Raw genomic sequence first — 130,545 nt, 5'->3', positions numbered from 1 at the left:
TTTTTTGCAAACAGTGCTTTTCGTTCTGTACGCCACTCCTGTTCTTTTACTTGATAGGGGATGGGAACCCGTCAAGCTCCTTAAAAGAGCACCTTGCTTTTTTTACATCCTCGCATGTTAGTGGTGAGGATAGAAGAAACATTTGATCTGACTTGAAATAGACACAAAGAATCACTGCTGCCATGTGTTGCTACAACCAACACCTTAAAATGTCTTTTTTCCCCGCCCCATAATCGAGTGGAACCAGTCATTACAGCGTTCCTTACTAGCGCTCATGCTTTAGAACGGACGTTCGTTGACTTGCAGAACTGGCTGAGGTTATGCTTTCTAGGTTTTGTTTCTATTCAATATTGTGCCCCCCCCCCCCCCCCCTGCCGGGGCGTTTGAGTGGATGAAATAAAAAATATACCATTATATCTATGCAGTTGAAAGCTACTAGCGTCTCCGGTGACCATATGCACGTATATTTTTCTTAAGAAATACCGGCACTGTAGCGTTGAATGAAATCCATTAAGGTTATCAATGTGACCCTCCATAGTTGGAGTATTTCCAGAACTGAATCCTGGAAAGTGCCAAGTTTCACCTTTAGCTTTTAGGGGGCAGTACGACGCCCCACAAAAATCGCATGTCTTTTTGGCAGCTGAGAGTCATCTGGCTTCAGCAGGGACATCTTGATGTAGGAAGGACCCCCTCAGTGAGGCATTTTTGTCGATTTTTTGTACATGCCCGCCCTATCTCAAGACCCAAGGCCGGGATGCTGGTCGAAACGTCCACATTAAATGGCTCACTAATGTTTCTCTCTTTTTCAAGTATATATATATATATATATATATATATATATATATATTGCGATGAAAAAACTTGCTCGACTGCTGATCACATAAGAAAAGGGTTGAAATATACTTCTTACAGAAACATTTATTTTAACGCCGGTTTCGGACGGTGGACCGTCCTTCATCAGGGTAAGGTTGTTTGTGAACAAAGACGATCCTCTTGCTCACGACACCGTACACAGATGGAGATAGGAAGACGCTCTCCTTTGAGGAAACAAAACAAAGCACGAAAAGGAAGAAAGAGTCGCGGACAAGGGTGTTCCTGCCGATTAAGGGGGAAAATAAGAGCTTCAAAGCGAGCAGACAAACAAAAAAGAACAAATTCAAGAAAGGGGAAAAGAGTGGGTGGGGGGAAGGGAAGGAGGCAAAAGGTTGTAGCGGAAGTGGAGAGCGGTGAGTTGTCTGCGAGGGAAAACGTTGACAAGAAATATTGTTTGCAGAGGCTTCCTTCGGCGGGAGCGGGACGTTCGAACACGAGCGAAGAAAACACTATCGCGCCTGTTGCACCGCAGTGCCAACCGCCCGACAGAAATGTGGTTACTGACTGTTTGAATGTGAGTTACGGCGGCGGCGCGATCATACCGACGGAGAGTTAACCAGCCAGACGACGGACGGAAACCTGATCCCGTGGCTGGGCCACGCGGAGGCTCTGCGCCAGCCCCCGGCCGCCACTCGCCAGCCGCGCGCCCCCTCGCAAAGACACTCTGCGCTGCCGACGAGGTGCCCTTTTCAAGGAGCGAAGTGGGGGGCAGAGGAACGAAAAAAGAAAGCGAGGGCGTACGAACAGACGAAAAAATAAAAAAAGAGTAAAGGAAAGAAAAAGGGGGGAGATGAAAACTTGCAAAAAATGAAAAAAAAAGTGAAAAAAAGGGGGGTTGACTCGCTAAGTACCTCCCTAATCTCCCTCACCTTTATGAAAAACACAAAATAGCCCAACTCCCCTTACGGCCCCGGGTTACGCCGTGGGCCTTCGTAAGGCAGGCAAGTAAAAAATTGGCTATCTATGTGGGCGACCGACGAACGCGATTCACAGTGATCCACAACCATATTAGTGTATAGCAACACTCCTAATCCTCGTTCGCAAACCAATGTAATGTATTGAGTATCATTCCTTTCGTTCTATTTGAAATGGCATGTAAAAAAGGGGGGGGAGGGGAGGGGGAGGCCTCCTTATGGTTTACTGCAAAAGTCGTTTCAGCAGCAATGTTTGGGCATAAGGAAGAAAAGAAAGGTTGGGGTAGGAGACCGGCGGCATGTAGACGCAAACGCTCAAAATGGTATGACGTCAGGCGATGCAGTCGAAGAGGCTGTGAATCTCACTGGGCCTCTGACATCTGAAGTGCGGAGAGAGCGCCGGAGTTCTGTTCTATACCGGCGTGCACCGTATTAAATTTGAAAATAAAGTAGGACTCCCGTTGTTCCCGCTCAGGGGTATTTTTGAACCCGCTCTGTAGCAGAGTGACTTTAATTCTGTCGAAATCGTGACTTTCTTGACGAAGGTGTTTCGACAGGGGGAGGAGAGGAAGTTATTTGGCATGCGCGCGGTGATTATTGAATCGAATTCGGGAGGGATTCTCCGTCTGGCCAATGTATTGCATTTGACAGTTGCCGCACTCTAGCATGTACAGTACGTTACTGCTGTCACAATTCAAGTTCTCTCGAATGGAGTGTTGGAAATTAACAGTGTGTGTTCTGAGCCAACGTCGTTTTCTGCATGTGCTTACAAACTTGACACCAATTCTTCCCGCAAGGCACGCAACCTACAGGCTCTTGTTTACTGATAGTAGAGTGAACCACATAATTTTCAAAATTTTTTGGGCGTCTGTAGGTGACCTGTGGAACCGTTGGGAAAATCCTTGAGAGTTAATCGCTTTGTTCGATGATGTTAAAATGTTTTCTTAGAATTTTGTTTACATGGGAAGGTTGTTCGCAAAGTTTAAGACTAGATTAGAGCGGTGTTCATTGGGAGCTGCTGACCCGCACACACGCGCACACACGCGCACGCGCCCACGCGCGCACACGCGCACACGCGCACACGCGCACACGCGCACAAGCGCACACGCGCACACGCGCACGCGCACACGCGCGCACGCGCACACGCGCGCACGCGCACACGCGCACACGCGCACGCGCACACGCGCACACGCGCACGCGCACGCGCACACGCGCACACGCACACACACGCACACACGCGCACACACGCACACGCGCACATGCGCACACGCACACGCACGCACACACACACACACACACACACACACACGCACACGCACATATATGGGGTTCAACTTCCCGAAGCGACGCTTAGGCTCTGAGGTTCCTTGCATTGGAAGAGTGCGGATTAATCAAAGCCGTTTGTGACTAATTACCGGGCGCTTTAATTGCAGACCACACGAGTGTTTTTGCGTTACGCCTGCCTCGAAACTTTGTCGCTCTGGCCGGGATCAACATCCATATATCATGCTTTGAAGGTTTTTTATAGGAAACAAATTTAATGTGCGCATTAAATTGTCTTTTGATATCGGAAGCCCATAAAAAGTGTTCGAGAGCAGTGCTCGATGCGTGCCAATGAACTATCGGGGACAAAAGTGGTATACTCCACGCAGCGGAAGCCGAAACAACGGAAAATGCGCCAATTTGGCGAGCTAAAGCACGAAACATTTAAACGAGCGAAGCGACATGCCTGATGATAATAAAGGTCACACATTGGCTGTCTCGATCCCAGATGCCACCTGTAGATGGCGCTGCAACGCAGTTTTCCGTCGCTTCGGCTCCCGCCGCGTGGAATATACCACTTTTCTCCCCGATAGTACATTAAATAACGCTAGTGGTGCATCAACTATTCGGGATGCTCTAATAACGACGAGGTTCGCGCTATGTGAACAGACTGCAAGGGCATGCATTGGAGTGCAAACACCTGCCGGGGTACATTCGGCACCGGATGTTTCTGGGGTGACAGGTCCATAAAAAACATGAACAGCCATGACCCGCAAACAAAGAGCCACAAATGCGTGCTAGTACAGCTGCACTTTTGCGGGCATAGGGGCGCCTGACTCAATTGAGAATGCAAGCGCACATTTGTAAAAGTATTCCAAGGAAATGGCAGTGTTACACGGGGTAATAATGCCCTGAAAATGCTCTCGAAAACAGTTCCGAAACACCTTGCTTATGGAACACAAATCTGGTATTCGACAGCATCACCAACTATTCTCTTTTGAAGCAACCAGCTTGCCTTGACAATTGTAACATTTGCTTTGATTGGTTTATTTTCACAAAACTGGTATTTCAAATGCAAGAAGACCAGTCACAGATAGTTTGCAAATACTCCCATGGTCAGCTAGGCAACAGGCATTTAGTGCGCGCCTAGAGAGACCACGTGTCCGAATACATAGGACCCTTTGATACAATATCGGCTGTTCGTGCAATGAACAGAACCCGCATGGAAGCAGGAATGAACTGTATTAACAGTGCACATTGAAATCCGATTTGACCCATTCATTACACAGTATATATACCCTAACAGAAAGCGAGAGGAGAGGGCTGAGTCCAAGTCAGACAGTTGTCTTGTGACAGCTGGGTCATTCTCTGGATTGTTTTTTCGCTTCACAAGGAACATTTGAAATAGAATACAAGACAACCCCGCGTGCACCGCAACAAGGCTGATATTACGTTTTATCTGAAAAAAGTTGTTTGACTTGTGTTCTATAGCTACTTACTGATTTGATAACAAGCCATACCAAAGAGGTCCCGAAACAAGTTTAATAGTGCAGCACTTTAGTAATTATTTGACTGTGTTACTGATAGATGCTGTGACCAGTTTTGTAATATACGTTACTTTCGTGATGTTGCAGACAAATCAGTACGTTCAAATCTATCGAGAAATACAGATTCATCACATTTCATTTCACGAAATACACGTAGTGCATGCTGTTGGAGAAATATTTCAGCAAATTCGAGTATTTGTTTCTAGAAAAGCCTTTGCCTATATTCATGTACTGATAAGTTCTCGATAAATTATGATGAGCGTTTGAAAAGAAAATTCAGTGCTTGGCGACCATGGATACAGCTGGGAGCTGGCAAATGGCGTCATGCTCGGTACGCTTCACGTAAGCGGGAGACAAGAGTCCGCAAACGTGCAGCGAGTGGAATAGAAGAAGAACACATTCTGAATGTTGGCAGGAAAACCTCTGGACTAGCCGATCTCGCCGGTACCGCAATCCAGATTTAATATCGGAGACAGTAGTGCACAGGGCATGGATTCTGAAGTGGTGAAGTGGTTGGCTTTCAATACCATGCCGTTAGTTTCGGTTCGCGTGATTAGCTGGCGCAGGCTGTATAACGACAACCGCAGCATTTGAAAATCACGCGAGCCGGAGACAACTGGCTCAGAAAGCCAGCCACGCGAGTACCCTGTCCGAGGACGCGCGAAAGCCCCTCAACGATTAAGGGGCTTTAGGACGCGCAGGCGCTTGCTTAAATGCGTCGCTCCTTCACAAGAGTCACCTAGTGGTGCTAGAATGGAGCGTCGATGTTGCGCTTGCCAAGGGGTGCTCGTCTGGATGCGTCTTTTCTGCATAACTTTGGTTTGTTGCAAAAATCGACCCACACAGTGTGTCCTCAACATGACGCGCTTCTCAGTGTATGCCGCCACTCTGATAGGAGTGAATAACCTGTATTTGGATTGTGCCGCCAGTTCGGTTTTGCGGGCTGCCGGAGCTTTGCTTCGCGACCGGCCCTTCTAGCAGGAATGGACCTGGCGATAGGAAAGTCTAGTGCCGCCGGCGATACATTTTTGCGGAAGGTCGCACGTCCTGGGCACTTCTGTTCACGATAGTACATGCCGTCGACATTGATGCTAATCAAAACAGGTGTGAACGTTCAGAACAGCGTGCTGCAGGAGGTGTAGATGAAATTCACTTTTCAGTTTTGTAAACATTTTGTGGCTTTTTTCACTGAGCCCTCGGAGAACTGGCATTCACATATGCACGGCCACCTTTCTTGTGTTCTGTGGCGTTTAAGGGTATAGACATTTGGATCGGTCGAAAGGGTTGTCGAAACGCCTCCTGTCTGTCGCAAACTAGTTTCAGTTTCACTCAGGGAGCCCTTTTTGGAAAGGTTTGTACTGTAGCGTCAAGAAATGGTGTGGTGCCAGTCTAGCTGGGCACGACGACGGGCTTCTGTTAGGCGGCGAAGTGCAGGTTATCTCCCTCGTCAGCAATTTTCCAAGAAGAGCATCGAGGTATGGCCGGATGCCCGAGCTGAAACGTAGTCATCTGGTGTGTCTGAAGGGCAGCGGCGTTGAGCCTAAGGCCACGTTGTAAAGCACGGCGTCCCAAATCTTTTACTCGGCGCAGATTTGCATGGCGAAAATTTCCTCACTGGCCTTGATCAATTGCTCCCTAAGGTCGTTAGTTTGCGTATGGTATGCAGCTGTTCCCAGAACAGTTGTGCGACTGTCCTGCGTTAGCTTGGTCTTAAACGCTGTTCCACTGTCTGTGATATAAATTTGGAGCGCCATGGAGGTGGCAGTGACAAATTCGATTTGGAGCAAAAAATAAAAAAAATGCCCTGAAGGGTGACTTCCTAAAGGCCCAAGAGTCCACGGTCCTAGGCTTCACGGAAAACGCTTTCCACTAGCCTTGTTTTCCCAGCTGGTTGAGCAACTCGCGGAGCAGGCTCCCGTGAGGGGAGGATGGGTTGGCTACGGAGGGTACTTGCATTGGCTGGGGTCATTCCCCACAGGTGGTTTTGTTCGACTAAGAGCGATCTAACTTAAGTGGCACTATCGTTTTATGGAGTTTTCGCATTGGCGCAATCGGTCACATGGTCGGTCACTATAATGATCCACTTTTACTTGATCTAGACGTGAGAAAACAGCCAAGTGGATCAATTCCAATCCAACGTTAAGCTAAAAGTGACTTGGCCTCAACTATACGCTCAGGCTGGGCCAGTCCTGTGCGCATTACAGAAATTAACTAACGGATTACAGATACTGTATCTAAAGTAATCGATAGTGTATCGATACTGTATCAAAGTAATCGAATACTGCTCCGCTATTTTCCTCTATACTGCTATTGCCTTAACTCAATTTTTTTAGACCGCAGTGAGCTACTGTGGCTTGCTTGATGCTTTGTGAGATGTTATTACTTTCAAGATATGCAGTTCTTCGATGTGGTCGTCGCTAATTTTTCTACGTTTCCTCGTAAGGAGAACCACAGCTACGTTTAACACACACTCTATGTAAGCGCTGCAGGAAAGAGCGGTATTATGAAGTATGAACACCTTGGGCACAAGCTTGTTTTTGCTCAGGCATGCCGGCCGCTGTGGCTTGCATTGCCAGTAGCTTACACCCGAACAGAGAGCGGCCAGCTCACGAGGAGCTGCGCTACCCTGCCCGGCGTATTTATGTACTTGTGCTTAGTTTGCTTAACTGCCACAGCTATCACTGCTGACGCTGCAAGGCACCCCCTCAACTGTCGTGATGCTGCCTGCTAACCTCCATCTGCAACTGTGTTTACGTGGGATTGGTTCAGTGCGGTAGACTGTGTAGGCGTGTATCACGCGTTTTAAACTGTTGGCTGCAGACAACGTGCTGCGAACTTTTGAAAGGGCTCGCAATATTCCAAAACAGTTACCTCTAGTGCAATTTTTTATTGCTGAGTTTGGCTGCTATACATGCCGGCCGCCCATGCAAGAATCCTAACTTTTTTTTCACGAATTTCCTCTGACTGTCGTATCCTACCGACGGGTGATAGGATATCTTGAGGAGCTGACAAAAAGCCAATGACTGAAACACCCATGAGGGACTGGGCTCACACGAGGGTGGCTCACTGTGGCGGGATTTGAAGCCCCGGCCTCTATTCCAAAGCTGTGCTCCTAGGAAAGCCGAACACTAGGTTGGGCCATGACTTGTAGCCATCTGAAAAACCCAGTGGATGGTACCGAAGTCCAGAAGCGGTGGTCTTGTTGTGAGAGCATCCTGCCTCGTATTCGGTAGTTGCTCGGTTCGATAGCCAGTACCGCCGGGTACCAAATGTTTTTTAATAAGTACAAGGTTTTCCCCAACGAGGTGCTCGGCTGTACAGGGGGAAGCGCCTGGGAAAAAGATCTTTTAGGCCAAACCACATACAGTGAAAAATTCAATATGTTCTCAATTAGAAATTTTTGCGGGGGTAGTTGGTACATGGGTTTTTTATCATAACAAGGAGAAACATAAAACGGACACGAGAAAGGTGGGCAGGACGACGTGCTAGTGAGAACTCATTCCTTCATTGGAAGACAGGATCGCCACACCACCTATCGGCAGCAGCAAACGTAAAAATTAAATAAGGAGCCATAAACACGATATGAGAAAACGCGCCTAACAAAAGACATCTAAAAACGATAAAAATGAGCGATGAATCGAAGAAAGAAACGGCAAAGATGAAATGGTGTAGAGGGCCAAAATAACATGAAAGAATGGTATCTGACAGGACAAAAACGGAGTGAAAATGGATTAAAAAGGTAAAAACCGGCAAAAAACGTGTAACATCATAAAACCTTCGGAAATCGTTTCTTGCATTGTTCACTTCAGTCATTATCAGGAAAAGCACTCGTACACGTGGTCCTGACTCAGAGGGATCTTCTTAAAAAGTCTTCTTAAGGCTTGCACAAAAAGTCGTATGCATCGCTAACGCAATTGAGGCCCTTTTTCTGATCAAATGAGCTTCCTTCAATCAACTGGCAACACGTTCACCTCCTCTATCTAAGACAACTGTTTCCTCAAGGATAAGTCTGCACGGGCGTTGTTCAGAGCCCTTCCCATGAAGCAGCAGATTGCAACCCGTTCCATTCCCCATCAAGCGTTCATGTTCCCTCAATTTTTCATTTAAACAACGCCCTGTGTGCCCATTATATACCCTACCACATGTGAGGGGGATGTGATAAATAACGCTCTCATTACATTACATGAACCTATGCATGTGTGATACCTTCAGGTTTTATCCTTTGTTCTTCACGCATTTATGCGCGGACACAACGCGACCAGTTTACATGAAGCAGAAAAGCTGTTGGCACCTAGTACTTGGAAGCTACTTGTTTACAGGTTTTGAGCAACCCGGGAGGAGTAGGGAATCGCTTCTGGCTTAACTATTTCATCATCGATACTGGACTGCTTACGTTTCATGCTTTTTATGCTTTGAAGAAGGGACTCAACTACTCACGTCGGGACAGCCCGTGCATTTCGAAGCCTCATCATCTGCAAATATAAGCTCATGTGCAAATAATGACAGCGACTTCACAATGGCTGCACATAGACCTGACGTGGCGATGGCTCGCTTCACTGTCTTCGAGTGCGCTGATTGGTAAGACAAAAATTCTTTTTCGGCACGAGGGCTGTACATGCAAAAAATCTTGTCGTCGGCTTTGGAGAGCTCCAAGTCTAAAAACTGCAATTTATCACAATCCGGCTGCCCTTGTGCAAATACTAATTGCTCTTCGTGCTCACTAAAAAGTCTTAGAATCTCATTCACTGTGCTCAGGTAGGTCTGCGAATCCTGTTTGTTCAGACGAATAAAAAATTTTCGATGTATCTAAAAACTTTCAAGACCCTATCCTTATCCAACTGCTCGTTCACGCTTAGACTAATCACTGACAAGAAAGTGTTCTTCAAAACCGGCGCAACGCAAGATGCAATGAAAATACCCTTTTTCTCTATAAAGAAACCACTCTCGAACTGTACAAGTGTTACCTTCCTCAGTGGAACGTAGGCACCAGAGTGAGTACGCCGTGCCTAATTAGATTTTAAAGGTATTCTCGAATTACAGACATTGATGCTCATTCCAATCTTTGAGTACAAACGGTAAGATATGTCCAACATTTCTGGAGAAAAATTTTGAATATTTGGAAACTTTAATGTACAGTTATCGAAATATTGAAGGTAATTGTCCCTTCTTCAGTTGTGTACACAAATATTTCTTTTAAATTTTTTTCTTCACTGGCATAGAGGAGTTCAGACCACCACAGAAAACCATTGCGGAACAATTTTGACGATCGCAAAATGACAATCGCGATGTACTAGAAATGAAGTTGAACAAGGCTGTTTCTTGGGCTGGTTGTTTGCCCATGACTTTGGTGAAATTTCGTTAATATTCTTGGTAACGCATCTGAGATGGTACTGCCACCCCAGGGCCAACAAACCACTCCTGGCTTACTCTTCGTCCCATACGAAGCTTGTAAGAAGGGCAATTGTGAACATGTGCTTCACCACCAATGCTATGACAACACGTTTCCCCCTCTTGATCACCCTCAGCCTCAGTGAACAAGCCAGTCGCCTTTCTTCGGCTGCGTTTTCTAAGGATGGGCTGATTTCAGTGGCTGACGGCCTATTGAAGAAATGCAAAAAGAGCCAATCCGAGCAGTCCACCGCAGCAAGAAGGATGGTGCTGATACCGTATGTACTACATCTATGGCATTTCGCACAGGCTTAAGAGGGTTGCCAATAGAGCAAATGAGAGGTTTGTTTTGTCTGCCGTAGGTACGCTGTCCAAATTGTTTAAGATGACCAACCGGTTTCCCAGCAGCCCAATGGCATGCAAGAACAAACATCAGAGTAAGTTTGTGGAGAGCTAAACAGGTGTGGTTTAGAGTGTTCCTTTGACTTGTCGTCAGACAGACTTACAGATGTCTGAATGAAAGACTAGCGGAACATAAGCACAATTGGCACAACCAAGAAATGACCACCTGTCAGAACACTGCCATGAATGTCCCAGCAAAACTCGCGAGGCTTTGTTCAGTGAGTGCACGGCTGAAGCGAAGAGCAAGGATCGACACATGCGTGAGATTATAGAATTAAGAATGATTCGCAAGAAGGCAGCCGAGTGCGTCATCACACCATCAGTTAATCTCTCGGATAATGAAATAACGTTCCTGGATGGAGTTCGCTAGCACATGCGTTGATTTCTTCTTTGTTTTTTTATTGACTTCAGTACTTATATGGTTCCGTGCCGTCAATAAAATTCAGTTGCAAGTTACCGCTTTGTCTGGTATCTCGAAGAAAGGCGACTGGCTTGTTCACTGAGGCTGAGGGTGATCAAGAGGGGGAAACGTGTTGTCATAGCATTGGTGGTGAAGCACATGTTCACAATTGCCCTTCTTACAAGCTTCGTATGGGACGAAGAGTAAGCCAGGAGTGGTTTGTTGGCCCTGGGGTGGCAGTACCATCTCAGATGCGTTACCAAGAATATTAACGAAATTTCACCAAAGTCATGGGCAAACAACCAGCCCAAGAAACAGCCTTGTTCAACTTCATTTCTAGTACATCGCGATTGTCATTTTGCGATCGTCAAAATTGTTCCGCACAGGTTTTCTGTGGTGGTCTGAACTCCTCTATGCCAGTGAAGAAAAAAATTTAAAAGAAATATTTGTGTACACAACTGAAGAAGGGACAATTACCTTCAATATTTCGATAACTGTACATTAAAGTTTCCAAATATTCAAAACTTTTCTCCAGAAATGTTGGACATATCTTACCGTTTGTACTCAAAGATTGGAATGAGCATCAATGTCTGTAATTCGAGAATACCTTTAGAATCTAATTAGGCACGGCGTACTCACTCTGGTGCCTACGTTCCACTGAGGAAGGTAACACTTGTACAGTTCGAGAGTGGTTTCTTTATAGAGAAAAAGGGTATTTTCATTGCATCTTGCGTTGCGCCGGTTTTGAAGAACACTTTCTTGTCAGTGATTAGTCTAAGCGTGAACGAGCAGTTGGATAAGGATAGGGTCTTGAAAGTTTTTAGATACATCGAAAATTTTTTATTCGTCTGAACAAACAGGATTCGCAGACCTACCTGAGCACAGTGAATGAGATTCTAAGACTTTTTAGTGAGCACGAAGAGCAATTAGTATTTGCACAAGGGCAGCCGGATTGTGATAAATTGCAGTTTTTAGACTTGGAGCTCTCCAAAGCCGACGACAAGATTTTTTGCATGTACAGCCCTCGTGCCGAAAAAGAATTTTTGTCTTACCAATCAGCGCACTCGAAGACAGTGAAGCGAGCCATCGCCACGTCAGGTCTATGTGCAGCCATTGTGAAGTCGCTGTCATTATTTGCACATGAGCTTATATTTGCAGATGATGAGGCTTCGAAATGCACGGGCTGTCCCGACGTGAGTAGTTGAGTCCCTTCTTCAAAGCATAAAAAGCATGAAACGTAAGCAGTCCAGTATCGATGATGAAATAGTTAAGCCAGAAGCGATTCCCTACTCCTCCCGGGTTGCTCAAAACCTGTAAACAAGTAGCTTCCAAGTACTAGGTGCCAACAGCTTTTCTGCTTCATGTAAACTGGTCGCGTTGTGTCCGCGCATAAATGCGTGAAGAACAAAGGATAAAACCTGAAGGTATCACACATGCATAGGTTCATGTAATGTAATGAGAGCGTTATTTATCACATCCCCCTCACATGTGGTAGGGTATATAATGGGCACACAGGGCGTTGTTTAAATGAAAAATTGAGGGAACATGAACGCTTGATGGGGAATGGAACGGGTTGCAATCTGCTGCTTCATGGGAAGGGCTCTGAACAACGCCCGTGCAGACTTATCCTTGAGGAAACAGTTGTCTTAGATAGAGGAGGTGAACGTGTTGCCAGTTGATTGAAGGAAGCTCATTTGATCAGAAAAAGGGCCTCAATTGCGTTAGCGATGCATATGACTTTTTGTGCAAGCCTTAAGAAGACTTTTTAAGAAGATCCCTCTGAGTCAGGACCACGTGTACGAGTGCTTTTCCTGATAATGACTGAAGTGAACAATGCAAGAAACGATTTCCGAAGGTTTTATGATGTTACACGTTTTTTGCCGGTTTTTACCTTTTTAATCCATTTTCACTCCGTTTTCGTCCTGTCAGATACGATTATTTCATGTTACTTTGGCCCTCTACACCACGTGTCATCTTTGCCGTTTCTTTCTTCGATTCATCGCTCATTTTTATCGTTTTTAGATGTCTTTTGTTAGGCGCGTTTTCTCATATCGTGTTTATGGCTCCTTATTTAATTTTTACGTTTGCTGCTGCCGATAGGTGGTGTGGCGATCCTGTCTTCCAATAAAGGAATGAGTTCTCACTAGCACGTCGTCCTGCCCACCTTTCTCGTGTTCGTTTTATGTTTCTCCTTGTTATGACAAAAAACCCATGTACCAACTACCCCCGCAAAAATTTCTAATTGAGAACATATTGAATTTTTCACTGTATGTGGTTTGGCCTAAGAGATCTTTTTCCCAGGCGCTTCCCCCTGTAGAGCCGAGCACCTCGTTGGGGAAAACCTTGTACTTATTAAAAAACATTTGGTACCCGGCGGTACTGGCAATCGAACCGAGCAACTACCGAATACAAGGCAGGATGCTCTCACAACAAGACCACCGCTTCTGAACTTCGGTACCATCCACTGGGTTTTTCAGGTGGCTACAAGTCATGGCCCAACCTAGTGTTCGGCTTTCCTAGGAGCACAGCTTTGGAATAGAGGCCGGGGCTTCAAATCCCGCCACAGTGAGCCACCCTCGTGCGAGCCCCGTCCCTCATGGATGTTTCAGTCATTGGCTTTTTGTCAGCTCCTCAAGATATCCTATCACCCGTCGGTAGGATACGACAGTCAGAGGAAATTCGTGAAAAAAAGTTAGGATTCTTGCATGGGCGGCCGGCATGTATAGCAGCCAAACACAGCAATAAAAAATTGCACTAGAGGTAACTGTTTTGGAATATTGCGAGCCCTTTCAAAAGTTCGCAGCACGTTGTCTGCAGCCCACAGTTTAAAACGCGTTACACACGCCCACACAGTCTACCGCACTGAACAAATCCCACGTAAACACAGTTGCAGATGGAGGTTAGCAAGCAGCATCACGACAGTTGAGGGGGTGCCTTGCAGCGTCAGCAGTGATAGCTGTGGCAGTTAAGCAAACTAAGCACAAGTACATAAATACGCGGGGCAGGGTAGCGCAGCTCCTCGTGAGCTGGCCGCTCTCTGTTCGGGTGTAAGCTACTGGCAATGCAAGCCACAGCGGCCGGCATGCCTGAGCAAAAACAAGCTTGTGCCCAAGGTGTTCATACTTCATAATACCGCTCTTTCCTGCAGCGCTTACATAGAGTGTGTGTTAAAGGTAGCTGTGGTTCTCCTTACGAGGAAACGTAGAAAAATTAGCGACGACCACATCGAAGAACTGCATATCTTGAAAGTAATAACATCTCACAAAGCATCAAGCAAGCCACAGTAGCTCACTGCGGTCTAAAAAAATTGAGTTAAGGCAATAGCAGTATAGAGGAAAATAGCGGAGCAGTATTCGATTACTTTGATACAGTATCGATACACTATCGATTATTTTAGATACAGTATCTGTAATCGGTTAGTTAATTTCTGTAATGCGCACAGGACTGGCCCAGCCTGAGCGTATAGTTGAGGCCAAGTCACTTTTAGCTTCACGTTGGATTGGAATTGATCCACTTGGCTGTTTTCTCACGTCTAGATCAAGTAAAAGTGGATCATTATAGTGACCGACCATGTGACCGATTGCGCCAATGCGAAAACTCCATAAAACGATAGTGCCACTTAAGTTAGATCGCTCTTAGTCGAACAAAACCACCTGTGGGGAATGACCCCAGCCAATGCAAGTACCCTCCGTAGCCAACCCATCCTCCCCTCACGGGAGTCTGCTCCGCGAGTTCCTCAACCAGCTGGGCAAACAAGGCTAGTGGAAAGCGTTCTCCGTGAAGCCTAGGCCCGTGGACTCTTGGGCCTGTAGGAACTCACCCTTCAGGGAATTTTTTTTTTATTTTTTGCTTCAAATCGAATTTGTCACTGCCACCTCCATGGCGCTCCAAATTTATATCACAGACAGTGGAACAGCGTTTAAGACAAAGCTAACGCAGGGCAGTCGCACAACCGTTCTGGGAACAGCTGCATACCATACGCAAACCAACGACCTTAGGGAGCAATTGATCAAGGCCAGTGAGGAAATTTTCGCCATGCAAATCTGCGCCGAGTAAAAGATTTGGGACGCCGTGCTTTACAACGTGGCCTTAGACTCAACGCCGCTGCCCTTCAGACCAACCAGATGACTACGTTTCAGCTCGGGCATCCGGCCATTCCTCGATGCTCTTCTTGGAAAATTGCTGACGAGGGAGATAACCTGCACTTCGCCGCCTAACAGAAGCCCGTCGTCGTGCCCAGCTAGACCGGCACCACACCATTTCTTGACGCTACAGTACAGACCTTTCCAAAAAGGGCTCCCTGGGTGAAACTGAAACTAGTTTGCGACAGACAGGAGGCGTTTCGACAACCCTTTCGACCGATCCAAATGTCTATACCCTTAAACGCCACAGAACACAAGAAAGGTGGCCGTGCATATGTGAATGCCAGTTCTCCGAGGGCTCAGTGAAAAAAGCCACAAAATGTTTACAAAACTGAAAAGTGAATTTCATCTACACCTCCTGCAGCACGCTGTTCTGAACGTTCACGCCTGTTTTGATTAGCATCAATGTCGACGGCATGTACTATCGTGAACAGAAGTGCCCAGGACGTGCGACCTCCCGCAAAAATGTATCGCCGGCGGCACTAGACTTTCCTATCGCCAGGTCCATTCCTGCTAGAAGGGCCGGTCGCGAAGCAAAGCTCCGGCAGCCCGCAAAACCGAACTGGCGCACAATCCAAATACAGGTTATTCACTCCTATCAGAGTGGCGGCATACACTGAGAAGCGCGTCATGTTGAGGACGCACTGTGTGGGTGGATTTTTGCAACAAACCAAAGTTATGCAGAAAAGACGCATCCAGACGAGCACCCCTTGGCAAGCGCAACATCGACGCTCCATTCTAGGACCACTAGGTGACTCTTGTGAAGGAGCGACGCATTTACGCAAGCGCCTGCGCGTCCTAAAGCCCCTTAATCGTTGAGGGGCTTTCGCGCGTCCTCGGACAGGATACTCGTGTGGCTGGCTTTCTGAATCAGTTGTCTCCGGCTCGCGTGATTTTGAAATGCTGCGGTTGTCGTTATACAGCCTGCGCCAGCTAATCACGCTAACCGAAACTAACGGCATGGTATTGAAAGCCAACCACTTCACCACTTCAGAATCCATGCCCTGTGCACTACTGTCTCCGATATTAAATCTGGATTGTGGGACCGGCGAGATCGGCTAGTCCAGAGGTTTTCCCGCCAACATTCAGAATGTGTTCTTCTTCTATTCCACTCGCTGCACGTTTGCGGACTCATGTCTCCCGCTTATGTGAAGCGTACCGAGCATGACGCCATTTGCCAGCTCCCAGCTGTATCCATGGTCGCCAAGCACTAAATTTTCTTTTCAAACGCTCATCATAATTTATCGAGAACTTATCAGTACATAAATATAGGCAAAGGCTTTTCTAGAAACAAACACTTCTCGAATTTGCTGAAATATTTCTCCAACAGCAAGCACTACGAGTATCTCGTGAAATGAAATGTGATGAATCTGAATTTCTCGATAGATTTGAGCGTACTGATTTGTCTGCAACATCACGAAAGTAACGTATATTACAAAACTGGTCACAGCATCTTTCAGTAATACAGTCAAATAATTACTAAAGTTCTGCACTATTAAACTTGTTTCGGGACCTCTTTGGTATGGCTTGTTATCAAATCAGTAAGTAGCTATAGAACACAAGTCAAACAACTTTTTTCAGATAAAACGTAATATCAGCCTTGTTGTGGTGCACGCGGGGTTGTCTTGTATTCTATTTCAAATGTTCCTTGTGAAGCGAAAAAAGAATCCAGAGAATGACCCAGCTGTCACAAGACAACTGTCTGACTTGGACTCAGCCGTCTCCTCTCGCTTTCTGTTAGGGTATATATTCTGTGTAATGAATGGGTCAAATCGGATTTCAATGTGCACTGTTAATACAGTTCATTCCTGCTTCCATGCGGGTTCTGTTCATTGCACGAACAGCCGATATTGTATCAAAGGGTCCTATGTATTCGGACACGTGGTCTCTCTAGGCGCGCACTAAATGCCTGTTGCCTAGCTGACCATGGGAGTATTTGCAAACTATCTGTGACTGGTCTTCTTGCATTTGAAATACCAGTTTTGTGAAAATAAACCAATCAAAGCAAATGTTACAATTGTCAAGGCAAGCTGGTTGCTTCAAAAGAGAATAGTTGGTGATGCTGTCGAATACCAGATTTGTGTTCCATAAGCAAGGTGTTTCGGAACTGTTTTCGAGAGCATTTTCAGGGCATTATTACCCCGTGTAACACTGCCATTTCCTTGGAATACTTTTACAAATGTGCGCTTGCATTCTCAATTGAGTCAGGCGCCCCTATCCCGCAAAAGTGCAGCTGTACTAGCACGCATTTGTGGCTCTTTGTTTGCGGGTCATGGCTGTTCATGTTTTTTATGGACCTGTCACCCCAGAAACATCCGGTGCCGAATGTACCCCGGCAGGTGTTTGCACTCCAATGCATGCCCTTGCAGTTTGTTCACATAGCACGAACCTCGTCGTTATTAGAGCATCCCGAATAGTTGATGCACCACTAGCGTTATTTAATGTACTATCGGGGAGAAAAGTGGTATATTCCACGCGGCTGGAGCCGAAGCGACGGAAAATTGCGTTGCAGCGCCATCTACAGGTGGCATCTGGGATCGAGACAGCCAATTTGTGACCTTTATTATCATCAGGCATGTCGCTTCGCTCGTTTAAATGTTTCGTGCTTTAGCTCGCCAAATTGGCGCATTTTCCGTTGTTTCGGCTTCCGCTGCGTGGAGTATACCACTTTTGTCCCCGATAGTTCATTGGCACGCATCGAGCACTGCTCTCGAACATCTTTTATGGGTTTCCGATATCAAATGACAATTTAATGCGCACATTAAGTTTGCTTCCTATAAAAAACCTCCAAAGCATGATATATGGACGTTGATCCCGGCCACAGCGACAAAGTTTCGAGGCAGGCGTAACGCAAAAACACTCGTGTGGTCTGCAATTAAAGCGCGCGGTAATTAGTCACAAACGGCTTTGATTAATCCGCACTCTTCCAATGCAAGGAACCTCAGAGCCTTAGCGTCGCTTCGGGAAGTTGAACCCCATATATGTGTGTGTGTGTGTGTGTGTTTGTGTGTGTGTGTGTGTGTGTGTGTGTGCGCGTGTGCGTGTGCGTGTGCGTGTGCGTGTGCGCGTGTGCGCGTGTGCCTGTGTGCGCGTGTGTGCGCGTGTGTGCGCGTGTGTGCGCGTGTGTGCGTGTGTGCGTGTGTGCGTGTGCGCGTGTGCGCGTATGCGCGTGTGCGCGTATGCGCGTGTGCGCGTGTGTGCGCGTGTGTGCGGGTCAGCAGCTCCCAATGAACACCGCTCTAACCTAGTCTTAAACTTTGCGAACAACCTTCCCAATGTAACCAAAATTCTAAGAAAACATTTTAACATCATCGAACAAAGCGATTAACTCTCAAGGATTTTCCCAAAGGTTCCACAGGTCACCTACAGACGCCCAAAAATTTTTCAAAATTATGTGGTTCACTCTACTATCAGTAAACAAGAGCCTGTAGGTTGCGTGCCTTGCGGGAGAATTGGTGTCAAGTTTGTAAGCACATGCAGAAAACGACGTTGGCTCAGAACACACACTGTTAATTTCCAACACTCCATTCGAGAGAACTTGAATTGTGACAGCAGTAACGTACTGTACATGCTATAGTGCGGCAACTGTCAAATGCAATACATTGGCCAGACGGAGAATCCCTCCCGAATTGGATTCAATACTCACCGCGCGCATGCCAAATAACTTCCTCTCCTCCCCCTGTCGAAACACCTTCGTCAAGAAAGTCACGATTTCGACAGAATTAAAGTCACTCTGCTACAGAGCGGGTTAAAAAATACCCCTGAGCGGGAACAATGGGAGTCCTATTTTATTTTCAAATTTAATACGGTGCACGCCGGTATAGAACAGAACTCCGGCGCTCTCTACGCACTTCAGATGTCAGAGGCCCAGTGAGATTCACAGCCTCTTCGACTGCATCGCCTGACGTCATACCATTTTGAGCGTTTGCGTCTACATGCCGCCGGTCTCCTACCCCAACCTTTCTTTTCTTCCTTATGCCCAAACATTGCTGCTGAAACGACTTTTGCAGTAAACAATAAGGGGGCCTCCGCCTCCCCTCCCCCCCTTTTTTACATGCCATTTCAAATAGAACGAAAGGAATGATACTCAATGCATTACATTGGTTTGCAAACGAGGATTAGGAGTGTTGCTATACACTAATATGGTTGTGGATCACTGTGAATCGCGTTCGTCGGTCGCCCACATAGATAGCCAATTTTTTACTTGCCTGCCTTACGAAGGCCCACGGCGTATCCGGGGGCCTTAAGTGGAGTTGGGCTATTTTGTGTTTTTCATAAAGGTGAGGGAGATTAGGGAGGTACTTAGCGAGTCAACCCCCCTTTTTTTCACTTTTTTTTTCACTTTTTTGCAAGTTTCAATCTCCCCCTTTTTCTTTCCTTTACTCTTTTTTTTATTTTTTCGTCTGTTCGTACGCCCTCTCTTTCTTTTTTCGTTCCTCTGCCCCCCACTTCGCTCCTTGAAAAGGGCACCTCGTCGGCAGCGCAGAGTGTCTTTGCCACAGGGCGCGCGGCTGGCGAGTGGCGGCCGGGGGCTGGCGCAGAGCCTCCGCGGGGCCCCGCCACGGGATCAGGTTTCCGTCCGTCGTCTGGCTGGTTAACTCTCCGTCGGTATGATCGCGCCTCCGCCGTAACTCACATTCAAACAGTCAGTAACCATATTTCTGTCGGGCGGTTGGCACTGCGGTGCAACAGGCGCGATAATGTTTTCTTCCCTCGTGTTCGAACGTCCCGCTCTCGCCGAAGGAAGCCTCTGCAAACAATATTTCTTGTCAACGTTTTCCCTCGCAGACAACTCACCGCTCTCCACATCCGCTACAACCTTTTGCCTTCTTCCCTTCCCCCCACCCACTCTTTTCCCCTTTCTTGAATTTGTTCCTTTTTTTTGTCTACTCGCTTTGAAGCTCTTATTTTCCCCCTTAATCGGCAGGAACACCCTTGTCCGCTACTCTTTCTTCCTTTTCGTGCTTTGTTTTGTTTCCTCAAAGGAGAGCGTCTTCCCATCTCCATCTGTGTACGGTGCCGTGAGCAAGAGGATCGTCTCTGTTCACAAACAACCTTACCCTGATTAAGGACGGTCCACCGTCCGAAACCGGCGGTAAAATAAATGTTTCTGTAAGAAGTGTATTTCAACCCTTTTCTTATGTTATCAGCAGTCGAGCAAGTTTTTTCATCGTAATATATATATATATATATATATATGAGAGAAGCCAACAGCGACAGAAACCAAGGGGCACAGGGGATTTTTAATTTATTTATTTTGTGGTGTTGATCAATTTATAATATTACTAAATATGTTATCGCTTAAAGCTAATTGATTAGAAAAGCAGAAGAAAAAACAACCACATGCCGCCGGTGGGATCCGAACCCACGACCTCCGAATTACGCGTCCTGTGCTCTACCACTGAGCTACGGCGACGGCTGTCAAACCTTCTGCTTTATGGAGTATTTATGTTTATGTTTATGCTTATGTTTGCCTAGGAGTGTTCACCAGCGCCACCCACGTTCTTATTAAGCGGCGGACGTAGCACGTCCTGAGTTACCGCTGATGTGACGTAGAACGTCACCGAACGGCGAGGGTGGAAGCTTGTTGAGAACCCTCTTATGCCTCCTAAGGCATCAAGGCTGCCAGAACCGAGGCCCTCGTTAAGCAATTAAGCAGACAAGGAAAGGGGAATGAGGGGCTCGTTATAAATATGAGAGAAGCCAACAGCGACAGAAACCAAGGGGCACAGGGGATTTTTAATTTATTTATTTTGTGGTGTTGATCAATTTATAATATTACTGAATATGTTATCGCTTAAAGCTAATTTATAAGAAAAGCAGAAGAAAAAACAACCACATGCCGCCGGTGGGATCCGAACCCACGACCTCCGAATTACGCGTCCGGTGCTCTACCACACAAGTACGTAATTGTGCGCAGGTAGATTTCTGTTGATCAATTATATGAGAAACTGCACCTAGGATAACACTCATGAAAAAGGCTTTATTAATCTACTGTTAAACGTTTGTGCGAAGATTATTTTGTGGGCTTCAGTATCCACGTATTTTCGCTTTCTATTGTCCTTTGATATGCTTCAGCTTTCTTTTGTTTTTTTTTCTGGTCCTCGTACTTCCTTCTTTACTTGCTCAAATGGTTTACTTTCTTCTCGTAAAATGTCCAACCGCAGTAAAGCTTCGAGCCTGCTGGAACGCAGTCTGGAAGTCTGGAACCAAAATCGCACTCATTTGTATGTTTAGATTTGCCAACTCACTTCATGCCCAGCCTAAGCCCATGCGGTGACCAAACCTGGCCACCCAAGGAACCGAGAGCTGAGGTGGCTGTTGTGGCTGGCAAGAGTGCGTGTGCGTCAGAGTAGCCAGTGAAACGAAGCCCAAGAACGTAAGCAGTCACGACTTGAATAAACCCTCTTCGTGAGTACCTACAGTCCCATAGAGTCACGAAGTGTGGAGAGCTCTGTGAATTTGGCACCTCCACACAAAAATCCTAGAAATCAGAGTGAAAATAAAAAGCTTCGGAATCCTTCGGAACGTTACAGAAAATGTACAGCTTGCGTTGCTAAGCTATCGTTCCTTATCACTGTCCGTTTCATGCTTTTTTTTTCTCCCGCGCCCCCGCCAGTAGATTGCAGACGTCCGCTCAGACATACGTTACTATGATGATTTCACCTGCTTGCACCTCGTCGCAGGCAGATCCGCTTATATCCCAGCTCGAAATTTGTAACTTTCAAACGGCGTTCCACCGGCGCACACACACGTACTCGGTTGCAAGCTCCTACAGTTCTTCCCGTGCGTCTGTAGAAATTCTAGGCAGACGGGAGCTCCTGTGCAATTTTGTTAGGTCAGCGGAATAAGCCTTTCTACCTCCGGAAAAGTATTATTCGGGATGTCTGCGCAAGCATTTGCGCCGGAGATGCGATCAGAGTTGGGAGAAGAGGCTATTGGTTCAGAGGTATGTGCTGGAATTGAACACTGTGTTTTCAAGTCTAGGGTCACAGGAACCACTGTTCCAAATTTCGATTTTGCAACATTCTTCACCACTGCCTGGCAGAAGTATGGGAACCGAACTGCCCTGGTAAGCTAAACATTTTTTTAGACTCCTTTGCTTCGACCTTGCCTTCAGGAGTGTTTCAAAATAATGATGCCACTAAATTAACGAACAAATCAGGGCTGACTCCCTGGAACCGAAATGGCAGTCAGTTGCATGTTACCATTTGCAAACTTATTTCATTCTCGGCCTTAGCCCATGCGGTTGCCAAACCTGGCCACCCAAGGAACCGCCAGCTGAGGCGGCTGCTGTGACTTGCATGGGTACGTGCCTGTCGCAGTAACCAATCAGTGAAACCCCAGGGCACTTAGTAGTCACCACTAGAACGAACCCCCTTCGCAAGTCCGTAAACCACCATACGGTTAAAAAATGAAGTCAGCCCTATGAACTTCGCACCTACTCACCGAAAGCACACAAATAAAAATGGAAAACAAAACTACAGAATCCTTTGAAAATGTAACAAAAATTACACAGCTTTTATTTCTTAGCAATCGGGCCCCGTCACTATTCAATTGTGCTTGTTTTTCCAAGCCTTCGTCAAAACATTAGAGACGTGCGCTGAGACAGCTGTTGCTATGGATACTTTACCTGCTTACGTGTCGTCGACATCATGATGACTGCTTTCCCATCGGGTACATAACTCCCAGCCGTAAAACTGCAGCTTTCAGAGAGCTTTCCACCTGCGCACATCTCGCATGCCTGTCCTATAGTGCTGTTTGCGTGCGTTTCTAGGAACTCTTTTTTGCAGACCTGAACAGTTTGGACAATTTTCTGGCTGAGGTTTTATTACAGGGAAACAAACTCTTTGACCTGCGCCAGGGAATCACGAACGATGTTTGCACAAGCTTTTGCGTCGGAGATGCTCACTGCGTCGGGTGAAGAGCCCTCCGGCTCAGGGGGATCTGTTGTCATTGAAAACTGCGTTGTGAAGTCTCGAGTCCCAGGGAAGACCGTTCCAAATGTCGATTTTGCAACATTCTTCACCGAGGCATGGGAAAAGTACAAGGACCGAACAGCGCTGGTGAGCTGAGCATTCTCTTCAGATCGCTTATTTTCGAGGCCGTTCCTTCACGAGTATTTCAAAAAATGATACAACTGAACGCACGAACAAATCAGCGGTTAGTTTCATCCTGCAAAACGAAAACAATTTACTGTGTTTTCGAGTCACTAATGTATCGCACGCCTCATGAATTCCAACGTTTTCTTTTCATTTATTGCTAGCGTCTGATCTCCCTGTTTTGAATCACTACCGGTTCTTGCTTTAGGAAAGCTCCTATGCCTGCGATCGTTATAATCAAACTATCAATTATGACTCTGTTGTCTAGGATGCGAAATATTGGTACTATCTGAATGTTTTTGCCCCTTTCTGATGTACTATTTTTTTGTTTCTTTCCTTCATTTCGAAAGTTGCATCTTGCACTGAGTAGCTGTGTAAAGAAGGTACTTCCTGCGCTGATTATGTGTAACAAAGCCTTTGTCGAGATGCACGACAGAAGATCGCACAATGCACCATTTATATGCAGGCATGGGCTGCATTCGTGTATAGGCCGCACCACCCCCGACTTGAGAACCGATAATTCGAAACAAAGAAATATCAGCTGAAATCCACTGCTGTACAGGTGTGCACGAGTTCCCAAATAGCTGGCAGATGACAGCTGCCTGCTTCCATCATAATTATCATTTTCCATCATGCACAGCTGTGCACATGGGAGACTGCGAAATTACGACATGCCAAATGACGGTGCTTCACACCAGGGTTCAAGACGCTACACACATTGGAGAAACATGGGAGAGGCGATTGCTGTGCACTGTGCATAGTCAGGCTGATGATGATGCCAATGACAGCTGTGCAGCTGAGTGCTACCTGTGAGGATCTTAAAAGTTTCTTCTGCGCAGTTCTGCTTTACTTTCATTTGTGCTGTATCTTGAGCTATCTTTTCAATGCAAATTCAGACGCATCTGCTCCGAATGGATGGTAACGGGCGACCACAAACTTACGCCGACTGAACAACTAAAGAAGAGCATCCATTCAGCTCGTGTGCACCTAGATTTGAATGCGTGGGACTGCTGCGGCCCAAAAAATTGTTCTTCAAAGATTTAAAGTTAAATGCATTTCAGATGCAGTGGACGGGACATAGCATGACTACATTTATGAAGGTGATGACGGCGATGATGACGATGACGGACCGAGCAGCGGCGAGAGCAATATAGAATTTTAAAGCAATGTCGATGTCGAACTACCCGCTAGTGATTGCGTCGACTTGTGTGGAACAAGAAAGTAAATATTAACCAGAATATCGCTTGAAAATTGTAGTAAAAGTTGCCGCTCTCAGGTAAGGGCCGCACCCAGCCATCATTTTCAAGGGGAATGCAGCAATACGTTACATCGACCACACGTGCAGCTCATGTGGCTGCTTTTTTGGTTTCGTGCAGCGCCGGCTGCTTGCTGCGCACGCACTCTCAACGTTAGTATTGTAGACACCCCCTTTTTCTCTACCAACGCGCTTTTTAAAACATTCTTGTCTTGGAGCTCCAGAAATTAGCATTCTCAGTACCTTTAGGAGAGTGTGGGTAACTGCGGCTAAAATGTTCAGTCGGCTGCCTGAAAAGTGTACTATACTATATAAAGTATGATGCTTCAATGAAAATCTAGAGATTTGCACTTCCTTCACTAAGGCGTCAAGAGGCCTTTCACAGGTGAGGATGAGGGAAATATTTATACCAATAATAAGCTGTTACGACATTTTTGATCGCCGTTACGAAATCCGACCAGACTTGCTTTTCTGCGCAGATGGAAATGGCTCCATTGCTGAAAAAATCAGAAGCACACTTTTCAATTCCCTACCCTATTACCTTCCCCTAGACAACGTCGTGAATTGCACAACATAATTTTCTACATCATTGAATCCCAGGCATTCACGAGAATAAGAGGAACCGCAATTGCATAGAGGTAGAGCGGGTATAAAGTGCCTTTCAAATGTAAAAAACTTAAAAAAAAGTTTGGCGATTACGCTTCTCGGTAGTGCGATTGTTGAGCGCAGCTGCTGCGGTATTTGAACCGTAGATGAGGGCGTACGGAACCCGCAGTGCCGATCGGAAGCGTCTCTGGGCTTCCGCTTGGGCAGTGCACGGCAGTCACTGCTGCTGAGTCTCTCCTCGTGCGTAACGGGCGACGTCGCATGCTCCTATGGCGCTCTATCAAGGCTCGACCGCAGGGCAGCATTTCTTCGGCGCCGCGTCAACGTCTCAGGTAGTGGGCTCACCGGAGGTGAAATTCAGGAGCTTGGATGGAAGGGGCGTAGGGGGACACAGATGTGTAGCGAGGCCAGATCTTAGCGTCGGCGCCGGAAATACCTCGTAGATGGAGACTGGTGGCAGCAATGGCTACTTTCGGATCAATCCACGCGGCTGCTGTACACGCCACAGGCGCGGCTCGTTTCTGCGGAGGCAGCCGTGCCCCTTCTGTCCCCTTTGCCTCCGCAGTAGGTTCCCATTGTGAAATCAGGTCAATCGCATGCTTAATAGGCCTTACCTCTACGCTAAATCTGTGTCTATACTACAACTATTTTTGGGGCTCTGAAAGATAATACTTATTCACGTAGCACAGGTTGGTTGAAAGAATACGCTATTCGGCGTTATTGGACTGTGAGCGGTGGATCTATTCTAACAATGGCCGCTTACTATTTCAAGGAATAAATCGTGAAAACTATCGGCGAACTCCGAGCCATTCATTGACTTAGCTTTCTATGACGACGCAATCAGTGAGGATGGCACTGTTTCTGGCATTTAGTATTTCGTTTAATTTCTTCCGTATTTTATCTCTCCACTAGAGGCTATCCGCATTAAAAATACAGTGATAATAGTCCCATTTAGATTTCTCTTTTTTATTGCGATATTTCGTTTTGTATTCTAACCATCTATTCGAATCACATGTTTAATAAACTGTCAGTACTTCCTATTATTCTGGCCTGATTTTCTGATTAAATATCCACTAATGCATGGCGTTAGAGCTGTATATATAAATTTATCATATGCGATGTTAGCGTCTGAAATGTCAAAAATATCTGTCCAGTCAGTTTGGACAATTCTTTCTGTAAGTTTTCTAGTGTTTCAAGAGATATAAAGTGATGCCTTTTTTTGTTATCTTTTTTATGCTGAGTGGTTTTGCTCTCTAGGAACAAAAATATAGGGAGATGGACGCTTATATCACAGCTTCATGGTCCGGATAGCATATTTTCGTTAGATGTGTTTCTGATGAACAAATCATGTAATGATGACTATGAGGCAGAGATGCGCGTTGGCACCGAAGTAACACTGTAAAAACCACTGTATTCAAGCATTTATTGTAAATACGTTTCTTGGGGGGGCATTTTCGTTAGGTCTATACTGAAATCGCCGCCAATAGTTAATATGCATCAAAAATAAAAGGTCGCTATAAAACGAAAAACAGATAGCTCCCATTTTTAACGCAAAGTATTTCACAGGCTTCGGTAACAACGATGTAGTCATTTAAAAATTTGCCTGTGGTTTGACCAATGGCCATTCCGAGTAGAATTGCGGAAGCAATGGTGCGGCAATCGCAGCGGCGGCGGCATCTCAGGGGAACTTTGACTGTCTAAACTGCGGACAGGAGAAAGCGTTTTCCGCACCACTTCGACTGCCTCTGTGCCACTGGTGACGTCACGCATAATTAAGTACTAATTACTAAGTAATGAAAAATTGCCAATAAATGGTTAATTACTGATTAATGACTAAATACAAATTAACTCCTAATTAATGAAGCTTGAGCTTCGCCTCTTGGAGTGGAACGCGACAGCGTGTTGTAGCGCTGCCAGGGAGTCCAGGGAACGCCACCGCCCGTTCGGTGCGATGAGTTGCCCTTTGAACGCAACGCTTTTTGAGGAAAGGAAATGCCGCAGTAATTCTCTGTCATCTCGGTTGACACCTGAACCGCACCGTACAGGAAGGGTGGAAGTCGGAGAGAAAGAAGAAAGAGAAAGATGGGCCGTAATGAAGAAAGTCAAAATTGTATTTAAGGAAAAGAAATTACGCAGCAACTGTCACATGTCTCGGTGGACACCGGTCATCCGTTTGTAGAGGAAGGAAGGAATTGGGAGTGAAAGGAGAAAGAGGGGCCGTAATGAAGAAAATGCAAATTGTATTTGAGGAAAGGAAATTACGCAGTAACTGTCCCACACTCGCTTCTCGCGCATGCGCAGTTGGGCTCTCCGGGGCTCCGCGAAATCGCTCCCACCTAGCGCAGTGTTGCTTCCGCAACAAAATTTCCCATTCTGATAACAACGACTTTATAGACCCGCCCCCTCCTCTTTTTTCTTCAAGATTCAAATTGAATTGTACTAGGTCTCATAAAAATAACACAAAATGTTGTGTTGCAAGACTTAAGTAATGCCGATATATCATTCATTTTCGACGACTGATCTAGCATTTAAATGCAGTGGTTTCAAATTCGTGTATGTTTTTTCGCTCAACAAGTTAAATATTTTCTTGGGGAAGAATAGTTGCCTCTCACGGTTGATACGAAAGGTAGTGAGCATTACTAAACACATGCTTCACAGAACCAGTGTTATTTATCTTCTAGCAACACAGCATAGTGGGCGAGTTGGTATTGCATCTTTAAGGAACGAAACAGTGCAACTAAAACGAAGGACCAAGAAAAAGAGAGACACGAACATGCGCTGACTTACAACTAACTGTTTTAATCGGAAAACCACATATAAATAATCTCTAATCGCTGCGTCACAGACTCACGTCGTCATCGTAAACTACTAACATAAAAAGAAGGGAAATCATCATTGCCCAAAAGTAAGCAGCTCCAGGCTCCCACGCTTTTCCAACAGATATATCTCGCGCTTAGACAAGGCCATCGAAGTGCTGCTCACACATGAGTCAAATTCTGTGCAGATATGATACGCCTCTACTACTTCCCGTACTAGTTGCTCTTTATGGCGATACAGCACAACAGTGTTGTCAAAATACGGAGTGCATAGGGAGGATTTGCAGCGTGCAACCAGTTTTGACAAACAGGAGCCTCGCAAAGAATTAGCGTGTTCCAAAAGGCGTTCGTTGAGGCACCTGCCTGTTTGGCCCCACGTAGAAATGGCCACACGAGAACGGAATCCTGTAGACGACTCCAACTCTGCACTGCACAAATTGAGTGCTATGACGGACTCCACACCCTTCTGTGGCGTTACCGTTTTATTTCTTGCGTTTCACTGATGCCGGAACCTTGCTCAACTTATTAGGCGGTGAAAATAAGCTGAGCAAGGTTCCGGCGTCAGTGAAACGCCGCAATGAAACAATCAAGCCCAGTGACGACCTCCCGTGACCAGAGCGTTCGCTTCCCGTCTGACTTTAGTTTTCTGGCTTATGAAAGCGTTTTTCTCGGTATATGGCATAATCTCTAGCAAGCAGTTCGTCTATTGAAGATGGGACATTCAGCTATCAGCCCTCCACAGGAAAGCAGCAAGTGCTGGCCCATGCCCACCTTTTTTTTGAACATCATCAGGCAGCGCCATCTCTCGGTCGCTATAGTAGCGAGCATCGCGTAACTTAACGTGAGAGCGCTTAAGTCCCTGTTCTCCAGAAAGTCTGATGTCGGTGCTGTCGGCGTCGGCGCTGTGAGCGAAAACTTACGAGCATGGCTTGGGCAGGTGGTCGCCTGAGAACAACCTAGGAGGCAGGTGCGCCACCTAGGTCACGTGACCTTGCGGGGTCATCACAACCTGCCCAGCGGATAGTGAGCAAACTGCCCTCTTTGGCACGCGGCTGTTAAATTAATGATTGTTCGCGCCGCCAGAAGGAGAACTTGGGCGTACAATGCCCACCGCTTTTAGCGCCTGCCCTCGCAGGGCAGTGGCGCATCGGTTAACCGCTGCACCACTGCGCCAGGAGTGGTATAAGGACTGCCAGAGATCTATAAATGTAAAGTAGCGAAAGATTAATTCTGCATATATGGACATTAACCCATTAGCTATCGTGACATACCCTTAAGGAGGAGCTTAAGTGTGCCCACCAATTTTTCATTTGTAATTGAGAGAAAACTACAGATTCCCGTGAGATGGTGAGCGAAAAGGTTAATGGTCATGGCCTATTCCCCCTGCGTGCTGTAATACCTGAAATAATCCTGCCTGCATTCGCTGTGTGTAGTTATGGCGACTATAGGAAGCCGCTGGTATCTACCAAACATTCACAATTACCACGGAAATTTGCTATGTGCGGCGTCATGCAGCACGTGATGGCAGCCTGAAAACAAGAAGTGTTTTTCCGTGTTTTCCGAGTTTGATGGCACGACTGGTGGTGAACTGAGTTTTCAGCGAATACTGCAACGCTCCAGCAATGATGGTGTGAACAGCATTCTACGCACCGCCCACAAGGGACCTCCTAGAATACTACCATCGAGGAAGGTTCCCAACTTAAAGCAGGAGTGGTTAATAGTTTTACAAGCCGAAAAAGAAGCAAGATATATCTCCATGTTCAGGAAAATAAAAAAAAAAAACACTTGTGCACAGAGACGACTTTCAGTTGAGCTACCTTCCAGGCGAACGTAAGTACTTATCAGATATGAATGAAACACGAACAAGATGACTGAAATGCAAACGCAAAAGCACCAACATACTGACCCCTGGAGGGCAAACACAAGTGAAGCTGATTAACACTTCTCAAGGATACTCTTACGTTCTTCGAAGCGAAATTAACCAGCGCTAGCATTGGATTTCCGCCCGCTAAGATCATCTGATTTTTTGGTTCGTGTTTAAATTGTCTTCGCGCTTCATTTCTTGCTGATTTACGTACTTCCTGTTTTCGAGCAGCATCCGGTGACCATCGACACTCTGGTGCGGCGGCACCGGAAGACGAGTAAAGCGAAAAGCTGTCAATGACTGATAACTCATTCACACAAAACCTGTTGCTAGAGCGTACGCCGTCTGCCAGGCTGTTTGCTTGCTGGGATCGATGCCCTGCGCATCACATCTGCGGGTAGCGTTTAGCAGTGTTCGCCCTCTGTTTTGTGCGCGCCCCGAACACGATGCGCCAACACAGCTACGTTTGTGGACGTTTTCCCGAGAGCGTTCTTCTTACCGCTTTTATAGCGCCAGCCCAAATGCCCTGCACAGCTTGTTTTTCAGTGTTAGCTGTTGAGGAAATGCGTTTCGTAAACAATCACGCGTAGCTATCGTCGAGCACAGGGAGGCCTTTTCCACGATTAAGTGACCTTTTAAGAGGCACAGGTCAAAGTTTCGATGCCTTTTGATCAAGAATATCCCTTTTGATAAAACGAAGAACGAAGGGTGACCTTAACGGTACAGTTGTGCTTTGTGTTTCTGGTACTTTAAAATGCTCTTGGAAAGCGCCTTCATCCCGGAAATATGAAGATTCTCTGCATATGTCGCAACTTGTGCCTTCACTATGTGGGAGCTTCTTATAAATAATGTAATTTTCGCGACAAACAAAATTTGAATTCTGTAGTGTGCATGCAAACTTAATGGAAACTTGGAACTCGAATGCGCTGGTTAAGCAGCTCAGATAGTGTTGTTATTAAAATATTATTAATGAAGGCCACAGAATCAGTCTGCACATCTCTACAAGGTCAATTTTAGCAGGATTAATTTATATAAGAGACATAGCTGTGAAAAGATGACATTCATTTGCATTTTCACTTAGCACAGTATTCAAAAGTTGTGTTTCAAAATGCCAAGTAAGATTGAGCAGTAAAAAGAAAGAAAAATAAGAGTGCCCAGCCTATTTCCAAATGCAGGAAAAGTGCACCAACGGCAAAAACAAACAAAAATTTCTCGCTTTTTGCTTACGTTGCCACGTCATAAAATTGAACGCGTTGCGTTGATGGTACGCATCGATTTCTGTCGAAATCAACCCGCACCATCAACACAACATGTCCATCTACATGCCTAGGCAACGTGTGACAATGACAGGACTGCAACTCACTGTAACAGCAAATATGAGCTTCACAAGCTGGAACAAAAGGTATGTGAAGTTAAAAAGACGACCTTTCCGGCCGCAGTGCACAGCAAAAATGCATGAAACAGCCATGGCGGACTTGTTAACAAACACTGGACAACTTGCTCTCGATAAAAAATAAGGGCACAGAAACAGAATGCAGCTGTGTAAGCGTACTCAGAAGAAATCTAAACGATACCACCATTCAGTACCTTCCGCACAGTCAGCTTGCTGACTTTCAGAACAAAATGGAAGGCTGGAAAAAGGGAAAGAAAGTGCGCGTGAACAGGGCGCCCTGCAAGTAAAGATATTAAATCCGAAGTGAGCAAATGTGGCTGACAGGACCGTTTCGGAGCGAAATGGCGGTGGAGTTTGTGGTCTTATGTGGAGTCATTCTCTATGGGTATAGGGCAAAAGAGGATTTCTTTTTCTTTTCTAATACAGCTTACAAAGACGTAGTCACGCGCCTGGAAAAGCTCATTATTCGGAGATGTTCGTGCTTTCTTTAAGGCACTTTTTACTAACACAATAACCTTTAAATGACTGCCTGAAAGGAAGGAAGGTGGGTTTCTGGACAGCACATAACAAAGTGAACAAAAGAGGCGAGAGCCTCAGGGTGCTTAGCCAACGTTTCGGCAAGAGGACTTGTGTTCGTCTTGGCAGAGAGTTCATCATTGGCGGTGGTTAGATGGAGCCTTCACTTCGAGGAGAAAGCCCGGTGAAGAGAAGGAGGGTGTCATGAGGGAAGGATGTTAGAATGGAAAGCGTGAACTTGAAAATCTTGTCCAGGTAAGATGGCTGCTAAAGAGGAATAAACCGGTCGGCCTGTGAAACTTTGATAGAGAAATACGCCAGCTGAGCGGAATGAAATCCGGGAGGGGTGGAGACATATCGAGCATGGTCTTGATAGGTTGTTTGTCCAGGCATGGAGAACTATACCCGGAGTCATGCGAGGTACGAAATGGGTTCAGCTAGGAAACCTGGCATAAAGCGGTTGAGCACCACGCTAAAAGAAATGTGGTGAAATAATACAAAGAAAATGGGGCAGAGACAACGAAAGTAAAAGAGAAAGGACGGAATGGCATAAACACTTCTATGTCATCTTAGAAGAATCTAAAAAAAAATTGCAGGTCACAATTTAGCTCCGCTTCAAGGGTATGACACGATAGCGTTAAGGAGTGCAGGCACGTCATTTTAATCCATGTTCTCGTCTTTGAAACGATGTGTTAGACATTGGCGTACATGGGTCACCGCGTGATATTCACCTACGACCAATAAATATTTTATAATTGATTTTCTTCTCTCATCCTGTTCTAGAATAAAAAAAAATGAAATAGTGATACTATATTTAGTGGTCATAGGCGAGTGCCACGGGGTGCTCCGTGTATACCTATACATAGGGCATCGTTTGAAAGAAGAAAACTTGGAAGCAAAAATGTTGTGTCTAATATCCTTCAATGTGCTAATGCCCATACAGGCGCAATTGGTCATTTCTGACCTTCATGGAGCCATGGAAGTCCTCACACCCCTCTTGGCGCAGCGGTGCAGCGGTTAAGCGAAGCGCCAGTGCCCTGCCATGGCAGGTTCTGCGGCTCGTGGGGCTTGTGTGACCAAGTTTGCTCTTCTCAAGCAACCTCTCGTAATCAATCATTAATTTAACCGCCCCCTGTCACGGTGATCAGTTTGCTCACAATCTGGTGGCCAGGTTGTGATTACGTCAACAGGTCACGTGACTTAGATGGCCCGCGTAGTTTGCTCCTCTGCCGAGTTTTCGCTCACAAATCAAATGACGCAGACAAAGACGACGCCGATTTTTCTGCAGGCCGAAAGCCTTGCTGCTGTTGCCTTAACATAAAAACTACCTGGGGACCATACACACTCCTCCTCAGTGGTAAGACTCGATAATGTTCATGGGTTAAGGCCCGTATATGCGAAATTGGATATTCTCTTAATTTACAATGATAGATTGTTGGGAGTCCTCGTACCACACCTGGCGCAATGTTGCAGCGGCTAAGCGAGGAGCAAATGCCTTGCTGTCGCCGGTGAGGCTTGTGAGAACCTGTTTGCCCTTGTCGAGCGACCTCTCGCGTCCAGTCGTTAATTTAACTGGCACCTGCCACTGTGGGCAGTTTACACAGAATCCGTTGTGCAGGTTGCAATGAAGTCACAAAGCCACGTGACGTAGGTGGCCCACCTGCCACCCAGGTTGCTCTTCTGGGGATTCTTCGGCGATTTTTCACTCATGGCTAATGACGCTGACGACCACGCCGGCTTCTCTGCGACAAGGTTCCCTTAATGCTTAATGATAAGGTGTCCTTAAGAAGGGAAGGAAAACGAGAAAGAAAGAGCGAAAAAAAGGGGAGGAGCGGAGTGCAAATAGTAAGTGTCCCTGAGAGATGAATGTAGGAGATGCAGAGCGTGCAGTAAATGTATAAAAGGATAAAAGATAACAATGACAAAAAGGGGAGTGGGGCGTAGGACGAAGGAAATGGTTGGGTCTATAGGGTTTAATATCCCAGCGTGAATCAGGCTATGAGACACGCTGTAGTAAAGGGGTCCGGAAATTTCGACCACCTGGGGTTCTTTAACGTGCACTGACATCGCTCAGTACACGGGCCTCTAGCATTTTGCCTCCATCGAAATGCGACCGCCGCGGCCAGGATCGAACGCACGTTTTTCGGGTCAGCAGCAAAGCGCCATAACCAGGGAGCCATCGTGGCGGCTCAGGAAAGAAATGATAAACAGGCGTTGTGAAGGACTGGGAAGACTAGTGCAGCGAGATTGTGTACTGCGGTGTATTGCTGGGAGCAAATACAAGAGTCTTTTAAAGGATTGCGACTGTGCTGGAATATATACCCTAGATATTCAAAGTTTCCGTTAGATAGTATCCCTGCTGGTTGTAAGGTTTTAAATTGTGGATTAGAAACGCCTCTCTGTATTCTCTATCCCTTGCAAATATAAAGTATGATTGCAGAGTGAACAGTTTATTTATTCAAGTTAAGGCCATGTTGAGTAAAATGTTCCGAAGGAGCCTTTGGCACGTTTTTCCTTTGCCATCGCGATAGTGATTAGTTCAGTGCTCATTTATTGGGCTATTTCACCAACGTATTGTTTCTGACAGAAGGAACATTAACGTTTTCAGATGAGCGGATGAATGTAGTAGAGTGAAGGCCGTATTTAACCCCTGCCAATGGTGAACGCTTTGCCCAGTCGATGAGCAGTCGTCTTGTCGGAATGTTGGCTAGGTGCCTTGAGGCTCCCCCCTCGCTGGTTGACTTTGTTTTGCTTCGATTAAAACATTCAAACTAGAAACAATATAATGTTAGTTTCTGCTGTCATTATCAAGCATTACAGAACGCACAAAAAATATCAGTTTTATTAGCGTTTTACGTAATTAGCACGCGGTTAACAAGGAGAAACATGATTCCAAGTTATTTTCTTACATCTTGTCAATATGGTTAGTAAATTGTTATTACGTAATCTTCGTTCGAAGTCGAATTCATGACCCTAACTCTTTTTGATTTCAAAAGGCTGGTCGAGTTGGTTTCAATCTGGCATACTTTAACAGCGCGAAAGACGGCAGACAAAGCAAGATGTCTGGCCGCTTTCCTGGATGGTCCTCTTTTGCGCTCTTACAGTATGGCGTTACTCTTTAAGAGACAATATCTAGTAAGGGTTCCTGAATATATTATGATCTGCATTATGCATTTAGTTTTATAATTTAAAACCAACCTAATAAAACATTTTATTGTTTATGTAGAATTACCAGTTACTAAATGTTTTTGAGGAACATTGGAAAGAACAGTGCCAGTGACAGTATATATTTAAATCCGAATCAAATTTGTACATTCTTCGATAAATTCAAGACCATTTCAACCCCTAATAAAAAAAACTTACCAATCTATCAGTACGAGTTTTTGCTGATGACTGTAGGAAAGCCCGATAAATGCTGAACGAAAATTTCAACCTCAATCTCTTGGTGCTTCTTCTCCTATTATCGTCCTCAAAATTGTCCTTCTTGGCAGGCATAGGGGTTAGAACCATGGTTGGGCTTTTTTTTTTTGCTGAGAAATTCAAGCCAAAATATGTTTTTGCAGTACTTCGAACAGAAGGGTTTGCATATAATTGAGGAAAAAATAGATGAAAAGCGATCTCACGCTGTTCCCCACTCCCTCTCGAACAAATAAAATTTATTAAAACAAAAAGCGGGCAAGAGTCGGGCAAAGTTACACGTGTACATAGCTGGAAATTAATTTCTTTTTGTACCCATCTTAAGAAGCAAATATTTATTACGCTTAGTGCTGCTGATTTTTTAACACCTTCAACAAATGTCTGGTGTGGCATTCCATTATTGTCACTGAGGAGCATCAGAGAATGCGTTTTAAGGTTAAGGCGAAACGTTGCGAGATTACCCTTATCTTGTTACGGCCATGATCAGCCTAGTAAATGTTTTAGTCGCAAAATGAAGCTAGTCTTCGTTACCAATATATATAAATTGGTGATTTTATAGATTCTTTTTTTAGCAGTACTTAGTGGTGAATTTAACGAAAGTAAAATATACTAGTCTAGAAGGAGTACTTCGAGTGTGATCAGAAAATATGCAAAGGGAAGGCGTTGTTAATGCGGATTATGAGCGATTTTATACTTAAAACTTTCTGCGTTTAGCCAAAAGATGCTTTAATACAAAAAATGGGGAAATCATTATTTAGTGCATTACAAGGGACATTGTGCGCTCTACCCGAAAACTATGAAAAAAATGAAGGTAAGGGTACATTCTTCTGTTATGTGCCGAAATCTTTCGTTTGTAGTGTTTCCATCGATCACATCGAAAAGAGTGCCATAGAAAACTAATGGTAAGGCTTTTGCTGATAGCAAAAATGTTAATAGAAAAAATGTCAAGACTGGCGTCGGGTGATCTGCAATATCGATTGTTGCAGTGAAACCTTAAATTATATAAAAAGTTGTTCTCTTAAACGGTTTCCCAGGCAAAAACGCTTTTGTCCAGAATTGTTGGGCATGATTCAGCAAGCCTGCGTCACGTCGTGATACGCGGTCGCAACAGAGCCGATGAATAAGGGTTTCCGGCTAGGCGGTAAATTGGTTTTTGAGGAAAGGGAATGGCGCAGTGTATGTCTAACATATCTCGGATGATACCTGAACTGCGCCGTAAGGGAAGAGAACAAGGTGGGAGTGAAAGAAGAAAGAGAGATAAAGGTGCCGTAGTGGACGTCTCCGGAATAATTTCGACCACCTGGGGATCTTTAACGTGCACTGACATCGCACAGCACACGGGCGCCTCTTGCGTTTCGCCTCCATCGAAAGGCGGCCGCCGCGATCGGTTTCGAACCCGGGTACCTCGTAAAAAGCTTTTCGTTCTGGCGTTTTATTCCATTTTGATCAGACTCTTTGGTGCGCTGCAGCTGTTGCTGAAACAGGATGTCTGACTTTCTCAACATCTGGAGCTATGCATGGTGGCATTAGTTTGTGCTTTACTGCGAAACGCTAGGTGTTAAGCTCCTATAACTCAGCATGAGTGCAAAATAACCACCGGCGGTGAACTATAACGAAACAAGAGTGGAGTTTGCCTGGCATAAATTGACGCTGTGGACTAATATTGTAACGAGGACAGGGCCGGCACAGATCACAGTTCCAGCGCAGTTCAGCGCACAGCAGAGAACTCACAAGATGGCTGTCCGAACTTCTTCTTCTTCTTCACCTTTTTATAATGGCACATACCCACGTGGGGGGATTGGCCAAGGTGTAGCTGTCCGAACCACACACACACTTCCTCTTCGTCCACCGACACACGCACACTTTGTCTTCATCGTCGGCGCGCTCCCGTGAGCACGCGCCATCACCCCCTCCATCAATGCGGCTGCCCGACGCCGGAAACGAACACGGACGGCAAAGGTAATGTTCGGTATAGATGGCGGAGGGCAGAGAACACAGAGAGCTGTTAAGCTGGTAAAGCGGCGGGTTGCAGCCTGTCATGATAGGGCTTCATGCGCACCACGTTGACAGTCTCGGTCGGATGGCGCCGACGTGGTAAGGAGGTCGTGTCCCGCGGAACAAATTCGTATGTGACATCACTTACACGACGAACCACCTCGTACGGACCGAAGTAGCGTCGGAGGAGCTTTTCGGAGAGTCCGCGGCGGCGCACAGGTGTCCATACCCACACCGAACGTATCGGTGTCGGAGGTTGTAGCGACCAGGGTCGAGTTGTTGTTGATGTCGAATCCGGCGCCTTGTGAGTTGGCGGGCTTCTTCAGCCCGCTGGACGAATGTGTCAACGGCAGCGTAGGGGCCGATGTCTCCGTCGTTGTCAGCAGCGGGTAGCATAGCATCCAGCATGGTAGTGACACACCGTCCGTAGACCAGCTGGAAAGGTGTAAGACGGGTAGCCTCCTGTTCTGCCGTATTGTAGGCGAAGGTTGCATAAGGAAGAACTTCGTCCCACGTGCGATGCTCAACGTCGACATACATAGCAAGCATATCTGCAAGCGTCCGGTTTAGGCGTTCAGTCAAGCCGTTTGTTTGGGGATGATAGGCTGTTGTCTTCCGGTGACTGGTGTGGGTAAGTTCGAAGAGAGATTGCATTAATGCCGCCGTAAAGGCGGTTCCACGGTCCGTGATGACGACTGATGGCGCACCGTGACGCAAGACGATGGATGCCATAAAAAACTGAGCCACTTCTGCAGCAGTGGCGTGGGGGAGCGCTTGTGTCTCGGCGTACCGCGTTAAGTAGTCCGTCACAACAACAATCCATTTGTTCCCAGAGGAAGACAATGGGAATGGGCCCAGCAAGTCCATGCCCACTTGTTGGAAAGGCGTTGTAGGCGGTGGGATGGGCTGGAGAAGCCCTGCGGGTTTAGCTAGTGGTGTCTTTCGTCGCTGGCAGTCACGGCAGGTCCTCACATATTGCTGGACTGATGAGAGCAACTTTGGCCAGTAGTACTTCGCACGAATGCGGGCAAACGTCCGCGTAACACCCAAATGGCCAGCCGATGGCTCGTCGTGGCAGGCGTGCAAGATTTCTGGACGGAGTTCGGATGGCACAACCAGAAGAAAGGTTTCTGTGTTATGGGCGAAGTTCCTCTTGTAAAGGACGCCATCTCGGAGACCGTAGGAACCAAAACATCGAACGAAAAGCCGCGGAACAGCGACGTTAAGGCCCTCCAGATGCTCGATGAGCGGACGTAACTCTAAGTCAGCCCGTTGACGCCGGGCCATATCGGACGACGTGACGAGAGCAAAAAACGGGAAGTCGTCCTCCGTTTCGGCCGGAGCAACGTCGGCAGGTGCACGTGACAAACAATCGGCGTCATTGTGCTTACTGCCGGACTTGTACACTACCGTGATGTCGTATTCCTGGAGCCGAAGGCTCCATCTCGCAAGCCGCCCCGAAGGATCTTTGAGGTTGGCTAGCCAGCATAACGAATGATGGTCACTTACTGCTCGAAATGGGCGACCATAGAGATATGGTCGGAACTTGCTAATCGCCCACACTTCCGCAAGACATTCCTTCTCTGTGGTAGAGTAGTTTGCCTATGCTTTCGAGAGGGAGCGGCTGGCGTACGCTATGACTTTCTCGTTGCGGTCCTGCCACTGAACGAGAATAGCGCCGAGGCCAACATTGCTGGCGTCAGTATGTATTTCAGTGGGAGCTCGTTCATCAAAATGGCCGAGTATTGGGCAGTCTGCAGGCGGCTGCGTAGCTCGTTGAAGGCAGCTTCCTGATCATCATGCCACACAAAAGATACATTGTCTCTAGTAAGCATTGTAAGGGGCTCGGCAATTGTGTGAAAGTTTTCAACGAAACGTCTGTAATAGGCACAGAGGCACAGAATCCTACGAACGGACTTTTTGTCGGTTGGGCGCGGGAACTGTGCCACAGCGGCAGTGTTCTCCGGGTCAGGAGGGACTCCGTCAGCGCTTATCACATGACCAAGAAAACTGAGCTCTTCGAAACCGAAGTGGCACTTTTGTGGCTTTATCGTCAACTGTGCCGAACGGAGCGCCTGTAACACTATTCGCAGCCGGTTGAGGTGTTCCTCGAAACTAGGAGCAAAAATGACAACATCATCAAGGTACACTAGGCATGTCTGCGATTTCAGCCCAGAAAGAACGGTGTCCATCATGCGTTGGAAGGTTGCTGGCTCAGAACAGAGTCCAAAGGGTAGCACTTTGAATTCATAAAGGCCGTCAGGTGTCACGAACGCTCTCTTCTCTCGGTTCCTTTCGTCCACTTTGATCTGCCAGTAGCCATTCTTAAGGTCGAGTGAAGAAAAATATTTAGCGTCACGCAGTCGATCCAAGGCGTCGTCGATACGTGGAAGGGGGTAAACGTCACGTTTCGTGACACGATTCAACTTCCGATAATCGACGCAGAATCGCAAGGTGTTATCTTTTTTCTTCACCAATACCACAGGCGAAGCCCAGGGGCTCGTGGACGGCTGGACTGCGTCGTCTGCAAGCATTTCTTGCACTTGGGATCGTATAGCCTCCCGTTTCATCGGCGACACTCTGTACGGGTGTTGGGATATGGGGCTAGTCTCCTCGTTGACGATGATGCGGTGTTTGGCTACCGGGGTGCGCCCTACCTTTGATGTCGTGGCTAAGCACTCTGCGAAATCATGAAGGAGCTCTAACAGGCGCTCCTTCTGACCCACCGACAAGCCGGGATTAATGTCCACGGTAGACATAACGGCTGTTGCATCGCGTCCGTCCGGCGACGGTAACTCCAGAGCACATATTTCTGCGGGCTCAACAAAGTCGGTAACGTATGCGACGGCCGTTCCTTTCGCAATGGGCTGGAACTCGGTTCCGAAGTTGGTGATCAAGAGTGTCGCAGAGCGATCCTGTAAGCGAACAAGCCCTCTTGCAGCGCAGATTCCTTTCTCGAGTAGAAGGCTGCCGTTTCTCTCTGCCTAACGTCTCGAACACCGGGCGAGTCACTTTCCACGGGGACCATCATGCTGCACCGCGGAGGCACCGTCACGTCATCAGCAGCAATACGCAGGGCGGGCATCCTGGAGTCGTCTGGGTCGGCTCTTTCAATTGCTTGCGTCGGCGAAAACGTCACGCGCGGCTCTTTTAAATTGATAACGGCGCCGTTAGCCTGTAAAAAGTCTAGGCCGAGAATGACATCGCGCGAACAGTGAGGTAGAACAACAAAGTCACAAACGTAAACAAATCCGTCGATTGTGACTCTCCCCGTACACCGGCCAACAGGGGTGGTTAGGTGCCCACCAGCTGTGCGAATCTGAGGCCCAGTCCACGCGGTTAAAACTTTCCTCAGTTCCTTTGCTAGCTCGTTGCTCATAACCGAATAGTCCGCTCCCGTATCAACCAATGCCGTAACTGCTAAATCGTCGATATCGACCGGTAAGTCCGAAACTGCACATCCTTTGTAATCATCACGTGTCCTCGTTTGATAGCCGTCGTCTGGTCGGGAACGCGATGGAGGATGTTCGGCTGTTCGCTTGTCAGCGGCCTTACCTCCGCAGGCCGCTAGGTCTAGTTTCCCAGGCGAGGACTCGGTGAGCGGCTGAAACGGCTTGTCGAAGGACGAGGACTCGGCGAACGATAGCGGGTAAAGGTTGGTGGGCGGTAGTCAGGGCGAGGGAAATCAGTGTGATCCCGGCGCGTTGACAGGTGCTCCTCAATTTCGCGGGGCCGTTCGCAATTGAGCGGACAGGGGACTCGCGGATGAAATCCATGAATTCCAGCTCGGCGATAAGGGGGCACCACCGCAAGATATGGCCAGCCTCACCGCAGTGGTAACAAAGGGGCCGCTGGTCAGGTGCCCGCCACACGTCCGTCTTCCGCAGCCTCGCTTCGGCCAACAGAGGGACAGGCGGGGGCCGCGGCTGGAAAGCAGGTGGGCTTGCGCTCCAAGGGGTGAGGTCGCAGTTCTGCCGGAGTACCGACGCGTACGTCTGGCGCGGGGGCGTCGGTGTAAGGGCAGCAGGGGCAACAGGTTCAGGGACCGCCTGCTGCACTTCCTCTCGGATAATATGTGCTAACGACGGACACTGCGGCTGCGACTGGGCAGAGAGGTGCATTTTGTGCAGCTCTTCTTTGACCATAGATCGAACCAGCTCCCGCAGGGTGTCAGCGGAGTCGCTGGAGGCTGGCGCAAAGTCGGCAGGAGATACGGTGTTCACGGCGCGATTGTAATAGCGGGCGCGTTGTTGCAGGGTGTTTTCGACGGTAGTGGCCTCTGATAGAAACTCCGATGTGGTGTTAGGTGGGTTTCGCACAAGCCCAGCGAACAGTTCTTCTTTTATCCCGCGCATCAGGTGGCGCACTTTCTTGTCTTCGGCCATGTTTAGATCCAAATTGTGAACAGTCGTGTCATGTCCTCATAATACATTGCGACGTTCTCATTGGGTCGCTGGTTCCTTGACTGCAGTGCCGACTCAGTTCGTTCCCGACGGTCGGTGTTGACGTAGGTCGCCAGCAACTGGCTACGGTACCGTTCCCAAGAAGGAAACGTTGTCTCGTGGTTCTCGTACCACGTCCGCGCCGAGTCGTCAAGAGCGAAGTAAACATTGTGCAGCTTCCGCTCCGCATCCCAGCCGTTGTACCTGGCAACGCGCTCGAACTGGTCAAGCCAGTCCTCCGCGTCCTCAAACACTTCGCCATGGAAGGTCGGCGGCGTTCGCGGCTGGAGGACCAGGAAATGAGCAGCTGGGTTTTCGTTGTCAGCCATAGCTGCCGCGTCTCCGTTGTTAGCCATAGGTGGTGCCGCGCCAGTCCTGCGCGTCGCGGCTGGAGCCCTGGTCTTAGGGGATAACGGGCCGAACTCTGGTGACTGACCTTGGAGTCGGCGGCTCGCACTGCGATGAATCGGTGTCAAATCCGTGTTCATAGACAGCCTTCGGGGCACGTAGATGTTGGAAAGGACCCCGCACCTCCACCAAAAATGTAACGAGGACAGGGCCGGCACAGATCACAGGTCAATCGAAGTTCAGCGCACAGCAGAGAACTCACAAGATGGCTGTCCGAACCACACACACACTTCGTCTTCGTCCACCGACACACGCACACTTCGTCTTCATTGTCGGCGCGCTCCCATGAGCACGCGCCAATATATAACGAGACCTGCGGACGAGACAACGGATGATAAATGCGCCTTCATTGATGTACTGCTCGCACCGAGCGTAAAACTTGACTTCTCTTCATCTAATTTTTAACCAAACGAAAGCAACGGGGTGGCATATTTGCGGGCAGCTGGGGTTAGCCACTGACGTCAGAACAGTCGCTTTGCGGCCGCTGCCCCCTACCCGACGAGGATGGTAGAACAAACGTCGTTTTAAAGCATTGTTCAGTGACACCGCAACACACCCACCCTAATAAAACTCATGACTAAATATTTCCTCTATAGTCTACTCGATGCAGAGAAAATGACAGCGGTTCTATACAACCAAGCGATGTCTATTAAGCCAGATGTATTTGTTTCGGAGGGTTTGGGCACTATTGTTTCTGTCAGGGGTTCGGCGATTACGCGAGGTCATCATCGAGTCACGACAATGAGGGGGTGGCCGTCCGATGCCCGGCGTAGCCGGTAAGCAAACGCAATGAATGAGACAGAGGCGTGTTACGAGGTAACAACAACAAAACAAAGTTGATGGGTTAGGTACGAAGAATGCGCCCTTTCACAGAGGCGTTATGTATATCCTACACAACAAACGTGGGAAAAGACATCGCATTAAATACACACTGAATTAAGTTATACGTTGAAATAAATACTTGTCCACACAGGTCAGAACAAAAGCGAGAGTCCAATTGGCTAGAGTGGATGAAAGTTCAGAAAGGGAATAAACATAGAGTTAACCGGGGAGCGCGGCGGCAGTCCATCCACAAACACGCACTCAGAGCGGCCCCCGAAGGCGACGGTCCTCCGAGAGCAGCTTGTTAATCATGGTCACACCATGTTAAAGAAATGCGGACGCATCAGTTTATATAAACGTAAGTCATTTACAGGATGCCGCCACTTCTGTGACAGTTTGGATTACAGCAGTACAACTGTGACAGTCTGGATTACTCGATCCGACCTGTGGCTTCCCTAATTTTCGTTGTTCATGTCTTAGGAAAAAACATCTGCCCCTTGCGGATAGGTGGAGAAATGTCGAGCTTTGCCTGCACACAAAGACTCTTAAATCTGAAAGCTTTACTGGCCTAGCAGGAGCGAAGATCACCGGGACGCCACATTGCACCTTCACACATTGTACCTTCAAGGTGCAATGCAGGTTTTTCTGTCACGTGACTAACCACGTTGTTTGCCGCAGCTGCAGCCGCGCGCCCGTCGCCGCAACTAGCCACATCACTCCGTTCGCTTGAAAAGGCGAAGGCGTCACTCTCGCGTGCGCGCCTGCCAGTTTCTCGCTATGGACGAAGCGACTTGGTTGGAGCCGACGCCTTCTCGCAGGCGGCGGACCGAGTCTGATCATTTGGTTGACATTGCCAACCATGCGAGGGATTTAGCGAATAGAAGGAAGCGGAAACGTGCCAAGCTGGCGGCAGAGACCGACGAAGAGTGGGAACATCGCCTTGCTGAGCGGCGACTGTAAGACGCTGAAAGACCACAACGAAGAGTCGCGGAGCTTTGCCTTTTATATCCAGCCACGGCTGAGCTAACCCCCAGCCGATTTTTTGTAAAGTATTGGCAGCGCCTACCCTACCATCCAGGCACGTTTTCCAGTGAGCATTACCCTTATTCTTAGCTTCTAATTATTTACCGACCCTCAAGTAACACAATGCTAAAATTGTAGGGAACGAATAACCTTTGCCTTAGGGGTATGACGCGTTACCGTTATTGGGTTAATGCCCATTTCTGCGGAATTTGGAAATTTTCGACGTAACATTCATAGATCTCTGGGAGCCCTCATACCACTTCCGGTGCAGTGGTGGAGCCGTTAAGCGATGCGCCACTGCCCTGCGAAGGCAGGTGCTACCACCGGTGGGGCTAGTGCGACCCAAGTTGCTATTGTCGAGCAACAGTTCATGACCAATCATTAGGCTAACTGCCACCTGCCACGGCGGGAAATGTGGTCACAGAAAGATGGGCATGCTGTGATTACGCCAAAAGGTCTCGTCCCCCAGGTGGCCCACCTGTGTTGCTTCTCTGGGAATTTTTCGCTCACAGCGCCAACGCGGGATCTTTGGCAGAACAAAAGCCTTAATGCTATCGAGTTAAAAACCCAAATAATGCCAAAGTCTAGAGAACCCCTGCCGGTCTGCACACTCGACGTGAATTGGTTGTTGATCCTGCAGACTCAGGGTAACCGCTCAACACGCTCAGTCTCAAGAAAGTCCACAGGTGATTGATATTCCAGATTTCAGAGCACATATTGAGGTCTTCGGGAGCAATTGTAGAGTGTTAGAAACTTGCAGATTAAAGACAAGCACACTTGGAAAAACACAAAAGGCTATATTTACACCAAAACCTATTTACAGGGTTAGATTAGAATTCATGTTCACATGGTCACGCACATCACTCGCGCACTTGCACAGTCAAGCACCGCACGCAAACTAGCCTCACCCGTCTCACGCACCGGCTCTGGGTTACATAACGGCGGTTCTGGTCTTTGTCAGAGTTGACACTCTCTCAGTTAGACACACAAAACTACGCTCATAAAACACACAAACACACACAGAACAGAGGAACACGTGCAGCGGTTCCTTCCAACACAGAGAGTTCGTGGGTCAGCGCTTCGGCTGTCATACGAGATTGTACGCCTGGCTGCTGGGCAGAAAAGCGCTCCTCCCTACTTAAGAACAAAAAAGACACCCGCCACTCCGGTTTTAAAAAAAAGGGGAGTCCCCTCACAGTAACAAACATATGGACATGAAAGAACACTCGCTGACAAGGGACGACACTCACGGCGACAAAGATATAAATGTAAAACGGCGCTCGCTTACATGCGGGCATTCGACCAAATTTAACGTCCATGTTAAGATCTGTGAACAAAAAGCGATACGAAACTCAAAAACCGCACGAAAACACCCATAAAACACTGAACATAAATGAACGCAACTAACCAAAATAGAATGGATCCAATCAATATACATCTGAATGCGAAAAACTCCATGCATCTTTGAACGTGCCCTTGAAACAGTTCAGCTCGACCCTGCTCGTCTTCGTGTTGAACGTCTGGGCGGCTGCGGGACACTCTCAGCTTCACTTACAAGGCCTTCCTCCTCAATGAATATATTGTCGGTGTCTAGCTTGTTTGGAGTTTCGTTGGCGTTCACCCCTTTAACTCTGGCACACGGGCCACAGTAACGAGGGCCCTTAGACTGGTCGAGCTCCTCTGTCCTCTGTGCTTTGGCTGGGCTTTCGCGGGATTTCCAGTTGGTTCAGGAGCCCTAGCCACGAAAAAGATGTCGCCGACGTTGCAAATGTGCGCCGGGCAATGTCGGCGATCGTACACTGCCCTGATTTTCTTCTGTTCGAGAAGAACGCACTCCCGAACAAGGGCTCCCAACTTCGCCTTCCCAGCGGGCGTTGAAGCTGCTGGCTCTCCTTTTAAATATGGTGCAGCAGAAAGGGACGATACCTTAGTAATTTGCGATTCACTGATGGGATTACCTTGCTTAGTCGCTCTGGAGATGAGCTGCAAAGCATGATCAATGTATCAGACACGCACTGCAGAACGGCAGGTCTGAAAATTAAGACGCAGAAAACCAAAATAATGTTTAGCAGTTCCGCGGAGAAACAGCGGTTAACAATCGGTAGCGAGGTGCTGGAAGTGGTAAAGGAATACGTCTACTTAGGGAAGGTAGTGGCTACTGATTCGGATCACGAGAGGGCAATAACTAGAAGAAGAAGAATGTCGTGGAGCATATAGGGCAGGTACTCTCAGATCATAAACGGCAGCTTACCAACATCCCTCAAGAATAAAGCATACATCTTCATCTTACCGGTACTAACCTATGGGGCAGAAAGGTGGAGGCAAACGAAAAGGGTTCAGCTTAAGTTAAAGACAACGCAGCAAGCTATGGAAAGAAAAATGATAGATGCAGCGTTAAGAGACCGGAAGCGGGCAGAGTGGGTGAGGAAACAAATGCAGGTTGATGACATCCTAGTCAAAATCAAGAGGAAAAAATGTCCTTGGCCAGGGCATGTAACGCGAAGGCTTCGTAACCGCTGGTACTTAAATGTAATGAAGAGGATTCCAAGAGATGGCAAGCGTAGCAGGGGGCGGCAGAAAGTTAGTTGGGCGGATAAGCTTAAACAGGTTGCGGGGATACGGTGGTCACAGCTGACAAAGGACACGGTTAATTGGCGATGCATGGGAGAGGCCTTTGCCCTGCAGTGGGCGTAGTCAGGCTGATAATGATGATGCTGGAGCAGAATTCTGGCTGGTATCCATACAGCATTTCGAAAGATGTTTTCCCCTATGTTTTGTTCCCCCAACTGTTGACGTCGCGTTCTACCTTGGCGAGTCGTTCGTGCTGATCGCGGGCCGTTGGTTCAAGTCTTGATGACTGGCACAATCATCCCGTTTACCCTTTCCACAAGGCCACTTGCTTGCGGATGGCGGGTGGAGTCGAGCATATGGCGTACGGCTCGTGCACTGCAAAACTCCTCAAACGTGCGCGACGTGAAGCAGTTGCCTCGGCCGGTGAATACAGTTTTTCGCAGAACTGTTTCTAGGATGAATTCATCTAGCGCACGGAGCACATGTTTTGTTGATGTGTCCTGCGTAGCGGACAGTCTGACAAATCTGGCGAGGTTGTCGATAAATACAAGAAGGTAATGGTGGCGCTTCTTGCCATATTTCATGCGGTCATTTGCTCGGAGGAATTTGTTTTAATAGGCCTTATCCTCTGCCAGCCCGCACTTGGTAGCATATGTATTCGAAACACTGAATGAGTGCTTCCGGACGTAATTCCTTAGCTGTGCAAACCGGGAGTTCTCGTGAATTTTGGAGAGTTTTGTCTAGTGCAACATGTCCAATCAAATCATGCGATTGCACCGCAATCACATTTAGTTGCACTGCGGCAGCACGAAATTGAACTTCGAACACAGTGCCGTCTTGTTCAATCTCTCTCACAAGCCTACCTTCAGTCACTTTGCAAGCTCTCGCTCTTGCCTCCTCTTCTTTTGTACGATCACTCTCAGGCTTTTCAACAATGGCAGTGAGCACTCGCAGCTCATCTCCTCACTGCAGAACCATTACCTAGCCGGTGAGGTCACACGCAACACACACCTCGAACCTGTCTTCGAGCAGGGACTTCACTGTGCCTCTAGAAGTTTCCACAGTGTATCTCGTAAGTAAGTCAAAATGGAACATCCCTGTTGCGAGACGGTGCATGATCGCGAACTCGAACTCCTGTATCAAATCATACCACCTTACGATTTGTGGTTTGAGAGTCCGTTACGCATTAAAGACAGACCAGTGCTTCGCAGTCGGTCGCGACTGTGAGATGGATCTCGAGCAATAATGGTCTAAGACGATCCACCACCGAAACAATTGTCATCAGCCCAACTCGATCGTAGAGGAATGGTAATTGCTTTCCTCATCCGTTGTCTTTTTCCTGACACAGTAGACAAGGCGCCACACGAAGTCTTTCTTATGCAGGAGCATCGCCGCTAATGCTTTCGCACATGCATCGGTAGGTACCTCTATTTCCGTCTTTGGGCCATAAATCTTCAGGACAGGTTCACACGTTAGCTTCGATTTAAGACCTCCACAACTTCTCTCTTGTTGTATCCCCAAATAAAATTTTCCTCCTTCCTGGTGAGTCTGATGAGAGGTTCTGCGATCAAGGCATATTTTGTGAGAAAACGCCAGAAGACGTTTGTTAGTCCCAACAATCCCCTCACGTCATGAACGTTTCACTAAGCAGGAAACAAAGCTATTGCCTGCACCTTGGCGTCGTCGAGGAGCATTGCTCCTTCCTTCAGTCTAAATCACAGATATTGTACACTGCCGTTTGCGAAGCCGTATTTCCTGAGCTGAAGGGATAAATTCGACTCTTTCAAGGCTTCGAGAGCTTGGCGCCACCCGACGATCAACTCACCCCAGTTGCCAGTAGGAACGAGCACGTCATCGAAATAGCACATAGGAATAGCGCCCGACAATGGCCCCAATACGCGATTCCTGATGCTCTAGAACACCGATGGAGCGTTTTTGAGTCCGAATCTCATCCGCTCGAGCTGTCCCGTTTCGTCCGGTGTAATGAAAGTGGCTTTGGTTCCTCTTTTGGTCCTCCTCTTTTGGTCTTTTGGCCTTTCGTCCTCTTCGTATAACATTATCCCTGTCGCCGCTTATGAAGACAGGCATAGTATATTCTACCTATTTCATTCCAACGGGATTTTCACCTTCGAGATTAAAAATAGAACGCGACCTGGGTGATTGCAATCTGATCATAAAGTTATCCAATTATTTGTATTAGAATGAGGAACACTAACTTTGGCAGCCTTCACGCACAGTTCAGGCTTGTTCAGCGCCTCCAGGTGTGAGAATGAACATTCATTACTGTGCCAAAAATGCTGATGTATTAGCTACGTATGGGTGCTCTTTGTAGGTTCTGCCAACTAGCATATCGACCGAAAATGTGTCGTCAGGAAAGCCAAGCAAAGGAACGGTCTTGTCTGTGTCATCGCTGATCTCAATGTCCGCGTAACATCTACCGATCTCTCTTACTGACGGGCTGCCTTCACTGAAGAAACCGTGAGGACAGTGTGTCCTTCGTCAGCTCAGCTCCACACCGCAACATGCAGCCGCAGGTGCGCGCTCAAGGCATCCGTAGCTACCGTTATCGACCATGCCAATGAGCGTGATCGTGCCGTTCCAGATGACTTGCATGGGCAGTGCTCCCGGGGCGCTCATTTCTTCACCGGTATCGCTGAGAGTGTGGGTCGGTTGTTGGTCGTTGACTGCGAACAGTGACGCTGGGTGTGGCCGCTATTACCGCAGCGCAAACATTGTATCTCGCGCTTCTCCTCGGGACAGTCCCATGAGATGTACCATTTGCGTTTTACCATTTGATTTGTACCATTTGCGTTTGCCTCTTTAATTGGTTATGGGTGGTCTCTTGTCTCTTCCTCATTGATCGTAGTTGGTCTTCCACGCAGGCAGACCGGCAGTGTCCTTCGTGCGTGGTGGATCGCTCGCCGCTATTTTCTCCCGCGCATCGCGAAATTTCTCCTCTCTCTCGGTCGATCCTCGCGAACTCCATGATGTCATGCAGAAGGTCGTCAACATCTCCGGTTTACGGAACTTTACGGATTACGAGAGTTCAACGTCCTAAAGCAACTCCATGAGGGACGCTGTAGTGAAGGGTTCCGGAATTTCGAGCACTTGGGATTCTTTAACGTGCACTGACATCGCACAGTACACGAGTGTCTAGCATTTCGCCTCCATCGAAATGGGACCGCCGCGGCCGGGATCGAACCCGCGTCTTTCGGCTCAGCAGCCGAGCGCCGTAACCATTGAGCCACCGCGGCGGCCCGTCATCGTTGTCGTGAGCGCGTCTGAGCAACATGGTGCATAGCTGCTCGAACGAAGACGGGTCAACACTTGTTCCCGCGTGCCAAAAAAAATATATATGTGTCAGCAGCGCGAACACAAACAGGAAAAAGATGCAGAGAGGACAGATGGCTGTCCTATCTGCATCTTTTTCCTAGTTGTGTTCGCGCTGCTGATACATATGGATTGCAACCAACTAGCTCGGCAGATCGTGTGATAAAAAAATCGAGGTTGGATTCTTGGCAAAGACGAACCTTGGAGTGGAAGTAGGCTGTCGTGCACTAATTTCGCTACTGAACGTGCTCTTGCATCTTCCTCCATCTCTCTGAAGCTCAGGTCTGACTGCAAATTGTGCGGTGAAAGTGTTATTCAAAGGTTCTCCAGCAGGCACCCACTTCGCTTCGGGAACGTAGCCAGTCCTTGGCCGATCCAACAAGGAACATTTGGCGGTTTCCAGTCTAAATGGCTGTGGCCACCGGCGCAGGGTAGCTCTCGTCTGAAGGTTTTTCAGCCACTCCTTCGCCTACGCCGCATCGCTGCTTAAATCAAAGTCGAAAATATAAAATATTTTTTCTCTGGTCTGATATCATTCGATATGTTGCTGCTGCTGTGCCTGACGCTCCCGTCGACGTTAGTAGAGCAAGTCGCGGGTTAATGACATCCTAGTCGAAATCAAGAGGAAAAAATGGGTTTGGGCAGGGCGTGTAATGCGAAGGCAAGATAACCGGTGGTCCTTAAGAGAAACGAAGTGGATTCCAAGTGAAAGCAAACGTAGCAGGGGACGGTAAAAAGTTATGTGAGCGGATGAGATTAAGAAGCTTGCGGGGATACAGTGGTCGCATCTGGCGAAGGACAGGGTTATTTATAGGGACATGGGAGAGGCCTTTGCCCTGCAGTGAGTGTAGTTATGCTGCTGCTGCTGCTGATGATGATATTGAACTATGCTCAAAAGACACAAAAAACACAAACAAAGGAGAGGAACACGTGCAGGGGCTCCTTACAACGCCGGAGGGTTCTTGGGTCCGCGTTTCAGCTCTCGTATGAGATTGGACGCCCGACTGCGGGGCCGAAACAGCGCTCCGCCCTACTTCAGAACACAAGTGGCACCGCCAGTCGAGTCTTGAATCGGAGTGGAGGCCCCTCACAGAAACAAACATATGGACACGAAAGGACGCTCGCTAACAAGGAACGACACTTACGGAGACAAAGATATCAATCTAAAAAGGCGCACGCTTACAATACACTCTAAGAACTGATACTCTCTATGATGGAGTATACCGGCTACTGCACTCTCTTTAGCAGCAGTTTACTCCGCCTAAATTCCCTAAGGAGTGAAACGCCTCCTTCGGTAAAGAGTAAAACTGCGAGCGCACTCCCTCTAGGGCCTGAGGGAGTTGGAGGTTGTTTATTTTCTTAGCTCTTGTACTGCAGCGGAGCCATATATATAGTGACCTGTGACTCGCATCTCATGCAAACTAGTGATAAGCAAAAACAAACAAACAAGAAAGTGTCCTGTGCTCCGCCCACAGAGCCACACCTTGTACATAACCGATACGTGCAGTGTACACTTTGGAGATTATTGCGTTGCATTGATACAGCATGTTTGATTTGATTTCAATGGATTTTACATCCCAAAGCGACTGCACTGACATCGCGACATCCCAAAGCGAAGTGCAATATTATCGCGCAGTGCATGAGGCTTTGGCGTTTCGCTTTTATTGAAATGCGACCGCCGCGGGGTTTTGAATAGTCTATACCATTCAGCGAAGTCATGCACTTCCGTAGAATGCGTTTAAGAAGACACTGTCATGGTAACTGTCGCAATTTATCCTAAACATTAGTTTATGCTGTGTGAATATTTTTATGCCCTTCGGAACCGCCATTAACATTTTGCAACATCTATTTCAGCACAACAACCTCCAAGAAAAAGCGGTTCGCAGAACCGAGCGATGCTTCTGTTAAAGGAAAACACTTCTGTCAGATCCCGTAAACCTTCGCGGTCGACGGCGAAACATTAGTCTAAACACTTTATATGGCATTCCTACTACGGTATGAATTAACGACGAGTGCTCTAGGGAAGCTACACATCATTTTAATACGAATAATAGTGCATCAGGACACCAGTTAACTCGTTCGCGAAGGGCGAATCAACGTACCGTGCACCATGAAATTGCTGTCGAGTAAAGATTTAGCGTGGCGATGTGGCGTTCAGATGTTGCCTTTACTGTTTCATCATTTACTGAGCTGTGCCAACTCTAACCAGCCAGCGATCTACCAATTTAGAGAACAGAACTCGCGACATATACGCACGAAACTGCCGCTGAACTCAAAATGTTAGCATGTATAACTACTGAAAAGCAGTACAACTCGTCCCAAGTATAGGCGAGAGGTAGCCCACTCGGCTCGCAACGCAGAGTTTCCTGGTTCGAATGCTCCCTCCGGCGCAGCTTTTTTTTCCCCAGCCATTCGTAATAAAGGAGTGTTTCTACTCCTGCAGAGGGAGTGCGCCTAGCAGAAGTGCGGCGACTCTGGAAAAAGGAGTGAAATATGCGACAAGCGTATACTCCATCGAAAGGAGTTCCCCGCACTCCTCTTTAGTTCTTAGAGTGTAGTCATAATGGAAAATTATACTTGAGTTCAACTTTCTGTAGCTCTGCAGTTAAGACTAGGCAGGAAAGGAAAGGAGAAGGGCGCTTGTCTCATGTAGGCTAGAGGAGCGAAGTGCAAGATTTATTCCGTGGTTAATAGCCCAGACGACGACAAGGACAAGGACAACAAGATGAAACAAACGTATCAATATCGTTTAACAACAGAACGACTCCGCCAGTCGCTCCTCGCAGTTTTATGATTAGGCGGCTGTAGAGAAAGGGGCGGTCAAGGCACCGCGAATGGAGCCGAAGAATATCATCATCATCATCCTGACTACGCTCACAGCAGTGCAAAGGCCTCTCTCATATCCCTCCGATCAGCCCTGTCCTGTGTCAGCTGCGGCCAGCTTATACATGCAAATTTGTCAATCTCATCCGGCCACCTAACTTCCTGCCGCCTCTGTTATTCTAGACTTCTCTTCGAATCCAGTCTTCTACCCTTAACGACCACCGGTTATCTTGCCTTCCCATTACATCCTCTGGCCAAGAGCGCTTTTTGTTGATTTCGGCTAGGATGTCATTAGCCCGTGTTTGTTTCCTGATCCACTTGGCGCTCTTCCTGTTCATTAACTCTGCACCTATCATGTCCTTTCCATAGTCGCTGTGTTGTCAAGTTGAACCTTTTAATCGTATAGCCTTCACGTTTGTGCCTCATAGCGGAGTACCGGCAAGATACAGCTGTTATAGGGTAATTTTCTCTTGAGGCGTGTTGGTAAACTGCCATTCATGATCTGAGAAAATGTCTCATACGCGCTGCACCCCATTCTAATTCTTCTAGCTATTTCACTCTCGGGATCAGGATCTTCGGACACTACTTTCCCTAGGTACACGAATTTGCTTACTACACCAGTGCCCAGCTACCAATCCTCAACTACTATTCCCTTCCGCGACAGTTTAACATGGTCTTCGTTTCCTGCATATTAATTTTCAAACCCATCGTTCTGCTTGCCTCTCTAAGTTATTAATCATGTAGGCTAATGCCCAAAGAGCGAAGGAACGAGCAGCTGAGTCAGATCTCGGCAAGAATAGCACTGCTTGCCATGGCTTCACGTGGCACAGACCCGCGCCGTCTTTAGTTTCTTTCTCGCGCTGGCGCGCTTTGGCCGTGCTCTAGGCAGCCAAAGGAGAGCGCTACAGGGCCCCCCGCTTAGACGTGAAGCCGAAACGGCACCGAGGGCCGGTTGCGCAGGCGGGGAACGGAGGAGTGGAAGACCGCGGACTGGGGGCAACCGATGGAGGACGGCACTCAGGCGAGGTGCCGATGTAGGCCGGCTTGAGGTGGTCCATATTGACTGTCTCTTTGCGGCCCTTTTGGAGAAGGGTGTCAGTTTTGAGGATGCAGTTAAGGATACCGAATGGTCTGTCGTAAGCCGGGGTGAGAGATGCTGGGGTAGCTTCGCGGCGAAAAAAACATGGGTGGAAGTGGCGAGGTTCGGGTGAACAAAGATGGTGTTGAGACGATAGGGTCAGGAGGAATAGGTCGTAGGTCTTTAACAGATTCGAGGAGACGCAGAAACTTACGTCTGGGCAGGTAGCTGCTCATATGTGAGGAAGTCTCCGGGAGGGCACAGAGAACTACCGTACATCAGCTCTGCTGCAGAGCACTGTAGGTCTGCTCGGAGAGCGACCCGTGAACCCAGGAGCACAAGGGATAAGGCATCACCCCAGTGGGTGCAATTGGGACGGGTACCTAGGGCAGCCTTCAATTGGTGGTGAAGGTGTTCCACCATGCCATTGGCGCATGGGTGGTACGCAGCGGTGCGGCTATGCCTGGCGTCGAGAATACGGTTAATGGAAGCAAACAGGGTGCAGTCAGATTGGCGCCCACGGTCTGTTGTCAAGGTGTCAGGACAACCAAAGCGAGGCACCCAGGAAGAAATGAAGGCTCGGGAAACAGTCTCAGTGGTGATGTCACAAATGGGAACAGCGTCTGGCCAGCGTGTGAAACGATCGACCATGGTGAGTATGGAACAGTAACCTTGGAACACGGGTAGAGGGCCAACAATGTCGAGATGAACATGTTCGAAACAATGGCCGAGAGGAAGGAAGGCCTGGGGAGGAGTCTTGGTATGACGGGAGACTTGTCGCCTGGCAGGGGAGACATGTGCCTGGGTGACAAATGCCTGGGTGACAATGCCTGGGTGACAAATATCGTGGAGCGAGTCGAAATTGGTGCGGTTAAGTGCAGCTGGAACAAAAGGGCGGGAAAGTTTTGCTGAAAGATCGCACCACGAGATCTCAGGTGAGCACGAATGAGTAACAAGCCGTAGTCGGAGGGAACGGGGGTTCTCTCGAAAAGCCTTGAGCTCGCTGTCATCCTGCTGGGTAGGAGAGACTGCGGCCCAGCCGGTGATTGAAGCTGGAGAGTCAAGAGCAGCTATACGCGAAAGGGCACTGGCGACGCTGCTGTCGGCACCCTTCACCTGACTGATTTCGGTTGTAAATTCGGAGATGTAAGCGAGATGGTGTAGTTCGCGGGACACGTATTTCGATGAGTTGGTCCGGACAACATGCGCCAGTGGCTTGTGACCAGTGAGGAAGTGAAGCTTGTATTCTTCCAGAAAGTGTCGAATGTGCTGTATGGCAGCATAGATGGCGAGTTGCTCGCGGCCGAAGACGCTGTAGCGGATCTCAGCAGGAAGAAGCTTCTGAGAATGAAAGGACAAAGGCTGCCACTCGGAGTTGATCAGCTTCTTTAAGATGGCTCCAACAGGCTGATGAGAGGCATCCACCATCAATCTAGTGAGGGCGTTGGTGTGTGGATGGATCAGAAACTCAGCGCTCGCGTCAGCGTGCTTGGGAGCAGTAAAGGCAGCCTGGGTTTCTGCTGACCAGGAAATAACAGAGAACTGGGCCCCGGTGGGCTGAAGGAATCGGTGAGCTGAAGGAGCAGCTCTGCGCAGTGCAGTACAAAGCGCCGAGAAAAATTCACCAGCCCCAGGAATTGGCGTAGTTTGCCCAGTGCAGAAGGCTGGGGATAATCCAGGATGATCTTGAAGTGGGACGGGAGACGGCGGATACGATGCTATGATATATGGTGTCCCAAGAGCTCGAGTGCACAGCCGCCAAAGACACACTTGGTTGCGTTCACGACCGGGCCATACTGCTGTAAGCGTTGTAAGAAGTCACAGAAATGGCGCACATGATCTTCAGGCGCAGGGCTGGCGATGAGGACATCGCCGATGTATACGAACACCGAAGGGAGGCTCCGCGTGAGCTCAGCAATGAACCGCTGGAAGGTTTGAGCATAGTTGCGGAGCCCAAAAGGAATCCGCGCGTACTTAAACAGACCAAAGGGTGTCGTGATGGCGGTGTTACAGATGTCGGCGGGTTCGACGGGTATCTGATGGTATTCCTTAACCAAGTCCACTTTGCTAAAATGGTGCAGCCGACTAGGCGCGACGTAAAATTCCTGGATGTCAGGCAGCGGATAGCTGTCGTGAACAACCTTGGTGTTCAACGCTCGACAGTCCCCGCATGGACGTCAATCACCGCGATCCCGGTTGGGCACAAGATGCTGCGGAGAAGCCCACGCGCTGGACGACGGCCGTATAATGCCAAACTCCAGCATGTGGTCGAACTCCCGATTAGCGATAACCAGATGGCCCCAAACATGCAGCGTGCACAAGCGGCCACTGGTAAGCCACGCGTGACGATGTGGTGGGTCGACGTATGCTTAGGCGGCTGAGTAAAGTTGCTGGGCTTGGTTTGTGCTGGACAGTCCCCCAGGAGTTTCTCGAATTGACGAGGAAGGTATCAGCGTGCGGATGCCGATGGGAGCATGGTCAGACAGGACTTCAAAGATGGACTGACAAGTCAAACCATCAGTCAAGCGACGACGCCGCACGCTAAGGTCCAAGTAGGAGGGGAAGTCCGAGTCGATGATCGAGTGGACCATATCAGCGATAACGAAGACCCATTCGAAAGTCCGGAGAAGTCCGAAGTTGAGGGTGAGGGAGCGAAGACTGTATGTCGCTATAGACGATTCGTTGGCAGCACGAAGCGAGTGCCCCGTGGACTTGCAATGGTCAGCCTTAGCCGGGGGCACAAAGCTGATCTCCACGTCCGTGTCTATGAGGAACCGGACGCCAGATAGCTTGTCAGTAATAATAAAAAGGCGGCCGCGACGACAAGCGAGATCACACGCCACCGTCAGTGATCTCGGCGGGCGTTTCCCGACCACGAACAGGGAGATGGGCACTTTGTGTGGCGCAGGTGCAGGAAGCGGTGGTGGTACCAGCGTAGAGATGGGGGGCTGGGGCTCCGAGCAGGACGTGCGCGTGAAGGATAGCGATGGCTGGGACGAGGCGATTGGTCCTCCCTAGGTGGGCCCCGGAGTGCGGCGACCGAGGCGCTGAGCTCATCGGGGTGGGCCTCAAAGCGCGAAATCGCCATGTCAGCAGTCCACAAGACAGTAGAGACAGACGGGGAAGCCACCTAATGAACATGATCAGTGAGCGTCCGCCAAGCGGTACAGGGTCACATCACCGGCCGCCGCGAGGACAAGGCAAATGGGCTGCGGGAGGCGGTTGTGGAATAGCTCTCGGAGCAACGCAGTGTGGGTGGGATGTCGCGCTCCCCGAGAAGCTGCGGCATCCGGCGCAACAGTTGGGATGGGCGCCGGTCGTCAAGGTCCTCCGCGGTAAGGAGCTGCTAGGGGTGGGCACGATCAGTCAGCATGAGTCTCTCGAGCACCTTGCTCTTGAAGTGCTAATAAGGTGTATCTCCTGTCGGTTGCGATAGAAGATCCGAGAGTTTGCAGGCCACATCAGGAGGAACCGCGGAGAGAACCTGGTATTAGCCCGGCGTCTCCGAGGTGATGCGATGGAGGCTGAACTGTGCCTGGATCTGCAAAAACCAGACTTGCGGGTGCTGACGCCAGAAGGGAGGGAGGCGAAGCCGCAGCGACGCGACGTCCTGCATGCGCGAGTCCCGTTCCGTGAGTAGTCAGCCGGCTCAGTTATGGTGTTCGTCCTAAGTCACCACTTGTAAGCTTACGCCTAAGGACTGAAGGAACGGGTAGCTGACTCGGATCTCAGCAAGAATGGCACTGCTTGCCGTGGCATCATGTGCTACAGCCCCGCGTCGTCTCTATTTTCTTTCTCGCGCGGCCCCGCTTTGGTCGTGCTCTAGGCACAGCCAAAGGTTGGGCGCTACAATCATGCTTTGGAATTCTCCTCTTGGGTGATTCAGCAAGGCGAATCGCAGACTACTAAGCTATTCTTCCTTAACTCTTAGCACCAGCTATTACCAGTCCAGGCCTCTGAATACCTCCTATAAACTTCGGTGAATAGGCGAGATCGTCTGTATACCTCACACCCTTACTTATTGGAATTTTATTGCTGACTTTATGAAAGACTATGGCGGGTGTCAAGCCGCCGCGTTGGCTCAGTGGATATGGCGCTCCGCTGCTGACCTGAAAGACGTGGGTTCGATCCCGGCCGCGGTGGTTGAATTTTGATGGAGACGAAATTCTAGAGGCTCGTGTACTGTGCGATGTCAGTGCACGTTAAAGTGCCCCAGGTTGCCGAAATTTTTGGAGCCCTTCACTACAGCGTCTCTCAAAGCCTGGGTTGCTTTGGGGCGCTAAACCCCATAAACCAAACAAAACCATGGTGGGTGTTCACCCGTTATAGATACCTTGCTGTATTTCTACATGCTGCTCATCAACAGCCTGATTCCGTCATTCTTACATGACTGCTCATGTTCTGACTGAGTGCGACGTAAAAGGTATATATGTGTGCAGTAATTGGCTAAACGATTGTTGTCCCTTCTCCCCGTTTACATGCGGGAGTACTTGGCGCACTGATTCAGCACGGTCACAAATCGCCGCCTCCTTCTGTTTCCTGCGTAGCCTAGCCTGCAAAGCCGCAGCAATTAGACCAGGAGTATGCTCCTTCGAAGCCTGATACCTTCCCGAATGAAGAGAATGAATCGATTGTTAATTTAAAAATCATCATTAACTTTCCCGTATATGAACTTTGGGCGCGATCAAGCACAAAAAAAAGCCGCTCTATTCTGCGAGTGATTTCCTCTGCGGGAGTGTGTGCTGTGTGCTTGTGTTCGTGAACGAGCTGCAGCCTGCCCAAGTATTCCATGGTGTTGCGACTCGGGTAGCATTGCCGGACCTGTAATGGAACGAGGATGACCAGAGACTGGGTTACGAGGAAGGCAAGGAAAATTTTATACTATTTATATTATGTACACGTACAGCAACTGAGAATCATTCTCAGTCGAAGTCTCGCTAGACAGAAAGATACATGATGTGAGGGACCTCTTGACCGTCTTCTCCGCCAGGTTTTATAGCGGTTTTCTCCCCTAAAATTCTTATATGAATCATGTTTGCCGAGGGAGGCGTGTCCAAGTTCGCTGTGGCAGGTGATCACGCACTCTCTCGAGGGAACACGCCCCCATAACGTATAGAGCTTGAGAGCAGGGTGCCATCTTCGTCGTGTAGTCAGGAATGTCCACGAGTGACATTCCCACAGTGTGCAGCTGGCCGCACGGGTTTCTCATCAATGCACGGGCAAGCTAGGCGGAAGGGTACGCCGTGTCGGCTTCCCCTTTGGAGACGAATGCAGATGTCAAAACATGATGGCCGGACTCCGCAGCGCTTCCTGGTACTCCTTGGAAGCCCGTGGGAGAGTCCGCTGCAGTCGCGCAGGGCTCAGTCTTCCAGTGCCCCGTCGAAGTGGCCAGAAGGTGCAATAGAGGGAACCCTTTTTTTTCTGAGACAAAGGGCATTCGGACTGCAGCCGTCGCGAGGTTTTCGGCTTCCTTGAAAGTCGGTTGTCGCTTGCTCTGGCCAGCGTGGCCAGGAGTACGATCATAATAGCTCGTGCGCCGCCAGGTAAAGGTCTCGAAAGGGGTTACAGCGCCTCGCTGTCCTCTGAAGAGTGCGCATCAGCTGGGAAGGTGCCCTGTTTCCTGGGTGAAGCATGGGCCAATATCTGCAGGCGAAGGGTCTCAGGTAGACCGTTAGTGGTCAAGTCTGCACAATACCCCACCCCGGCAAGGCAAGACCAACGCCCACTTCCGAGTCGTGCCAGGCAAATAAAGAAAAAGGCTTTAAGCTGTGCTACTAGAAGATCTCCCCTTTTTGGCTCTCCCCCTCGGGCGGTCTGGCAGGGTGAGCTCCGGGCGTTACCTATGCGTGCGATTCATTGGCACAGCATCTTTCCATTTTGAATCAGGTTTGAGATTGGAAGAAACTACAGCTGCTGTTGCGATCCACAGAACGACGGCCGGTAGATAAGTTGCGAGGATAGTAGAGTACAACTACTATAAAGATCAAAACCTCAAACGCTAAACTATACATAACACACAACATAAACAACCCGCGCACTGCAACCATACACTACAAAACTTCAAACGCTCAAATGTTGTGATTAAAAAAGTTACAATTACTCCGTTGACAATGCGAGTTACGCCTAGAGAGCGTCTGAAGTATCCAAGCTACCTAGCGGACAAAACCTGTGCTGAGACCATCAGCATTCCCATTTTCCATTCCCTTTCGCCGCGGTGGCTCAGTGGCTATGGTGCTCGGCTGCTGGCCCAAAAGACGCGGGTTCGATCCCGGCCGCGGCGGCTGGAATTTCTTTGGAGGAGAAATTCTAGAGGCCCGTGTACTGTGCGATGTCAGTGCACGTTAAAGAACCCCAGGTGGTCGAAATTTCCGGAGCCCTTCACTACGGCGTCTCTCATAGCCTTAGTCGCTTTGGGACGTTAAACCCCATCAACCAAACCAAACCCTTTCGATAGCGCACTTCAAAATTATGCTCCAGTAGGGCTAGACTCCAGCGCAGCAACCGTCCATTTTTTGGAGTCAAGTGGCGCAGCCATGTCAATGGGCAGTGATCGGTCTCGATCGCGAATCGTGAGCCTGCCAAGTAGTACAGCAGTTTCTGACTAGCCCACACTAAACATACGCACATACGCATTCCGTCCACCCTTACGCACATACGCATTGCAGTAATCGGTCTATCCTCTTCTTCAAACTGTGCGCAACATTTCTTTGTTTTTAAATGTTCCTGTAATGATAGTGCTTTTATGTTCCACTGCGTCAACCCCTTCTAGTCGCATACCTTGATCTGAAACTATAAAACTTTGCTCTAGCCTAGTCTGATTACTGATGGAGTTTTTCTTGGCTGCTTTTTTATGATTTTTATTTACTTTTATCAACCATGGGGCGCCCTTTCTTTTAATTGTCTCTTTGATCAAATAGGATGCATTTTCTGCCTACTTCTGCTTCTGCTTCCCGCCTTTGTTTGCGATATCCGTGTTCCTTGGAGACTTCCTGACGTTTCTCTATGGCCTTGACCTCCTCATCCCAACAACTCTTCGGTTTGGGTCTTGTTTCTCCTTTTGGCCTTACTTGCACCTTAGAAAGCTCTTGCTCAAACAGTCGACTTAAATGTGTATAAGCGAATTTTGTTTTAGAATCCTCTGAAATTGCTTCCTCAATATGTTTCGCTGCCGTTTCCATTTCCTTTTCCGAGTAAAAAAATCTCGTCTGATAGTCCCTCCTGCCTCGTTCCTGCATTGGTTTCTCTCCTTAAACTCACTTTGATACATTTGTGGTCACTACCTAGCCTTCTATAGCAATGTTCATATATGTTCATTAACTCCAGCCTACTATACATCCCGTGGGACATAAGTGCATAATCTATCGTCGAGTGCAGAATCCCTGCCTCCACGTTATGAGCACTTTACACTTCTTAGTAATGTTACATGCAACTAAATCATGCCTTTCACACATATCCAGCAGCATGCTTCCTGTAAAATCTGTGTAGCCATACAGGTCTTCTGTGTGTGCATTGATGTCACCTAGAATAATTACCTAGTTCTCTCCTCCTAGCTCATCAGTGTCGCTTGAGATACATTCTACCATTTTTTTTGTTTTCCTCTTTGGCAGTAGCTCCCATCCACAAATATACAAAGCCAATGAGAGTTGTTTACCCTGAAACTTTTCCTTTTAGCCATGAATCTTCCTTGAATTCCTGTTTCACCCTTTACCAGTTCATAATATTTTGAATGAATGCTCCAATTTCACCGCCGTTTCTGCTGCCCCCTGTTGTTTTGCAATATTCTCATGCATAGTAAGGATTACAGGACGGTTGCTCCATGCCCCTAAGATGTGTCTCCAGAGACTCATATATCACTTATTTCTCCTGCCTTAGCTGCTTATTTATTTCATCCCATTTCATTCTATTCCTACCATCTTGTGTGTTAATATACCATATGTCTGAATTAATTTGGCACTGGCGCTTACGTCTGTTTCTCCTCCTATGGCTGCTACGTTTCTTTTGTCTGCTTTCTTGCCTTTCTTCATCCTTGTGAGGGCTCTTCGCCCTTCCCCCAAGAAAGCCGGTGCCTGGCAACCTGTGCTACCCCCTACTCTCTTGCCAGTGGCGTTACTGTCGGGAATGCCATGTTGTGCATAAAGGTGGGAGCAAGCTTCATACACGTCCATGTTTAGGTCCATTACGACGTACCCAAGTCGTCGGCTCATTACCCTAATGACACAGGTAGTCTAAACGACCCTCCATTCCATTCTCCTAGACTGCCTCTGCACTTGTGGGATTTTGCATATGATCAAATCCACCCTCTCAGATGCTTCTCTAAGCTTACGCTTCTAATTGTCTATCGAGTTACTGGTTCCTCCCCTTCAGCACATTGTGGAGATCGGCATGGACAGCGAAAAGTTCTTCTTTATCTATGTTGTCACCTACCACCTCCTCTGCTTTGGCCAGATCATCTACCAAGCACTTCTCTGACTGGGCCTCCACCTGGACCCGCCTGTCCGATTTCATTCGCTTGAAGGCAACCTCCTCAACACTCGCCACGATCGTTGTTCCCCATCACCAGGAGCCTTCTGCGCTCAAACCATTCACTTCCTACCTGCCACTGTTGCCCACCGGTTTGCGCAATCTGGCCCTCTTTACGGCGTACGCTGCTGTCGCGTGTCACCGGGCCCGTTGCTACTTTCCCGCCGTCCTCACTCAAAGACCGCTGCGCCGCCGCGGTGGCTCAGTGGCTATGGTGCTCGGCTGCTGACCCGAAAGACGCGGGTTCGATCCCGGCCGCGGCGGCTGAATTTCTTTGGAGGAGAAATTCTAGAGGCCCGTGTACTGTGCGATGTCAGTGCACGTTAAAGAACCCCAGGTGGTCGAAATTTCCGGAGCCCTTCTCTACGGCGTCTCTCATAGCCTCAGTCGCTTTGGGACGTTAAACCCCATAAACTAAACTAAAGACCGCTGCGCTACTGCGCTGTAGGGTCTTGGACCCTTCCGCCCGCAGGACTAAGGCCTTTAGGTGTTCCACATTGTCCTTGTCCTCCACTTCACGCTGCTCGTGCTACCCGCGGTTGCCCGCCGGCCACGTCGTAAGTGCCTCCACGCAGTCTTCCCACTCGTCCCTCTTTCCCGGCTCTTCTTTCAGCTCGCCCGCAGTTCGCTTTAACAGGTCGGTTTTAGCCCCCTGCCCCTTAAGCGACTCGGCGACCTGAGACGTGGCGACAAATACATCACCATCAAGCGGCCTTTGTCGGCCATCAGTAAATAACGCTACGTAAATAACTGTTTCTATATATTATTTTTGTAATTCAAAGTAAAGTAGGGACTGTCGTTAGGTTGTGCGCGAAAAGTAATTCTGATTGCCTACTGTGCATAAGCGCGGCAGTATATGACTTATGAAATGCTTCCTGCACTCCCAGACATTAAGAACGAAATGCGCAAACATAATAAACAGACACGAGACGAGGTTGATGGGACGAGGCAAACATTCAACTGATTCTATTGGCTTCAAGTAAGAGGTTATATAGGCAGTGTTAAAAAAATTCAGATCTTCTCGTCTTAGATAGCAGATATGCGCATGGAATTCACTGTAGGAAAGGAGTGGCGTATTGTATGACGGCTGGTATAGTCTGTTTCATCGCTTAACGCACACCGTGCACTAACGCACTGACGCGCTCATATAGTCTTTCGGGTAAACCGGTCGCTTATTCGCTCTGGAATTTGACGCAGAGATGCATACGACAGTCTTGTTTTTTCACCGCCAAACTTGGATCATGTGCTTTTCTGATTTGATCAGAATTAATAATAAATCCGCAAGCTCTGCATAGTTGACGAATCACCATTACAAGGAGCCTTCGCATACTGCGCGTTTAGCGTCGCAACAGTCTGTACACCTACAGCATGTTGACAGTCTTATTCGAGTGTTGGAGAGCTTCCCTCATCAGCCACTTTTTTAGAGCGAAAAGCAGTACTCCTCGCATTCTGAGCCTGAAAATCAGCTGGCTCTTAGATTTTACCTCTCACGGGAGGCACACTACATGCGCAAAATAGCGCGTGGTAGGTGCCTCGATCTTCATCTTCATTTTCACCTTCGTCGCCACAGCTGCGCTCTTGGCAGCCACATCCACCGCTGCGCAGGCTGGTGCTCTTGACGCTCGCTCTTGCACCTGTGGCTCGTGATGCATCACGCGATTTGCTTTCGCTGGAGCAATTTGCTCTCGCTCACATCTTGATGCAATGTGGATGAACCAAAGTTAAACCGTGTCTAACTATACGCGCTTTCGCTCTCGATATCCTGGCTCAGGTGAGTTTAGCCACAGCCACTCTTTTCCCTCAGTTTTTCTTCGGAAGTGACAGCGCGCACAGCGTTTTTGCCGTTTCTTATGAGTGACCACTGGCATGACCAGTGCTTGCCACTGCCGAATAAAGATGAATGATGCCAGCGTGTGCTACACAGAACGCTAGGTGTTTCGCCTCTGCCCGACGACCACGTCGAATTAAATATCAGACCAGGTTGCTAGCTGTGCTGACAGATTGCGCAGGACTGCGCATGCACCTCTCGGGCTGCAGGACAAAACGTCGGCTGCATCGCGCTGCGCGCTGGCTTTGCCCACCACAAGACCAGGGGGGTGTACCTCCCCCTGGTAACTTCGTGTACCTCCCAGTGGCCACGAATTACACAGGATATACCTTCAATTCCTCCTTCAGTTACGTTCATAGCGGTTGGGGGCGCAGTTACGGCGTATTGGTCTCCATGACAACCGACTACCGAAACACGCAGGAGGGGGTGTATTCGAAATTTGAATTGAATTGAATTGGCTTTTATTAGCAGGAAACAATACAAATGAATCTCTGCGGGTGGCATAAGGCTAAAGGCTTGCAAGCCAGTCGAGGCCTTAGCCCCTTCACACCATTTACAGCCTGCAGCAGCAGAAATCCATTTTTTGAATTCAAACATGCACACGGTTACAATAGGATAATATTTTCACGCTTTTCAATTACAGCCCATTAAATGCGAGAAATACACAGTACAATGCAGTAATATAACTTAAGTACATTTTGAAGGTTTTCAGCAGTAATGAGAGCACAGATGCATTCATGCACACATGAAAGAATCTAAGCCATAACTGAAAAGGCGTTGGATGCAAACTGAAATTATCTAATAATACCATCAAGCATAATTGAATATTAGTTTATATTGCAGTGAAGAGTAGCACAAAAACGAAACAAAATAACAAAACTCAGTCGCTTTGGGACGTTAAACCCCATAAACCAACCAACCAACCAACCAACCAACCAAAATAACAAAATTATGGTAACAGTTGCAAATTGCATGATTACCGTGTAGAAGATTTTTAGTGGTATTTGCAATTCGTTTATGGTTTTAAATTATATTTTAGGAGGGTATGGAATGCTTGATGACTTCGTTTGAATGCTCTCAATGATTATCAGCTAGCTCTTAGCAGCTAGTTCGTGCAAATTTCCGAACGGTATCACGGCTGCCCTGTGATGCTCAGCTAAGATATGACCGTCTGTATTAAAATCACTAGAAAAAAAAACCCACCGATTTGCACGAACGCAATTGAACATAGAACGGTGAAAGCAGTAGATGAACACAAACACGTAAGAATTCTAATCCCGTCTGACCTAAAAAATAACAGACACGTTCTGTATCTAGCATCTAAGGCACTCTCCGCGCTATGTTCACTAAAATGTTCCATCAAATTCGCTTCACCTCAGACGAATTTATGAGCTCGACTTTCTCTCGTTCACTCTGTGCTTGAATATAGTATTGTTTGTTGGTTGGCAGCTACTAACCATTCCATTCCACCGACGCGGTGGCTCAGTGATCATGGTGCTCGGCTGCTGACCCGAAAGACGTGGGCTGGACCCCGGTCGCGACGGTCGAATTTCGATGGAGGCGAAATTATAGAGAAGTACTTTGATTTGGGCTAGTTGGTTCGTATCTTGAAAGTAGTTCGGACGGCGCGAAAACAACAAAGACAAAGGAGACACGAAGGAGACACGCGCCCGTCCTGTTGTGTTCGTGTCTCCTTTGTCTTTGTTGTTTTCGCGCCGTCCGAACTACTTTCAAGAAATTATAGAGACACGTCTGTTGTGCGATGTCAGTGCACGTTAAGAAACCCCAGGTGGTCTAAATTTCGAGAATCCTTCCATAAGGCGTCACTTATACGCTGATTCGGTTTTGGACGTTAAATCCCCATGAATAATAACCATACTAAAGTGAGAAGGTTCATATACAGCAGTCCGGTACCATAGTAGTGATTCCCCATCAGAACTTTTGCGCAAAGCAGGGATTCCATCGATCCGAAATCGTGCCAGATAATTCAGTCTTACATTTGCTTTGCTAGTTTTAAACGACGCATTCATTTTATTTATTGATTTGTTGGGGCTTAACGTCCCAAAGCGACTCATGCTATAAGCAACGCCGTAGTGAAGGGCTCCGGAAATTTCGACCACCTGGGGTTCTTTAACGTGCACTGACATCGCGCAGTACACGGGCCTCTAGAATTTCGCCTCTATCGAAATTCAGCCGCCGACGACGCATTCAGGATCGATAAACATAAGTACATGACATTCTCGAATGGCGTGAATTCAAGAGGAAAACAACGCAACCATTTGTAGGAATAGCCGCGGCGGTGGCTCAGCGGTTATGGGGCTCGGCTGCTGACCCGAAAGACGCGGGTTCGATTACGGCCGCTGCGGCCGCTGCGGTCGCGAAATGCTAGAGGCCTGTGGAATGTAGGATGTCAGTGCATGATAAAGAACCACAGGTAGTCGAAATTTCCTGAGCCGTCTACTACGCCGTCCCTCGTAGCATGAGACATTTTGGGGCGTTAAACCACCATAAACCAATCTAAATCCAACTTGCCGGAATACATGTTTAAAACTGACGCACTCAAATTTTTATTTTCTCCTGAATCCATCCGACTATGGAACCTGTTACCGAATAACGTTGTCAATTCCACTTATCTAGATGCATAATTTGGACGGCTTCCGAAAACTATGTTGGAAGTGTGTGCCGTAATTCGGACTTTTTGCTTTTTGCTACTTTTTCTGTGTATATGATAGCCTCTCGACATTGCCTTTACTTACCACTAGGTATATTGCAACCAAGAGTTTTTTTTTTATTTTATTCTGTCCAGAGAAACCAGGTTGACGGATATTTTAATGCGTTAGCGTTAAGGGCCCCGTGTCGCAAAAAAAGCAGGTTTCGTCGTAGCTGTCGGCGGCGTTGACCGTGAGCGAAAAATCCCAGAAGCGTCAATAAATAAAACCGAGTAGGAAATTGGTCGAGTTGGGAAACCGAACCAGGGCCTCCGTAGTGCGAGATATGCAGGCTGACCACTCCGCCAGGCCGGATCGTTGTTTTGGAATGAACCAAGACGAGTCTAGTGAATACCGTGTTGTCTTAGAAGGGTGCTTTAGAGAGATGTACTGTGGTGTATATTAGCAATTATGAGCATGGAAATTACAGAAGTCGCAGGTAAGCGAATTGCAAAGTACGTTTTCTCTACTTTTCTCTTCGGTTGGCGGGCATGCACCGCCATCAGGTGGCGCCCGCTAAAACCACTCCGTCCTCCTCCTCCTCGCAATGTACGCCACGGCCCCAACAGACAGCCCGCGATGGCAGCTTCTTACTGCTTCTTAAACTCCTCAACCGTGCAAAGCGTGGAAAATGACTACCGCCGGTGAGGTGATTTCGGCTGGCACCACGTTGCCGCGGCATCTTGCAGCGCTCGCGCTTTGGTTCAGTATTCCAAACACCCGACGAGAGCTTTCTCTTTTACTGCAAGTTTGCCCCCGCACGTCGTCGCCCGGCAGAAATCCGTCTGTGCTGCATAGCTTGTACCGAGCGCAGAACTTCACTTTCGTTGTCTCTTTTGAACCAAACGAACGCAACGGGGTCACACACGTGGGGGCAGCTGGGGTTAGACAACGACGTCTGAACCGCTACTGCCCTCTAACCTACAAGGTTAGCAGAACGAACGTCGTTTTAAAACATCGATTAATGACACTTGCAGCCTACCAAGAATAATATAAAACTTTACTTGGTTAAAGATAAGTTCTAGCTGGCGCAACGATAAGAGAAGGTGACGGTTGTTTTATGCAATCTAGCGGTATCTATTAAAAGAAATGTATTCGTTTCGGAGTGGTTGCACGCTGTTTTTCTCTTCAGAACTGACTAAGGATGTGTTTGATTGAAATGCTGGTAAGTTGGCATATAGAACCAGCGAAATGCTGCGAGTGGTGAGCCAAGAACTTAAAAGCACAGCGCTAGCCCAGGTTTACTTCTGTTGCTTGTGAACAACTTTTACCGAAAAACGGCCCTTAAGACATTTTTTGCGCCTTGAACATTAGAAATCGTTGCCTATTTGCTGCAAACAGTTCTGTCAAAGTCACCCTTCGAGAAAAAGAGTACTGTGAGAAGGCGGCCTCTCCTTTCAATAAGCTGTCAGCATATCTAGTTTTATTTTATTGTGTGGCACCCAACTCGACCTACCTTGCGAATCTGAATGAAATAAGTCTAAAGGAGAACGGACGAACACTTTTGTTGCAAAGCCGGTCCACAACAAAGAAACGTGAACGTATTTTCGACGAATTACAATCAGGCTTGCCGTAAATCTTCACCTGCACAGCCTATGCACCTGTGCTGCATTTAATACAGCACAGGTGAGTGGCACCCTCCCCGGCATTCGTGGCAGATAAGCGCAACTTTTGCCGTAAGCTAAATAAATATTTGGTCTTTCACCTGAAAAGTGTAGAAGCGGTGTGATTTCATCCGATATATTCCTGTAAAACAAAATTGGGCCCTTATAATGACGAAAGCGCACGAGAGAAAGCACGGCACCTATCTCCACGCGTCAACTGAGTATATTCTCCTGTATTTTATCGATTGTTTATCTGTTGTTTAGTGAGAACAAGCACAGCAACCAAGGGTCAGAGTCTATAAAAGGCACTAGGGAGCATTTCTACAGATGTTTACAAATAACAGTATATCTACACCTGTAATGGGAGGTTTAGGTACTGTTACTGGTGGTTCTATATTCATGGAGATGTGAACAAGACGTTTGTCGTTACTGAACACCATCGTAGCTTGCAGAATTGCCAAATGCCTTTGAGCTTTAAAAAGAAAAAAAAAACCAAGAGGGTACTACTGGTGATGAGCATTAGCGGATTCTCGAAATCATTCACGCCATGCTGGAGCCCGCATGATAGTATGACGGTTGTGCTTTTGTTGTTTCTGTTGTATGTTTCCATGGTCCCTTCACAAAGCGACTGGTGTGGCACGTCGCTTTTGGTAGCTTTATCAATACTACGGCGGTCAGTAGTGGCAGGATACCTTGCTATCTAGTCATATCGAGTTTTCTTGAGAGGCGTTTGGAGGCCTTTCAATGCGTCTTGTTGTGACGGAGGGCACGGCTTGGTGACGGTGAAGTTAAATCGAAGCTCGAGGCATGGGCTGCGTGTACGGAGTGGTCAGATGGTGCGCGGATACTTGATCGACGGGAAACTCTGCATGGAGGCGGATCATTGCTGTAATAGCCAGCGCTGAAAAAAAATTTTCCGCGTTGCATGAACAAACAGAATGGCACAATACCCAATTTGATACTTCGCAGCAGCAGCAAAAAAAAAAAAAAAGAACGGTGCGAAAGACGCAACACCAGGAGAAGAACGACGATCGGCAACCGCGGGACTAGCAAATGAATTTGCAGTCCACCACCATGGGTATGTGCCATCGTTTTTGAGGCAACAACAATAGCAACAACTGAATTTCATTGAGAAATGTACAAACTTATAGCAGCGTATGAGCGCCGTATCAATGATGCCGAACGTGGCGAGATTGAAAAGGCTCAAGTAAGGCTATCTCACTCCGCCGTGCTGTCACTGGCAGTTGGCTCATGCATGTGTCCTCGGTTTCAATAAACTTTAAGCCTCAGCTCACTCCCTTGCGTACTGATCATCGTGATTAACGAAAAGATAGGCGTCACTTAGGCACGGCATGCGACCATCATATTATTTCCAATACACAGCTTCCAATGCCAGATAGAGACAGCAGTAGCTGTATTTCACCTGACGCCGTAAGTGTTCCCATTCTTATTACTTCTCATGTATCACACGATCGCAGACTGCACGTTCCCAAAACCGTACACTCACCAACTGTGATCTTCGTTATGCCAAAGCCATACTAGATATGTTTCCTTTTGGCCAACAAGGGAAAGCTTAGGGTACTCGGGCACTACATACCTTCCAACGCTGACAGCGATTCGACGCCTTAGAACTGAAGAAAGATCTTTTGTGCAACCTTCATTCCGTCATTTGAATAGCGGGTGGCCGCTTCTTATGTCAAGAAACAGTGTTGGAAATCAATGTACCGTGGTGAATGTATGCTTGCCGGTATTTAACCAATATACCAGCGGGTCTTCCTAACCAGTCGGGTGTTCTTTTCTTGCACGGAGGTGCGGTGCTCACTTTTTCACCGCGGATGCAACGGCTTGCGCCTCTCGTGTGACGGCTTACAGAGAGCTACAGGGAAATTGAGATGAAAATCAAGCCAGAGATGACACTGAGCCTCAGCAAGCGGCTCAGATCACCAAAATTTTTAAATTCTTGACCATGAGTGACTAGCGTTACGCCCTCTAACAAGTGCAATCTTTGCCAACAATAACTGCTGCGTGGTTGGTTTCTGCCACCTTTGAGGATATAAGTGAATGTAAGATTGGAACAACCTTTTTCCACACGTTAGGAGACCTTTTCGTCTTTAGCGAAGCTGTAAGGCCTCAACTGTACAGCTGAGAAATAAAGCGTGAATTCTAAGTACTTATGGCAAAGACGGCCCCTAAGGTACTCAATTATAGGTAAACTAAACAGGAATCTGAAGTCGTCTTTTTACCCCGGGAACTCAATCTACACGTTCCGAGCATTCTTAGAAACTTTGAATGCTTGTCCTGTGCGGCCGAATTTCGTAATTTAAACCGTATTGAACGTTAAGCCTACCGCCTTGACGAGGAGTCAACCAACGCGTGGAGTGCCTTACAGGCAGTCACGTGGCGGCTTTACTTTCGCTTTTATTGTGTTTTTTAGGTTTCCGTTCACAAATAGATCCAGTCAGAGACAACTTAGGTGCAAATTAGGCCCACTGAAAAAAAAAATACTCGTGGACTCGGCTTTTGCCGATCGCTATGTATACGTATCACTCCGCCGATGGGAGAGCGGCAAGCAGGGCCAGGACTGGCTGAAAGCCGCTCTGAGCGTTGGTTGACTGCTACCGTAAGCAGTGAGTTCAAAGAAAGGTGAGCGCCGGGACGTTTAATCCGAATTAAATTAGGGAAATGAGCAGCACAGTGCAATACTTCGAAGTTTCTAAGAATTCTCGGAACGTGTAGATCGAGTTCCCGCGGTAAAAAGACGAGTTCAGATTCTTCTTTAGTGCACCTTTAAGCTAGGACGCTCAACTAGAGCTGCTTTTGCTCATGACAAAGATGGTGAAAATTCCTGAAATGCTGCTGAGATTTAAGCATAAGAGTAATTTTAAAATTAAATTCGTGGTTCAAGATTCGCTCCAGTTTGTGTTTAATGATATATCTCTTGTATTTCATACCTGTAAACCCACCCCTGAATGCAAATTTACCTGGAACTTTGGCGCGCTAAATTTCGAGCTGGGAGGCAAAAACCTCGGTGCCACAGATTAAGGCGTTTCTGATGGCGCTTTACTTCAGCTCTATGCGTGTGCATGACACTTTTTCCGCAGCAAACGACTCGGCTCCATCGTCACTTTAAATACCCGCGCTCTCATCAACGCCAACGACAATGTTGTTAAAGTGTGCCGAGCCGTGGGAGCCTGGAAGTGGAAGATTCGCTCTCTCGAGATGAAATGTGGGATAGTTTCACTTAGTCCTGGATGAGGACAAAAACTTGTGAATTTTTTCTACTCCAATGTGTCGTGCTGGTTCCTCTCTATCTTCTTTTGATGTCGTATGCCCTCTAACAGGTAGATGCCAAGTCTGGCTCCCGGTACACCTTCGGCGAACTGCTGGATGCATGCCGCCGGGTTGCGGCGGGACTTCGGAGACTTGGCCTGCGCCCGGGAGATGTGGTCGCGTTCCAGGCCGCCACCAGCAGCGAGCTCCTAGTCGCCATATGCGGCACTCTCTTTGCTGGAGGCATTGGCGCTTTCATCAAGGCCAATCTCACCGAAGGTTAGTGGTGGCCATACAGTGAAACTTTATCACAGTCACCTTTTAAACCACCGTAACGACCTGTCTTATTTACAAATGGAGCTTTTTATCATCCTAAGATTTCGTGTTTCAATTGTGTAAAAATGGGTCTAACCTTGAAAGAACGAGCCTATTGAGTCATCTTAGTACTATTGCGCGGGTTTTTCATCGTTCGGTATTTATTTTTTTTTCAGGAGAATCTCGTTACCAGTTTGAAGATGTCCAACCTAAGTTTGTTTTTTGCGATGGCGACGACATAAACAAAACTGAACAGGCTTGCAGAGAAGTTTCTTCAGTTGAGGTAACTATTTGCGCTGGATTATATAACCAAAATTCTTTTCTTTTTCTCCGCTGATGCACCTGTTTGCATCTTGCATCGCATTTTGAGATAACGGTTCCAAATGGTGCTGGGAATTCTCAGCTGGCTAACTGTAGCGAATTACTAACGCGTCCCCGCCTGCCGAAGGGGAACGTTATCGTGTGCAGGTTCGAACAAGACAACAAACAGATCGAACAAAACAAAGCAAATCCGTGTTTATAATTTAAAGGAAAAGAGCCAATAAGAAACGAAAGCACCAAGAAAAACACACTAACACGCGTACAACACTACAGATTAAAGGAAAGTGTTCACGAGACATGGAGCGTCCCAGGTGAAGCGGTAATGCCTTGCTGACAGCAAGGACGCGGGTTGATGAACTGCGACGCGTCGCTAGCGTTGCGTCGAAGGAAGCGGCGGGAGAAAGCCAGGTGGTAAGGAGTGGAGAGGAACATAGGAAAAAGCCGATGGACTCCGATCAGCTGCCTCAAGAACTTGGCAGCAGCAGCAGGAAAAGCGTAGCCAAGACCCATCGACGGCGTCCCGAAACGCCGTAGGCTTATGCAGGCTATCCAGGGAAGCCTCTCGGCAGCACGGACCCACAATCTATCGGCTTCCACCTCCAAACTTGAAAGGGACGCAGGAGGCTTACATCGGTGATGCAAGGGAGGTTACCGGTAGCACGGACCCAACGTTCGACGGCTGACACATCCACGCATGAATGACCCCCCCCTCCGATGCGCTGTCTTCCTTCACACCTCGGTTTTCCTACACGTCAGCACTCCGTTCTTCGTGTTCGCCGTGCTCTTCGTTGATGTCGCCTCGCACACACCATTCGCACGTGCACACGCGCAAGGCTGGGCTGGCGCCTCAGGCGCTCTGCTGTACGACGCACCTCTGTCGACGCACCGTGTTCAAGAATCCCCCTACGATTTCGTGTGCACATCACATATGCCCCCCCCCCCCCCTTCAGAAAAGTTCTTTCACACAGAAAAAACTGCTGTTGGCGCACACAACACTTCCGTTCGTGTGGTAAACGGACAAACTACATGCTGCCGAAGTCACCGGAGCCACTTTACACAGTGACACATGGAGGCACATGGAAACGTGCACACAGGGAACATGGGGTCAAACATTAGACATATGGCAAAAGGGAAAATAAAAACCATACAAAATATGGTTTGGTTTGGTTTATGGGGTTTAACGTCCCAAAGCGACTAAGGCCATTAGAGACGCCGTAGTGAAGGGCTCCAGAAATTTCGACCACCTGGGGTTCTTTAACGTGCACTGACATCGCACAGTACACGGGCCTCTAGAATTTCTCCCCCAAAGAAATTCTAGCCGCCGCGGCCGGGATCGAACCCGCCTCTTTCGGGTGAGCAGCCGAGCACCATAACCGCTGAGGCACCGCGGCGGCATATATACAAGATATCAGACACAACCTTTAAACACGTCTGTACCATAAAGGTGAATATGTACGCAACGAACAACCCATAACCGGAGAACGAAAGAAGGAGAAAAACAACGCATAAACACTACCACACTGCATTTGCACAGGTTACCATTACAAACACCGGATAGTAGCACTATACAGGTGTCCACAAATTTTTCGGAACACGCAAATTGCAATAAAGTCTAATTACTGGGTAGCCTGAGCATGCAGCGATGAAGTGAAGTATGTGCTTTGTAGTTCCCATCGCGGCCTGCACAATGCACCCCTCAGTACCTGTTTGCGCTTCTAGTTGGAGAGGAAATTGATGTTTCTGCTGATTTCGGCATTCCGAAAACTTCTGTGAGCAACTGAACATTGGGCGAGGCCCTCCGGCAATTTACGAACGAGTCATGCAATCGGCGCCTTCGTTTTCTGAGCCCTTCATGTACTCTACACCTGATGTAAGGGTAGGCAGTTCTTCTGGGTCACCTTCTTCCGATTACGAAGAAACATGACGCCTCCACGGTTGCTTCGGACGCACGCTCTTCGTTTGAGCATATCTATGTGGTCTAGCTTCTTAGTGCGGGCCTTGTCGATCCAATAATCCGTCGATCCAATAAGAAACCACGATTGGACCCTTCCACTGTATCAGGAGTCTATTGTGGCTACTCGGCAAAAGAATGAGGGCACGATCTCCATTCCTTAAAAGTACCGCTTCTTGCTGTTCCTGTCAGAGTATCTCTTCTGATACTTTTGGACACGCAACAGTTTGCTCGAGACGTTCTCTTAGATCGAGTTCATAACCATATGTCCTCTCCTTGTCTTCTCCCAGCTGTTCCCTTGTCTAGAGCTCTCTGGGGACTGCGAGCGGTCCTCGCACATGTCGTCCAATTATTAACTGAAACGGAGAAAACCCCAGACTCGTCTGCGACACCTCTCTGTATGCGAACGGAAGCAAAGTTTCAAAGTTTCAAAGTTTATTTCCCATCTAACACTACAGATGGAGGAATCGTAGAAAAAAGCTGCCCTTGGGCAGCTTGACGAGTCTACAATCCAAATTATTGACAGGGAGGCAACAAGAATTTATACAATTTTACAGAAAAACAAGCACACCAAGGAAGCACCCGAGAATACACGAAACAGCAATATGTGTACATAATGAAACTTGAACCACGTTATTCAAAAACAAATTATGTAGTTCACAACGTGAAAAAGAAAAGAAATCGAGATTAATGTGAATATACCTATTTAGAAGAGATGGAAGTGTGTACTGAAGGCATTCCCTACCAAGATTTAGTCGAGGTGTTGGCACACTCCATTCTACGCCACGTCTAGTAGAATAGACTAATTCTTTTTTCCTTAGTTGTGCTAAATTTTTAAGATTTGTGACATTTTTCCTCATTTCTGTTTTAAAAGTAACACTGAGGCGATATTTATAAAGACTATGTGCTTTAATAACTCTGGAATGACAAAAGAAAGCTCCACTTGGATGTCGGAACGGTAAATTATATGTACTTCGGAGATATCTTTTTTGATTTAAATGAATACGTTCAAGGTTAGTGAATGCTGTAGTGCCCCACACCAACTGGCAATAGTTTAAATGCGAGTTGAATATTGAATTGTATGCCAGCATCTTAGTTTTTGTGGGAAGTATGTATTTTAGACGGCCTATAACACCAGTGATTTGAGCTTTTTTTTCAAGATATAATTGACATGATAATCCCATGACATACTGGCAGAAAATATAACCCCAAGGCATTTAAACTGCTCAACAATTTCTACAGCCCGCGAGTTTAATATAATATTATCGTGCGGTGGGATAACTTTACTTTTCGGCCTAAATAAGACAGCTTTGGTCTTAGTCTCGTTTATTTGCATCAGGTTAACTGCAGACCAGATCTCAAGAGCTTTCATTGTGGCATTACATTGTTTGATAAGTTCATGAACATTTTCACCTGAAAAAAATACGCTCGTATCGTCGGCATAGATGAAAAACTTTGTATTATAGCTAATGTTGACAATATCTTTTAGGAAAATATTGAAGAGTAGAGGCCCTAGCGTACTGCCTTGGGGGACACCGCAGAAGAGCGGCTTCGGTTCAGACCGTATACCATTTATACACACCACTTGCTATCTAAACGACAAATAAGAACCTAACAGTGAGAGCGCTTTTCCTCGGATACCATAGTAGTGTAATTTATTTAGTAAGATGTTATTATTTACCAGGTCAAAAGCCTTTGAGAAGTCCACAAATACACCAAGGAATATAACTCTGTTTTCAAGTTGCTTTATTATATATTCCTTTTATTGGAGTAATGCAAGTTCAGTTGATTTGCTTTTGGAGAAGTCAAACTGAAATGGTGTTAGCAAGTTAAATTTATGGATGAAATTTGACATTCTTAGATGGAGCATTTTCTCAAATGCTTTCGAAAACACTGGCAAAATAGAGATTGGTCTGTAGTTGGCGAGGGCGTTGCGATCTCCTTTTTTGTAAAGAACAACAACTTTTGCTAATTGCATTTTTTTCCAGAAAAACTGCAGTTTCTGAACAGAGGTTAAAGATGTGAGCAAGTATGGGAGCAATTATATCAACTACATGCTTGACTGGCCGTATTTGGATATCATCAATGTCACAGCTACTGCTATTGTTAAGATTTGTTATCACCGTCACTACTTCGTCTACCGTGACTGGGTGCAGAAAAATTGTTTTATCATTCTGAATTCGAACATATTTGCAAGCGTCAGATCCGGCAGCACGTGTTACAGCACGGGTAGCCGAGCTCGTTAAAAAAGTATTGAATACATTAGCCAGTTCAACGCCAGAAACTTCCTTTCCATCAATATTTAATTTTGTTAATGCAGTGCGTGAACTGTCCCGCTGCAGAAGTGCATTTAATCTCGACCATAGTACACCATTTCGAGCATTCTTAACCTCTAGAAGTGACACGTGATAGGCTGTTCGCGCAGACCGCAGTTTTTTAGTCAATTTATTCCTATATTTCTTAAATACAGCAAGGTCCTCTACCTTCCGGCTGCTCAAATATTTTCTACACAGCTTGTCTTTCACTTGTATTTCTCTGCGAAGCTCTGGCGTTACCCATGGCTCGCGGATTCTGCGACTTTTGACACGTGTTACAAGAGGAAAGGAGTCATGATATATTTGTTTAAAGCAATCGATAAACGTATTAAAATCGATTAAAACATTTCCGTCATGAAGTTCAACTATCTTACTCCAATACACTTTCATGAGCGCATCCCTAAAGGATTTCAATGATGATTCCGTAATAGCTTGGTATGTGATTGATGTGGAATTACTTCCTATTGCACTCGCATTTTCAATGCAAGCAAACACAGGAAGATGATCACTAACACAACAAGATAAAACACCAGAAAAAGCATTCAGCTGCATAGAGTTAGTAATAATTAAATCGAGAACTGAATGGCCTTCGCTTGTGACTCTGGTTGGTGTATTGATGAGGTTAACAAAGCCAATAGACATAATAGTCAAATTAAATTCTCTAGCAGATGGGTTGGGATTACCCATGTCAATATTAAAGTCACCACAAGCTATTAAGGTTTTCTTATTGTGATACTGAACAACAAAAGCCAGGAACATGTCATAAAACTGTAAAAATGATGCAATATTACCGTTAGGAGGGCGATAACACACAGAGAACACAGCACTTTGTGTAGAAACTGAAATAATTTCATAATCTGGGGTAATTAAAGTGTATGCTTCAAGTAATTCGCCTTCAACGTCGTCCTGAAGCAATAATGCAACACCACCGCCGCGAACATGTCTGTTTGTATAATATGCCGCATAATTCTTCAACCTGAAAACATCACAGTCACTTGTGCTCCACGTCTCGGTTAACATTATTGCAGAGAATTCAAAAGAAAAACTTGCAAAAAATTCTTCCAGGCAGAATACTTTGTTTTTCACACACCTAGTGTTCAGGTGAATACATTTGTAAGAGGTGGACGGAAAATGTGACACCACTTGATCCACATCACTGGGAAAATAATAGCGAGTATCATCCATCACACTTTTTTTTTCTACAAATTAGAACGAACAATGCGTCAGTTACAGGCTATCAAGATCAGCTTTGATCTTAATAACGATGGCAACTGCACCGCTGGTCTTTCGAACGAGAACTTTTCTGTTCACGTACCAGACAAAAGCATAGCCTTTTTCCTTTGCCTTATTCTTCGCGTCCCTAAGAAGTCCTCTGTGGTAGCGAGTTAGGTTTTCTTGAAGGAAAACGTTTGATTCACTGTCTTTCAGCGCGTTCCTTTTCTGAAACCAAGTGTCCTTTGTCTGCAGCTTGGTAAACCGGATAATAATTCCGGGAATTTTATCTCTCCTGGCTGGCAGGCGGTGAGCTGATGCGACGTCAGCGTCAGTGAGCTGAGGGACTTGAAGCGTATCGGCAATCTGATTCAGATTTGTTAACAGGTTTTCGCCCGCGACAACAGGGACACCATGCACTTCCAGATTAAGCCGCCTACTGCGAAATTCTAGGTCATTTATTTGTTGCTCAAGATCAACCTGTACTGTAGGAGGTTTTCCCATGTTTTGGGCAGCTTCAGACTGAGCTTCCGCAGCATCTGCTTGAGTGTGCCGTTAAATTTCTGCACCCTCCCTTTGCACATTCGATGGTAAGGGGTCGTGCTGAGATGTTTCACCGCCAAGAGATCACTGAGCTCTCTTACGATTTCCGAAGTGAAACAGGAGCCCTGGCCACAAAGGATCTCTTGGAAAACCTATTCGTGAAAACATCTTCACCAAACCTTCTGCCACGGTTGCGAAATCTATCTTTGGGAGAGCCACGGCGTCGGGATACAGCGTGGCAAAATAGACGACAGTGAAAATATATCTATTCGATTTCACCGATGTGGGCAACAGCGGACCGATAATATCAACAGCAACCCGATCAAATGGAGTGTCGATAAGAAGCCGGCGTCCCAAGCTTTCCCTACTTTGCCTTTCGGGCACGTCCTTTGGCAGGTGTCGCACGACCTGACATACTTTTAATCTCCTCCTGCTCGCTTGGCCAGTAGAATTCTTCCGGAACTCGATCTGTAGTCTTCTTAATGTCCTGATATCCCGCCAACGAGCTATCGTGGGCAAGCAAGCCTTAACACCTGCGATCTGCAAGACTTTGGACGTACTACCTATCGAACCTCTCTGCCAGTGGCGCGATGATAGAAGCGGTACAGGAAACCCATTTTGACAGAATACGAGTGCGAAGTGCAGTGATTGCCGTGTGTCACCTTTCCTACTTTTACCCAACATGCCTTCAATGACCTATCCTCTCTTTGCTCTTTTTCTAGCATACCTTTAGTGAACCGCATAGCACCGACGCTTAAAGCAGTATTTTCCCTACTTTGTCCGGAAACTTCCTTTCCAGCCAAAACCACTTTTGGGCCCTCGTCATTTTCACTGGCAACCTCGTCATTGACTACTCCAGAACATAATTTAGTGGCGCTCGCCGATTCCTTCTAATTAATATCAGGATTTGACGGCTCACGGGTCCCTGGTATATTTCCAATTATGACGTCGTACAATGGTGTCTCCATGCGCTTCACCAGGGCCGTGCCAGTGAAACAAGGGGAAGCGATATAGATTTCTGCTTCGGGAACTTCCAGACTACTGCCATAAACAAGGAACACCGTAGAATTCGGAGCCCGTGAGACCTGAGTCAGGAACTAGGGCCCTCCACACAACCACCTTATTGTTAACGTGTCCCGTAAAACACGTACGGGTAGGCCTCCGAGCTCTCCCTCTAGGACAGGCATGCGATGTGCGTCTTCAGGCTTTTTCCGGACATGTCCGACCAACACCTTATACTCAGCTGGCTCGAGCCTACCTCCTATTGTGGACACCGTTTCCGGCGCAACACACACTGGTTGAGCACAACAGGATGACTGCTTCTCGCTTTCATGCTTTCTTGAGAAGGAACTTACTTCATGCCCTGTTTTTGGACAATAAACGCAATAAAGCTGTTTTCGCTTAGAGCGACAGCAGGCAGCCTTATGTCCTGGTCGATTACAAATGAGGCATCTTCCTAACTTCTACTTGATGAAACAACCTTCTCTCTCGTAATGCCCACCTCGCACGGTTCTTTGAAGGAAGACAAGTTTCTTAGCCGCTGGGCCTCTAGAAAGCTGTCTGCTGCCTCAGCCATTTTGACCAGCGTCTTGCACTTTCTTTCCGGAAGGAAAATCGCCAGACGACTATGGCTGTTCCTCATGAGGTGTTCGGCCCCCACAAAGTCAAGTAAATAGCTGTACGTTGTGGCCGTTCCCGACATCACGGCCTATTGGTCAAAACGACTCAGAAAGCGTGATGCGTATTGCTTGCCTGTTTCTTTATCAAGCGACTTTCTGTCACGAAACCTTTCGCGATAAACTTCTGCTGTCAACCGAAAACGTTGGAGCAAGGCAATTTTTCTTATCGTAATCCATCGAATCTACTGGATACAGTCGACCGAACACACGGAGAGCCTCCCCAGTCAAATACGTACTGAATGCTGCAGCCCACTTTTCCTTAAGCCAGCTGTGCCCTTCTGCGATACGCTCAAAACGTTTGGGGTACCCATCCAAGACATCACTTCGATCGTCGAAAGGCGGGATCAACTTGTGTTGGCTAACCGCTGCGCAGGGCCCCTTTGCGGGTTCTCGACTACCCCAACAGCTTCTGGGAGACATAATTGGAGCTGCAATCTATGCTCATCAGCCTCTGCTAGCGACTTTGGATGCTCGCGTTCGGCTTCTGCCTGGGCCTTGGCGTGCTCGCGTTCGGCTGCACGTGCAGCGCGTTCGGCTTCACATGAGGCGCGTTCCTTCTACTGCTCAGCGGCAAACCACGAACGCAGCTCGGCGTCTCTCAACCCCAATTCTTTGCCTAATTCAACCAAATCCTCTAGCATTGCCATTGTTTCTTTTTACGGACCCACGAAAGGAACAAAAATGACCATGGCTTCGTCCTGTGGCGTGGACGCCAAATTGTCGCGAATTGGTAACGTGTCCCCGACTGCTGAAGGGGACCGCTGTCGCGTGCAGGTTCGAGCAAGACAACGAACAGATCAAGCATACAAAACGAATGCGTCTTTATAAATTGGAGGAGAAGAGCCAATAAGAAACGAAAACACAAAGAAAAACACACACTAACACGCTAACAACACTACAGATTAAAGGAAAGAGTTTACAAGATATGGAGAGTCCAAGGTGAAGCGGGAATGCCTTGCTGGCAGCAAGGACGAGGGTTGATGAACTGCGATGCGTCGCTGGCGTTGCGTCGAAGGAAGCGGCGGAAGGAAGCCAGGTGGTAAGCAATGGAGAGGAACACAGCAAAACATCGATGGACTCCAGTCAGCCGCCCCAAGAACTTGGCAGCAGCAGCAGGAAAATCGTAGCCAAAACCCATCGACGGCGTCCCGAAACGCCGTAGGCTTATGCAGGCTATCCAAGGAAGCCTCTCGGCAGCATGGACCCACAATCCATCGGCTTCCACCTAAAACCTTGAAAAGGATGCAGGAGGCTTCCGTTGGTGATGCAAGGCAGGTCCTCGGCAGCATGGACCCAACGTCCGACGGCTGCCACCTCCACGCTCGAATGACCCCATCTCCGCTGCGCTGTCTTCCTTCACACCTCGGTTTTCCTACACGTCAGCACTCTGCTCCTCGTGTTCGCCGCGCTCTTCTTTGACGTCGCCTTGCACACTCCATTCGCACGTGCACACGCGGAACGCTGGGCTGGAGCGCGCGATGCACCAGTGTCGACGCACCGCGTTCAAGAATCCCCCTTCGATTTCATGTGCACATCACGTTATCCCAGTGCACTCCTTTCATTTAACACTTTAAAGGTTAAAGGGGAAAATCCTGGTAGAAAGCAACACATGCAGTCTGTGTCCTGCGGCGGAGCCCGGTCTCTTTCATATTAATTTTTTTTGGCGTCATAGGTTGCGTGCTACTTCTTCAGGCAAGCAAGCATTTTTCACAACTTCGTTCGAGGAACTGGGGGCAGCGCCGTTTCCACGAAACTTGCGCACATGCAGTGCCCACAGCCAGATGTGATCCTTCCGAAAATTTTCTCTGCAGTCCTCGAACACGCATATCTAGTACAGAAGTAGCAATGCGCTAGCCTAACATAAAGTTCTCTCTATCAATGCACTTTCTGCGCAGAAGGCTCAAAAAAGTTGACAAGTTTGCGCTATGTCGCATGATGCTCTAGGTTTAGCAATAGCTGAGGTGCACGAGTGCACCTAGTGTCTAGAATTTTTCACTACTTCGAGTCACATGTTTTGTACACAGCTCGGACATGCAGCATACTCTCGGCTCTGACGCTGACGCCCTGGAGCACGACGCTCCGTGGGAACTTCGTGTGTCCCAGAGAATTAAAGTTAGACGTCGTGCGGCCCTCCTGCACCCATTCACCTACCCGCCGCTTAATGGTGCACGTAAATACAACACAAACGTGATCTCAGTAAACGTTGCAGAACCTCGCTTTCCCCGCCGAACATCCATCGTGCTTTCTCTCCCCCTCTGACTACTACAGCGTAGGGGAGAGAGCGTGCCGGAGCAACAAATTCTCCTTTCCTCTCAGCTTCCACCTTTCGCCTCACCGCTGAACAGAGCCACGGGCAGTAGGCGGCAGAAGGTGTCCCAAAAACCCCAATCGCTTTGAAAAATGAAGGCGTTCGCTTCACTCACATTTGGCACACTGGATTCTTTGTAACCGTCAAGCTAAAATGGAAATTTAAAATTGATGCTTGTATGTTTGTATGTGTAACGCATTGTCAACAAAAAAAGAAGCCCTGAGCGGGGCCGCATGGACATAAAGCCACTGTGCATCTATTTTTGAGAGTGCAGTACTGCGCACAGCCAATTTAAGCTAAAAAATACGCCACCAGATAGTGATATGTGGAAGATAAAAGGGACTTTTGGGCAATGTTTCCAGCCTTTCTGTGCTCGCCGCAGCAGAAAACTTAAGACATTTAAAATAAATTATGGTTGTAATTACAACGGTGGAAAAAAAAACGTCCAGACATTTGGTTTCACTCGAGTTCATGACGTAAGGTCGATGCGGAAGAAGTTTCATGACGCATGATAAGAATATCTTCAGTTAAGATGAAGCACGAATCACGTCTGTTATCAACACCCGTGAAACACAGAAACGTTAAGTGCGTCACCTGTGGTTTATATGCACTGTTATGTTTCACTGCATCTGCCACAGCTTTGGTGCGCACATCTTTTTTTTTTCTGTCCAGGTTTTCATCGCTATTACCGGAGCTTCCGGAGGAGCAGTCACTCTGTCGCAACTAAAGCAGTCTCCTCTTGACGACCCTGAACCTCATGTGAATGTGGGCCCAGACTCGGTGTTGGCAATAATGTACTCAAGTGGCACCACGGGACTGCCTAAAGGCGTGCAGCTCACGCACCGCAGTGTTATCGCACAAGTGGTAATGTATGGGTAAGCATAGCAGCACTGAACATGCACCTTTACAAGGCGGAGACCCAGTTTTAGGAAATTCACCGCCACTGGTTGTGACCTTTTATGAAGGAGCTCACTGCACGACTGTCATACAGTTAGAGAAAAGGTGGTTCCACATTTTTTAAAGATGGCCTCGAGAGGATGCCACGGACCCGCGGGTTCCGTCCCGGTTCCAACCTCACGCCTCTAGGTTTTGTACGGCGCACGAGACGGTGAAAAGACTCCGCAAAACGGCCACAGTGTTGGTCCTCGTGTACACCCTTTGCCAAAGTTTAGAGCAGTGGTGTTTGTTTATGGGAGACAATGTGTGGTTATTTTTGCATCCCTCGAGTTCCAAATCTCTTGCACGTGAGAGCAACCGTGGTCCTCCCATCTCTGATGGTTAGGACTTTCATGGATGACAAAAGAGCCTCAAAACGGCTTGGAAGCTAATTTTCTCGACCTGTAAACTTCTGAAAACCGTATAAATAAAGTTAAAGAGTAATAATATATACGTTCAGGCCATATTTTGCTTTTTTTCTATTATAATAATACCGCTCTGAAGCATCTGCGTCATTCCTGATCGCAGCATGTAGGCACGGTCTCCCTGTACTCTAACTCCCTACAAATTGGCATACTTAACGGAAGCCAACAGTCACCGAAACCAAGGAGCAAAGCGGATTTTTATTTTTTTTTCATTGGAATGGTATTGGAAGCCACAAATGGAACCAGCAAATCGAGTTCTGAATTCGGACCGGTTAGAGCGATCATTAATATACCAGAGCTTTCGCTACCGTACACTGTGTTATCATGGTTCGAAAGGTCACCGGACAGTGCCAGTTGCAAGCAGCTCATTCGTGTCTACAGGTCTGATAATTCGGGCTTTGATTTCTTGACCCAAACTGTGCGCTTTGTGACGCCTCAAACGTTTACTGAGACTTTGCATAGAGAAGCATTGGTTTCAAAGTTATGCGTTTTAATTGAAGTTTAGCTGAGCCTCAACCATTCCGACAGAAGTAACAGCTGTATAGCCTGGTCAAACCAGCACTCTGGAATAAATCTTCCACCGGGCGAATAGATCGAGTTCAGGAGTTCAGGCTGGGTGACGCCGGCCAAAGGAATGACTACGTTGCACGAAAGCTTGATCATACACTGAATGAAAAGCATAATGACAAGAGAAAGCTCTAAGTAACAACTATATATAGCTCTATGTTTTGCGTAAAAATAAATAGTCGTTATTTTTTCGTTCCTCCTGAATGTGCCTTTTCTTTTGTTATTCCGAAGTATTCTTAATATTCCGATGTTTTATATATTAGCAGTTATGTCTAGTTATTTCCTTGCTAGTGGAGTACAGCCAAGCTAGCTGTTAACAAACTGTGTTGCAGATATTCTCTTGTTGCCAGCCTCTTCTGCTTTAAAAGATTTCCTAATATGAAATATGCTAAAACCGCTATAAGTCTGAATTATATCAGCTTGGCCATGTCATCTTCTCACCTGTCCAATTAGCCAAACTGGTACCGTGATATTCACGGCACGACTGCAGAACCATACTCGAGATAATAACTAGGACAAGTTCTCAGCTTCAGACCTCTGAGAGCGCTGTCTAGCTCGCCATTTTATTCGCACGGCAGCGTTTTGGTCTGGCTTGTGCGCGTTGATAGCCGTTCTCTTTTTTTCTTGACAGGCGGGCTTCTCGTGATTGGCTTATTTCCCTGAAATTATATCTAGCAAGTCGTCAGGTTTGTTCCGCGAACTCGTGAAAATAAATAAAGGAAAAATAATCTAGTGCGAAAGGCAGAGTTTCTTTTTCTCCCGAGGCCATTGATATTGCAATTGACAGACGTTGTGACAAATAGTTGCATATTCAAGAACTAACATTAAAGAGCTTATAGATGTGAACACATAACTCAAACGAAGTATGGTAATAAGCTTCTGCAACGCTTGCTTTCAGGCTTCTTGGCCCATCAGTGTTTGACAAAGACGACATAGCCATTTGCACAGGACCAGTGATGCACATCGCCGGCTTCTGGCTCGCCTTCAGCATTCTCGCCCATGGCTGCAAGCTCGTATTGCTGGATACGTTGGACATCGGCTTGATTTTGGTGGCCATCGAAAGGCACAGGGTAAATAAATATTGTTTGTTTGTTTATTGGGGTTTAACGCCCCAAAGCAACTCAGGCTCTGAGGAACGCCGTAGTGAAGGGCTCCGGAAATTTCGACCACCTGGGGTTCTTTAACGTGCACTGACAACGCACAGTACACGGACCTCTAGAATTTCGCCTTCATCTAAATTCGGCCGCCGCAGCCGGGATCGAACCCGCGTCTTTCGGGTCAGCAGCCTAGCGCCGTAACCACTGAGCCACCGTGGCGGGGAAAATAAATATTGTGTCATCTAATTAATGACTGCAAATTCATTTGGAAATCCATAACGCCAACGTGATTTTAGCCCCATTCTCTTCTCTCTTTTTACGAATATCACGATATATAAACGAAGTGGGATTGGGGGAAAAAAATGGCCTGGCTTAGCTTATGGTTAAGCCTAGGATGCGAAGCATACCGCCGGTGGAGGCTGCGCGTCCGCAAGCGAGCGCACGAGTTGAGCCCCAGCTTTCACAGCTGTTGTGACGTCATATCACGTGGTGCGCCGATGTAGGTCAAGTGGTAGCTACGCGGCCGCGCGCGGCGCAGCAAGGAACAGCTCGGTTGTGCGGCTATTATGCTTCGCATAAAAAACTCAGACAGGTTTACAGAGCAATCCCAGTCACAACTTATGAGTCTATAATGCGCAGGGGGTCTCTACAAACTAACAAAAGTCAGTAAAGAAATACGTGCACATTCAACATCAAACATTAAAGTCTTGCAAAGGAACTTTCTGAAGGAAGCCAACAATCCCTGTAACCAACGGAAGTATAAGGAAGTGTGCTTTCATTACTGTTATTTATTTGTGGCGTTCAGAAATGAAAAATTAGCTGTGCGATCATTCTATCCGAAAGATACCAATTAGAAAGTAAAAGAAAGGAGAGCGACATGCCGCCGGTGGAATGCCAGGAACTCCGTATGTCGCGTACGATGCTCTATGAACTGACGATCGACGCCTGTCCATCGTTCTACTTTCGAATGTGTTTGTGTTCCGTACTGCCTGACGTTGAGACGTGCTCACCAGCGCCACTCTAGACCATAGTGAAGGATGTGGAAAGTCTTTGAATACCGCCAGTGCTACGTGCAAGTTTATCTAATCGTGAAGACGGCAGCTGTGGGAGAACCATCTTACGGTGCCTAAGACATTGTTAAGCTATTCGCATACACAACAATTGTGGGCAAAAGCATTTAGCGGGAAACCTGGACGAACACAGTTTTTTCATATATCGTAAGATTTAACTACAACAGTTAATATATCCGCAGATCACCCGACGGTAATCTTGAGTTTTTTTTTCTATTAAAGTTTTTGCTATCGTCAAAAGCGTTCGTCATTGGTTTTCTACGGCAGTCATAACTGTTTGATGCGATCGATGAAAACACTTGAAGAGAATGATTCTGCTAGATATCTAAAGAATGGGACATTACCCTCAATATTTCCATAACACTATCTTGCCATTTTCCATTTTTCAAAATTTTAGTCTGAGAGTGCTGTAGATCAGCAGACATGGCTTTAAATGAGTGGCTTGTTTCGATAGACCTATGATACATATAAAAAAAAACTAATAATTATCTAAACTTAGAAAAGCACAGAGTAGTGCTTTTTTTTAGAAATTATTATTTATTATTATGTGCTCCACCAAAGGACTTCCTCACAAAAATGGCAAATAAACGAAACCTACCAAGTTGCGTCAGCGGCGACCTAGCGCATGAGACTGGTGCCAGTAAGCCGCACTTGTTTCTTAGCTTTGGGTCTGTAGCAGGCTGACGCACGCTAAACGTGGCCAAATCAAATTTTTTTCCCCTACCTCGAGAATGCCTTGAAACACAGCATGGAATGAGTAAGGCATTTTAAAAGTAGCGTTATTTAGGGTGTCTGCGGCAGCCTACAGCTTTCTAGGCTTGTGATGCGTGCATGCATTTGCCTTAATTCCACGGGTAATCAAATAATTTGAATTGATGGACGTGTTCGTTTAGATATAAAAAAATTCTTGTGGCTTGTTGCTGGCGAACGCGCATAATTAGTGATTCCTGGGTAGTCTCTTCAGATTTGCCTCTTCATTGCGCATTTTGTTCAGAACGGTAGGCAGACTTCAGCGCAAACAAGTGTGATGTATATGCGCAGGCTATTTTTCGGCTCTCTGTTGGAGTGGTCAGCGCCTAGTGATATATGCAGCATATACATTGTGTCATTTCGTTAACCGAACCCTGTAAGCGCGCCGATTTGAAGCACATGGCACCGTGCACTATTTGTGCACTGCAGGCGCCACTCCACGCGAGAAACTAAGCTTGCAGTTGCCTCGTCACATTCACAGAACCCCAAAAGTTTTGTTTCCAGTAACGCAGCCTGCTCGCCGCACAAACTTGAGATCGCCTAAAGAGAATCAGAAAATGGGGATTCTAGCACTATATCAACCGCCACGTTGTGAAGTAACGTCATCTTTTTCTCTGTTCACAGCCTACAGTGCTCACGCTGTACCCTGCGTTTTTCACAAAATTTGAGGAACATCCACTACTGAACCATGTGGACACAACCAGCGTCAAAAAGCTTATGACAGGTGGAAGCTCCGTGAGCTCAACTGCACTGCAGAAAATCATAATGAAGCTCGGCTTGAAGGGCGTCACGCAAGGTATGTTAACTCATCCTTGTCATTGTCAATTTATTATTTAGCCAAGAAATTTTTGATTTTGTAAATTTTTTCTGTGTTATGAAACATAGCCCCATAACATGTTACCAAGGCAGGAATGGAATGCGCGCTCGGCACGACCCGTCCACAACCTCCTTCTTTTGCTCGTGTATCTTAGCGCAGTGCCCCCAGTTACCGTCAAGTGCACCCGGGGCGCCTTGTTTTACGCTCTGGGCCTATGAAAACGCTGCTCCGTCAGCTTCCGACCTGCAATGAATGGTGCCGCATGTAGCGCTCTGTGAAAGCTATCATCACAGAAAAACGGCTTTGGCTTGCAAAGTGCTGAAAGACAGCTGCTTGTGCACAGGCGCAAGAGGGATCTCTGCGCGACGGAGCCACAGTTCGCTTCGTAATAGTTATTATTGTTACGCCCAGTGGTTTATTAAGACCGGGACGGAGGATCGAAAAACAGCTGGGTCCGCTTGCCGAGCACGAGACGCCACCAACTTCGTTCTCCTCATCTTCGGCTTATCCAGCAACGTCGACCACGCAGAATGGGTATTGCCCTTTCATGGGCGTCACACTTCCCCCTACGCAGCCGAAGCGCGCTGGGCGAGTTAAAAAGCGCCGCGCGAATGGTAGGGCTTCAGCCGGGCAACGTGAGTGACTTCGGTTCGCGCTGAACGACGGCCGCTTGCCGTGAGACGAGCTATGCGGTAATTGAGCTCGCTAATTTGGTCAATAATGACGTAGGGTCCATCGTAGTGGCACAGCAGCTTCTGAGACAACCCTCGCTTTCTGATAGTCCGCCACAACAAGACTAAATCACCGGCGCTGTAAGTAACTCGACGGCGGTGGGCATCGTAGCGCGCTTTTGACCGATCTTGGGAGGCGAGAACACGAAGGAGAGCAAGGCGCCGGGCTTCTTCGGCGAGACAGAAAGTCTCAGCGATAGAGGGATCTTCATCAAGCTCGTCAGAAAATGGTAGTATGGTGTCCAGGGTGTAGCGTGGGGGGCGAGCATAGAGTAAAAAGAAGGGGCTGTAGCCAGTAGTCTCATGGCGTGCGGTATTGAACGCATACGTAATGAACGGCAGGACGCTATCCCAGTTCTTGTGCCTTGAATCAACATACATTGACAGCATGTTAGTGAGCGTGCGGTTCGTCCGCTCAGTGAGCCCATTCGTCTGGGGGTGGTAAGGCGAGGAATGGCGAAAATGCGATGCGCAGGAACGGAGAAGCTGCTCCACGACGTCAGCGGTGAACTGCCGACCACGGTCACTGATGATAACTTTTGGAGGTCCATGACGGAGAACTATGAATCGGAGCAGAAAAGAGGACACATGATACGCTGTAGCCGAGGGTAGAGCTGCCGTTTCACAATACCGGGTAAGGTAATCGACGCAAACCACTATCCAGCGGTTCCCATGATAGGACTTTGGAAACGGGCCCAGCAGGTCTATGCCCACTTGCTCAAACGGTGCTGCAGACGGTGTCACAGGGTGAAGCTGACCAGATGCAAGGCTAGTAGGTCGCTTGTATCGTTGACACTGAGTGCAGCTGGCGACGTACCGCTCAGTCGTGGCCCGCATTTTCGGCCAATAGAAGCGTGCCTGGGTACGGTGCAGCGTCCGTGCCGAACCAAGATGTCCAGAGGTAGGGTCATCGTGCATGGCTTGCAAGACAGAGGAGTACAGGCTCTTCGGAACTACCAGCAGAAAGCGCTGGCCCGTAGAAGAATAGTTTTTCTTCCACAAAAGGCCATCTCGCACACAAAAGCAGCTGACGTTGGAACGGTCTTCAGCCTCCGTAAGGAGAGACTGTAGGGTTAAGTCTTTCTGCTGTTCCGCTTTGAACGTTGCGACATCAGGAAAAACAGGTGTCAATGACGCGACGCAGTGGTCCAAAGTGTCGATGTTAGACTCCGACTCAGGAAGGGGCAGCCTCGAAAGACAGTCCGCGTCAGCGTGACGGCGACCACTCTTGTAGACGACTGTATAGTCGAACTCTTGTAGCCGGAGAGCCCAGCGTGCAAGGCGTCCGCACGGGTCACGAAGGTTAACGAGCCAGCAGAGGGCATGATGGTCGGTGACGATGGTGAACAGGCGTCCGTACAGATAGGAACGGAAACGCTGCGTGGCGAAGACGACGGCTAAGCATTCTTGCTCGGTGACTGTATAATTGCGCTCCGGCTTGCTGAGCGAGCGACTCGCATACGCAACAACGTGCTCTTTGTTGTTTCATCGCTGGACGAGAACAGCGCCGAGGCCAACACCGCTGGCGTCGGTGTGAATCTCTGTGGGAGCGGAGGGATCGAAGTGGCGAAGTACAGGGTGAGATGTCAAAAGGAATTTTAGTTGGCGAAAGGCGGAGTCGCACTAAGGTGTCCACTCGTAAGCCACATTTTTCTGAAGGAGACCTGTCAGAGGGTAAGCTACATCCGCAAAGCGATGAATAAAACGGCGAAAGTAAGAGCATAAGCCCAAGAAACTCCGCAGCTCTTTAACAGACTGTGGTGGCTTGAACGACTCGACAGCTGCAGTCTTGGCTGGATCAGGCCTGACGCCGTCTTTATCAACGAGGTGTCCTAGAAATAACGCTTGACGCGCACCAAAGTGGCACTTTTTAGAGTTAAGAACAAGGCCAGCTTGGCGCATACAGTTGAGGACGAGAGCTAAACGGTCGTTGTGCTCACTGAACGTCTTTCCGAAAATGACAACGTCGTCGAGGTAGCACATGCAGATTTCCCATTTCACACCGCGGAGTATAGTGTCCATAAATCTCTCGAAGGTGGCGGGCGCATTGCAAAGGCCAAATGGCATCACATTAAACTCATAAAGGCCACCAGGCGTAATAAAAGCTGTTTTTTTCTTTGTCCGCGGGATGCATGGGTATTTGCCAATACCCCGACCGAAGATCAATCGAAGAGAAGTAGGACGCTGAAAAAAGACAGTCGATGGCATCGTCGATTCGAGGTAGGGGGTATACATCTTTTCTCGTGACGGCATTCAGACGACGGTAATCCACGCAAAAACGCCATGATCCATCCTTGTTCCGAACAAGAATTACTGGAGCAGCCCAGGGACTTGAGGACTCTTGTATAACGCCTTTAGTTAGCATCTCCTGCACTTGGTCATTGGTAACCTTGCGTTCAGACGGTGACACTCGGTAGGGCTTTTGGCGGATCGGATGTGAGGTACCAGTGTCAACCCTGTGCAGGGTTCGAGACGAGGGGATGGAAGATGGGCCGCCGGGCTGCGAAAAGTCAAACACAGTGGAGTATCGCTTGAGGATGGTCAACAGTGCACGGCGCTCATGCGTGGAAAGCGAGTTGTCGATCATTCGGAGCAACTGCGACTCGTCGTAAAACTCTGGTGCTGCTGTGCCCAAGGCGTCGTCGGTAACCAAGGCAACGGATACCGGCATGTATTGGCTGCATGAGGCAAGCTTCAGGCCTTCAGGCAGAACTACAGATTCCGTCGAACTGTTCACTGTCCACAGTTCAGTTCTTCCGTTGATTACGGAAACCGTGGAATGAGGAACCAAGATGTTCTTCTTCATGCAATTCAAGTGGTTCGGTTCCACAGCCGCATCAAACACGTCGAGAGCGGTATCGGAGCAGGAAACCGGTACGCACACAGCCGAAGAAGGAGGCACGACAGTATCTCGGGCAACAGAAAACACTCTCTCTCCACTGCACGAGCCTTCTAGAAGATCAGTGGTGGAACATTTGCCGACGTTGAGCTCACCTGTGTGACAGTAGACGTTAGCGCCACACATCTGCAAAAAGTCGACGCCAAGAATAACGTCGTGCGTCGACCGGGGTAGCACCACCATTTCCGTGCTGAAGACTTCACCACCCAAAGAAACCTTTACACTACACACTCCAACTGCTGGCAACGGTTCACCACTCACGCCACAAAACTGGACATTTTTGTCCCATCGAAACAAAACTTTTCTTCCGAGGAGGCACTTAAACGCAGCACTCATAACCGAAACAGTAGCACCGGTATCCACTAAAGCCATCACAGGTACATCATCCACTAGCACATGTACTTTGTTCTGTAACATAACGACAGGCAGGGGTATCACTTCCGGCGGCAGACTTCCAGCGACCTCACCCCCATCGGTCGCGCCGACTAGTTTTCCGGCGGAGGCGAGGAGGAGCGGCGTCGGGGTGATGGAGATCGACGTGTTCGGAAAGCTGGAGGCGGCGTCACACTTCTATCAGATGCCGGCGAATGATTCCGCACTTGTGCAGGCCATGAACTGCCGGAATCAGGCGGGCAGGACGGGTATCGAGAAGGACCGGGTTGGTAGTCCGGACGCCGAGAATAGGTCGAGGAGCCATAACGGGACGGTTGTCGGCGGGGACAAAATCGGGAGATGTGTCCGTGTTGACCACAGCGGTAACACACCAGAGAGGGACCGGGAGCAGGCTGCGCCGGCAAGTAGTCACCATACGAAGGACTGGGCCGAAAGTTCTCGTCGTATGTGGTCGGCACATGCCGGTAAAAGCCGGACCGGTGCTCCGGGGGCAATCGCGGTGTGTTGTTCGGCCGCAGCCCTCGGGGTACCCGGTGATCCTGAAAGTCCGCTGTGTTAACGTCCGTTGGCGGAGTAGGACGTGTGAGATGCACAGGAGGTGGCTCTGATGAATTTCGAGTGAGTTCTAGTGACCTGGTTAACTCTTCGCGAACGATCTGGCGGATTGTGGAAGCCAGATCGCATGATGGTGTGTCTACAGCTGCCACCGTCGTCACCCCGGCCAAACGTCCAAATTTCGGTGTGATGCGACGCATTTTCAACGTCTCGAACGTCCGGCAGTGCTTGATGACGTCAGACACGGACTCGAGACTTTCTTTTCCGATCAAAAAATTGTAGACGTCTTCGGCGAATCCTTTGAGCAAATGGCCAACTTTGTCTTCCTCTGTCATAGCAGGAGAGACGACCTTGCATAGCTTCACGATTTCCTCAATATACTTTGTGCATGTTTCACCGGGGAGCTGAGCCCTTTGCGCAAGTGTTTGTTCAGCCCGCTTCTTCTTCGCGACTGAATCACCGAAGCACTTCTTCAGCTCCTCTACAAAGCGGTCCCAATGCGTGAGGGAATCCTCGTGGTTGTCAAACCACGTTAGGGCCGTGTCGGTTAGTGAAAACACGACGTTCGCAAGCCGGGCGGAGGAGTTCCACTTGTTGTAGCGACTCACCCGTAGGTAGTGTGTGAGCCATTCATCGACGTCGTCGCTAGAGGAACCCGCGAATGACCGTGGCTCCCGGTAATGCTGCCACGAACTGCTGAGCACAGACCTCGAACTGTCGCCGTCCAGGGACATCATTGGCACAGAAGGCGGCAGACCAACAATGCGACGACTGCGGCGAATGTGAATCTGGGGATCCGTCTTCGGAGAAACCTCAATACCCAGCACCTCCACCAAGATGTTACGCCCAGTGGTTTATTAAGACTGGGACGGAGGATCGAAAAACAGCTGGGTCCGCTTGCCGAGCACGAGACGCCACCAACTTCGTTCTCCTCATCTTCGGCTTATCCAGCAACGCCGACCACGCAGAATGGGTATTGCCCTTACATGGGCGTCACATTATAAACGAAACAAACGATCACCCTTTTAGCTCTGCGCGTTGCTCTTGCTGCAGAATCTCTGTAGTATTTCGCGGGTGGGAGTGCTCAACATTTTTTTGGCATGGGATGCAGCGGAGGCAGGCTCGTGACACGTCTCTTTAGTGACCAGCAGGTTAGAACATCGCGCGGCCATTCAAAGAGATAGTGCTGTTCATTGCGACGCCTTCAAGAGCGCTTTTTTTCACGCACTCGTATAGGAACGGTGGTGTTGAGTAGAGGACTCTAGCAAATATTCCGGATTTAGGGCAGGGAGGCAGAGAGAAGGGTCTATTGCAGAAGGTTGACTCAAGACCTAGATTTAAAGGAACCGTGACTGCGACCACGATAGCCAAACGTATGTCTTGCACATTATGCCTGCGGACATTGGCTGCGGGGACGCGTTTCTCATGCCTACAGAATGATTACGGTGCGCTGTTTCTTTGTGTGGCAAAAAATAAACACTCATCTAGGGAACGCAATCTATGAGGAGCCATCTTGTAGAAAAGGCACTGCTAGCATATCCACCTCAGGAGTCAGAAACACAGGTAACAAAGCTAACACATCATCGCAGTGAGACCCACCGTTGTTCTCACGTGATTGACTTCAGCTATAATTCATCCCTAAAAAAAGGCTCAAGCAACAGCAACGTGGCCCGCATATGCCCATTACACACGTGCTCTCCTGCGAGCGTCTGATAAAGTGAGGTCCGCTTGGCACTTGTGCTAAGGTCAGTTACTTAATTCTCTAAATATGATTGCCCAGCTGTGAGCATCAAGTTTGTTAAACTTAACTTAGTTTACAACTGAACTCAGAGTTCAACGCAGTTTGCGGTAAAGTAAATACGCTTGATGGACGGCTGGTCAATTGTTCAGAAACGCTGAAAGTACCAATACATTCTAGCACATTGTCGCGCTTCACATAGATACAGCATCTATGCACATGTGCTCCCTGAAACTACCCAAGGGTGCATTAAGATGATCATGGACTTCGTGGAACACTTCCCAAGAAAAAAAACGTAGGCCTTTAGTGAGAGTACTTTCAGAAGCTTTCTGTCTTTAGGGGTGAGGGGGGGGGGGGGTTGAAACAGTGGAACAGTTCGGGAACTTGCCTGGTTACTTTTGCAGTCGAATCACCTTTTTGCACTCGTTAGCATTATTGCAGTACGAATAATCAATGAGTCTGTTCCTGAGTCTCAGGCTATGAGAGACGCCGTAGTGAAGGGCTCTGGAAATTTCAACCCAAGGTGGTCGAAATTTCCGGAGCACTTCACTACGGCGTCTCTCATAACCTGTGTTGCTTTGGGACGTTAAAACCCAATAAACCTAAACCTAAACCATCATCCGTGTTCTGCGTTGTCTTTTCCGTGGTTTTAAAAATTGTTATTGTATTGAAATGCAAGGTTAGCAACGGAATGTAACAGCTCTGAAAATCATATTGTAGGACAATGAGGTCAGCTCGCAAGCGAGTTGTTGCTTTGTATGCTTTTTGAATTGAATGAATATAAAAAAAAATTGTCGCCAAGACCGGTGTAATAATTACGTGCTTTGGTATTTTTTTCTCGTAATTCAGTGTATGGTATGACAGAGCTGGGCGCTTGCGTTGCATATTCGACGCCAGAAATGAATGACGTCAAGAGTGTTGGAAAGCCGGGGCCTTTTGTGGAAATGAAAGTGAGTGTGTTTTTTTTGTGGACAAATAAAACATCAAGAATAGACTTCACTCATTCCTTTCCTCCCTAAAGCCGCATGTACTATACGAAATGACGACTGATAATTGAGATATCTAGAAAATAGCAAATTTTATTGCTTGAAATTTTGTGCAGTACGGTCTTTGCTTTTGAAACTAACGGACGTAATGCGAGAAACACCGGAGCGAAGAGACAAGCATGGATGTGCTGTGGTTACTAGGCGCGGAAGCTTTCCCATGTACGCAAGACATGCAAGATTGAAGGGCCCGTGCTGTTTGTGGAATAGTTGGAAACGGGTATAACAAAACTCTTACCTGAGGAGAGGAAAGAAGATACTAGTCTGGATCAGCCTAAGCGATCCGTCTTCTCTGGGGAGGGTTCTTCAACCTAACCTAGAAGCACTTAGTGGAAAATACATTTGCCGCTGGTTTCGCGCTTGTGCTCTTCGATAAGTTCTCTGTATACCGGAGCGCAGGAAAAAAATGGCTGAGGCTTAACTTGGTTAAGCCTGGAGAATGCGAAGCATTATCGTGTCGCGTAATTTGGAGGCGCACAACCACAGCGACGGCGCGAGGTGGGCCCCCCTTTCTCCACTGTCGTGACGTCCTCGTGTCACGTGGTGTGACGTCATGTATCACGTGATTTGGAGGCGCACAACCACAGCGACGGCGCGAGGTGGGCCCCCATTTCTCCACTCTCGTGACGTCATCGTGTCACGTGGTGTGACGTCATGTATCACGCGATTTGGAGGCGCATAACCACGGTGAAGGGCTGAAGTGGTAGCTAAAGTAGTATGCTTCGCATAAAAATGTCCCCGGAAAATATGCCCCCGGAAATAAAGTCTCCTGGGGAAGTGCTTTTTAGGAAAAAAAGAGTCCCCACGCGAATAATAGACATTAATATGCGCATTGCGGTCGTCCTTGAAGAGGTACTCATTTGTCGATCCAAACATTCACTTCCTTTCATATACCCCTCCGCGGTGGCTCAGAGGTTATGCCGCTGGGCTGCTGATCCGAAATACGCGCATTCGATCCCGGCCGCGGTGGTCGAATTTCGATGAAGCCAAAATTCTAGAGGCCCGTGTATCGTGCAATGTCAGTAGAGTTAAAGAAACCCAGGTGGCGAAGTTTCCGGAGCCGTTCACTATGGCGCACCTCATAGCCTGAGACGTTTCGGGAGGTTAAACCCCCCACGAACTACAAACCACTTGGTTCCATATACTAGCATCGGAAATATGTTGTCCCACTATTATAAACAAATTTGTTTTTCAACAATATACCCGTAGCTGCGAAAGAAAGCTTAATATTTTATAAATTGTGTAGAGATTGTGCCGAGGAGCTATGGGGATGAGATTTAATGCATTGCTTGAGCTATGTCTTCGTTTTCGTATTTTTATTTTTACTTTCCTCATTCCTTACAAAAACTGTAACACATTCGGCAGGGAAACATTCCTTGGTACGAACGCTGTTGCCTGTACAATAATCTTCGATAGAAAGATTTCCAGAGTCCCTCATTTTGCAAGCCATGAGAAAAAAAAGTAAAAATTGCAAAATCTTATTTATTGCTTTTCCAGGGAAGAAGCATTTTTTCATTTGAGTAATAAACTTCAGTGGGGCGAAAACTACCGCAAATACTGCAATTTCTCAGCTAAAAAGCTGATTGAGTTATTTTTATTTTCAAAGGAATTGCCTGAAACCGTGAAGGCAAGACTATGTCAGCGTTCGCCTTTTCACCGCAGGTGTCATTGCGCAATAAAATGTGCGCGATATTCACAACCAGAAGGCGATCGCCTCCAAGAGCAGTATTTTAAAATATGTGCTTCTGATTCATAACTTTCGATTTTTCAACGCTTCAGTTACAGCAGTAGAAAAAAACGAACAAAAGCTACAGCCAGGAGAAACCGTGCAATTTATTCTTCAAGAACATCTAAAACTTTCCAAAATAAACTTTTCAAATCTAGCGGCTTAACAAAGTACATTTGTATGGAGCTCAATACTGAATAAGAACGACACTGATGTTTATTTTCTTGTCCTCAAGTTTATCGGGGAGTAATGTTTCACCTTTATTTCTACACCACGTGGATTTATAGCCCATTCTTGAGCTTTATGCACAATTCTGTGGATTGCGAACTGAAAACGTTTTCTCCGAGTGTCCTCTGGCTAGGACTAAATTATGCGTTTCAGGCGAATCAAGCATCCTTCACTACCAAACAGGGCCGTTTTTATGCACCAGCTAGCGAACGTAGCAAGACATATTTTAGGAGGTAATGAGCTTGTTAGCAGGTTTTCCCCTGATTGCTTGCGTCATGCGCATCTTCAGAACAGAGAGGAACTCCGCAATCCATACGGAGTTTACTTCATAAATTCTGGCGTATTTTTATTAGATTTATCAACTGTTTGTAAGTTAACAAACAGTTTGTAAAAAAATTGAATCGCGTTGTAAAAATTAACCATTGATGTTTTCCGTTCGTAAATTCACGCATTCCCTTTCCTGAGGCCTGGATATATTAATTACACCAAATAACATTTAAAAACAATGACATCAGAGCAAGAAAAGGAAAAACGAACCGTGGGTAGACAACGGCGAGCACTGAACTTTCAACAACTTTTATTCACAAAAATATACATGATGTCCGAACCAGGCATTAGCTTCTGCTAATGTGCAAACATGCGAGCTCATTAGCTAACCAACACGCCCAATTGGCAGCATTAATCAAATGGCGCGTATTTTGAATTGAAACTATAAATGGTGCCTGAAAGGGTCAAGCGCACTTCTTAATTTACAACTCAAACCCTACATTACGGACAAAGCCTTGGTATATCGTACATTAGGTGCCCACGTCTCAGATTCCCTATTGAGTTCAGCAAATTAAACGTGCAAAAAGATATGATCGACGATTATTATTTTTTATTTGCAGCAGTCCTCTTGGCGCTGAATCAACTGGCTAAATATTGAAGAACAATTCGAAAGCAGAAGTGCCTATGGCTATTTTCTACCCGCATGACAGCCTGGACAGAAATTGTCCGCTCTCTTGACACGCGTGCAAGCAGTGCACAGGTTCTGCTGTCATGCTGTGTTCTCTTTCCGGCTGCATCAACATTTATTCTCGATTGCTTTTAACGGTAGGACATGCCCGAAGGCAAGGAAATTAACCATTATTAGAACGTTCTTTCCCTTAAGCAATGCTGACGTTGCTATTGAAGTGGCTTCAATTGCATGGGTCACCTTGAGGCGTGAAAATGACCGCTTGCGTTGTATCCTTTGTCTCTAGGGCACTTTACAAAAACCTAAGCAGCCTTTCAAGGTCCGTCCGTCCAATGCATGCGTGCTGTCAAAGACAGAGGTATATATGCCATAGCACTATTTAATCCATGACCGTGTGAGCAGTGATAAGCCTACAAGTAAGACATCCAGCTTCATTATGTTACTTTAGTGCCCATTGAAATCATAACCTACAGTGCATATTTTTTTTTAGTATCGGCCATCGCAGTGCCGTGAAATAATTCAACAAAGGTAAGGCACAAAATAAAACAAAAACGAGAAACAGCTTAAGCTAGAAAGTCCTCCACTGGCGCATACACAAGTAACGCTCGTCAAAGTCGTACATGACGGAGAACCGCTTTACCTGTCTTACTTTTCTGTTTGTAGTCTTAGAAACCTTCGACAACGTATCAGCGCTTTTGACATTCGTGAGGTTTTCATGGTTTCCTCAGGTGGTGGAGCGGAACACCCGGAAAGCTTTGGATCCATACGAGCATGGAGAAATTTGTGTGAAGTGCCCAGGCGCCTTCAAGGCTTACCTCAATAACCCGAAAGCGACGGCTGACGCTTACGAAAACGGCTTCGTTCGCACCGGTGGGGAACACTTTTTATCTCTAATTTCGATTCAGGACGACGGTATAAAGAAGATAGCTAAAGGCGTGGAACCATGTTTGACGCAGATACCGTACAGAAGGCTTACGTATCTTGTTTCATTTTAATTTTATTTGCTGATTTGGTGTTTAATTTTCTGGCAGTTGAGACTGTTTTCATGGGATTTTTCGTATGGTGCGGGTTCTCCAAGAGAAGAGAGAGAGGCAAGTGGCTGCTTGTCCTTCATTTTTGCCTGACCTAAAGATCACCGTGGGGACGACCCATATTTGAGGCAGTGAGCCTTCACAGCAGGGCAAAGCGTCGCAATAGAAGACACTGCCTTGTGAACTTTCATTGGGGTGATCGATGGACGCAACAGCCGCCCTCCATTTTTTTTGTAATTACAGGATTGCTTTATTTCTTATCTGTTCCCTTCATTGTGCAGTTCATTTTGCCAGCCACAGATTACGCTGTCTGGAATGAACATTCAAAACACGAACCAAAGATTAACTAATTCAAACCCCAACCCCTGTTTTTACCGACGTCATGCACCAGGGAAAAGACTGGTAACTTTAGTTCGGTTGAGAAAGCTATGTTTGTTATTATTGCAAAATCTGCTGCCTCGGGGAAGCACATGGAACATTTTTGCAGCCGCTCTCAGGGTAGCCAAGCTGTGGTATCACGGGAATTTTGCGCTGCATTTCGCCTGCGTCACCGCGTGGCCTTCATGGCGAATCACTGCACGGCCATTAGGCGCGGTGAGGGCCACACAATCCAAGGCTTTTCTCCCCCTTTCTTTTCTGCAATACACTTCACACAGCATCCGTTCATTGTGAACTTCAAAAGGCCTTCCCAGAGCTATTCTCTAAAAGCACGCCAGCCGCAGTTTTGCCGTACAAGCTGTCCAACGTCGGTTTGGAGCGGTGTTGTCGAATGCGTGGAATCGCTTTCGGGAGTATAGTTTCATGAAGACTTGTAGTCGACGAATCCCGCAAGAAAGATATAGAACACACATCATTGGTTGTGAGACGCCTTAACTTATTAATCAGGACGAGAACCTCTGCCGCGCAATGGGGTCGAGATGAAGGAGGGAATGAAAGAAGGTAGAGAGACTGTAGTGGAGTGCACCGGATTAATATCGACCACCTGCGGTTCTTCAACATACACTGACATCGCACAGCCCGCGGGTGTCTTTAGAGTTTTACCTGAATTGAAACATAGCCCCCATAGTCAGGAGGTTATCTCGCTTCCGATCAGCGAAGTGCGAACGAAATTGACGATTGAAGGCTTGAAACATTTCAAGATGTTTATTCTGAGAGACGTTTCCAGACGCCTCGTGGATGCTTGTCGTGATCGCGCGCTCCAACACCCAACGACGAAGGCAGCATGAGGCTTGAGATAAAGGCATGTGCTCTCCTCCTCACACGCTTCTCCCTGTCCCTCACCTGCTTCCTTTCTTCCACTCCCCTCGTGCTCCTCCACGGACACGAATGCGAACGCCGACTACGGTATTCCTGAGGGCATTCGCATTAACAGCTACCGCTGTAAAAGGAGTCAGGCAGCTGGGCATGTAATCACTGTGTGCGGAATGAAATCGTACTGAAGTCATCCTTTGTCGCTTCTTGTGGAAGCTCTCTCTTCAGAGTTAAGTATGAAGTGCACCTGCAGCAAATAAATTATGCGAATAAGGAGCGTTTATCACACCACTGCATAAACACATGGCTGTGAAATCGGTTTCATTTTTTAAAACTCTTCTCATAGGAGCCAGGTAGGATGCCGACAACTAAGCTGAGCCACAACCCAAAGCTTCTTTCGAAGCAATTTCATAGCGCTACGTTAGCGACCTCCACGAAGTGATTTTACGTAAGAGCGTGAGAAACCCAAGTGCATGATATACAGAATCCGAAAGGAGGGCCAGGAGGATTTCGCACTGCTGTTCTCTTTCGTCGCGTTGCAGGTGACTTGGGCTACTACACTCCCGACGGCCTCTTCTACGTGTGTGGCCGACTGAAGGAGCTGATCAAGTGCATGGGCCAGCAGGTGGCCCCGGCGGAGCTGGAAGAGCTGCTCTCCTCAGACCCTGAAGTGCGCCACGTAGTCGTCGTTGGAGTGCCGCATCCCCAGTACGGAGAGGCGGCGCGAGCTTTTGTGGTGCCTCGGCGACTGCTCCAACCGGGAAGCCTCGAAGAGCTGAGGGAGGCCCAGAGACTGCAAGGGCTCGTGGCCGGTATGAATGGTCGCGCTGAACGGTGGTAGAATAGCTGTTTGCTGTTGCTAACCTGCGATCCGGAAGCGCCATCGTCGTAAAAAAAGTACGCGATGAAGCTGGGAAGTAAAGTCTAGAATGTACACCCTATGTCAAAAGTTTAGAGCCCAGGGGATTTGCTTCAAAGCACTATTGTGGCGCTCCTGCAGCACTCATGGAAGTCCTACGCATCGGACGGAGCAGGACGAAAAATATTCTTACCTTCAGGACATTTGGGACGCTGAGAGCGCATTACGAGCAAAGCAGTGTGGCCCATAAGCGAACCCCCTGGGCTCTAAACTTGAGATAGAGGCTGTACTTGTAACATTTCGGGACATAGCTGGACACTTGGTGATGTGTGTTAAACATGAGACCCTTTGTATAGCACTTAAATATGGTGTTCCCTCCTATCTTGCCTCGGCTTTCCCAAAACTCTGGCCATGGTCGATGTGTTTGGGACAACTTTCGATACAAGGCGGCACTTTATACCACCTCATTCTTTTTTCGGGTGTTGTCACATCCCTCTGTTGCTTTTTATACAATTAATGGTGAAGTCCGACGTGTAGCCTGGTTTACAGACAATATTCTAACGCTGACTTTCAAAAACAAGCAGCCAAAACGCCCCAGCTTCCCATCTTCGAGCGTAGACGTGGATGAGGGGACGACGAGAAGCGGCGGAAGTGGTTGAGATTTTTTATGACCGATTTTCACAACTCCCGGAAGCGATGACGATTCAAGGATCTTAGAGTCAGGAACGGCAGCACATGGTATTGTCTCGTTATGTGGGTTGGTCTCAGGTGGTCCGGGGCCCCCACCAGTACTATCAAGGGACCTGAGACCCCCGGACTAGAATGTAGAGGCTGCACTAATCCGAAGCACGCAACCATTTTTACAGCGATAGCTGTCAAGTGCCCGTTCTTAGGTTTCACGTCGTAGTAGTATGTCGTTATCTCTCGTTGTCTGTCGTAGTTTTCCGCGTAACCGGCTTGCGTGTCCATGGGAACCACTTGGAGGGTGGTTACCATACAAGGAAAAAGGAAGGTATCACATGTGTTGAGAAATGCGTAACCGGCAGATGGTTACCACAGGAACCATCTGGAGGGTGGTTACATTGGGAGGAGGAGGGTATGGCGAGAGCGTAAAAAGGCGCAACCAGTCAGCGGTCCCCACGGAAACCATCCGGGTAGTAGGTATACCCTGGAAGGACAACAAGGGGTATACCATGGAAGGAGGCTTTATGGCGAGAGCGTAGGAAGGCGTAAGCAGAGGTTAGCTTCAACGATATCCATCCTGAAGGTGATTATCGTGAAAGGAGGAGGGCATGGCGAGAGAGTGAGAAGGCACACCTGGTACGTGGTTGCCGTGGGAACCAACCGGAGGTAGTAGTACTAGAAGAAGGAGAAGGAGCATTGCCATGGGTGGAATGTACAGAAAGAGGGACAGGCTATGGCAATAGTGTAGGAAGGGGTACCACGGTAACCACCCAGAACTAGGTTACCGTGCAAGGAGGTGAAAGGGCATGGCGAGAGTGGAGGAATGTCGCACCGGCCCTCTGCGAAGCTGCTGCGAAACGCGCCGCCCTAGCTGAGGATCATCGGCGGCGCTGAGCTTCTAGAACTGTGGTCTGTAGAGGAGATCTAGACAAAAAACGACTATGTGTGGAAAACTAAAGAGAGCGCCCTAGAACTACACAGGTGTAAGGCCGCTCTGATACTCTACGACACGAAATACCAATACCGTAACGGCTGTGACTGAATCTCGCGTTAACTGTGCCAACAGTTCTGTCCATTTTTTTCTTTATTTCTTTCTCTCTCCCGCCTCCCGGAAAAGATCAGTGATGTTACTAGTTAGCACTACTTTTTTTGGCTTACTTCCATTCAGCATGTATGCAGTGGTTTGTGCATTTTAACTACGCTCCTGTGTCGAAAACAATGTGTAAAACCGGCTGCCTGCCGCTGTCTCTCTCCCTCTTCACTTCCACTTTTACTTGCGCTCGAATCACTAGAGACCTCCCTTCGCTGGAGCCAGACTTTAAGCACTGGTCATATTGGATTATTTCAACAGCGTAAAATGTTGCGCGTTGCACTGCGCATATTATTAGGGATTATAATATTAATGGTTAGGTCCAGGACCCTTTTCCCAAGAAGTTCAACCTAGAAAAGCCCAGCACCAGTTCGGGGGAAATTTGCAGCCATCAGAAAACCGGTGGCCAGCCGGCGGCACTGGAGATCGAACCCAGCCTCACATCCCATATGTGAGGCGCATGCGTTTGTGCTTCTGCTGGGCACTGCTCTACATTGGACGCCAAATCAGTATTTTGGGGCAGCAGAGCGAATCCGCTAGTGGTCTGTGTTAAAGGATCGATTGCAAGTCTGATTGTTTCTTAACATGAGCGCTGTGTGGCACGCCATCCAGACGGTTGCGTTTCGTTCCGTGTGTCCGAACATCCGCTTAATGCGGCCAATCTGTGTTCAAAAGTACTGATGCTTATGCGAAAATTAAAAAAAAACTACGAGACGATCATCAGCTACGATCTGTTGTAACACAAGTGCGTCTTGTTGAGCAACCCATCTGACACCGTGAGGAGCTTTGCCTCACACACTGACACTTCTAAATACCAGAGCAGGTGAAGTGTTGCGTTTTTGGTAAAAAATGACCTATAAGTGATAATTTCTTTCTTTAAGCTCGAGCTTATTTGAAGAATTTTCTGAAATAAAATGAAGTAACTTGTAGACCGCCTTCCCCATGAACACTTGCTGTCAATTCAAGACATACCAGGAACGGAAATTCAGCTTTATAACCACTGAACTATTGCTGCCTTCCCTAGATATATTGTGCACCATACAGTATAACTGATTTAATTCGAATTCCGAAAGTGTTTCGAAAAAACTAGGACAGCCTAATTTCCAGGCCCTTTTATCAAAAAACGCGGTTCCTTGATTCCCGAGTCACCGTCTGCTCGTCGCTTTGTGGCACTGTTGTTCTCACTGCTATTTATTAGCATCCCTACATGTGATCGAAAAGGAGCGATTTTGTAAACAAGGTGCTCGTGCTCGAGTTGAGTGCATACACGAGAAAAATGCTGTAACTTGTAAAAACAAACAGCACTCCATAAAAACAAAAACTAATCATTCTTCTCAAAACGAATAATTGAATTTCAAAGTAAGTTACGGAATTAATGACAGTGAAATATTAGAATGCTGCATGTATCCTGCACGTTAAGGATACCCAGGAAGTTGAAATTAACCCCGACAGTTACGTTTGAGTCGCAGAACCTAATAAAAAAACCTGTCCTATAACATACGTCCGAAAAGAATACTGCTACCACTTTGCTTAAAAAGGTGGCCTAAAATTTGCTGACTTGTGCTGACGTCTTCTGTGGTGATGAAATGCGGATGAGTACTGAGCGCCCATTAACCCAACGTTTTTCTAATTTCAGGTCATCTCGCTGCCCACAAGCACTTGCACGCTGGTGTGGAGTTCATGGAAAACGTCCCTCGCTCAGCCAGCGGCAAAGATATTCGCAGCTCGCTAAAAGAGGCCTATGTTAAGTTGCACGGCAAAAACGCCAAGAAGTAGGACATGGTATAAGCAGACTCGTCGTGCATTGCTTATCTCATTGCGTGGTCTAGTCGGTTCTCCGCACCGATGAAAAAGTAAAACGTTTCCCAAAAGTAATTAGCCCAAAGGGTTTGCTTACAAGGTGTTTAGTGTGGCTATTTCAGCATACATTGAAGTCCGAAGCTTCCCCATCTAACTTATCCCCTTATATTCCCACCGAGCTTCGTTCTCTATTCGTATTACCGAGAAAGGTAATAACTGACATTTTTCTTCACACTGTTAATTAAAAAACAAAAACAAATCAGTATTTTTTAAATCGACAAGTCTAGCCTCTGGTCATAAGACAGGCTTGCATGTTTCTGAGAGCATAAATGTCCATAACACAGAGCATGAAGAAAGCTGTCCAAAAGAAATATCGGGCCTAATGCCATCTTAGTGTAAGTTCATGGGAACACTTGCATTTGGCAAACAAATTTCGTCCTAATCTAAGAAAGAGAACTTTTGCTCTGGTATGAAGAAAATGCGCGACCGGGTTCAGACTTCCATTAACTGATTTGTTCTGATGACATTCTAGGGTGAAAAAACCGTAGCTCAAAAAAGAGCCCGAAAACTGCGGGACCTGGCCGCCAGATTTCAACAACAACGTGCATTGGAATGACTGAAAAAAGATAGTCTCTCTATTCATTCAAAATGTTCTGTCATCTTCGTGCATCTTTCATGCCGATTATGCCGAGCTATTCTATACATGGCTGAGTGGTGGCTTTAAGAAACCGGTGCACAGTCTGTTGTCGACCACCAATGTGTGACTGGTTCTGCCTTCATATGCCATCAACCAACAAACATTAGCAACTGATTTCTAAAAACGTTCACGGTGGTTTTACGGCGCCGCTACACCTGTTTCACGTCATATATATATACGCTGGAAATGGCATGACTTGATGGCACGCCGACGACTTAGACGAGATGGCAGATGGATACAGGATGATTTAATCGAGTTGGCCTGGCACCATCCCTCCTGCCCACGCGACTGCACAGTTCGTTGTGTTCTAGTCCGTCACACTACTCGGGGCCGGCGAGCGATCGTCCCGATCGCGAACAAGAAGATCCGCACTGCAGAAAAAACGCAGTAGATGACGATGGGCGTAAAAAATGTGTGAATAGATAAGGAGGTCAAGGGCTTGCCGCCACGGTGGATTAGACGATGGGCTGATGAGCGCTGACCCACGAAGCTTCTGGCCCACAGGTCACCTGGAGTCCTCGGCAGAGGCCTATTAACGCACCGAAAGTCACGAGTATTGGGGCTGTGTTCTTACTTGTATGCGGCTTCTCGGGTCGGTGAGGTCATAGGGTCTTGTAGCGGCAGCTTCGTCATTTCGTCGTGTCTTCTGGACGGGGCGCGGGACGGGGCTGGGCTGAACGGCGAGGTCGGTTCTGGTCTGGCGAGCTGGGCAAAGACGGCGACTGCTGAACTGGTGCACATGGCTGACGCAGGATGCCGAAGCTCCGGGTGTAGGATGGCGATGAAGGTACCCCTCACTCCAAATCTTACATGATGGCAAGCCGATGACTGAGACTAGATGACAGGTGGTTACAGGACGATTTATGGGCCCTGGGTGCGCACTCCGGCCCGCGCCACTGCATACAGTTCGTCGCCTTCTAGTTCGTCACAATATATATATATATATATATATATATATATATATATATATATATATATATATATATATAGGAGTGGAATGAGTGGGTCGTTATAAATATGAGAGAGAAGCGAACAGCCACAGAAACCAACGCACAAACGGACAAAGGGGATTTTTTTTTATTTCGTGGTGTTGATCAATTTAGAATATTACTGAATATGTTATCGCTCGGATCCCACCGGCGGCATGTGGTTGTTTTTTCTTCTGCTTTTCTTATCAATTACCTTTAAGCGACAACATATGCAGTAATATTCTAGATTGATCAACACCACAAAATAAAAAAAATCCCCTTTGTATGTTGGTTTCTCTGGCTGTTGGCTTCTCTCTCTCATATATATATATATATATATATATATATATATATCGTCATCGAACGTAGAACGTCATCGAACGGAGAGGGTGGAAGCTGTCTGAGAACCCTTCTTATGCTTCCTATGGCATCAAGGCTGCCAGAATCGAGGCCCTCGCTAAGCAATTAAGCAAACAAGGAAGGGGAATGAGGGGCTCGTTATAAATATGAGAGAAGCCAACATCCACAGAAACCAAGGGGCACAGAGGATTTTTTTTAGTTCGTTTATTTATTTATTTTGTGTTGTTGATCAATTTATAATATTACTGAATACGTTATCGGTTAAAGCTAATTGATTAGAAAAGCTGAAGAAAAAACAAACACATGCCGCCAGTGGGATCCGAACCCACGACCTCCGAATTACGCGTTAGGGTGCTCTACCGCTTAGCTACGGCGACGGCTGTCAAATCTTCTCCTTTCGGGGGTCTTTACGTTTACAAATTACCTGAACTTGGGAGTGTTCACCAGCGCCACCCACGTTCTTAAGCGGCCGACGTAGCACGCCCTGAGTTACCGCTGGTGTGACGTAGAACGTCATCGAAAGGCGAGGGTGGAAGCTGTGTGAGAACCCTCTTATGCTTCCTAAGGCATCAAGGCTGCCAGAACCGAGGCCCTCGTCAAGCAATTAAGCAGACAAGGAAAGGGGAATGAGGGGTTCGTTATAAGTATGAGAGAAGCCAAAAGCCACAGAAACCAAGGGGCACAGAGGATTTTTTTTAGTTGATTTATTTATTTTCTGGTGTTGATGAATTCATAATATTACTGAATATGTTATCGCTTAAAGCTGATTGATTAGAAAAGCAGAAGAAAAAACAACTGCATGCCGCCGGTGGGATCCGGACCCACGACCTCCGTATTACGCGTCCGGTGCTCTACCGCTGAGCTACGTTGACGGCTGTCAAATCTTCTGCTTTCGGGGGAATTTATGTTTACAAATAACTGAACTTGGAAGTGTTCACCAGCGCCGCCCACGTTCTTAAGCGGCGGACGTAGCGCGTCCTGAGTTACCGCTGGTGTGACGTAGAACGTCATCGAACGGCGAGGGAATTTATGGGAATTTATAAATTCGGGGGAATTTATGTTTACAAATAACTGAACTTGGAAGTGTTCACCAGCGCCGCCCACGTTCTTAAGCGGCGGACGTAGCGCGTCCTGAGTTACCGCTGGTGTGACGTAGAACGTCATCGAACGGCGAGGGTGGAAGCTGTGTGAGAACCCTCTTATGCTTCCTAAGGCATCAAGGCTGCCAGACCAAGTCGCTGATCTGCTACCGTCCAGCCCTGTGCTCCCGCCTGTGACAGCACCCCTGACGTACGCCCAAGCAGTGGCCAGGCCACGACATACGCCGGCACCCGATTCCTACCAGGCCGCCCCTTCTTTACGTCCTCCGCTTCGGTCTCAAGCTCCGTTCTCAAGGGTTCTCCCACATCCTACGAATCCCTGGCGTACTGCGGACAACCGACCCATCTGTTACGCCTGTGGTCTGCCCGGCCATGTCGCGCGGCTTTGCCGCCAGCGCCTTCCGCCTTCTCGACCTGATCTGCGCTCCTACCCGTACGATGCCGAACTATCCTCGCCGAGACGGCCACCTGGTCCCCCCTTTTTTTCCCCTGATCGCCAAATTTACACCACTCGCCGATCGCCTTCCCCTCGACGCCGTTCCCCTTCTCCGATGCTGCGACGTTCTAGCTCCGCGCTTGAGGGAAACTAACAGCCGCAGTTCCGGGGGCAAGAACTGCGCTTGTTTCGAACTCCTCACGTCCTCCTTGTCGTCCCGCTAATTTAATCGTAGTGTTCGTGGAAGGTGCCAAGGTTCTCGCCCTCGTCGACACGGGCGCTGCAGTATCTGTCATAAGTGAAGCTCTCTGCCGCCGACTCCGCAAAGTGACTACCCCACTTTCTGACTTTTCGCTTCGCACCGCCTCATCACAGCGCATTCATCCCTCAGCCGCATGTACGGCCCGTGTCCTCATTCAAGATGTTTTGTACACCATCGAGTTTATTGTGCTGCCTCACTGCTCACACGACATCATCCTGGAATGTGACTTCCTTTCGACTCATCGTGCCGTTATTGACTGCGCTCGAGCTGAAATCGCCTCTTCTCCGCTGTGTGACGCTCCCTTTTGCGACGTACCTACGCAGTCTGCCAAACTTATGGTGGCGACTGATACTGACATTCCTCCGTTTTCTGCTGCCCTCGTGCCGCTCTCCTGTGTCGGCGTCCCTCATTCAACTGTTTTCTTCACGCCTTCCGAAACCGCTTCCCGCCGTCCCTGCCTCCTGCTTCCCTTTGCTGTTCTGACGATCGACCATGGACAAAGTGCAATTTACGTCTCGAACCCATCTTCGTGCCCGTCAGCAGTGCTCCGTGGTGAATGCCTCGGGCGTATTGAAGAACTTGATTCCTGCCTTCCCTACCCTATTCTTGATACCACCGCTTCCTTCGATGTCGATGTGCTCAGCTCTTGTGATGTTAAGAAGGATCCACCGCCCTCCGACGTCTTCCACCGTGCCATTGACGCCGACCTTCCACCCGCGCTACGTGATCAACTCGTCGCCCTCCTGCAGCGCTTCAGTTCTTCTTTCGATCTTCCTCAGACTGACTTGGGCCGTACGTCTGTCGTTGCGCACACCATCGACACCGGTACACACGCCCCTCTTCGCCAGCGCCCCTATCGTGTCTCGGCTTCTGAGCGCCGCGTCATTTCTGATCACGTGGACGACATGCTCCGTCGGGGTGTCATACAGCCCTCCCACAGTCCCTGGGCGTCCCCTGTTGTGTTGGTAAAAAAGAAAGGGTTCCATCAGGTTCTGTGTTGATTACCGCCGGCTCAACAACATCACACGCAAGGACGTCTATCCCCTGCCACGAATCGATGACGCCCTGGACTGCTTGCAGGGAGCTGAGTATTTCTCCTCACTGGATTTCAGGTCAGGCTACTGGCAGGCGCCCATGGCTGACGCTGATCGCTCAAAAACTGCCTTCATAACACCTGACGGCTGATATGAGTTCAACGTCGTGCCGTTTGGCCTTTGCAACGTCCCGGCAACTTTCGAACGCCTGATGGACACTATCCTTAGTGGACTCAAGTGGGAGAGTTGTCTTTGCTATCTCGATGACATCGTCGTCTTTTCTGCGGACTTTTCTTCTCATCTCATCCGCCTCGAGCGCGTTCTGGCTTGTCTTACTGACGCTGGGCTCCAGATGAATTTGAAAAAGTGCCGCTTTGCTGCCCGACAACTCACCATTTTAGGACATGTAGTCTCTAAAGACGGCATTCTTCCGGACCCCGCCAAACTTCGTGCAGTTGCCGAATTTCCGAAGCCCACCTCACTGAAGCAGCTCCGTAGCTTCGTTGGCCTTTGCTCTTACTTCCGTCGCTTCATCTTGAATTTTGCCACGATCATCGCTCCTCTGACCCAGCTACTCGCAGGCAGCTCCAGCCTCTCCGCTTGAACGCCTGCTTGCTATGATGCCTTCGACACCTTGCGCCGCCTTTTGGTTTCGCCTCCCATCCTGCGCCACTTTGACCCGACTGCGCCTACTGAGATCCACACTGACGCCAGCGGTATTGGACTGGGTGCCGTTCTCACCCAACGCAAACCTGGCTTCCGTGAATATGTGGTCGCCTACGCCAGTCGGACCTTGAGCAAAGCGGAGGTCAACTATTCTGTTACCGAACGAGAATGTTTGGCATAGGAAGCAGAAGAGGGTTCTCACACAGCTTCCACCCTCGCCGTTCGATGACGTTCTACGTCACATCAGCGGTAACTCAGGACGTGCTACGTCCGCCGCTTAAGAACGTGGGTGGCGCTTGTGAACACTCCGAAGGGTAGGTTATTTGTAAACATAAATACCCCCGAAAGCAGGTTTGACAGGCGTCGCCGTAACTCAGCGGTAGAGCACCGGACGCGTAATTCGGAGGTCGTGGGTTCGGATCCCACCGGTGGCATGTGGTTGTTTTTTCTTCTGCTTTTCGAATCAATTAGCTTTAAGCGATAACATATTCAGCAATATAAATTGATCAACACCACAAAATAAAGAAATAAAATTTAAAAAAAAAATCCCCTGTGCCCCTTGGTTTCTGTGGCAGTTGGCTTTTCTCATATTTATAACGAGCCCCTCATTCCCGTTTCCTCGTCTGCTATATATATATATATATATATATATATATATATATATATATGATGCGAAATTGAGAAACGCTTCTTTTAAGTAAACGTTTATTGGGACTCGACGTTTCGAACAGAGCCTGAGTTTTTCAAGACTGAAGTTACATGGTTCTTGCTTCTCTTCTTAAAGGGTCTTCATCTGTACAGGTGTTCGACACATGAGCCAAAACAAGCCGACGATGCAGTAGGAAGAACGGCTCAGGGAAGAGAAAAAAAGAAAAAATTAACAAAAAATACACAAAGTGGACAGGGAGCGGGGAGGGTAAATGTCGTCGCCAGCCACCCACGTATGCGGTCGCGGGGGGGAAAAGAAAAAAAAGGAGAAAAGGGGAGAAAACAAAAAAAAGAAAGCGGGAGGGGATGATGGACGGAGAACTGAGTCCTAACAAAGCGGGCAGATAGCAAAGTGTATGGAGACAAACAGTGGTTGACGCACAGCATAGTTCTCCATCCATTCTCCCCTTCTGCTTTCTTTTTTTTTTCACCCCTTTTCTCCTTTTTTTTATTTTCCCCCCGCGACCGCATATGTGGGTGGCGGGTGACGACATTTACCCTCCCCGCTCCCTGTCCCGTTTGTGTATTTTTTGTAATTTTTTTCTTTTTTTCTCTTCCCTGAGCCGTTCTTCCTTCTGCATCGTCGGCTTGTTTTGGCTCATGTGTCGAACACCTGTACAGATGAAGACCCTTTAAGAAGAGAAGCAAGAACCATGTAACTTCAGTCTTGAAAAAGGACAGGCTCTGTCTGAAACGTCGACTCCCAATAAACGTTTACTTAAAAGAAGCGTTTCTTAATTTCCCATCTTATTTAAACTAGCAACCAAGTACGTTTATCTTATTGTGCTGTATATATATATATATAAGAAGTTGGGGAAGTCACATTGAAAAACTTAACAGATTTATTCAACGCTTCGACCAGGGACTGGTCTTTTTCGAGAATGATCATACTGATTTTTAATCAGTTGCCTTGAAGATTTTATTATCCCTTATATATATATATATATTTGTGTGTATATGTGTGTATATATATATATACACATTTGTAAGAAGCATATCTCTGCTTAGTGGTCGCTAATGTCACTCACACACAAGTCAGTAAGTAACTCAACGTTTCAGAAGATCTTGCAAATCTGGTAAGGAAGTTCATGATGTTTGTGAAGCCAGTGGATGCTGAAATATCAGTAACTTCTCGTGCAGGACTTGATAGTCGCAAAAAAGACATTAATAGTGTCTCTCACAATTACAATGAAAGTGTTTAAGAAGAAGGGCAACACCCCTTCATTTTTTCTTTGTTCTGCGCGCTTCTTCACACATACACCAGTCAAAAATTACTGTCATGGAGCTGGTAAACCACGTCTCGGTGAAGGCTAGGATTTCAAATTCATGGCTTAGCGATGTCAATCAATTTTTTTTTATTACCTAAGCTGCGCACGTTTAGATTATAGAATGAACAGAAACGAGACTGATCCTTTTTGTTACTGTAATATTGAATGACACAGCATCGTAATAAGTGCCTTGCCCAGATGAGGCTTCCATCTCGAAGTGGCGGCGGCCTGAGACGATTGAAATTTTAATACCAGTTTTTCGAGGTCGCATTCGCCATAAATCCGTATAATGCTGGCCCGTTCACCTCTCCGGAAAAACACGTGCATATGTTCCTGCCAAATGAAATCAGAGCCTTTTTCTTCACTTTTCGCTCGTGCTAGCCATAAAAGGTGTTTAATGATTGCATTACTGCTATCTAACAACCATATACCTGACGATGTTGTTTTGAAGCTAAGAGCGACTTCTCGTCCATTTTTCTTTCAGACCGCTCGATGAAAACCGATCAATCACAACAGGTTCTTACCCGGCCTTGCCGATAAGCGACGGAGAGAATCTAGATTAGAATCTGCTAGTTCCGGGCGCCCCAGTTTACGTGAGAGGTCATTTAGGTTCTGGAATTAGGACCTCCACTTCTCGTATGCAAAGCTGAAGGCCAAATAGCGGATGGATTTGACCTCTAACTGGAGGCTCGCCAGAGGTGTGGCTGTGATCTCATGCCACGTGACTTGTTGCAGCTGCAACCGCTCGTTCCGCCGATGCGCCGACCACTGCTACGACCGCTCGCTCAGTTCTTTCCTTCCTCCATGATCTCGCCAGTTGCGTCACGTGAGTAACCACGTGATTCGCTCTTGCTGAATAAAGACCAGCGCTCGCCGCCAAGACACCGCAGAGAGCCAGAAGCGGGCACCGGGAGGAGCTCGACTGAGCATTGGAGGCGCCGGGCTGCTTCAAGCGGTCCTTACGACAGAGAGTTTCACGGAGCTGCGCTGGGTAGAGCTAAGTCGCGAAAGCGGGCTTGCCGAGTTGATGAAACCGATGAATAACGGGAGGTATACACTATCACGATGGAAAAAAACGCGAACAGAGCGGAGCTTATGCGCTCCGCTGTTCGCATTTCTTTTAAACACGCCCTTCCTTCGATACTCGCAAAAAGATGCCAAGGTTCCACGTGATGCATTCTAGGGCCGCTCTAAAGTCTCTTTTTTATCACCCAGGTGAAAGCGCCATCAAAAGAAATTCGAACAGCGGAGCGTGTAGGCGCCGCGTTGTTCGCGTTTCTTTCCATCGTCATAGTACGTCTGGAGAAGCAGCGGCACAGGAAACAAGAGTATCTCATGCGGAAAAGAGCACCGGATGCTGCCAACGTCTCCGCTTTGACATCGGCCACTGGTTCGGTTGCCTTTCGCTCCGTATAACCTGGCTGAGCCGAGCTGAGCCACAACCATTTTTCAAGCACCAAACCAAACCAAACCAAACCAAACTATGCCGTAAATTTCTATGTTGTTGCTTCGGCTGCTTGCTCTAATTTATTTACCAGAACCTTCATTTCTTTATGCGAAAGTATTACTAGGCTTTGTCGCCAGCGAACGTGTCACAAAACATGTCTGCAGCGATTGTGGAGAACTAGAAAGAGATATCGTCAGTACAGTGATTATAATCGAAAGAGGGTGATTTGAGGATGCGGCGCAATGCTTTGGTGTCGATCGAATGATTAGTTAATTAATTAGAGCCAAAAATATGCGAAAAATCAGCGTGGCCACAGAAAAAGTGGCGCTAAATTTGAATCGCCAGAAGTTCAGTACCACGCGAAGTACCACGTGATTGGGCCACGTGACCGGAAGTGTGAGCGGAGCCAATGCGCAGCGCCAAATTTGAATGTTTGAAACGGAGCGTTGTAAGAAGTATAAAAATTGCACAAATTCTCTCATTGAGATGAATAACTGATCGCTAAGGAATTGATACGTGATCGATTTGTGATTCATAAGTGTCTGCTAAGTGATCGATGAGCAATTGATAAGTGATCGATAAGTAATTGATAAGTGATCGATAAGGAATGATACATGGTTGACAACAAATTGTAATGGTCGATAGGTAATTGGTCGATAGGTGATTGATTCGCGTGTTCCTCAAAAGGCATCTGTTCCTCAAAAGGCATCTTCAACAAGCTCCTCCTCCAACAAAACTAATTGCATACAACTCTTTCGTACGATCGGTACTCGAATATGCGAACGTTGCATGGTTTCCGCATACTAAATATCTCATAGGAAAATTAGAAGCTATCCAAAGAAAGGCAGTAAGATTTATGTTTAACAAATACAGGCCTACTGACTCACCCACCGAACTACTCAAGACAGCCGGCATTCTCACTCTGGAAAATAGAGCTAAACTAGCACGACTAAACTTACTTTACCAGTTGCTCCATAATCAGCTTAACCTTGATAAAACTAGGTACCTGATGGCCCCAGAGACAAGACCTACACGTCACAGAGATTCAGAAACATTAAAAGAGCACACATTTCGTACTTACCGCCTGAAATACTCCTTTTTTCCACTTACAATAAGAGAAAGGAACACATTAACACTTCTTCTTGGGCGAGTTGGTGCATACTTGATTTGAAGAAAATAGCGCCAGAGCATGCTAACCACGAAAAGACAAGGACGAGACACAAAGCGCAAAATAGCAAAGCAATAAAAAGGAAGTTGTCAACAAAGGTTCAGAATTGAAGTGTGTTTACGAGTGAAGATAATTTTCTACTGATTGAGTGAAGATATCTAGTGATATGCTGCGGGTAATGGAGTGGTCAAGGGTGTTCCTTTCTTTGAAGAAAATAGCGCCAGAGCATGCTAACCACGAAAAGACAAGGACGAGACACGAGCGCTTTGTGTCTCGTCCTTGTCTTTTCGTGGTTAGCATGCTCTGGCGCTATTTTCTTCAAAGAAAGGAACACCCTTGACCACTCCATTACCCGCAGCATATCACTAGATATCTTCACTCAATCAGTAGAAAATTATTTTCACTCGTAAACACACTTGAATTCTGAACCTTTGTTGACAACTTCCTTTTTATTGCTTTGCTATTTTTGTTACCAGTGCTTGTTCGTTTCTAATGTCATATATATCCCATGCATTGATTATGTTATCTTGTCTTGAACTAACTGTACAATCCGACGATCCTATTGCTGTACCCTTGACTTTTACGTACTGAACCTTAATTAAGTGCGACACTGTAGTCGTTTTATATTGCCCTTCAATCCTTCTTCTTGTTCACTCTTTGTGTCTATTATTTATGACGTTGTTGTAGTTTATATTTTGTTTTGCCTTGTTCCAGCGCCCTTCCTGTTAAAATCCCCAGTGGATTGACAGTATCTCTAAATAAATAAATAAGTGATAGATAAGTGATCGATAATTCATCGATAAATAATGATTAGTGATCGATGAGTGATCGATAGGGAATTGATAAGTTACTGATGCGTGTTAGTGATCAATTGTTTGCGCGATATAAAATATGTTTCTGCCAAAAAGTTTCCAGTGAGTTTGAGGGGTTGAGGGAGTAACATTCCGACATGACGTCACAATTACGTGAAAGACACGAGGTGACAGCGCCGTTGGTTGTGAATGTTACGTCTCATTCACGTGAAAGACACGAGGTGGTGCGCCATACGCCATTGGCGGATTGCGAATGTGACGTCACAATCACGTGAAACACATGGAGCTGGTGGGCGACATCCACGTCTGTCGCTTTCTCGCCGCCGGTGCGTGCGGATGCTAACCGTGTTGATGACGTGGTGTTTGACCGAAAGGCAGAGTATCAAAGAGAGGTGAAGAGAGACAACCATTGCCGTGAAAGCGTCAATGCTTTCACATTCTCCCAACGCCGGTTGCCGCAGTAATGTCTAACCTTTTGCGCAAGGAATGTTGCCAGACTCTATTAGTTCAACTTTTTTTTTTCCAAGCGGCAACATCCTTGCCCTCAGTATCTAATTTTACCACACTTAACTCAGTATTTTACCATACTTAACTGAAAACATGTTGGATTGAGTCCTCAATTCCGTCTGCATTTTCTAACAGTTCACAAAGGGCCTCAGCCTTTCCCACAAGTGGAAGGAGCAATAAAAGCTTCTCATTTACGTCGCTCAGATTAGATTCACGACTACAGCTTTCTGGCGGTATGGAAATGAATCGATTCCTTTTCTTACAATTACAGTCCTACTGTTGCAGTTAGCCTTTGGAAAGTCGGACATTACTGCGATGCCTGCTAGAAATGACGGCGGAAACGGCGGAATAGTCTCCGATATGATGTGAACATCGGCATGCTTTCCAAAGGCTTTTGTGTAAACTTCAGTATCCGCGTAATTTCGATTTCCGTGCTTTATTAAAAGTTCCAGCTTTTTTTTTTATAGATTTTCATTTCTCTCAGGGTTCCTTCTTTGTTCAGTTTCTCTTCTTGTCGAGAAAAGCTGGAACGCAATGAATTTCCGATTTTGCTATTCAATAACACACAATAATACGCTGTGATTAGCATTCTACGGCGGCTGTGTCTTCAAACAGATCGAAAATCGCATTTTACACAGTGTTAAACAAGAGTTGCTCTTAGAACGCGAACTAAACCTGCAGCAGAAATCGCAATAATGTAAAAGTTTCTATTTGCAAACTCAGTTCATGTCCCGCCTAAGCCCATGCGGAGGCGAAAACCTAGGCTCACATGGAACCGGCAGCTGAGACGGCTGCTTTAACTGTTTGTCACCACTGGTGTCGGTCACCAGTAAGTCGAACGCCAGGGTACTGAGTAGCCTCGACTTGAACGAACCCCCTTCCTGATTACTGCACCCCCGTGCAGTCATTAAGTGCGGGCAGCCCTCTGTATCTTGCACTTCCTCACAATAAGATCGCAAATCATAGTCAAAATCACCACTTTGGTATTCTTTGAAAACGTGACAAAATATACGGCGCTTACGTTGCTTCCTACCATTGTCCATCATTGTCTGACTCGTGCTTTTTTTTCTCCCAGGCCAGCTCCAATACATTGAAGACAATAGCGCACACAGCTGTTATGAGGCTGATTTCACCTGCTTACGTATCTTCGCAGGCAGGGGGCTGCTTTAAAATCGGGGCCGTAATTTCCAGCAGGAAACTGACAGCTTTCAAAAAACGTTGCACCAACGCATGCGCATGTACTAGATTGCATGTTCCTACAGTTCTTGACCTGCAGCTGTGGAAATTCCTCTCGGCAGTAATAAGCGGCTTAAAAATATCATTGGCCGAGGCTTTATTGCAGCGGAACAAACTCTTGCACCCAGGAAAGGGAATTACAAGCGATGTCTGCACAAGTTTTAGCGCCGGAGATGCCCTCAGCGTCCGGAGAAGAGCCCTTGGGCTCAGAGGTATCTGTTGTAATTGAAGACTGCGTTGTTAAGTCTCGAGTCGCAGGGACAACCATTCCAAATTTCAATTTTTCAACTTTCTTCACTGAAGCTTGGCAAAAGTATGAGTACCGAACCGCACTGGTGAGCTAAACAATGTTTCTAGTTCTTTGTTCGGGCCGTGCATTCACGGGTATTTCTAAATAAAAGAAATTCACAGCCGAGTGAAGGTTACGTCTGAGTACCTGTTTTTCTGCGCGATGCACCGTTGAACTAGCCCTGTGAAGCGCTAGAGCGTGGCGCATATATGCTGTACAGGCATTGGCATACAGCCCTATAGCGTGAGATGGCGTAACTGTAAATAGAAAAATGTGAATTTTGCAGAATTTCACTCTTGAGTTTGGAACAAATGTTAGGTGGGGCATCGACACGCTGTGGCTTGTGATGCGTTGCGGAAATAGCAAAAACTGAATGCTATGCAAAACTGAGTCCTTTACCTGGGTGGTTATACCAAAAAGCGTGACGTTTCCCGTCTAAGCACTATTGGCCGCAAAGCCTAGGGGCGCGAGCTCTCCCATACTCCTGGTAACCTCTTCGCTAAGGTTGATGCGTGCGACGGGTCGCCTCAACCCCTCGCACACACACCAAATTCAGGGTATCCTCCTCCGGAGCCTATTCACCCATACTGTGACAGATTTAGATGCCGACCGGAATATAAATGTTACTTCTTCATCAGTGGAAACGCCGACTTTAGCACACATATCAGCGGCCGACGACAGCAGACACGTTCTGCAAATATGAGATCATGCGCACTCTGGAAAAAAAATTAGAGGGGGCACTATGGCGATCCAAAGTGCGATGAGGCGAAAGCCTTTCGACCAACGCTCTCCAGCGTCCTTACGCTAGACTAGGAGAACAGTTTATGTCTTTGCTGGAAGTCGGCGTAGCATATTGGTTAGAACGCTCGGCTATGGAACGGAAGGATGGTGTTCCGATTCACACCGTGCACAAGATGTTACGATTTTTTTTTTGCTCATCGAATGACACTTAGCGCACAGATGCGATGCACAGATACCGCGCACAGGTTTTCGCTCTATGAGCCTAGAAAGGCTATACTCTTCTCGGTTAATGACTACTTAGTCATGACTTGTGACTAGTAGTGACTAGTTATGACTTTCACTTCAGATGTAACGGACTGACGGACAGTGTCATGGTCGCGAGCATGAGCCATTAAACGCTTTCGCCTCAAAAGTTCATTATCCAGCCAGTCGAGCTGAAACGAAACCGCTTAGCGAAGCAAGTGAGCTCATGCAGAGGGTGAATGCCTCCAGACATATGGCGCTTATAAAGTCGCTCTTCTACGAAAGCCTGATGCAGGCCGATTGGGCAGAAAAGAAAACTAACGACGCTTCGAAGTCTTACTCCTCGGCATCAGTGGTCGCGTTGCTTTCGTCCTGTTGCTGCAGGACTTAGTCATCAAAATATTATCGATCGAGACAGAGATGATCAATCATGCTCGGTGAAAACCTCGCATGATCGGAGCTCCGCTGCACGTCTCACCTTAAACTAGATTTCTGGCTTGTGAAAGCACTGTTCACGCTAAAATGGGATATTTCCGAACTAGAGGTTATCTTTTCAAAGCTCGAACATTCTGTGGTCAGCACGCACCTGAAAAGCAATAAGTGCTGGCCCATGCCCACGTTTCTTCCACGGACGGACGGACGGATGGACGGATGGACGGACGGACAGACGGACGGACGGATGGACGGATGGACGGATGGACGGATGGATGGATGGATGGATGGATGGATGGATGGATGGATGGATGGATGGATGGATGGATGGATGGGTGGATGGGTGGATGGGTGGGTGGGTGGGTGGGTGGGTGGGTGGGTGGGTGGGTGGGTGGGTGGATGGATGGATGGATGGATGGATGGATGGATGGATGGCTGGATGGATGGATGGATGGATGGATGGATGGATGGATAAATACATGGGTGGGCGGGTGGGAGGGCGGGCGGATAGATGGACGGACGGACGGACGGATAAGGATAAGGCTGACCCCTTAAATCGGGCGACGGCTGAAGCGACCTCCTAGGCGTGACTCGTAAAATTTCACTCTTGTCTTGAATTTAGCCACCAAACAGATGAACTTCGCTTGGTTATTTCTCCGTTTAAAATCAAGTTTTCCTGCATTGTCCTTAAACCCAATGGTTTGAATGAATTAGCCCCGTTGCTTTCAACTGTAGGGTGAAGCCCATTACAGTAAAGTATATAGTGTTTAGCTGTATCCTCCTTCTCTCCACCCACACAGTATAACGTGTACATTTTGTGGTACTCTACACGGTATTTATTAGTACGCAATACTACCGTCCTGCCTTCGAACAGCGAAGAGCTTCGCATAGGATTATCGTTGATATATTTTTTTGCCAATTTCTTGATTAAACGTTATGTATGTTCCTGGTGACAATTTCTCCCTCATCCCTGTTTTCCACTGGCCGCCCTCTCTCTCTGGTTAACCTTTTTTCTGTACCGATATTTTCTGAATTGCCCTCCAACTGCTGTCTAGATATTTACTTTTTCAGTTTTCTAGTTCGCTTTCTCTATTCTGTGTCGACATTCCACATGTACAAGCTGCTGAAAACTTTCGTAGCTTCATGCTTTTATCCAATTTCCCTCAATTGCTCCTCGAATTCTGTCTTGCTGCTAGCTTCTTTGCTCTCGAATGATGCTCACATCAAGTCACTTTGCACTCCTGAGTAGTATATTGCCATGTGCTCCCAAAACAAACCTGACCACACTACGCTCTTGACTTTTAACCTTGCTTGAACCTCTGGTCTCATCCCAAAGATCGCATTGTCGAAAGTCAGACTAGGAGCCATCCCCCGTTTGAAGATACCTGCTAGCACTTCGCACCTATTGTAATTCTACAACGTCATATTGTTTATGACCGCTGTAGTCGTTGCCCATTTTTCACGCTCCGTCAGATACTCAGCGCCATTATTTATCCCCACCCCAAGGTACCTGTACTTATTCACTATATCTAGCCTGGCGTCCTGTATCCTGTGCTCTCCGGCCTCAACATTAAAGGTCATGACTGACGAAGAAGGATGGATAGCTGCCAATATTTTCTCAATAAAATTGAGACGTTATCTATCTCCCTCTGTACTGCAGATGCACATAAACCTCTGAAAACCTTCTTTATTGTCAGCTGTCAGCAATATATCATCCGTGTACAGTCAGGCCGGAATGAAACGCGAACAGAGCATGTGAAGAAAACAAAATATTTTACCTGCCTACTTTCAGCTGAAGTGTACAACTAGCCTGATTCATGTGTCTGGGTAAAGGGCCTACTGAAATCCATTATCGAAAATAGGTTGTAAAGGAATATCTCGCTGCAAAGCAGAAATGTATGACATATGCGTGTTCGCGTTTCATTCCGGCCTGACTGTACATCACTCCTGGTAATAACTGTTCGATCCATTCTCCTTGCTTGAAAAAAATAAGGTTGCAGGCAAGTCTGCTCCTCTCTTGTTTGATCTCTAATCCTTGTAGATACAATACGAACAACAAATTGACAGAGGACACCCTTACCTAAGCTCCCACTGTATCTCCCACTGTAAGCTCCCCATCTTATCAGTACTTTGTTAAATTTATAGACATCTTTTAATAGATTAGTTACGACATCTTCAGCATCCAAAGCCACCAGTGAGTCCTACAAAGCCTCTTAACGCTGTCGTAGACTCTCTTGCTATGCAGAAATGCTTACCTCAGGGGCCTCTGTTCCGTTTCGGCAATCTCGATACCGATGAAAACCGACTGTTATCTAATCTCCTTTGTTTCCAGAAACCATTTTGTAACTCCCCTAGCGTCCCTTTGTTCTCCACCCATGCTTGCAGCCTGTCCTTTATAATCTGCGTCACCACCCTGTAAACCACTGACGTCACTGTTATGGGACGGTAGTTGCTTACGTCTGCTTTTTCCCCCAGTCCCTTATATATCATGCTCATCCTGCTTGATCGCCATCCATCGGGAGCTTTCCCACCCAATATTATTTTGCTTACTACCTCTACTAATGTATGCTAAGATTTTGGTCTGAATGTGTTTATTAACATAATCACAATACCATCCAGTCCTGTCGATGTGCTGCTAGGAACCTTCTTCTCTGCCCTTTCCCACTCTCTTTGTACAAGCGAAACGATTGCAGTAACCGGTCAATCCTCCTTCGATAAATGATGCGTAACATTTCTTTCTTTTTAAATGTTTCTGTAATCATTGTGCTTTTATGTTTCATTTCCTCATCCCATTACAGTCGAGTACATTGACCTGAAACTAAAACTGTGCTCTAGCCTAGTCTGATTACTCATGGAGTTCAGATGGTTTTAAATTTTTTTATCTGCGGTTTATTCTTTTTTTTTTCTTTTGAGAAGCATGCGGCCCCGTTCCTTCTAATTTTCTCCTTGTACAAATAGGAAGCATTTTTTGTCTACTCCAGCTTCTGCTTCTCTCCTTTGCTTGGAATATCTGTGTTCCTTGGTTACTTCCTGACGTTTGTCTATGGCCTTCTTGACCTCCTCATCCCAACAGCTCTTCAGTTTGCGTCTTCTGTCTCAGGCAACCTGTTCTACCCCTACTCTCTTGCCAGTGGCGCCACTCTCGAGAATGCCATGTTGTGCAAAAGAGTGGGAGCCAGCTTCTTACACGTCCATGTTTAGGTGCATTACGACGAACCCAAGTCGTCGGCTCATTACCCTAATGACACAGATAGCCTTAACGACCTTCCTTTCTATTCTGCTAGACTGCCTCTGCACTTGTGGGATTTTGCATATGATCAAATCCACCCTCTCAGATGCTGCTCTAAGCTTACGCATTCCCACTTCTAATTGCTATCGAGTTACTGGTTCCTCCCCTTCAGGCCATTGTGGAGATCGGCATTGACAGCGACAAGTTCTTCTTTATCTATGTTGTCACCTACCACCTCCTCTGCTTTGGCCAGATAATCTACCTACCACTTCTCTGACTGGGCCTCCACCTGCACCCGCCTGTCCGATTTCATTCGCTTAAGGGCAACCTCCTCAACACTCGCCACGATCGTGTCCCCCATCACCAGGAGCCTTCTGCGCTCAAACCATTCACTTCCTACCTGCCACTGTTGCCCACCGGTTTGCGCAAGCTGGCCCTATTTACGCCGTACGCTGCTGTCGCGTGTCACCGGGCCCGTTGCTACTTTCCCGCCGTCCTCACTGAAAGAACGCTGCGCTACTGCGCTGTAGATTCTTGGACCCTTCCGCCCGCAGGACTACGGCCTTTAGGTGTTCCACATTGCCCTTGTCCTCCACTTCACGCTGCTCAGTGCTCAGACCCGCGGTTGCCCACCGGCCACGACGTAAGTGCCTCCACGCACTCTTCCAACTCGTCCCTCTTTCCCGGCTATTCTTTCAGCTCGCCCGCAGTTCGCTTTAACAGGTCGGTTTTAGCCCCCTGCCTCTTTGGTGACTCGGCGACCTGAGACGTGGCGACATATACATCACCATCAAGCGGCCTTTGTCGTCTATCAGTAAAGAACGGTGCGTAACTTACTGTTTCTATATATTAATTTGTAATTGAGAGTAAAGTAGGGACTGTCGTTAGGTTGTCCGCGAAAAGTAATTCTGATTGCCTACTCTGAATCAGCGCGGCAGTATTTGACTTATGAAATGCTTCCTGCACTCCCAGACTACTGCCTTTCATTAACAACGAAATGCGCAAACATAATAAATACAGACACGAGACGAGGTTGATGGGACGAGGCAAACATTCAACTGATTCTATTGGCTTCAAGTAAGAGGTTATATAGGCAGTGTTAAAAAAATTCAGATCTTCTCGTCTTAGATAGTAGATATGCGCATGAAATTCACTTTAGAAAAGGCGTAGCGTATTGTGTGAAGGCTCATATAGTCTGTTTCATCGCTTAACGCGCACCGTGCACTAACGCAGTAACGCACTCATATAGTCTTTCGGGTAAACCGCTCGCTTATTCGCTCTGAAATTTGACGCAGAGATGCATACGACAGTCTTCTTTTTCAGCTCCAAACTTCGATCAAGTGCTTTCCTGATTTGATCACAATTAATAATAAATCCGCAAGCTCTGCATAGTTGACGAATCACCATAACAAGGAGCTTTCGCATAGTGTGCGTTTAGCGTCGCAACAGTCTGTAGACCTACAGGATGTTGACAGTCTCATTCGAGTGTTGAAGAGCGTCCCTCACCAGCCACCTTTTTATAGCGAAAAGCTGTACTCCTCGCATTCTGAGCCTGAAGATCAGCTGGATCTGAGATTTTACCTCTCACGGGAGGCACACCACATGCGCAAAATATCGCGTGGTAGGTGCCTCGATCCTCATCTCCATTTTCACCTTCGTCGCCACAGCTGCGCTCTTGGCAGCCACGTCCACCGCTGCGCAGGCTGGTGCTCTGGACGCTCGCTCTTGCACCTGTGGCTCGTGATGCATCACGCGATTTGCTTTCGCTGAAGCAATTTGCTCTCGCTCACATCTTGATACAATATGGATGAACCAAAGCTAAACCGTGTCTAACTATACTTAGCCGAGGTTTCGCTTTCTATATCCTGGCGGAGCTCAGTTTAGCCACAGCCACTCTTTTCCCTTAGCTTTTGTTCGCAAGTGACAGCGCGCTCAGGTTTTTTGCTGTTTTTTATGAGTGACGACTGGCACGACCAGTGCTTGCCACTGCCGAATAAGGGGGAATGATGCCAGCGTATGCTACACAGAACGCTAGGACTTACGCCTCTGCCGGACGCAAGTGCCGTATCCGCTGCGTCGACCGCCACGTCGAATTAAAAATCAGACCTTGTTGCCGGCTGTGCTGGTAGATGGGGCATGCACCTCCCGGCCGGCAGGAGAGAACTTTGGCTACTTCGCGCTGCGCGCTGGCTTTGCCCACCACGAGACCAGGGAGGTCAAACTTCGTGTACCTCCCAGTGGCCTCGCATTACACACGGTATACCTTCAATTCCTCCTTCACTTACGTTCATAACTGTTCGCGGTGCAGTTACAGCGTATTGATATCTATGACAACGGACGACCTAGACACGCGGGAGAGGTGGTGTTCACATTTTTGCATGGCATATGCTTCACGCGTGGATTGGTCCAAAATCGGGCCTGCTTGGGGAGGTGGGTGTCTGTCGGAGCTAGGGCGAGGAAAAACCAGCTCTGACAGCGTTGAGGAGCGAGTTGTTTTTAATTGCGCTGCTCGCGCTGCGGCGGCCTAGCCCCAACTTCCTCCTTGTCCGCCGCCGCGTGCCATGGCCAGCGAGCCGAGCGCGGCGCGAGGGACGTTACAGGGCTCCCCCCCGTAGAGCGGAAGCCACAGGATGCGCCCAGCGGATGTGCTTGGAGGAAGGTGCGCACAATGGTGGTCCAGCCGAAGCGAGAGTGAGTGGAGAGGTGCCAGGCAAAGGAGTGGCAATGCAGGCTGGTTTGTGTCGGTCAGCAGCCACGACGTCTTCACGGCCGTTGACGTCTAAAGTGAAGGTCTTCTACGCACAATGGAGGACGCGAAACGGTCCACCGTAGGGCGGCGTGAGGGGTGAACGGACGTGGTCATGGCGGATTAAGACATGGGTGCAGGAGACCAGGTCCTGGCTGACGAACACGGACTAAGGGTGACGGGCGGCAGGGGTGACAGGAGTAATGTGGCGAAATGTGTTGCGTAGGTCTAAGATGTAGGTGGAAGTGTCATGGATTAACGGAGGGGAGGAAGGAGAGAATTCCCCATGGAGACGCAGGGGAACACCGTAGACTAGCTAGCAGAAGAATTGCCGAGGTCAGCATTCAGTGCCGAGCGAATGCCCAAGAGGACGATGGGAAGGTGGTCGGACCAGCGTTCCCTTGGCTGATAAGTGGTAGGGGAGCCTTCAGTTGTCGATGCGGCCAAAGGGTGGCAGGCGGTCGTACGGATGGGGCGGACGCCCAGAATACGGACAAGGGCAGTAAACAGGTCCGATTGAAACTGGCGGCCGCGGTCGGTGGTGACGACAGACGGGCAGCCGAGCGAGATACCAAGCCGGCCATGAAGGCCGAAGCAACGGTCTCGGCTGTAGTGTCAGCAATGGGCAACGCCTCGGGCTAACGGGTGAAACGATCCACACATGTGAGTAGATAAGTGGCCCCACGTGATAACGGGAGCGGTCCAACAATAGGCGCATTTGTTTTTCCAGCCCAGGACTACTTGCTGACAGGTCTCGGCTTCGGCTCTGACAGGAAACAGGGTTATGGTCAGAGGACCTACTTGCCAGAGGCTGCTTGCGAACTAGCCACCCGAGGCGGGCTCCCCCTCGGTTAATGTACCAGGACGCTGTCATTTGCTAGCAGACGACGCAAGCCATCGCCACCATGACGCCAAAGCAACGCCGTGCGTGCGATCATGATACTGAGTCGATTTGAAGACCGTACCGTCAGCTTAGCGTAGGTGCAAAACAGAACTCAGCTTCGGGCGTATGGTCGCCGCTACTGATCGCGGCGAAGTTCGCACAAAGTAACCAAACTCGTTGCGGATAGGCAGATAGACGATAGCCTTCGCAAAAATGTTGACAACAAGTGCTATAGCTGCTCCAGTATACGAGTGGTTCACCTACGATGCTTTCAGGTAAGCGCGCAGACAGCATGTCGTAAAATAAGCGAACAAGAACCTCTTGACGACACGAGCAAACAATACGCGCTAGCAGCTCTGAACACGAGTTCGTGTGTAGTGGATTTCAAGAAAATAGAACGAAGATTCATGAACAAAAAGTCTTACGATGGCTCAGAGAGCAGCTACGGAGCTGATGTGAAGGTTTAACCTACGATATCGTTCTTCAGGAACACGAAAAGTACGCAAAATGCACACAGAGCCTAATTAAATATGGCTGGCAGCGCGGCGCGCAGGTGTCGTCTGCTGCCTTCGCCGCAGCCCCAAATAGCCCGCCGACAGCCATAGGCGAAAAAACGAAGGCGTTGCTATAGCGACGCAGGCAGCTTTCCGACTGGTGGGCGGAGCTTTCGGGCTGCCCGAGAAAAACAAATACCGGACTCGAGTCCGCAAGTAGTCCCGGACAGTCCGAGGCTGAAAAACAAATGCGCCCTATGTGAACATCGGAAAACCGTGCGTCAGGCGGCCGAACAGGACAGGCAGGAGTGACGGTATACTGGTGACCTTTGACGCGCTGGCAGTGAAGGCAGGTTTGTGCGCAGTGGCGGACGTCGGCGTGAATGCTTGGCCAAAAGAAACGAGTTGTGATCAGCTTCTGCGTCGCAAGAATACCAGGGTGGCTCAAGTGGTGCAGTTTATCAAAAATGGTGCGAAGGGAAGCCAACGGTACAGTCTTTGTCAAAAGTAACCAGGCTGCATGGTTTCCTTCTCATCCGTATAGTAGAGCTCTTACGGCTTCCCTAAAGATCAAAAAGTTCTTTGAAACTAAGGACAGGGGTTCTCCTTACCATAAAGAGATTTAGAGCTCGAGGACTGACATAATAGCTTGAATATACGACTGAGAAGCAAACCATGCAGCCTGGTTACTGTTGGCAAAGACTGTACGTAGGGGCGCGAGAAGCCGGTGGATGTCTCGTACGCAATGAACTGGGAGGAATACGGCAGTGTACATTCGGCGAAGGACAGGGACGTCAATGAGGAGCGAAGATGATGCAGCTTTGGATCGTTGCGCTGAGCAGCCGCTAGCTCCTCCATGTCCACTGGTGACTCGGGCGCCATTGCACTAACACGAGAAAGCGCATCAGCAGCAGCATTTTCCGGGCCATGGACGAGACAGCGATCCACTGTAAACTCGGAGATAAAACCCAGTTGGCGGATCTCGCATGCAGTGTAGATGCTGCTGTTCCTTTGGAAGGCAAATGGCAAGGGCTTATAATCCGTAATGACGTGAAAGTCGCGGTTCTCCAGTAAGTGGCGAAAATGCTGGACGCGAGGTACACAACGAGGAGTTCTCGACTGGAGGTTCTGCATTTAGTCTCAGGTGGTTTCAGCTTTTGGGAGAAAAAAGCGCGAGGCTGCCAACTAGAGACGTGCTGCTCGAGAACTGCGCCGACTGCAATTCTCGAGGCGTCGGTGACGAGGCGCAGTGGAGCGTCAAGAACTGAATGTATGAGCAAAGTGGCGTCTGCGAGCGCCGTATTGGCAGCAGAAAATGCAGCTCCAGGGTCTTCAGTCCACTCAAATGGCGCAGCAGAATCCTTTCCAGTAGCCAAAATATCGGTCAGAGGCTTTGGGAAAGAGGCGCACTTTGGTAGAAGCGGCGATGCAAGTGCATGAGGCCCAAGAATTCTCTTAGCTTTTTAAGTGACATGGGGGCTGGAAAATCTTGAATGGCTTTGACTTCGCTGTCGAGAGGCCGAATACCATGTGGAATTATAAGTTCGCCTAGGAATTCTATTGTAGGTACGCCAAAGAGGCACTTGTTAGGGGTTCATGATGAGCCCATATTCATCAAGTCTTCGGAAGAGGGCGCGCAGATCAGTTTCATGCTCAGACCCGGATGAACTTGCGACGAGGAGATCATCGATGTAATTGAACGCGAAGTTGAGACCGGGTCACCAAATCTGTCTGAACTAAGGCGAGGAAGAACCAGCTCTGACAGCGTTGATCTTCGAACTGGTTTTATTTGCGATGCTTGCGCTGCGGCGGCCTAGCTCCAACTTCCTCCTTGTCCGGCGAGCATGCCTTGGCCTGCGAGCCGAGCGCGGCGCCAGGGGTGCTACGTACGTATCGCGGCGCTAGGGGTGCTACATATCGTTGTCCACCTGCTCTGCGCGCGGCCGCGCGCACGCTTTACTTGGCTCTTCGTACATCCTTTTTTTTTTATTGCACAATGTTAAAATCGGTTGCGCTGTTGGTCAGCAATGGTAACCGTAGCGCTGGGACAATGTATGCAGAACAGAAACCCATTTTCCATAGCCTTACTGACAAATAATACGTCCTTCTTGTTAATGTCAGTCTAAAATAGACATTTCTCAAAATAAGCTATATGTCTATATGTTAAAGCATTCAGTACAAAACACGTAATGTGTGTCGACGCACGACAGGTGTTAATTTTGTGTCAAAAGGCGCAGCTGACATTTTCAGTAAATCATTTCCTGCATCATTCACAAAGCATGTGCGATCACTCAGTGCATACTGTGCACGCAAAACAGAAGGCTCATTCTGTGCACAGTGAGTGTACGCAATTTGATGCATTCATGATGTACCTTACAATCGTAGATAAGTGCAAACAGTTGTGTAGTATTTATGTGAAGGCGTGAAAGCAAACAACTATCACGCATGAGGCCTTCATTGTCTATTCTATATACGCGACATTAATAGAATTCAGTTAACATACAGATGCATAACCAGTTTTCACGATATGCTCACTCTTCTGCGCACCAAACACGATGACTGTGTCGTTGACAGAAGTGACTAAATCATAATTCATGATCCACAGCACCGAAATGAGCGGTGGCTTCCGAGAAAGCCAGCGCTGGTAGCGGTTCCCGTTGTATACGGGAGGGTCTCGCTGCCATCTTCGCAATTTCGAAGGTCACGAGCAAAACACCAAACACCCCCATAGTTGTCGCAGCACCGATATCACCAACACATGGTGGAACATGACGCTAAAGTGCTTGTGACCGGCGCCGCAAAGCAGGCAACAGCGCTCGAGATAACGTGACTGCCGTAGTTCCCGAAACGAGAAAAGTGCGCGCCACGTTTGCAACGGGCTGCGCCGGTCAGAAATTCAAGAGGGAGATAGAGAGATATCTGTTCTTCTTTTAGAACCTTATTCCGGTTAGATCTTGTTCTTTGCTACAGGCGCTACCTCTAATGCGTTCTTCGCTTACGTTCATAACGGATGGCGGCGCAGTTACGGCTTCAGCGGAGGTTTCGGGAATTAGCCTGGACGGAAGTTGCTCGCACTTTCAACCGCTTGTGACACTACGAAGACGCTCATATCACGCTCATCACTGAGACATCACTGTGACATAAAACTACACAAAATTTTGTGATGTGTGAATATCACTCATTGGTTACAAGGTAATTTGCCAAGTCGACAGGAGTTTACATAATTTGAAGGGCAACACTCAAACTACGTTGAGGTAACGTTCTTTGTGCCGCAAGGCACAGTTTTACTTTCCATTCTTTTTTGTATACTCATCAGTCACATTGATAATAGCATAAATTGCAAGAGCCTTATGTCCATGGACGACTGAATCTGTACAGTCTTTGTCCGAAGTAACCATGCTGCAAGTTTTCCTTCTCAGTCGTTCATTAAATCAATTATGCCAGCCCTCAAGCTCTAAATCTCGGTATGGTAAGAAGAACCCCTGTTCTCACCTTCAAAGAACTTTTTGATCTTTAGGAAAGCCGTGCGGGCTCTGTTATACGAACGAAAAGCAAACCATGGAGCCTGGTTACTTTTGACAAAGACTGTACAAAGTTATGAAACTGACTCTTAGCAACTAATTCGTGCAAATTTCTGAATGGTGACGCGGCTAGCCTATAAAGCTCAGCTAAGATTGGACAGTCTTTATTACAATCGCTAGAAAAAAACACACCGATTTACACTAATGGAATTAACATAACACGCTGAAAACCGCAGATTAACATAATAACATAGGAATTCTAATCCCGGCTGAGCTAAAACGGAACTGACACGATTCGTATCTAGCATCTCAGGCACTCCCTGCGCTCTGTTCACTAAAATATTCCTTCAAATCCGCTACACCTAAGGCGAAGTTATGAGCTTGCCTCTCACTCGTTCGCTCTGTGCTTGAATGTAATATTGTCACGAAGTGGTGACTGCTATCCGGTGAACAGGAAAACAGCGAGAATCGCTTCTAAACGAAACTCTTTATTTGGGCTTACTTGCGCCCGCAGAGAAATGAATCACTCGCCGGCGGTGTATCAACAAGTGTACTCGGCGGTCGTCGAACAGAATGCCCGCCGCTCTCGGCCGTGCTCTTTTGAAAGCTTATAGCAAACTTTCTAGATAAAGGTTGGAAAGTTACTAGGACACTGGAACAACGTATAGTCCGCTCCACCTGGAAGCCAT

General features: G+C 47.7%; 2 protein-coding genes and 2 pseudogenes across 2 annotated transcripts; 1 reads left to right on the top strand and 3 right to left on the bottom strand.

Annotated features, from left to right (window-relative positions):
• Positions 1-22,806: 22,806 nt before the first annotated feature.
• On the top strand, positions 22,807-104,585 carry LOC149357990 (uncharacterized). Its single transcript, XM_089576704.1, has 10 exons — positions 22,807-22,995; positions 71,392-71,599; positions 71,812-71,918; positions 82,637-82,839; positions 84,791-84,962; positions 87,434-87,605; positions 94,792-94,892; positions 98,623-98,764; positions 100,719-100,988; positions 104,446-104,585. Exons 1-10 carry the CDS (start codon positions 22,807-22,809, stop codon positions 104,583-104,585), a joined length of 1,704 nt encoding a protein of 567 aa, XP_089432830.1.
• On the bottom strand, positions 58,953-63,562 carry LOC149357992 (uncharacterized; annotated as a pseudogene).
• LOC149357991 (uncharacterized) lies at positions 91,742-92,998 on the bottom strand. The gene has a single exon (XM_089578005.1). The coding sequence runs from the start codon at positions 92,939-92,941 to the stop codon at positions 91,742-91,744; it is 1,200 nt and encodes a 399-aa protein (XP_089434131.1). The 5' UTR covers positions 92,942-92,998.
• A 17,494-nt stretch (positions 104,586-122,079) lies between the features above and the next one.
• Positions 122,080-123,961, bottom strand: LOC149357989 (uncharacterized; annotated as a pseudogene).
• Positions 123,962-130,545: the final 6,584 nt, after the last annotated feature.

Source organism: Amblyomma mixtum, chromosome 3 (assembly GCF_055824585.1).
Source record: "Amblyomma mixtum isolate Tamu chromosome 3, ASM5582458v1, whole genome shotgun sequence".
NCBI classification, from domain to species: domain Eukaryota; kingdom Metazoa; phylum Arthropoda; class Arachnida; order Ixodida; family Ixodidae; genus Amblyomma; species Amblyomma mixtum.
This window is presented reverse-complemented; position numbering and strand designations above follow the sequence as displayed.

Bases quoted from the DNA above. Each gene is read 5' to 3' on its own strand.
- LOC149357990 (XM_089576704.1), top strand. From the start codon at position 22,807: ATGTTTGCACAAGCTTTTGCGTCGGAGATGCTCACTGCGTCGGGTGAA. The intron at 71,919-82,636 runs GTAACTATTTGC...TTTTCTGTCCAG, and splicing joins GAGAAGTTTCTTCAGTTGAG to GTTTTCATCGCTATTACCGG. The intron at 94,893-98,622 runs GTGAGTGTGTTT...TGGTTTCCTCAG, and splicing joins GGCCTTTTGTGGAAATGAAA to GTGGTGGAGCGGAACACCCG.
- LOC149357991 (XM_089578005.1), bottom strand. From the start codon at position 92,941: ATGATGTCCCTGGACGGCGACAGTTCGAGGTCTGTGCTCAGCAGTTCG.